Genomic DNA, 144,179 nt, shown 5'->3' on the forward strand with positions numbered 1-144,179 from the left:
CCCCTTCCTGCTAGAAAGTGTGCCAGGAGGCAAAGGAGCAAAATTCATGCATCACGGAGTCAGATTAGTGTAGCCACTGGTTTGTGTCTCCCTGCCCTCCTTTCTCTGTTTTTCACTGAGACATGCGCGATCTGTCACACCTCAGAATGACAGTCTGGCCCAGATATGCCCCAAAGTGTTCACTGGGGAAAGTGGAATAATTCCTGCTCTTTTGGAAAGGGCATCCCTTTTTTGCGTCTTTTTAAAGGAGCATTTTAGCGGATAGCTAATCAGGTCAGATTCTGTTATATAGCGGTAGTTCCACCGCCTGGTACTGAAAGAACAGCTATTTCCAGACTTCCATTTTGCAGGAAAGATGGTGTGAAATTGTACAGGATTGCAGCTCTGTTGTTCTGGAGAGCAGAGCCACTGCTCTGCTGACAGAGAGAACTGCTTATTGGACGGTGGTAACGACTTCAAGGTCTTCTGGACTGTTGAGTGCCTGAATTATAGAACTAGCCAGATGTAAATTATGTTTTCCGGGTTAACTGTGCTTTGTGGTCAGAAGATCACAGGCCACATTTCAGGCTGAAACTGGTTTGGTTTATTTGCTTCTTTTTATTTTTTTTACAATGAAATTTTCAATTAATCTCATAGTACAATTTACCGTGTGAAAGCGTTAAAACTCATGATTCTGTCTCTATAACCATTTTACTCTCGCAGTGTTATGTTTCAGCAGCAGCAGGTCCTTATTTTGTAAAATGAGTTGACACAAAACAAGCTCAATCAAAACGAGGACTCCATGCCTTTTGTGTGTCCTGAAAACCAGGGATGCCACAAATCATGATGAAGTCAGTTTCCTTATCATGGCAAACAAATAAACAAATAAATGTATTAGGCAAGGGGAAAAGAAAGCTTCTGTATCTGTTTGAGCTGCTGTTATTTTATTTTAGTAATAACTTATAGTAATTCTGACTCTTGACAAACACACTCCCAAGGTGCTGCCTTTCAGATGAGACCAGTACTATGGCAGCAGTCAAAGGGGTTAAAGAACAGCAGCCATTTTAATTGAGGTTCTGAGCTTGTGTCTCAGGGGTATGGTGCAGCAAATACAGTACATGCATGCAAGGCCCACGATCAGATAGAGCACCATTAAAATGCAACACATATGTCATCATCAGGAAGCAGGGTGTTTACACCCTACCTCTTTTCTGTCTCCACCGCCTCTCAATCGTCAACCTCTCATTTCATTTTGAGGACACTTTTCTCTCATTCTATCTACAGTCTATCGTTTTTTTGCACAGTAAGATGCTCAGTGTTAAGTAAAATATTACAGAGTACATATTGTCCCTATTGGACTCGTACCTACCCTGTTAGAGTTGAATTAACACATTTTACTGTGTATCGTATCCCATAACCCCCCACCACCACCCCATTATTGCTGAGACTCCTGTCACTTCCTGAAATGAGATGCAAAGTTATCCCCAATGTCATAATTCTCAGCACATTTTGTGGTTGCTGGGCTTTTGAAACTCTTTGCCACTGAGGGAATTTAAAGGGTCAACAACTGTCCACTGGGTGGGGCTAAAATGTAAAATGTACCCAGTGAAATGCTCAGTGTAAGATCAACATGGTTGATGTACCTTCAGCTCCAACAGAGTATATGTAATGCCTATTGGACTCATATAAACACATCTGCAGATTAACTAACTTTGTCAAAGCATTTTGCTGTACAGAGCAACATGACATTTCATATTACACTTTTCAAGTCCAGCTACATTAATTGTACATCAACAGACCGATAATACAAAATGAGTTCCCAGGCACAGAGCAATAACCAACAGTATTTCAAGCTAAAGAAAATTACAACACTATTCCCAAAAAAAGCAAAGCTTATTTAGTTTCATGTAAAAAAAAAAAAAAAAAAAAAAAAAAACATTCAACCTTGTCCTTTTAAAGTCACACAGCATTCCTCTTTGAAGCTTGGGCATCTTTTTTTCAATTAAATATCAAAATGACTTACTTCCTCCTGCATAATAACAGTGTTTGGATTTAACTGTAACTCCCGCTAGGTGTGATTCCTGTTGATGATTCATTAAATCATAGGGGAGCGTTTCTGAATCTAATTCAGTTAAATTACTTGAACTGTCTTATTAAAGCTGCTCACAAAAGCATTCCGTTAATGTTTCCCATCATGCACCAGTGCATCTGTTCACTACTGCGGTTCCCTCTTCATTGATTTCTCCCTTGCTGTTTAAAATTCAACTCAACTTACTGTGTTGTCGATTCACTTTTGTCACATACCATGGGAGCTCCATAAATTGGGGATGCTGCTCCTACAGAGTTATTTACACACTAAAGACAGGAAAACCGAGGTACGTTGGGTTTATTCATGTAAAACATATTTTACCCGAGTACTTCTTTTGTAATGAAGAATCCAGGAACAGGAAAAATGTGTGCATACGTGATACAATATCCATCCTCTGTTTTCAAACCAGTACCATCCATCCATCTATTATCTACACCCGCTTACCCTGGGCATGGTTGCGGGGGTGCTGGAGCCGATGCCAGTGTGCACTGGGCAAGAGGTAGGAATACACCCGGGACAAGTCGCCAATCTATCGCAGGGCACACACCATTCACTCACACACTCCTACCTATGGGCAATTTTGAGTCTCCAATCAGCCTACCTGCATGTCTTTGGACTGTGGGAGGAAACCGGAGTACCCAGAAGAAACCCACGCGGGCACGGGGAGAACATGCAAACTCCGCACAGAAAGGCCCAGCCTGGGATTTGAACCCCGGGACCTTCTTAACCAGTACCAGCAAAAATCAATTAGATAGATAAATAAATAAATATATAATAAATAAAAAAATGCGAATGGTGGTGATTTCAAACGTCTTAAGTTTGCAGCACATCCCAGGTGCTGAAGATTCAGCAGTTGCACTCAAGCCTTGAAACAGGAAAGGAAGAACAACGACATGAGAATAAGGCCGTGATCATAAGTGAGCTCACTGTCGCCCCCTCTGTCCATTGAGAGACTTAACATACCAAACATAGAACCACCCAAAGGCTTGTCTAGGCAGTATGGTGAAAACCCGGCCACATTTGGTTGAAAAGTGAAAGCTTTCTAGCCGATGAAGACGTAGCCAGGCTATATCCGGGTAAAACCTGAACTGTATTGGGCTTAACCTAGTCCGTTTCTGTCAAAATGTCTGTCAACCTAGATTTTCACCCCCTACATGTCTAGATTCCTGTCTTTGCTCACTGTGTTGTGTTTCCGAAAAAAATTTGTACACGTGTTTTGTATCCGAGACACTACGAGTCATCCTCACCACAATGGGCCTCATTCACAAAACTTTTCTTAAATTATTCTTACATTTGTTCTTAAAAATGTCCCTACAAAAAAAACCTTTTTGTGTGTATCCCAGGTGTATGAGATGAAGAATGCTGGCTGTTAGTAAATTCTATGTGAAATACTGTTCATGTGATTTGCATAAGGAAACAGCCATGAACAAAGACAGATATGAAAAAAATTTATGAATGCTGAAATGTTCTTGGAAACGTTCTTACACAGTTTATGATCAAATGTGATCGTACACATGTTTCGCGAGTGAGGCCCAATTTATTGATAAAACGTAGACACTGATTCAGTAATAGGTTTGTATTTCCAAAAATATTCACTGAGAGGTACAAACTGAGAGGCCATTTGTGCCCAACACAAGGTGACTGAAGAATAATTTTAACTGTTTAATGACTAATGTCTAATGCCTAATATTACCTCAAGGAGAAAATGGACATCTTTGTCTATGTGTATGTATGTTCTATTTTTGATTTATGTTCTTTCTTGCCTTGCAGTGTGTACAATAATTGTGTGCAGCCAGTGATGGCGTCTGTGATAACGCAATTTCCTCTTTTTGGGGCGGATTAATAAAGTTCTACTTTATTAGAATTGTGTTCCCGGGGTGTCTCGTGGCGTAGCCTGTAGAGCAGAGATCATCAACTCTGGCCCTCGAATCCAAATCCGGCCTTGGTTTTCTTTTCTCCCGGGTAATTAGTGCTACTGATTGGCCAGGCTGTCTTCACACCCGACTCCCAGGCAAAGGGAGGGTGGAAAGCCAGCAGTTCTCGGCCCCCCTGAGGACCGAGAACTGCTGCTGATCCCTGCTGTAGAGCACTGTCCACGTGCTCTTCACGAGCCGCGACGTTGGCGGTTCGAGTCCGACTGCACAACCTTCGTCGCACGTCTCTCCCTCTCTCTCGTCCCTGTTCTTCCTCTGTCTCTCTTCAACATCCTGCCCAACAAAGCTGGAAAGCCCATGAAAATATATATTTAAAAAAATAAATAAATAAATGTGTTCCCAAAATCCCAGGGTAGGAACGGAAGTTCCTTTAGGCGCGGAAGCTGAGAGGGCTCCCGGGAGGCCTCCAGAACATCAGTCGCGTTTGTTTGGCCTCGTGCTAATCTCTTCCGCCGCCTTTTCGTCCCGGCCCTTCCCTGCGCTGGCCTCGTTAAAGAGGCCCTTTTCACGCTCTAATTAGGTGAACCAGGGTAATCCCTGTACCTCGCGTCACGCCCCTTTTCCGCTCATTTAGGGACGGTCGCCGCGCGATGGCTACTGCTCTCCGTCGCTCGGGGGGTTTGAAGAGCTTGTCTCAATATTGACCGTGTCCAATGCGATCCCATGGTGGTTTGTTGGGGCTGCCCCAGCCCGGGTGTTCGCCCCCTTCTTTTCCCAAAGCTCTGTCCCCCCCCCCCTCCCCCCTCCTACTCAAAAAAGGGGGAGGTCCCGTTTTGTCTCACCCCAGCTGGTGGCCTGAATCGCCCCGATTCGTTCCGGCAATCCGAGCGCAGCTGTCAAAGGGGGTGGGGGGGGGGGGGGGTACAAAGGGAAGGGTGTGGTGGTAAGAGGGGGGTTTGGGTTTGGGGTGCGGGTTTTCCCACCCAGGAAAATGCGAGGACTGCCCTGCCTGTGTGAAGGAGCGCGACAGGGCCTCTCTCTTTGTGCCGTACCACTGGAGCGAGTTCACACACACACACGCACGCACACACACACATCCCCGCTGATTTAAAGCCTGAGGCTCTGAGCCGCTCTCCCTTTCTCTCTCTCTCCGGGCTCAGTGGAAGATAAAGCTCGCGAGGTCGCCGCGCAGGACCGACCCCGCTGCCCACCGCGTTAGCGACATCTGCTACCTCTCAGCCCGCCTCTGATTGAAGACACCGTTCTCTCTCTCTTCCTCCGTCTCTTTCTCTCCGTGTCTCTCTCTCTCTCCCACACACACACACACACACACCACACCACGCCACACACACACACATGCATATCTTCTCACACTCTCACTCACACAAACATACACATACACCACACACACACACACACACACACATTCTCTCACTTCCTGTATCTCTCACACTAACACACACAAACACTCTCTCTCTCTCTCCATCTATCTCTCTGAAAAAGAAAGAGTGAATACGTGCAAAAAGAAAATGAGGAACAGAGAGGGGGCACAGTGGCACTCCTATTTCTTTCTCGCCCTCGGACAGAATTAGTGCCCCCCCCCCGCCCCCCCCCCTCCACCCCCCATTGCCAGCTCCTCAAAGACAGCACAGCGCTGTTGTATTGCCGCTGTCACTCTAAGCCGCTCTCGAAAAGAAGGAGGAGAAGAAGACCCTCCCCTGCTCGGCTCGAGGAAACGGAGGAGAAACAAATCCTCGTCTAATTATGAAGCTTAATAAACTCACTCCGAGGGGAACACTGGCCGCGTTTCCCTTTGGGTTGGTATTCTATTCACGCGGCGGGCGTGGTGGCGCAAACAAACAGAGCTTTTAAATATATTCACACTCCCTCGCTTTCCCGGCACCTCGGGCGTTCCAGGCACTGTGACATCACTGAAAGTGCCTGTGCTCAATTTGCAGAAAAAAAAAAAAAAACACATCCACACATGGAGGCCCTTTCACAAATCACTTTTCTCTCCAAAAGTCCTCAAATCAACTTTTTATTTTTTTATTTTTACTTTTCGCAGTTTGCTTTAAATGTAATTTTCCCCTTTTGTTCTAATTTGTTTTTCTTTTTTTTTTTTTTTACTGTCAGTGCTATCAATTAAACACATTAGTCTACGTCAATCTTTGTCATTGTCTTTTGTCTTTATGTCTTTGCATCATTCCTACTGTCGGCTGATTTGCACAACTCTCTTGCTGTCTCGTAGTCTGCAGCACATAAAAACAAAAGGCACACATTGTAAGGCGTTCTATCAACCACCTCCACCCCCTGCCCCCCCCCCCCACACACACACACCAGGACCCCCTGCCCAACCACCCCCCCCAACCGAAAAAAAAACTAAAAATGTCAGCAACACTTGCACAAAATTTCCACATGTAAGATCACCAGAAGGATGACACATCTGTGAGTTCCAGATGGGACAAAAATAAGTCTAAATGTCCCGTAATGCTCAGCGGCACAGTTAACCCCGTTGATGCTCTCATTGTACGCCGCTTTGGATTAACAAAAAAATTAAATAAATTGGCAAGTAAAATATGTATTGTAACCCTAACGCTTCTTCTTGCTGACTGACTGTGTCATTCGTCCCATTTTGTAGCACCGATACTCGTATTGACCTTTTCAAATGAGCTCGTGAGCTTCGTCTTGCAAGTTGGGCAAGAGTGGGCTGAATTAGCACGACGAAATGCCAATGCGATACGTGTCTGTGTTGACAACCATGACTGTGCGTGCAAGTAAGCTCTGATAACTGTCTCCGCACTGTGACATTTGTGAATCCCATTTAATTAATCAGGTTTATGGTGACGAGATCTTCATTAGAATATCAGGCGCAGTACTCAATAGTTTTCAATACTCAAAACTCTATTCGTGGAAAAAACGAGAGATTTTTCTGAGCACGATCAAATGTGAGGCGCGTGAGTGTAGTTTAGGTCAGCCGTCACACCAAAAGATGAACGAAACAAAAACGCAACACATTCGTACGTGATGCAACATTTTGTAATAAGCATCTTTGTTTAACACTGGCTTTGTAATAATTATGTGTTCACCGCGCAGGGGGTCATACGTAAGATAACACATATTAATCTCAGCTTAATGTAATCTGCAAAATATGTGAAAATATGCTGAGTTCAGTGTAATAGAAGTACGGCAGTCCAAGTCACTTTCATATTGGATAACTATACATCTGGTAACAATATACGCTAGCTTTTAAAATAACATTAAAGTACTGGCATTTGGCAGACACTCTTATCCAGAGTGACTTACTGCACGATGAGAAGACAAGTGCATAAATCGGGGTTTAAGGGCAAACAGCAACCCTGCAGGTGGGAGGTAAATTCTCAGCGACCGCCATATGTGAAAACCTAGGATCAACATTAAACTAGTCAGGCCTGTTAGGGTAAATACATGAGGATTACACCAAAAGCAAAATGTACAACTTGTTGCAAAGCAACAAGATCACAATGCAAAAAAAAATATATATATTAATAACAATGTAACAGCAAAAAAGGAGTGCAATCAGTAAAAGTGTAATTAATCACCGTCACAGTCAAACCATGTGTCACATTAAAATATGTTTTGTACATATTTGATTTCGTAATGTATTTATCTATTTTACCTTCTCGTAAGTACCTTCTCTGACGTATAGGTCTTGTTATTGACTGTGACAGAGGTAAATAAAGCTAGATGTGGTGAAACACAGACTAGATCCATAGACTCACAAATGGAAAAAAGACACTTACTTTAAATAAATTTAGAAGTAAAATCGATTAGCTGAAGCCTACTGTCATCCATCACGATATGACAAACGCTGCCTGTTTCTTATATTAAAAACCACTTTGCTAGAAATGTAAAGCATTTTGTTTCACTGTAGTGCTTGGCATTCCCCTATGGACCTGACTAATTGCAGTATTATTAGAAACATTGATTAATACGGCCTACACTTCATAACTGTTTGATTTTTCCCTCTGGCTTGTTACACATGAATTACATCCTATATTTATGAACAGCCTGCATTGATTTTGAACAGCAGAGTCATTAAGCAGAAATGCTATGGAGACGACTCATATTAATGACATATTAATTAAGCCGGCCAGTATGTTTGCATTCAGTTTTCTGTATGTACCCTCTGCATACAGACATTGTATGAGCGAAAGTATCTGGACGCCCCTTGGTCTGGGGCTGTTTTTTGTGGTTTGGGCTCGGCCCCTTAGTTCAAGTGAAGGCAAATCTTAATGCTACAGCATGCAATCACATTCTAGACGAGTCTGTGCTTCCCCAGCAGTTTGAGGAAGGCCCTTTCCTGTTTCAGCATGACAATGCCTCTGGGCACACAGTGAGGTCCATATAGAAATGGTTTTGTCAAGAACGGTGTGGAAGAACTAGACTGGCCTACACAGAGCCCTGAACTCTACCCCATCCAACACCTTTGGGATCAATTGGAAAGCCAACTGCGAGCCAGGCCTAATCGACCAATCAGTGCCAGACCTCACAATTGCTTTTCTGGCTGAATGGAACCAATTCCCTGCAGCAGTGATCCAGCATCTAGTATAAAGCCTTCCCTGAACAGTGGAGGTTGTTATAGCAGCAAAGGGTCTACTAACTCCATATTATTGCCCATAATTTTGGATGAGATGTTGGATATGAGGTGTCCACATACTTTTGCCAAGTATTGTACGGTAAGTGTAGGGTGATATCATAGTAACAGAAACCTCAATGCCAATAAAGCAAAACAAGACACAAAGTGGTTTTACTTGAGTTATGATATGATCCTGCTCCCCAGCACGCGCTGCTTTTCAAGAATGTCCTGTTCCAACCGTGGTTTCATTTCTGACAAACTGTGCTCACCTCTCTGCAGATTAGTGCTTCCAGTGCTAGAAGATTCAATCTGCTTTAGATGTCTGCTTTTGTATTTTTTATGAAGCCATAACTCAAACTAGTCCTCAGACTGGAATCAACTTCAAGAAAAAAAAAATAAATAAAAAAATTTTTAAAGAAAAAATTGTAGCCGGGACATTTAAAATTCTGGCCCACCTGACCCACAGACCATGAGGAAATCATACCCCTCAAAAAGGCGCTAGCTCAATAATGCAAGAACCCAAGAGCTCCCGGAGCAATGCAGTAAATGTAGGCTAATGCAGGTTAACGCCAAGAGAGTACAAGTGAGTACTGCCGCACTGTAGCATAGTTAGAAGGATATCCACAGCTGAGAACTTTCAACTTTCCACCCTTTCAAGTTCTACTACGCTTAACTCACGTAAACAAACAAAAACTTTTTTCATTGGCTTGCAAGCGACCTACTCCAGGTTCGTTAACCTTCTAAGAGGGATCCCAGGGAATGTGTTCTCACGTCCAGTTACCCTTGCATAAATTCTGATTTATCTGATAAACACTTTTGCTGGATTATTTGTTTTTTTTGTGTATGTTTTTTTTTACAGAACTGCCTCAGGTAGCATTTAAGATGTTTATTTACCCTCGCTGTGTAACAGCTCCCCTCCAGCAATAACATTTGGCCCTTGCCGTCATTACAGGACCTGTCCTACAAACTGCGCCAGCCTGCATCTACAGAATATCACAGAAAGTTCAACTTTCAATCAATCACAACAAATAACTGATCCGCGCGACACTTACTCACCGTAAGTGTCCTGACGCAGCTCCCTTATTCCTTTGTGATGCTCGTGTAAATAAATGCCTCGCTAATAAGCATTTTTCCTTCACAAAACTCATTTAGCAAGAGCTGTATGACCCTCAACTGTACGCGTAGGCATTAGCTATTTTTAATTTCGTTAGGATACTGCAGCACATTTCACAGTTCACCTGCGATACTAAAATTGGTTTCACTTGTATCTGAAACACCCACCCAATGCATTTTGACCAACTCTAAAATCAGATCTGTGGGGCAAAAAAAAAGGGTCTGTAGTCATATGAGAAAGACCGATGTGTGACATCGCTGCAACTTACTGGTTCCCACCCAGGGCCAGCCTGTGGCATAAACGCTCTATGCGGTTGTTTTAGGGCCACAACCGCTAGGGGGGGCCACACGACCACAAGGGCGGGGGGGGGGGGGCACACGATCCAATGTTTATCTAAGGTCAATAACGTTATTTTCGCAATTACGCTATTCATCCCCCATCGCAGAACTAGCGGTATAAATTTTAAATGGAATGGCAACAGAATATTTCATAACAATGTAATGTGAGAAGGATTTTACCAAGCGAACCACCCCACCCCCCCCCCAGACAGATTTTACCAACAGCAGCACCACACACCCCCCGCCCGCTGGATAGATTTGCTTAGGGCCACCAAAATCCTAGGGCCGGCCCTTTTCCCACCTGTGGATGAGTGTGTCTTAATGCAACTGAGATAAACAGTAAGTTTTGCTTAAATCACAAGTATTCCATTATCTTAAAATCACATTTTGACCAGATATTTTGCTATATCCCATGCAAAGGAAATTAATGCCCAGATATAGCATTTTTTATAAAGTCTTTTGCTTAACTCTGGTTTCCCATAAGGAAGTTGAAAAAAAAAATCTGAAATTGATATTCTGAAGTCACATGTAGCAAATTCACGATGATGGAGCACACATTTTGCTGACGGCCATAATCTTTCCTACAGGAAGAAGAGACCCAGCCATCCATGCCGAATTCACCATTCAGAGCTAGTTCAAGTCTAAGGGGACATGGCAGTGTGCTTTTACACTGCACCATCAAGCAAGCTTTCCATTAGTCTCCATGTTCTTCCCCTTTTGTCATGGCCTTTAGGAAGGGATTCAGCCCCTGAAGGAAAACGCCTTGTCACGCATTGTCCTCGCTGTATGCAGAAGAGATCACGCGACTGGCGTTAAATTCGAGCAAAGATAATGGATCGTCGTTTCTCTCAGATAGCAGCCAAGTGTACAAGGTGACTGAGACCCCATTGATTCTCAATGATGAAAGGATGCTTAATGATAATCTTCATCCTCTGCCAAGTTCAATGGGAATTAAGGTGTGCTAATTATGCTAAAACTCGACCAGTTTTTTTCTCTCTTTCTTTCTTTTAAGAGAATTGGTGCAAATCTGCCTCCGATACCCCAGCATTAACATATTGAACGGTAATGGATCATTTATAAGGCTGCATCAAAATTCCTTCCCCAACACATAAATCTCGTTGCTGCCATGAGAACTGGAAGTGATTTCAGGTTTCCCCTGCCAAGAACTGTTCGTAGCTGTGGAATATACAACAAAACTACATATATTAAAAATGCATACTGCGTCTCATGCACAGTGTTCTCCACAGTATTGGGCTTTTGACTGAGAGGTTGCTGGTTTGATTCCCCAGCAGGCCACTGCTGCTGTACCATCCAGGGAGATACTCGACTTGACCTGAATTGCTCCAATAAACATCCCTAGCCGTATAAATGGATAATATGTAAATACGTAAGTCACCTTGGATAAGGCTGCCTGCCAAGAAAGTAAATAATGATATGCATGGAAATAGCATTGATTGATACGTACTGAAAAACGCAGAAAATTAATATGCACTGCAATTTGTGTGGTGCATTTGCTACACATTAACATCTGTATCCCTGCTAGAGATTTTCTGTCTCACATTTCACAGTATAATAACGGAAGGGGCTGGGGTGGGTGGGGGGGGGGAGTTTTGGGAGGACACGGGCAGACCCTTTTCTTCAGACCGCACTGAGCCTCCTCCGCTCTGTCGGTCCCGAGGTGCAGCGGCAGTTCATTCCCGGCGCATTGAAACGTGGCCTGTGTCGCCGCGGCGCGCTGCCGCTGTCCCCGGGTTCGGCCCGCCAGCACAGCGGCAGAGACCAAAGAAAGCTTTGACGGGGGTTTCCCATTAGCATTCCGCCCGCGGACGCGCCCCGACGCGAACACCACCAGCGTTTTAACATTCCCGTCGCTGGGGCCCCGCTTGTGAACCGACCCGGAGAGGAAACAGATTGACCGTCCCACTGCCTGGCCCCGAAACCCCCCCCCCACACACACCACCACACACCACACACCCTTGCCCGTCCCAAAATGATCCTCTCGTCATGTGAGGCGCAGCAGCGGGTAGCATCGGTGCGGGGTGTCCCTTGATTGTTTGTTTTTTTTCCTTTCGATAAAGACCTGAAAAGGCTGATTTTATTCCCCCCGCCCCCCCCCCCACCCAGAGCTCCATTCGCTATATTTCGAGTGAATGGAGCTCATGACAGAAGGGCCCGCACGCTTTGCTCCCCGTCGTTCATTCAAACGCCGAGACGACTTTCCTCGGAGCCGTGTGCGAACGCGCGATCGGATTCCCGGTAGGAATGCCGGGCTCAATCGGACGAAGCGGAAGGGTCACATTCCTTCGCTGAATACACGGAGTCCCACGCCGGGCCCCAGGACCCGTGGCACTGACTCATTAATTAAGCACAAAAAGCTTTTGACAGCCCTCATTCTGCCACTGTCAGGATTACCTCCCGCACACCTAGCGAAGACAAAAACGCACTTTTCCCGTGCCTGGCCTTATTTACATTTAAAAAAAAAAAAATTTAATTAAATGACTGTTTGCGGGTATATAAAGGACCCCTTCCTGAAACACAAACTCAGATTGCCTGCAGACATTTGTAGATGAATCAGAGGAAGGAGAAAGAGAGGGAGGGGGGGAGAGAGAGAGAGAGAGAGAGAGAAACAGAGAGAGCGAATGAGATTCAGAAAGAGAGAGAATGAAACAGAGAGAGCAAATGAGATTGAGAGAGTGAGATAGTAGGAGAGAGAGTCAGAGAGAGCGAATGAGAGAGAGTGAGAGATAGAGAGAGAGAGACACAAACACGGTTTTGTGCTAGTTGGCAAAACGAGCGGGCCCACATCATAATTCTTGGATCCTGACTCAATCCCTAACCAAGGCAACCCAGCAAGGAGTCCACAATGGCATGATGTGGAAAAACAAAGCTAGACAAACAAAATATAAACACGATAAACTTGCTAGATGCACATAAGACTGGCATGCAGGCCTGTTTAATAAAATAAAATAAAAGTGTAAATAGTAAGCAATTCTGTTTCTGTATCTCTCAGTTTGGTTCATACGCATTGAACAAGACAAGCACCTCAGGACGTGCATTTTGTACGAGAACAAAATCTTCCGAACAAAAAAAAAAAAAACGTTTATTTAGCAAGTCCGTATTGAGGAACGCAGCAATAAACACCACCATTGTCTTAAATAACATCAAAGTAAGAAAAGAGGAACTGTGCAAAAGATGGGGTTTGTGGATAGACCAATAGAAACAGCCAACATGGCGTCTTAATCTCAGGCTATTCATATGTTATGGTCACTTAACTCAGCCTCCCCAGCTATCTGTGTTAAATTCATAGCGCGGAATCAACCCTTGAGGCAAGTCCGGCACTATCTGCACCTGATCATGTGATGTCCTATTACATACATCACTTCCACGTCTTTACTTAATATGGCCTTAATATGACACACATGGTTGCACGCGTGCGCTCGCACGCACACACACACGCACGATTGCTCGCTTACATGCACTCATGCACACTCATAACAAAACCTGCTCTTACTTATGCGTCGTGATTGGTTATGGTATTGTTGCCGTAGCAATGACACGAGACCTTTGTTGATGACTTATCTTGGACATTTACGTGCTCATCTTGAGTACTTATGCTGGGCGTCCATTCGCCAGTTGTCTGGCTCATCACTATCAATTACGGAGAGTGAGCGCAGATAAGCACGGGCTCCCCTCCAGAACCTGCAGCTGCCTGCCTCGGGCTTCATGGGGCGGCAGTGTAGCGTAATGGGTAAGGAGCTGGTCTGGTAACCTAAAGGTCACAGGTTCAATTCACAGGTAGGACACACTGGCATTAAGGTACTTAACCTGCATTGCTTCAGCACATATCCAGCCGTATAAATGGATGCAAAGTACTGTACATGTACAAGTAAGATTGTAAATTGCGTAAGTCGCGTCAACAGGGACAGCCCAGCCTACCGAATACCTTGGGGGGACACTGAGACCGTTCACACGCGCTCTCGTGCACTTTCTGGCCACAGTCGGCACCAGTAAGGCCAGATACGATGCCAGACCATGGTGCATGAGCACAGACCATAGATCGGAGATTGTGAACAGCACAGAAACCCTGTACCCACTCCCACTTGACTGCCTCCCCCCAACAACAATTTTGTGAAGTTTGTTGGTTTGGTTTATAATTTTGATCCAACCCCCTCCCCCACTGCCGCGAAAAAACATTCCTGACCACATGTCACAGCGCCTCACTGAAATCCCAACCTGGTCTCATTCTTTGGTGTCACTGTAATAAGACATCAACCTATCGACACAAAGGGCAGGAGATCAGGTTTATAGTACGGTTGACCATTAAACTTCAAGAGCAATAGTTTTGTGTCAAAGTTGACCTTTACAGTCCAATTTTCTTCAAATCAGACTCAGATATATTCTTTCAGGGAGGTCAGACGAATGTTCTCCTTCACGTTTATATATAGATGGAATGACTCATGCAATTAATCAAAAAACTACACTTGTCAGATTGAAACTACTAGCGTTGAGCAATAGACATGAAAGATACAATTGGAATTTAATTAATTAAACCAAGACTGAGGTTACACATTGTGTCTCACTGTACAACCTTCACATTTGAACATTGGATGCCATATTTTGTACTGATCATTTATCAGATGCTGTAAAAACTCCCAGTGCGTCAGTTAGTGGTTATGACTCATGCAAAAAAGCTAAAGACCCATGTCCATTTCAGGAAGAACTTGTCATGCACACACCCTCCCCCTAGGGGGCGATGTCAGAATCAAATACTCATTTAGATTCCATACAGTGGCATTAGAGCAGGGGGGCCTCAAACGCCAGACCTGGAGGGCTGCAGTCTCTGCAGTTTTTTTTAAATTATTTTTTTTTAAACAATTTCCTCTCAATCAGCTGGCATTTCAGGCCTTGGAAACAAAGTGTGCAGACTCTTTAGCCAATCAGAGACTTGGGCTGTATTAAGCGCTTAAGTGCAGGAACACATGGGGAACCATCAGACACAGCGGGGCCCCCCCAGGATCCCAGTTTGAGATCGCTGCATTAGAGTGTGTGCTGTAGAGCAAATGTAGCCAGGGCGGTAAAGTAAATGGGGGAGCAAGGGGGGGGAGTGAACACAGGTGGGGGGCAAAGAGAGAGAAGGGAAGGAGTCTAGACGCTGTAAGAAAGAACTTGTGAAAGCAAGAGACAAAGGTAGAAAAAGAAAGAAAGAAAAAGAAAAGGAAAAAAAAAAACACTTCCGGCGCTTTCTGACTACACTGTGACTGATGTGATGGACCAGGTCTGCAGGCACCCGATGCAGGAATCCACAGAAATAGCTGTGAACGCCCACCTGGACGCTCTCGCCCGGGCTCCAGACACGGGGGACGCAGAGGGGACGGCCACTTAGGCCGGAAAATAAAGAAAAAGGAGAGAGAGAGAGATGGGTGAAAAGAGAAAGGCGGATGCAGTCGGGTTGACGTTAAAAGAAAGAAACCACAAATGCTCTCCCATGACTGATGCCCGCAGCCTCAGTGGATGTAAAGCTAATTCCCTGAGGGGGAAAAAAAAAAAGGTTCCAAAAATATTAAATTCGCATAATTGTTAATCACCACGCCACCAACGAAGCTGCATGTTGCCCATACGGTGCACACACGTTGACCGCTAGCATCTGAACATGCCATTCACTTATTGTTATGTGGCACGTAAAATGTTGGATTCACCAGAACATTCTGGAGAGCAGTGATAGTGACTCATTTACCTTGCTGGCACAGCCACCCAGCCAAAGTAGCCATGTCTGCACATAGCAGAACATAACCCCAAGCAAGTCTAGTGCCACACGAGTGATGTTACTTAGGCAGAGTTCTGTATACACCTGCACCTACACCTCTCTCTCACACACACAAAATGAAAATGCCTCTTTCCAATTGAGAACTTTAGAAAATCCAGAATTGGACACTTTAATAGTGACCTTCCAACGTAGTCAAATTCCATTGGCCAATCGATTTCATCAATTGTGTAGATTGGGAAAAAGTACAGCAAATTAACGGTTATGAAATGAAATAGCACACAGTTAATCCCGCTTCATCAGTGGGAGGGAATCTTACCTTTTCAACTTCATTCAAAAAGCTCCATTTTAATGCCATAACAATGAAATGTACTGCATGTGAAGGGAGCGTGAATAGAATGTGACATCACCCAGTTTGTGCGAGTGAACGGCCAAAAAAAAAAAAAGTTTCAGGTTATACACAGGGCGACTCGTTTTATCCGAAAAGCCTTACATCCTACATTCAGGACAGTTGTGCTTTTTCAAAAGCAACGGTAATACAGAACCGGATAATTGCCCCGGATTCGATTTAACATCGTGAGAAAGGAATGCATGCGCACGCGCCTTATTTTTCTCAGAATTTGGCTGTGCGAGTCAAATTCAGTTCCAGAAAGACTGCTGTGACTGGGAGACATAGCCCAGATTTAATTTAGTGAGAAGCCTGAATGTACCAGCTCACGAGCTCCTTAGCTGTCGTAGAATAGAGGAATACTGTGAACTGCAACAAAGGCATTCTGTGCATCTTCGCTGTGCAATTCGCAGCGAGAGGAGCTAGTGCCAGATATCTTGCGTTCAGTTTTTCCTTGTGTCACTCACTATGATTTGATTATTTTCAATCGAGAATTATTATCATTTCAAAAGAGTGACAGATGGGCAAAGAAAATTGTCGTAACAATAAATAAAGAGAAGGACACAATTTTAATTTTCTCCCGATGCTTCGGGCATTCAAATGGTAATGTTGCTCCATAACTCGGATAGACTGGCTTCGGCCCCACCCCCTTTTTCAAGTCCCTAACAGTTTTGGTTGTTCGTTGGATCCCGTCTTTTGATACAGTGAAGTGGGAACTCTCTGGTGGGTCACTTTTAAAATTGCTAGTTCCTAGGCTACTGATTCCCCTGTGCGAAAGGGTGCTCTGGTGTCCCGTTTCTTCCCGTTTCCCTCATTGCTTCGTCGTAGGCGTCCAAGTTCAGGTGGCATTAGGGGCGCCCGAGCATGTTAGTTCGCAGCAGTCGCGAGCTCCAGAGACCTGCACTTTACCGCTCTCTGTTTCTCGCGCTGCGTCTCGCCGCAGCTGCGACTTCTCAATGGAGCTAACGCCAGCGACATAACGCACTTCACGTGAAAAGGGGGAGCAGTGCGCTGTCTGTGGCAACACCGGAGAGTGAAGGGAAGCAAATCCGGGAACGCTGAGGTAAGGGGGATTTCTTAAAATATTCCGGAGTGGCTTTAGCAAGGTTCTTCAAGGCGTCTGCCGCTGTTGGATTTTGTGCTCTGCGATGACTAAAATATGCGATTGAATTTTCTATACGTGCTCGGAGGATTGTGTTATAAAGGCGCTCAATCGGTATGTTGCGTTCGGGAAGGAAGGTTTTATCTCAAAAACCGCAAGTTTATCGTCGCTGTATCTTGAACAGGACATTCAAAAGAGTTGGTTGGGAAGACACCCGTTTATTTGTCTTAATTCCCCAGATGTAAGGTCACACCGGGAACAGGGGAAAGAGGGAAGAATCTAGTAAGTTCTGTATATTCAAATCACTGTTCAAGTGCATTGGCTACTTGTAGTTTCTGAGGAGTTCGAGGTCTTGCTAAGGTTTTCTACGTGCGGTTTTGTCAGCACTGGGAATAAATATGCAATGGATTTTTAAACGACTGCAGCGCTTATTCTTCAATTAGTATTGAGTGGATTCGGGTTTCTCTGCGGCGTCTTTGGTGAGATTATTATTATTATTATTATTATTATTATTATTATTATTATAGAAAATGATTGTATATTTTATTGAGTATCTCATATTTTTGTATGTGTCTTTTTTATTATTAAATGCGGGTTTTCGGCTAAAGGTTACACCGACAGAGTTTGTTATTAATGAATGATTGTGTCGATACAAGGTAAAAGTAGAATTCGATACAGAATGGGAGTCTTGGGATTTATGTTCACGCAGGGCTGACTCTGAACTCACCACAGACTGCTTCACTACTTTGAAATCTTCTTTAAGAACTACAATACACAAAACGGTTGCTAGATCTATTTAAAAAAACGGCTTGTTTAGTAACAGTAGTAGTAACATCAGTATATATAACCTTATTCATAAGCAAAAATCGAAAAGCCGTTGCATATCGGGTTGTAAAGTTACGGTCAGACTGAGTTTAACGTCGGTGACAAAAATTAAGATTTTATGCTCGGCAGCATTTTGCTTGCTTGTCTCTTTTAGTTCAAGAGGACTGAAACGGTCAAAATACCACAGGGGTCTTCGAAGATGGAAATTGTTCCTTTGCATCATGGTTAGAACAACAGTTTATCATAGTACAAAAGCATTTATTTATTTATTTGATGGACGGGGACAAAACCCGCAAACAAATAAATTAATTTAAAGAGGCAGAAGCGTATAATGGTGCTAAATATTATTTACAGTAATTTACTACGCTTATAAAGATTCTGATGTGAAAGCTAATTCAGTTCACTCAGACGAACGGGAGAGCGAGTAAAGCTCTTTGGCTCAGACTTGTAGCGCAGTCAGCGTTGTGATGGATGTCTACGCTGCCGTCATCTCCCATAATCATGCAGCAGCATGTAGGCTATCTCACCTTCATCTTAAGGTTTGAAATGATGGAGCGGTCTACACTACCTGAGAAACATGTCCAAATTGTCATTTCGTGTCCCCCCCGCTAGATGGCGGTGGAGGTGGTCAATGAGAATCAGGTGCAATGGTTTCTTCCGCTTCATTCCCAGCTGCAATCCCCGGTCGAACATTTTTAAAAGTTGTTGGTTCGGCGGTGGCAGGAGTTGTACGAAACACACGAGCGCACGGTATTTTACATGCTGTCTTTTACATGTTCATTTCTCAGACGCGGCACAGAGTGTTTCTTTATATTTCCACAAATGGCAGATATTCCATCGAACGGTGTCTTAATTAGCTACAATGCGGACCCATTGTAAATCGCATCACCTTAGAAACCAACAAACGTTAAATTGGGAGCTACGGTAACCTATACTGCCTTCACATGCAAAGACGAACAAATGACCTCAGGCGCGTTACTTGGTAGCAATGCGAGTCTGAATGAGAGTTTTGCAACCATATAGGCCTACAACAAAAAATATTTGCATGTGTAAAAAAGCCTAAAACTTTGTTTATCAGTTGATACAATACGACACAATCGTTATGGCAAAATACGCTAGTTCAACTTTCAGACATTGTTGCCTCGAACGAATGTTACATCTACAGTAATCGTAACGGCATACCATACATTTTACTGCATTCTGCTTGCAGTGGAGGTTAAACTTTCACGCTCTTCAAAGGGGTTGGTTTGGGCTGAGCATAGGCTACCTGATAGGCTATTACTGGATGCGCTGTGGGACAGAAGAACAGCTCCAGCTCTCGTGCAGAATTAATAAATTCTAGTCCTTGGCGCGATCGAGCGGAGAAACGCACTGGCGATCTCCAGGCAAGCTTCAGCATCTGAAAGCTTCTGGCTTGAATTCAACATTACGTTTAAGGAATATCGGAAAATAAATGAATAAATAAATAACGTACTGGCCACAGCTATTTCTTTTAGATGGCATGCAGTATATGATATACATTATAACTGCTAAACAGCAGTCCTAGTGTAAAATGTCACGCATAAATAATACGTTAAAACCTAGGCAATTATGCTTTGTAGGCTATTATGCTTTTCGGTAGGATTTTAAATAAACACAAATTACAAGTAGGCTACGATGCTGGACATTGGTAGCAATTTCGTGCAGAGACAGCACCTTCTGATGTTTTTTTGTTGTTGAGAGTAATTAAATAGAGGGCCTGCCACGATGCAGTTTTATGAATGTCACCTGCATTATTTTAATTAAGTGTAAATAGTTGTGCCTTGTGAGTTATGATGACAGCAGCTTCCACAGTTAGATAGGCCTATGCAGCTCTACTGGACCGACCTCGATTTTGTGACAGAGAGGTGCGCTTGCCACTCCCCCTTGCTGTAAGCTTCTAACACAGACATTGAATACCTTTTTTTTAATTATTATAATTTTTTAAAGTATCTCTATTTTAAAATCAATTTCTGCCTCTCTTTCAATCCGTCGGAGATAAAAAAATAAATAAAATGAGCCTATGGGATTCTTGGAGATTTGTAATTTATATAATAGTCACATTGATCAAGAGCGATGTCCGTCTTCACCGCTATATTCACGTTAGCCCTGCTCTTGCGCGGAAGCGATAATAAACGGGGGCCATATGCTACCAGTCCTCCTCCAAGCGCCGTGTTTGATATCCAGATGCCAGGAGAAGCGCGTGCGCCCCCGGTGTGTGAGCGCTCTCTCCGGCGAACGACACGGCTGCTGTCACAGCGGGGGGGATGGGGGGTGGACCTGGCGCCCGTTCGCTCCTTGTCAGATGGGCACTGGAGGCTAATGAGACTTCATCATCTGGTCTCGGGCCATTTGGTCGAGGCGCGCGGAGCACGAAGACCGTGTCCCCGGCCGCGGCAGACGCGGGAGCAGGTTCAGCGTAACAGCGTAGCGTGTAGGGGATGGAGGGCAGGCGATCTCTCTGAATTATGGTAATTGCCTTTATATTGTAATTCCGAACGATTCTTCCAAAAGAATGAATTATATTGCACCTTCTTCGCCCTGTGCTAAGCACTTTGCTATTAAAGTCTCCTGCTAGTGCTGCAATTCTGTCATTATCGCATTGTACTGTATTGTACCATGTAAAATAAATTGATTTAGTGTTCTATTATATCATAACGTACTACTGCTGAAATATAACCTCTATTACCAGGTTTAATGTCATCCAGCCAGCATCTACTGTTTTAGTAGCCGGTTGCACAAATATTGTTAGTACCGTTGATGTCACCACCCATAACTGTTCAGGTAATTCTCACTGCTGAGCTGTCCCCCTTCACAGCAGTTTAATCCCAGACACAGTGCAGCGAACTGACAGCCTGCACCACTGTAGACCCCCCCCCCCACCCCACCCCCCTCCAGCTCAGTTCCTCTCTCCACTGGCACGCCACCCTCGCAGTCTGCGCCGTGGTGAGCGAGCTCGGCAGCTTTATTCACATCGACCGCCGCCGACGCCACCGAGGCGTGCCGGCCGCGCCAGAACTTGGCGACGCCTGCCGTACCGTACGAGCGCTGAAGGACCCTCCCCCTCCCGGCAACAGCGAGGGCCTGGATTCAATCAGTCAATAGACCGATTGGTTCACGCGCTTTCAATTGTTTTTATTCCAGTTTGTATTCTCTTTGCTGTCTTTTTTTTTTTTTTTTTCTATAAGAGAGTTTTTTCTTACAGCAAGTGTTATTTTTTTTCCCCCCCCCTGAGATCGAGGAATAATTTCACAGCCCTCCTTCGGTCATCGGCAGTCATTATCGCCCGACTGCATGACCCGTATGTGTAAGAGCTGTGTGTTTCAGCTTGCTTTTATTGGGCAAACGCCTTCACTTAACTGACCCACTCAGGAACTACAATTTCAGTTTTGACTCAGATGTATTACCACTCCTGTGTTAGGTGAGCTAAATAGCAGTGCAACGTGCAGTAATGCCAGGTACATCACCATATATACCCTGGCCCTGTTTGCCTGTTTGTGCTACAGTCAGGGTGAGTTTTTTTTTTTTTGTAGGTGACCCTCCAGCATTAGAAATGTGTGTCTTTTGTTGCTACTGTGGAGAAGCCTCTTTGTTGGAAGTCTGTGATGTTAAGTGGAAGTAGAGCAGGAGCATGTTCAATGAGATGTGCGCAGTGATGGCCCTGGGGGTGTGTGTGGGGGGGTGGGAGCCGCTTTGGTCATCTGTTAATGTGCCGCAGAATCGGGTGCAGGTCAAGCGTGAGGAGAGTGCGGAACAATGCCTTGTGCGGAACAATGGTTCTTGAGTCAGGAGCATGTGTGTGTGTGTGTGCGTGCGTGTGTGTGTGCGTGTGCGTGCATAGGGGGTGTGGGGGTGGGGGTTGCTATGACATTCAGGCACTTAATGGCTTTGTGTATGGGTGGATTGGATGGAATTCCGGCCTATAATGGATGCCTCAGATACGGTTATGTCTGTTTTGATACCCTAGGCTGTTCCTAGAGGTAAGGCATTCGGAAATCAGTGTCATGAACAGCAGTAGTGCATTATAGAGAGCTCATACGCTTCTATTCACTCAGGTGACTAATGTTTTCTTCAGGGAGGTCGTCTCTTCACAGCACGCACATATTGACTCCATAGGGTGCTACTGCTTACTCGAATTGTAAATAGCTAATTTGTTTCTCGAACAAAAAATAGAGTCACATATTTCATGAAAGTGGGACATTGGACTTGTGTGTAAAAACCACTGGACAGTTCTGTCTCAAGGTTCTTAGACAAGTGAACATTGGAATCGCTCGAATCCTAAACCCAACATGGTTTTGCTACTGGGTGCCTTAAAGTAACTCAGTGGAACATTTTCAATTTTATGCTACTCTACCTGCAGTATTCATTGTTTCTGGCGGGAAAGTAAATGGGAAACAGAGGCCTGTGTGTTTTCGCCTGCTGGAGCTATGGAAATGGATCATTAATTCAGCACGATATTAGCTGTTTATTCAGAAACAAGATGTTTGGAGGGGAAAATGCATTTTATGATTTTATTGACAGCAGTAGCGCTCTACATGACCATTTTTCAAAAACTAAAAACTGCTCTTGGCCTTCTCAGCTTGCCATGAGAAAAAAAAAATATGGAGGTGTATTTTTTTAATAGCCATATTTATGCAGTGGGAACCAACTGAAAAATAGATTTATATCTCTTAACCTAGGGATGGAAAATGTGTGTTTGTGTGTGTGTGAGAGAGAGCAAGCCTTTTATTAACATATGAAAGAAGTTAGTTAGTTTGTTTGATTTGCCAGTTTAGTCAATCACCAGGATCTCAGGTAGCTGGGGATCCACTGGGTATCATGAAACCTCCGAGGCCAAGTTTCTCAGTAACCAGGGATCTTGTGGGGGAGGGGCAATATTGTATAATGGGCAAGGAGCTGGTCTTCTAAAGTCAAAGGTTCAAAAGTCACAGGTTCAGTTCCCGGGTAGGACACTGCTGCTGGACCCTTGAGCAAGATACTCAACCTGCATCGCTTCAGCGTATATCCAGCTGTATAAATGGATAATGGATAAATGGGTGCCATGTAAATGGATGTAAAAGTTGTGTAAGTCCCTCTGGATAAGAGCGTCTGCTGATTGTTTGCAATGCGATCAATTAGAAAATTTTTGGTCAGAATCAGATATGGTCGCTGCTGCCGGAGGGATCCGCTTCCGGAGCGGCCTCTCTCAGATGGGGTGGGGGGGGGGGGTGGGGGGGGGCCCGTACAGTTTAGCGGGAGATGGCGAAGCTCGGCGTGTGAAAGTGTGGAAGGAGGAAACCGGAGGCAGATGGTTCATTAGGACAGCGGGAGAGAGAAGTCTTCGCCTCCTTCGGACGGCCCTCTCCCCCCCCCCCCCGAGCCCCGGGCCGGATACTTACGAGTCATGAGAAATCTGAGGAAGCAGCGTGTGACGCGATATTAAACAGTAGGGGGAGGATGGGGCATGTGTGGTGGCGATGAAGATTTCGGGAGTAGGTGAGTGGGGGGGGGGGGGGGGGGGGGTACACATTCCAAGAGAATGAATCAAATCAAAAAAATAAAAAAAAAACAGAGCTTCCCGTCTTCCCTACTGTGATGTGAGACATCTTTTTGGTCAGGGAAAGAAAAAAAAAAAAAAAAAGAAGATAAATCCAGCCTTTCAAGTCGGTCCACTCCAGCGAAGCAGAAAGACTCGATGTCTTCTGACAGGGTTGAGCAAAGCTGATGAGAAGGGATTGGGGGAGTGGGGTTGGTGGGGGGGTTGGCGTTCGGGGGGGGGGTCTCTGGTGTCTTTGGTATTCAAGCAAGGCAGATCTATGCAAATCTCTTTTGGGTTCACACTTAGTTCTTTATTTATTTTTTTATTTATTTATTTTTTTCTCTCACTGTTGAGAACGCGCTGGCCGAGTTGCGGCGAGATAAAGAAGAAGGAGAAGGAGGGAAGAAGGGGGGAAATGATCAGTTACTAAGTACTTGTAATCCCGTTGTAAAGTGAAGCTTGTAAATGAGATTAGAGGGTTTAGATAAGACATTTCCCCAGCGCAGGCCCCCGCTCGGGTGCGCCGCTGTCTCCGGAAAAGAGAGCCAATCCTGTCAGAGAGCAGTGGAACATCTCCTCACTTAGCGCGTGGGGAAGCCCTCCTCACTTTTGGGGGGGGGGGGGTGGAGGAGGGGAGGGGGGGCCTTTTCCCCCGTGTACCGCAAAGTGGACTCGCTCTTGGGCACAGGCGTCCCCTCAGAGGCCTAGCGTCCCCAAACCTGCATGAGACTGGCAACAGTTGCCTTTGGAACACGTGGACGCCCAATCCTTGTGTTAGGGTTCCCCTTCCGCGAGCGAGAACCGACTGCACCGGCAAGTTCCCCAGAGAGAAACGCTCAACAAAGACAAGGGAACGACAAACTGGGAAGTGTTTTCCAGCCTTTTACGGGATTGGCAGTTTTGTTCGTGTCTTGCAACAGTCATCCCAGAACTCCAGGGAAGGAGGTTTTCTTGGACGGAAATCTACGGGGAACTCAAAGCGTTCCTTCGGAAGAAGATTTTCTCCTTTTTTGTAATGCTGCCTTTTTTCAGCCTGAGAGTATTGACTAGAAAGTCTCCTGGCAACCGGCTGAAATAGTTTTTTGACACAGTAAGAGCCCCCGGGACGCCTTCGGGAGGATGTTCCGATGAAAAGGTGTGCCACTTAAAGTTAGGGTCGCGTCTGGTTGGAGCGGGGCTTGCTTTGCCGTTTCTGGGAAGGTCGAGGTGTGCGCACGTGAGCGGCGGGGTGGTCTCGCTATCCGACGGAGAAGCGAGCGCGGGTACCGTACCAGTCCGCGTCTTATCGACTTTCTCTCCACTGCACTGTCAGTTGTGGTACGAAGCGATGTGCTCTCTTGAAGCCCAAGGTCACAGACAGCACATTTCCCACTTCTCTTGTTTCTACGTCTTAGGGCTCGGTGGCTGCTCTGTAGTCTGAGGCCCTGCGTGTTATTCCCATTAAGAGGAATTCATTTTATCTGCCATTACCACCCCCACCAACACACACACACACACACACACACACATGCACCACACCACACCAACGATAGCATACGCACCCCCACCGACACACACACACACATGCACTCACACTCGCACACACACGTATACACCCCCACCACACACACACACACACGCATACGGACCCCCACCACACACACACACACACGCATACGCACTCCCACCACACACACACACGCGCACACGGACCCCCACCACACACACACACACACGTACGCACACACGCACGCACACACACGCACACACACACACGTACCCCCACCGCACACACACAACCCACCAGGCCCTGTGCTGCCAAATCTTCAGCTATTCTGTGCGCCTTCAAAGGCGAGACTGCACTGATTTGCTGCACCGTAATCCAATAGCAGTCCAGTTACAGTTTTATGTCCATTTTTTTTTTTTGCACCCGCAGCCTCGTTCTCTTCTGCTGTCTTCTTGTGAACAGCTTAAAGCGATACAGGTTTCTGAGAATTATTAAATAAGCTCAGCATAGGAAAAAATTAATCAATAAAAAATAAATTGTACTGTCTTAGTCGAGTTCGATGTGATGCAATAAATACTGCAAGAGGATATGGTAATGGATGTGGTATCACTAGAAAAAAACATTTCTAATCATGTGTGATTCACGACAAATTGGGTTTTCGAGTTTTGGAGTGTGTGCAGTAGAAAACACTTCCCTGAGATTGTCCTCTTGATCTCACATTTTTCATTAGCTATGTTACCAGTGCTCCTCATTCGCCCCCTTGTTAATCTATTCAGAATGATCTAGAACAGTGGCTTTCACACTCAGCCCTGTGTATGCTGGTTTTTGTCACAGCCAATATCTTGACTGGTTGATTTTGTTGAAAGGCATGCATTCAAGTTCTCACATAAATTTGCACATGTTAAAGCAGTTAGGACTTCAGTCATTTCACATGTCAGTCAAGACTTGAGGCAATTAGACATTTTACTTCGATAATAAAAAAGGAATCGTTTGTCATGCAGCACATTGCGGACAATTAAAAACAATAGTTAAAAGCTAAAAGTTAAGGGATGCATAGCTATTTCTCACATAATGTGGTCTTAAGAGGATAAATTGTCCTTCTCCAGATATTAAGAATCTAATTAAGAACAATTAACGGCTCATTGCAATTATGGTAGGGAACGAACTAGTACACACAGTATGTCCCCAGCAGTGAGTTTGAAAACCCCTTTTAGAAAAATCTAAAATGGGTAGGAAGGACCCTTTTCCTCGTAAGATGCAGGCTTGGAACACTGATAGAGACATAATGTACCAGCCAGCATAACTAAATTAGCTGCAAATTGATGGAAGTCTAAGAACTGCACATACAGCTAGAATGCACTTAATTCAAACTGAAGACACCCCAGATGAAGTGGTTATATAAATAGAATTCACAGCTCACGGAAATGAAATGGCCCCGCAGCCGGGACGAGGACCCTGAACAGTGCGAGGTGCGGGTGCATGTCTGACAGTGTGTCCCACACCCTCTCCTTTCCCTGCAAAAAAACCCAGAAAATACGTCCATCTCAACAAGTATTTCAGTCTTGCGACTTAAAATCTTGTCTGTATTACATTTTTACTAAATAAGACAAAAAGATTGCCAATGAAGTGAGACTATTCAAGGTTTTCCAATGGGGTAAGACAATTTCTCATGTCAAGGGAAAACTAACTTAAAAGGTAATATTTGCTACTTAAAAGACATTTTTTTTTTTTTTTGTTGTTGTTGCAGTTTTTCCATACAGATGCCTCAAATACCATTTCCCTGCATTAACTCAGCTAATGCGGTGGAACAGAGTGCTCTACTGTGCAAAATTAAAATAAAATAAAAACCCACCAGAAATAAAACAGCGCCACCGGTGGCAAGTATGCAAATTGCGGCCTCAGAGGGCAGACTCAGAGTATTTATTCCGTGCCTGCTCTTTGAACGCAAAACCGACACGACGCGAACGAACGGACGGACGGACGGACGGACGGACGGACGAACGAACGAATGAACGAACGAATCAACACGACACGAACGAACGAACGAATCGACACCGCACGCGAACTCTTGCGGGAGCCCGGCGGGTTGGAAGAGGCGCAGATGGCGGGCGGGAACGCGGGCCCGGGGGAAGGCAGCGGCGCGCTCGTTTCAGGACGCCGCCCCCCGTGGCGAGCCGATCGTTTTCGGGACGCGGCGCGTGCGGAACCCCATCGGGTCGTAATCCGTTAGCGGGCCCGCGTTCGCGGCCCGCTCTCTATTAAAGCCGCCAACGGGAATGGACTGGCACAGGCTCTCCCGCGGTGGGGATGATTTAGGCCTATCTCTCTGGGGTAATTAATGGCACTCAGGCACCACTTTATTAGCAAAGAGTGAAAATCTGGAGACCGACTGCTACAGGCTTATTAAAAAAAAAAAAAATCAAATGAATAAACAAAAGGACTTGTGATGTTTTTCAATACAAAAGGCTTCTCAGGAGGTTAGAAATTAAATCCACTTTCTATTACTGTAGTGCAGTTTTAGCCAGCCCTATATCTTTGTCTTTTTGCTCGTTGTAAGCCATTAGCATTTTATTAGCAACCACAATTACTGAGTGTTTATAAGTATCTTCCTTTGACAAAATATAATTAAGACCTGCAGTACATATTACCACAGCCCCTCTATACTATAGAGCAAGAAGTGGAAGAGTGAAAGAGAGAGAGGGAGAGAGAGAGGGAGCATATGTGTATGTGTGTGTGTGTGTGTGTCAGCGAGAGAGTAGTTTCCTTCCACTTGGCAGCATCTAATCAGCCGCTGAATTAGACCCAAGCACCTGTGTAACATAAGAATAGACTGTAAATAACTGTGTTCGTACCACCTTGAGACGAACAACACGGCGTACTGAAGACTGTATTTTCCAAATGGCAGAAACAGCCCTTGGTGTGTCTGGCTGTGTCTCTGATTGCTCTTAATAAATCTCAGACTTCCAAGACAATTACACAGTTGCCAATCAGAAAACGGGGGGCTGCTTTGTAATTTGTAACTTGCCATGGAGGTACTGGCCCAACACAAGCTCTCACGAGCCATCAGCCTCGTGTATGTTGCCAGGCCGACCTGCATTATATATCGAGCTGCTGAAGAATGGGAACGGCTTCAAAATGGTGTCGATAAAAGCACTTGAAGCAGCGGCTGTTCCGTTGACCTTGAAGGCTCAGGACCAAGGTCGCGTTTAGTGGGCGGCCTCGTGGGCAAAATGCGCTGCGTCGTTTCGTTGCGGGGCTACGACCCCGAATCACTCAGGTAATGACTCGATTGGGTGTCCCACGCAGGCCACCGTGCCTTGCGCCTTTGAAGCGGGGCTTTGGAGGGCGATGTTTTTTTTAGCGGTGATGAGTATGCCTTTTGTAAGGATTAATGGACAATATTCAAAACTGAGCGGCAGCGTGAATGACCTTGCAACCTCTTGTGCTGTATTGTTTTTTTTAGAGACGGAGTGTAGCACAGTGGGTAAGGAACTGGGCTTGTAACCGAAAGGTCGCAGGTTCGATTCCCGGGTAGGACACTGCCGTTGTATCCTTGAGCAAGGTACTTAACCGAAATCGCTTCAGTATATATCCAGCTGTATAAATGGATACAATGTAAAATGCTATGTAAAAAAAGTTGTGTAAGTCGCTCTGGATAAGAGCATCTGCTAAATGCCTGTAATGTAATGTATTGAGGCGATGTTGCCTGGGCGTGTGCGTTGCGCTGTCCGTCAAAGGTGTTATGGTTCTATCTCGCACGCGTTTGGTTTACACTGTGCTTCACCTTTGCGGTGTATCGTCAAGATTTCAGCACACAAAACACGCTGTAAACTTCCAGCTGGGAGCCATGTTTACTCAGCACTTGTCAGTATGTGTCAGTGACATGTTTTCCAGCTTATTACGCTTAAACAAATGCTTGAACTTTTACATACTGTAAGCTGAAATCTATCACTTCATTTGCCATTTAAGAATACTGCTGATCACCCAGGTGATTTTGCTTACAGAGTTTTCTCTCTCGCTCTCTCTTTCTCTCTCTGTCCCCCCCCTTCTCTCTCTCTCTCTCTCTCTCTCTCTCTCTCTCTCTCCCTTTGTACCTACAGGTGTGTGCTATCCCACCTCTTTTGTGAAAAAAAAATAAAAAAAAATAAATCAATAAAAGCCGTGGAAGCCGTTCGTCTGCTTTGCCGCTGTCGGCTGAAGGAAGGAAGGGTACCGACTCTCTCCGCGCAGAGACGCCTCTGGGAGTGGATTCCGGGCGGAGCGGAGGCCTTGGGCGGTGGGGAGCGGCGGGGTTCTTGGTGCATGTTTTCTCGTGGCGAGGACTTCGGCTCGCGGCACAGATGAGGCTGAGCGGCTCGGCGGCGGCGACGGCGGCGGCGTGGAGCGCGGTGGCCGTGGCGACGCTGCTGCTGACGGTCGCCCCGCGGGAGGCGGGGTGCGCGGGGTCGAGCGCCGACGGCGGGCCCCCACCTGAGCTGCTCCCGGAGGCCCCCGGGGACGCCGGCTCGGCCCTCGCCAGGCAGAAGAGGAGCTGGGTTTGGAACCAGTTCTTCGTGCTGGAGGAGTACACCGGGGACGACCCGCTCTACGTCGGGAAGGTAAGGGCCGCTCCACGCTCGCTAACCCGTCCATGGTTCTGTGCTTTTGTGCAAAAGTGTGGGGAATAAAAATACATCTGTCTTCACTGTTCCACCGGGCCGGCTACTGGAGGACGGGCTCCCCCTCTATAGCTGGGCCCCTGCTGAGATTTATTCCCATCGGGGAGCTGAGTGTCTGAGTGTTTTTCTTCCCACCGGGGAGTTATATTTTTTTTAAACCTCGCTTGCTTTTTTTTTGGAGGGTTCTGGCCTGGTTTTTGCCCAAATTTTCCTTTCTATATCCTCTGTAAAGTGTTTTTGTGACACTCTCTGTAAAACAAAAAAACAAAAAAAAAACGGTTTACAAATAACATTGAGTTGAACTGAGTCGATGCGATCCTGGTAACATTCGCGCGGTTGAGTCGAACGACGTGTCTTCGGCGGGAAGATACGGCGCGGTGCGGAAGCCGTTCGGAAACCCGAAGGACCTCCCCGAAGACGCCGCCGGCAAACAGCTGCAATCATCTCCGCCACATTAACCCAGGAGCGTCGTCGCAACGGAATCAACTCAGCCGCTTAAATGTTTTGGCACGACCCCCCCGCGCGTGACATCGCAAATCGGAAAAGGCTCGAGATTTATTCCGGGCGGTGTGTGTGTGTCGCCCGCGTGCGCGTGTTCGACAAATAAAAGCACCGGCCCTGTCGCGGGGGTTGAAGTGCGGAAAATACGGTCGGAGGATCCGTTAGGCGGAAGTGCCCGGATTTATTTTTGTTTAGCGCGCGGCGGAAATCAATCAGCCCTCTCCGTTTATGAATGAAGCCGCCGTCGCGTTTAATTGTCACCGCTGACGCGAGGAGTCAGAGCCCCCGCGCACGGCGCTTTAAAACAAATTAGTCTCCTCGAAATTGATTACACGGAATCCAGTAATGGCTTCGGGGTTCCTTGTCGCATTCCTGTAAGCCCAGAAGCTCGGAAGCACCCCAGCGCGGAGGAACGATATCGTTCGTGACATTCCGGTTATCGGGAATTTCCGAATTCCCTTTGCTGCTGCCGCCTAGTCTTAAAGCAAGCTCTTCTCGTGGATATCGGAAATGCCGGCGCATCGCATTTCAAAATGGAAAAAAAAAGGGAATGTTGAACGGATTTTCTTTTTTTCTTCACATTTTTAATTCAACTGGAAGGCTTCGTTATACCGGGGAGGCTCAGCTAGGGTTGGGGAAGGCCCAACAGGGGGACCCCGGCCCTCGTTGGACCCCGTTCTCGTTGACGTACTGCAGGACAGCCATCGGCAGCCTTTAACTGCCGCCGCATCCGCGGCGAGCTTCGCGCGAACGACGGGCCGGAGGAGAGGACGGGTTGCCTGTTGGGGGGGGGGGGTGCGGAAGGGTGTCGAGGCGTAGGTGTGGGGTTTCACCCTCGAACCCGAGGGGGGAGGCCCATCGATTGCGACATCGTGCTTTCAGCCCACCTGCGCGTTTGGAAAAGGGGATGCGGGGGGAGTGGAGTAGGATGGAGTGTAGCACAGTGGGTAAGGAACTGGGCTTGCAACCGAAAGGTTGCAGGTTCGATTCCCGGGTAAGGACACTGCCGTTGTACCCTTGAGCAAGGTACTTAACCGGAATTGCTTCAGTATATATCCAGCTGTATAAATGGATACAATGTAAAATGCTATGTAAAAGTTGTGTAAGTCGCTCTGGATAAGACCGTCTGCTAAATGCCTGTAATGTAATGTAAATGTAATGAGTAGGAGTGGGCGGGGCTTATCGGTTTAATAAGATGTGTTTTCATTAAACAGCAGGCTCACAAGATGTGTGTTTTTTATTTGTTTTTGTTTTTTTAAATAAACATGTACAGGATTTACACAAACCGGAATATTAATCGCTGCATTGCATTAGTACTGTGGCATCTGTTATTTTCCATGGTTTCTTTAGACAGATAAAATAACTTGATATCCCTTCCAGTATATTACTTTCCCTTTAATGTTTCATCTATGAAATCTAAAGTATGTACGTAATACATAATTGAATAATTGGGAATCAGTTCCAGTGTTGTTTACTTATTGATTATATAAATATGTGCCATGCCTTTAGTTAGCCAGCAGGTTCTCATTGTAACACACTGCATTATATTATATACAATTAGAACACACTTGTGTTAAGAGTTGTTTAAGAGCTTTTCATCAAGCGAATACTCACGGCTTAAACGAACCCCTGTTTACGCGCGTTTACGTGCTCTTTTTTAATTTGCTGTGGTGGCTATGCTTTGCTCGCGGCTCCTGCAAAAACTCATTCACGCGCTAATCTTGACTGAGATGTCGGGGAAACGATCTTTCCGGGAGGACGCCGCTGATAATGTTAATTGGTTTCGCCCGCGTGTGCTTAACATCCTCAAGGGCACCGGCGGTAAAGGTCAACAGGTGCCTGCCATTTGCTTATTGAACCGGAGATAAAGTTATCACCTGCATTTCGTAATTGCAAACATTACGAGAGCCCTGCGCGCTTATCGAACAGGAAATGATTTATGAAATTAATATTAAGCGGCGATTTCGTCCGCCGTTGCTTAAAGTGACGTGGCGCCCGCTGCGAAACATTAAAGCGGTTAAAAGCTTTCATGTTTGTTTATTTTATTTTATTTTTTTGAAGCCGTGACGTGGAGGTATAAAACACTTTTAATTGAGGCGCACATCAATTTCAACAATTTCGCACATCATTGATATTCATTTTATATTAATAGAGGAAACAGTCGACACATAAAAAAATATGAGCAACTTACATTTTGCGCATTTCAAAGTGTTTACAGATGATGTCTTCAAATAACTACAGGGAATATAGGTAGATGTTCTTGTGCAGATTATGTGGGGCTGATCCTTGGTGCTTTATTGAAAATACAGCAACATTACATTACATTACATTACAGGCATTTAGCAGACGCTCTTATCCAGAGCGACGTACAACAAGTGCATAGGTTTCAAGATGTAGAGGCGCAAAAGAAACACTAGAGTGAAGTAAGGACTGCCAAACACTGACAAACTGTTGTGTGAGTCTATCATTGAACACACAGAATGCACCACAGGCAGAATCCACGGAACTGGTTGTTTCAGCACCACTGAGTCTGTGGACAGCGCTCTCGGAGCTGTGTGTGCTAGAAAGGGCTCCCTTATTTCAAAACAATAGATTCAACTTTCTATCCACTTAAACTGTAGATTATAGAGTCCATACTCAGAAAGCCTGCCTGCTGGAGAGTTTATCTGGTTGGCAATATTTCTTTTATTTGGTTTACTTGTTGTCATTTCTGTAATCTGTGTTAACTTTTTGCAATTCTTTATGAAGTGATATGTTCTAAACAACATCTTTTTTCATAGCTGCTGAATGCATTAAGCTTGCAGCATTTCTGGGCTCGGATCAAAGGATTGGTAATCTGGTTGAGTTCTGATAATCTAGGCAAAGCGCACACTGAAATGAGACCAGTGCTAGAGATAAATTCATTCTGAGGACACGCATGCGTGCGTGCGTGCGTGTGTGTGTGTGTGTGTGTGTGAATTTATTTCTATGTGTGTGAATCCCATTTAAAGACAGCGTCTGGCAGTCATTGCAGGGACTTATTATTTGACATTGCGAGACTCATTAGTTGTTGGAACCCTCTCTCCAATGAAGTCTGTACCGCCAGCCCCCTCTCCCCACCCCCCAAGCTGCTGCCCTCTTCGCTTTCCAATCTATCTCCACTCCCCCCCCAACCCCCCCCCCCCCCCCCCACCTCCATTTCTGTTTTACGTGACCACAGTTGGCCATCTCTGGCAATGTCACGCAAGTGCCTGTGGTCAGATTGAATATTGAGCGAAGCTGATGTGTATATCAAGTGTCTTATCTGTGTGCAAATGAGGATAAGATGGAGAGTCAGTCTCTCTCTCTGTCCCACTCACAGTGGCTCCTGTCAGGGAATCCAAAAAAAAGAAAAGTTTTGCTCTAGTTTAGACATAATTTCATTTTATGATGACTACTCCAAAAAAAAAAAAAAAAAGAACTTTATTTGCCTCCTATTTGTTCTACAGACCTGGAGTGAACAAAATGGATTTGCTCTCAAATCGGGAAGATGAGAACACAAAATGCCAGTGCTCATCTCGTCCTGTTCCCGCTGATAATTTTCAGAATTATGAAAACGGTAACAAGGCGAAATTGCAGCTCCAGCAGGTTGAAGTCTTGCATTTTTTCGTGATGCGAGTGTGTCTAGACTGTGACTAGCCAGGCTAGCGGGAGACAAATAAACGTCCTCTTTTTTGGTGTGGTCATCAGAAAACGAAATTATGTTTAAACTAGAGCAAAGCAATTTTTTTTTTCTCAGCGCAAGGCAGCCCCAAACAAACAGGCCACATTTCCCCAGCCCTCGACATAATGACTGCAGCTCATCAGACTCATCAGAAAGCATGAGAGAGACACCGCACCGCACCACAGCGAGCGATTAGCTCACAGCCTGGAATTAAGATGGGCCTGTTGAGCTGACTGAAGTGTTAAATGGGGGAGGCGGCCTGTGATTGGATCCACCCCTTCTGAGGTCTCGTCTCAGGCTTCCACGAAACACAGACAGGCATGTCCATTTAGAATCATCAACAGCCTATCTGTTGATGAGGATGTTAGTACATGCATGCTACACACACACACACGCACGCACACACACAAACACACACACACTCACACACACACACTCGCACACTCGCACACTGACTCACTCACACACACACGCACGCACGCACGCACACACACGTACAAATTTGTTTAAAAGAAGAGAAGCAGGTTATTGATCTACAGGTCTCAGGTCTTCTGGTCTAACAGGTCTCAGGTCACCACAGGTGACCCTGTCTCCCCAAGCGTATCTGTCACTAGTGCCAGGTTCCCAGCTTGGTAAAGATGGAGGGGATCTCCTCCACAGGCACTGGGGTTTCCCCCACTGTTGCTCCAGAACCCATCTGCAGTGTGGTGGTCAGGTGATCCAGGGAGTTTATTTTTGGAAGCCGCCTTGCATGCCCACAGGCAAAGGGACCGGTGTCAGTGAGCTCCCTTTGAAAAGAGAAAAAGAAAAAAAAAACCCGTCAGCTCAGAACTGAAGCGACAGAAAGCGCAGTGTTCGGGCATGGGGTGAGGGCACGGGGCGTTACGCCCGGGGTAATGATGTACCCGCTCCGCCGGGCAAGCGGGGTGAAGCGGGGGCACCCGGCCTTGCCCGGTCGTCATGGCACAGATCGTAAACACAAAGAGTTGCCAAGCATAAACATCACGACATAGCTCAGGAGGTAAGAGCGGCTGTCTGGCAGTCAGAGGGTTGCCGGTTCGATCCCCCGCCCTGGCGCGTGTCGAAGTGTCCCTGAGCAAGACACCTGACCCCTAATTGCTCCCAACGAGCTGATTGGTACCTTGCATGGCAGCCTTTCACCGTTGGCGTGTGAGTGTGTGTGTGAATGGGTGAATGAGAGGCATCGATTGTAAAGCGCTTTGGATAAAAGCGCTTTACATCACAGTGGTGGGCGGGTTCTGATCTTTCCTTGTCGGCCGTGGGTCACCCGGCCTTGTGGAAATCGGGCTGACCTTTGACCTTTTGCATTCCCATTGGACGTCCGTCTCTTTAGCGCGCGGTGCTCATTGGAGTGCGTACCTGGCGTGGATCTGAAGCGCAGTACGCTGTGTGCATACAGCAGACGACCTATTGACGTTGCAGCTTGCGGGGCCAGATCTGCATCTTCAGTTCAATGCCACACCAGGACGGCTGTGTGCCAGCATGGTCAGCATACTGGAATAGCGGCCAGAAGGTGTGCACAGTCAAAGCTACAGTTTTCTCTCTTTGAGCGAGGCTTATCAACCTGAATCACGTGACATGAAATTAAGGCTCCGTTTTTGAGTTCCGCTCAGTGTTTCTTCCCGCACATCTACCACAGAGTTCATCCACACCTCTGTTGCCTCCAGCTTGCTCTGTTACTCATGGTAACCTGTACCCTATTGTGGCAAATTCTTTTTTTTTTTTTTTGATCGATTGATTGATTGATAAGGGCATCTGGCAAGCAAATGCGAATTGCAAATGGACCTTCAACCGCGCTCCGACGTTCACTGGTCGAACACGGATTCCGCGGTGAGGAGAGAGAGAGAGAGAGACGAGAAAGAAGGAAAGTATCCGTGACAGTTGCCTGCTCAGCACTGGTATTTCATTTCAAAATGGGGCCGCGACCTTTTTAAAGACAGTCATTTAAATAACTGCGAGGTACGGGCAGGCGAAGGAATCCTGACATTAAGTGTCTCGCCTGACATTGTTGCTTTGAGGGAGACGGGGGGGGGGGGCGGCTTGCCGAGGCTTGGCTACAGATTACCGCTCTTCCGCGAGTCTCTCGCGGGGCAGATCGGTTTATCCCGAAAGGCTCCTCCGCTCGGCGAGTACCATCGACGGGCCGCATCGAAGGCCGCGCGAGAAGATAGCGACCTTCTCGGCGAGGAAAAAAAGGCGCCACTTATCGTGGACAATCGCGCACAGACCTACCAAGGGGCTTTATCGCAGGTACTCATCTGTAGCCTCTGGGTTTTTTTTTGCTTTCGTTACGGTCGAACCGAAGTGCTTCTCCTGCGGAAATCTTCCCGCCGTTTTTTTTTTGTTTTTGTTCCGCCGAGCCGTTTTTTGAAATGTCACTGGAGGAGGAGGAGGAGGAGGAGCGCTATGCCCCCTGCGCGAAATCGGTCCCGCGTGGAGGAGGTCCCGCGGGAGGGGGGGGCGTTTGCGTCTCTGCTCGGCTGATAGCGGCCGTGACCCCCGGCAGTGCCGCAAAGTCAACGACCAGTAGGGCGCTTCCCGGTGACGGTGAGGGGGGGGGGATCGGAGGGGGGGGGGGTCGTGGTTGTGCCCCTTATCTCGGAGTTGTCGGGCGGAATTGGTATTCGCCGCGGAAACGCGGACGAGAAAGGTCGAATGCTCCCGTCTCCGACACCGCTCAAATTTTACATTAGCGACGCGGGGTAGACAGATTTGAGCGGGAAAAGGGTCCGAGCGAGGAGCTCAGGCGCTCGCACCGAGCCAAGCGGTATTGCTACGCAGGCGTTTTTCCTTTTTTTTTTTTTTTCTTCTTCCCTCTATTGGATTTAATTCCGAATCCATTTGTTTCTCCAGGTCATAGCCCAAGGTAGCGGTAATGCAGCGTTGGGGGATTTGGAACAGTATCGCCTCATCGTAATCTCTACCATTTAAGAGATAATCTTTCGGAGGCAGTGAATAAGGACATCAGACAAATTAAATCATATCATTATCACTGGGAGGCCTCGGGAACTCCAGATTAATGCAGTTCGAGGAACAGTTCCGCTCCAGCTGAAAGTTTTGCAGCCGACGCTTTAAATTGTTTGGCTCTTGGCTCTGTGCAAATCCGTGATGTCGATTCCTATTGAGTAAAGGTAACACGCACACACACACACACACTCACACACACGCACACATTCTTCTAACTTTATGGAGTTTGTTTCTGAAGAAAATGCTTTCTTCTTCCTCCTAGTGTCCATGTTCCTAGCTTCCGGGGTTTTTGAGATTGAAGTTCAGTGGTGGAAGTCAATGATAAACAACTCTGTCAGACTTGCTAAAACATACGGGCCAACCTTTAAGATACTGCAGTCTGGTGGTTTTATGTTACATAGTGGCCTTTTTTTGAGACAATAATTTTGGGCTCCTGCAGAAATAATCAACTCTTTCCCTTCAAGTGTCACATTATAAAATGCTGAAAGTACACAGCATGTCATATCAATCAGATATATCGTCTTGTGCATAGTCTATCTAGGGTCAAGAGTACTGTTGTTCAGTGCAGATTTTGAGAAGACATGTTCTGCTTTCCTGAAGTACATTTTTGGGAAATAAGATGTTCACATTTTGGGGAAAACTGTTCAGTATTTGTATTGTATTTAACAGTACAGTATTTAAGCATCCATCCATCCATCTGTTATCTATACCCTCTTATGCCTGGTCAGGGTTGAAGAAGGTGATGTAGCCTATCCCAGCATGCGTTGGGTGAGAGTCAGGAATACACCCTGGCCAGTTTGCCTGTCCATCGCAGGACACACACATCATTCACTCACGCACTCATATTTAGGCTCAATTTAGACTCTTCAATTAACCTACCTGCATACCTTGAGACTGTGGGAGGAAACTGGAGTACCCAGAGGAAACCCACGAGGACACAGGGAGAACATGCAAACTCCACATAGAAAGGCCCGAGCTGGGATTCGAACCAATGACCTTCTTGTTTGCTATTATCATTATTATTTATCACATTTGTGTTTTCCATTTAACATCATACTGGAAAGTTCTTTTTTTTTGCTCATGCACCACATTTGGTCGATAAAATCTTACGTATAGAATGTATGCTCCTTTTCAGTTTGCGACAAAAAGATGTGGTGGTCAGACGCTGTCCATTTATGAGTCACAGTCATCAACCGAGCAGAGCAGCAGAACATGTCAGTGCATTTGGGAAATGTGTTTGCTGAATGGCGAAATAGTGATGGGAGGGCAATCCTCCCTTGAACTTGGTAAATGGTAAATGGACTGCGTTTATATAGTGCTTTTATCCAAAGCGCTTTACAATTGATGCCTCTTATTCACCAGAGCAGTTAAGGGTTAGGTGTCTTGCTCAGGGACACTTCGACACGCCCAGTGCGGGGATCGAACCGGCAACCCTCCGACTGCCAGACAACCGCTCTTACCTCCTGAGCTATCGCGCCCAAACCTGTGCTCTTAATGGTTTCTGTAGCTCAATCAATTACATTATCTGCCATTTTAGCCACATTCATAGTTAAGCTTGTGAGTGACAGACGAAGCCCGCTCTTTGTCCTCATAGGAAACCTCTCACTGTGGTCTGTCCTGCGAGCCAATCAGCGCTTGGTTGTTCAGAGCTAATTGAGACAGAGCAATTGGGGGGAAAACAAAAGCTTGCATACAAAGTGGCCCTCCCGGAATGCAACTGCCCACCCCTGATCTGAAGTCTCTCTCGAATTTGCATTTTAAATGCCTCTGTGTCTTTCGCGACGTAGACGTCTTAAACGTAGCGCGGCGTCTATTGTTAGGCCGTGAATGTGGTCAACAGTTAAATTGCTCCGCTAGCCAATTACCGGGTTGAGAGTTTAATTAGTATCTGTTAATCCAAATGAGGTTGCTTCTGAGAAGCCTGGGGGGAAATCAGTTGAATTCATCTTAAGAGACAAGGCGGAAGAAAGAACTCCTGACTCTAAGAATACAGTACAGGAAGAAAAAAAAAACACTGATCACAGCCTGTATTACTGCCTCTACCTGACCTTTTTTATTTTGGTATTTTCAGTAATTTTCAGTAATATCATTTTTACCCTTTCTTTAGAAAACATACTTAGCCATCATAACGGATTGTAATTTTGGATATTCAAAAAAAGAACTAGTGCTTGAGTCCTGAGAATGGGGAAAAGAGGAGTAGATAAGTAATACACAGAAATATACGGCATTCAGCTGGCATGAGGAGGCTAAATGAAGAGGTCTGGTTGAGGTTTATGGTATGATCCAGACCTGGGTGAAATACGTATTTGTTTTGGATTCAAATACTTTTCTGTGCTCTATTGATCTTGCCTGGCGTACTTGAGCCTGCCAATATGACCAGAAGGTGAGGTTTGCACTTATTGAGAGTATTGCATTGGTTCCAATACACCGGGCAAGATCAGTGAAATATTTGAATCCAAAACAAATACGTATTTGACCCAGGTCTGGTATGATCATTACTGTAGATAAGGTAGAGATAGATAAGTTTCAGTCAACAGCAAAATAACAATTGATAAAATAGGTACCCTGTTTGCTCAGTCTTACTGTCTGTTTGACATACTAAGTTAATGTTATTGTTTTTGTTTCTTTTCATCAGCCATATTAAGAAAGGCAGCTGTCATATATCTTTAGTCCATGTTGTTTTTGTTGACTAGCTGGGAAATGAGCTCTGAAGTTCAGTGCCTGGTAGCTTTTTGCAGTCTTCTTATTTAGCTATAGATGGCTCTGAAGGAGTATTTCTATCTTGCTACCTTTATTTGAGTCTAGGTCTTCTTTTGCTAGCAAGCCATTTTTGCAATATCAGAACACTTTTTCCCGAAAGGATGCTTTCGGTTGCTTCCCAAACCTCAGAAATCGAGATGTATTTCACTGCCATCCACCACCTCTGCACTTTGGGGGAAACGTGCATGCTTTTGGCTGTTGGAATCTGCTGATGCTTTGGGTTGTACACATACATTGCAAAAAGCCCATTAGATCCTCAGAGCTGGGACACATTCCAGCTAACATGAGATGCTTCAAAGAAACTGGGGCACGGTCTCTGTTAGATTTCAATTTGGCTGTGTGAAACAGCATGACAAACAGCATGCTCCAAACAGTCCTATAATGCATTTATCGTGTATGCTTTAATTATCATGTGACATAAAAAAGAAAGAAAAAAAAAAAACACACACCTTTCAGTTGCATCTGTTGATGGCTATAATTTAGTGATGAAAATATCACGGGTAAGTCATTTTAACACCGGCTGGTTCGTCGCCCTCTTTGGTTTCTCGGCAACGGAAACGACGTAGGCGACATGGCTCAGGAGGTAAGAGCGGTTGTCTGGCAGTCGGAGGGTTGCCGGTTCAATCCCCCGCCCTGAGAATGTCGAAGTGTCCCTGAGCAAAAACACCTAACCTCTAATTGCTCTGCTGAATGCTAGGCATCAATTGTAAAGCGCTTTGGATAAAAGCGCTATATAAATGCAGTCCATTTAACCGTTTACCATTTCTCGACAGTCTGGCATGTTCACCACTCCACGGCGCTTGGCAAGGTGGGACTGTGAAAACCTTTCACTCTTCAGTCTCCCTGGAGAGATTCGAGAAGCAAGCTCCCCCCCCCCCCCCCCCCCCCTCCTTTTCTTTGTCTGCTTTCACGTACGGAACAGTCGCATTTACACCATTGTGTCCGCGGAACTGAGAGGCACAGCAGGTTCCGTTACTGACAGGAGCGGAATGGAAATGGGCGGGGCCTGCCACCTTTCCTTTTTTTTCCGCGTTTAATTATAGAACCGGGATCCATTAGCGATGAAGAACAGCTTCTGCTGAACCTGGAACATTCTTCCCAGCGTGCACATTGGCACCGCGGACGAGGAGTCTCTCTCTTTGAGAGATTCAGATTTATTGACTTGTGGTGGAATCCCACTTTTTGTCGTGATGTTACACACCTCATTCCTCATTCGCCAGACACTATCAGATAGGGGCTGGAGGGGCACCCGCGGGGGAAGAGGGCTGTGGCTGGGGTGGGGGGGAGGGGGGGGGGACTAATCATCTCCTGTGCAACCCAGGCTCGGCAGTCTTGTCAATGTGCAGCACGATATCGCTGTTGCCGGGTTCTGAATTGCGTATCTGAAACAACATTGCATCTGTGGCAGCCTTCCAAAAAAAGGACTGCCTACTGTGAATTTAACCCTCTGAGGAAAAGTTAGGAATATGATAATAAACAAGTACGAATAGAAAACAAAAAAAAAAAACTGGTATACTCACAAGAATGTTTGTATTATCCATTATAGAATTTCAAACGAGGGGTCAATTTTCTAAATCAGGGACAATATTGAGAACTAGCAAGAACTTAGGCAACATATATTGATGGAATCTGTTTAACTAAAAGGGACACCATTGTGGAATTTCCTCTGTATGTCCTTAGTTCCTGTACGGTAGGTAAGTAATGTGAAGTTACTCTCATTACTCTGCAGCAGCTGCATTCTCTGTCGAATAGACAAGTGCGGGTCGGACAGTATAATTTCTAGGGCTGATTACGCCCACCCTAAAAAGAGGCCGGGTTCGCGCCGTGTCACCTCGCTAACGAAGCTGCAGTTAAACTCGAGACCGCGGCGCAATCGCGAGACCTCGCGACACGTCGGCCTCGACACGGAGCTCGTTCCTCCCCCTGTGTGTGAGTGTGTCACAGGCGCGCGTGGCTCTGGGTCCCTCGTCACTCCCGCCTAGAACGATCGCCATGACGACCGAATTAACGACTGAGCCGCCTGTCAGAAGGTGGCTCCGCAGCGGGATCAGACATGCGAGCCCAAAATCCCCATTTTCCCCCTCAAAAAAAACGGGTGGTCAGTTCCCCCCCCACCTTTCTGAACTGTAATACGGTTCGCGGTCCACGGCCTGGCCGCCCACCAGTGCCCACCGGGGCTCAACATGGCCACACAGAGATGGCTGTTCCTCCCGCCCAGTGCCCGAGTCCCGTCAGGCGGCCGCCAACTTATTTTTAGATCGGATCTGGAGCGCGGAGACCAAGCAGCGATCGTTCAATTAAGGGGACGCTCTCCGCGCCCCGCTTTCTCAACAAATGGGACTCGTCTGGGACATCTGTTCTCACGAAAGAAATGTCGATCGACCGCTCGCCGGGGCAGGCAAACGCGTATCAGAGGATGAGCGTAGACGAGGCGTCGCCGTAGACGTGATTCACTTCGCCACGGCGAGTCCACAAAGCGCCTTCGTTCCTCCTGGGCCTTCTTCAGAAAGACTCCGTTACCGTTACCGTTACCGTTGCCTTGCGATCAGCGTGTAATTCAAACCTGGGCTCGCTCACATTTTCGGCCAATCGGAATTGATCTCCGTACAAGGTTTTTTTTTTCCCTTTTTTTTTCCCTTTTTTAAATCGAGGTTTTATGGGCCGACCTTAAATCACCCGCAGTTTTTTTTTTAGAGCTCGTTTAATCCGTGTGAAACGCGAATGCTAATATATTGAGCGGTGCTAATGCCGGACGGTGTTCGGCGACTATAAAAAGACACGGTTTTGGGCACTCGGGAAACGGCCGTGCGCTCGCAAGTGGCCCGTGTCCAAATGTGACTCTCCTTTTGTCGTCTGAAGGTCTGTTCAGCATAGCTCTGCCGGAACAAGTCACTTTGTCACTTTAATGAAACCTCCAGGCCCGGAAAAAAAGAAGCTCTCTCTTCCGCGCATCCATTTTTTTTTTTGTCACATATTTCTGCGAGCTCTGACAGAGCAATCGCCCCCCTGCGTGTGACGAGCATCGTGCCACACGGCTACAATGGAGAGCTACACTATTCACACGGAGAGAGAGAGAGAGGGGGGGAAAAATTGAAAATGGGAGACTAAGAATAAAGCCTGATTGACTGGCACCTTCAGGATTGTCAGAGCTGGAGGGGGGCGGGGGGCGGGGGGGCGGGAGGGGGGGCTGGAAAGATACACAACAAAGGCGTTTTTAGAGCTGGCCCACCTTGGCCAACATTACCGCTCCACAGAAAAGAAAAGGAAAAAAAAATAAGCACCCAGCTGAAAGGATTTCAGATCGCCCCATTCAGGTGTCTGTGTAACCTCAAATCCTCAACATCTTCAAACCATACAAAATGGCCCCATTATGGCAGTGAATCTTTGACAGAGAGATTAAGGGCTGTGGGAGAAGCAAAATTGGGGATGACAGTGTTGGGGTGGTGGGTGGGTGGGGGGGGGGGGGGTTGCTGGTGGGGACAAACTGGTAGGGGAATGTCATTGTACTAGAACTAGAATATATTGTAAAACGCTGAAATAAATGCTACCTGTATATCACAGCACTTCATAATATATTGGGGAATGTACTAATTACTGTCATTTTAAGATATAGTAATACATTACACTCCTGTGAAATGTATTTATCATTATATTTTAGACATAGGTCCACATTTTTATAATATATTTGACTATTTGCCATTTCCATAAGGTATACTAAATTGAAATCTTTTCCCATTATTCTGTCTATCTGCAGTGGGCTTTGGTCTTAACTTGAAAACAGAAACAGATGCTTTTATAATGATTGTATTATAAATGCGATGTTAAGGACAAAGCAGATTTCGGTGAAGCTGAATCTGGTCTAGTCCAGAAGCGGGATGAGTCAGCACTCGCTGTGCCAATGATGAATGACTAAATTGAAATCTCTTTAATAATCTCCATCAGAGATAAATTTAGTGCACATGGATCGCGTGGATGCTAAGCGCACTGGTATTTGTAGAAACATAAAACAAACTGTCACATTTTTTAAAATTTTTCATTTTTGTGCTGTTCTGACTCTTTTTTTTATAGCTTGTTTCGTGTTTTAGCATTGATTTTAAAGCTGTTTTAACTGGCTCCTCTTTCTAATGGAAACAAAATAGTTTGTCTTGCAGAATCTGGGCTGTCGCTGTATTTATTTAAACATTGATCTTCAAAACATTACTTATAAATGTTTGATGAGCTCATTAGGAAATGAAAAAATGCATTCACAACATTCTCACAACATTCAGTATACAAAACATCTCATCTTCCGAAGGATATACCAGACTGTGTTTTCTGCGTAAATGGATTCAAGAAATCTGCTTTTGAGATATTGTTCAAAGAGGATGTGATGCTGTCACAATTGCCAGACTGCTTGTTAGAATATTGAAATATGTTATAAGTTAACACTCCGGAAATCAGCACTCAGAAATCCATGGCTTCAAAAGTTACACCTTACGAATGAGAAATCTCAATGTGAGGCAAATGTGCATGGCCTCTACTTGCATAGGAAAAGCATCTTTCCCAACAGACAAGTTGCCATTCATGTTGATGCCAATTTCTCTTGGGTAATACATTCACTCACATATGTATACGTTTGAAAGGCAATTTTCAATTTGTACAGCAGTAAGACCCAGCACACTGTCACATTCTTTGAAGGCCTCTCCGTTTGATTTCGATCTCATAGATACCCATGGAAGCGGGGGATAAAAAAAAATTCCTTTCAAATGAACACATTTGATCAAATTTAAGATCAGGCCATGCATCTTCCTCAAGGAGACAAGTGCATATGTACAGTATGACGTGTGAGAATGTTTAGATTTAGACCAGACGCCCATGGTTTTAAGAAGAGGTGGGTTCTTTTATTTGAGAGTCTTTTTTTTCCCGTTATCTTAGTTGGCTGTGATGCCGTGTCCTGAGACCATCATTGAGGGCCCAGAGACTGCGTCAGCAACCGATTGCACGGGCTGTCCTGGGGATGCAGGGGATTAGGTTTAGGTCCCAGAGAATTGTGGGTAATGAGTTATTACCAACAACCGCAAGCCAGAAAGGCGGGATTCTTTTTGTGTGCTTTTCCTTTTGAGGTAATCTGTCCATTTCTCTGCGGGACTCCAGATGTAATACCAATGGGAAAATATAGTGACCATCTCTCAACGGGCTCAGGACCCAGTTAACACGGTCCAAAGTCTAACAAGACCGGGTCAAAACCCAGTATATGGATGGACCGAACCGGCCGACCAATGGTGTAACTTCATCACTCAGTCACAGACATTCGCGTTTGTAGGGCTGGCTCCGCTGTCCGCGGTCCAGCCAAAAACACGAGCTGAACGGAGCTTATTCAAGTGAGACCCACACAGTTCTCCTCACGTCAGTTTTTTTTCTTCTTCTACACAATTAGTGTAGTGTATCTGGAAATAAAGTAATAAGGTAAGGCTCACTTCATTGAATGCAGGCTAAATACAGGGGACGTTTCTGTACTACTATGAGTCCAGTCCAGGCTTGTGTGTTAAATGTTCTGGATCTTCAGTAAAATGGTCCGCATTTGGACCCACATGTACGGAATCTGCGGATAATTCCATTTCCTGATTAATTACATTCGTTGTCCGTGTGGATTTACCGTCATAGGCAGCCATATGTTTGCCATTGTGCTGGCGCAAAAGGTGACGCAGCTTGTCATGTAAACAGGCGCTAGTGTGAAGTTTGGGAGAGTCAGTTGAGGTCAACTGCTTTTAAATTCAGCAAGTTCGGCAAATTAATTGAAATTAAATTCATTATTGGAAAAAAAAAAGTCCTCACAGAACATAATGGCCATGTTTAAATGCATGAACTGAATTTCATTTAGCAAATGAATCTAAACTGAATTGAAATGAAACTGACCCCAAACTTGGTTTGGAGGCTGGTAGCCGAATGGTTGCTGGTGCAATTCCTGTGTGGAACAGCTACTGCAAATGCTCTCAAACCCTTTATTACATCCACAACTCTGTAAGTATGGGATATTCTCGCATCATCGTTTATGAACGTTTAACAACGCGGCTGAAATAAATATTAGTGACTGGTGCTGTTGAGCTTGAAAAGAGCTTAGAGCAACCAATCAGATGCAGGTCGTGGCTTGCTGGGAACCAATCGGATGCCGTCGGACAGCGCAGACCAGAGCAAACAGTGGTAGCGGTGCCTCTCCCAGCGCTGATGAATGGGCTCTTTGAAGGACACTCCCGCGCGCGGGGGCTCGTAGGAGAGGATCCAGCCCGGTCTACTTGAAGGGGCTGTAGGAGCCGGATGAATAATGCATGCCCTCTTCCGGGTCTCCGGGGTTAGCTTAGTTATGTCAACAGTTATTATGGACGACCGCGGCGTCCTCGGCGCGCGTCTTCATTAGCGGCGTAACGAGCGCCCTAACGAGCGCGGGAGCGCGAGCGATGCTGGCCCCGGGAGCCGCCGCCGCCGCTCGCTAGCTGGCTAATTGGCGCCTCGCGCGGGGACCGGCGGACGGCGGTTTCCGCTCATCCTTTGAGCGATCCCTCGGAGCCGCTCTCTGTACGCTCCGCCACCACCGCCCACGGGGCGGAAGAGGAACCAATCAGATGCCGGTCATGGGTTGACGGGAACCAATCGGAGGCTGCCTACGGGCGGACCGGAACCAATCAGATACTGCCCACGGGTGGAAGGGAACCAATCCGATGTTGGCCACAGGCAGAAGGGAACCAATCGGATGCTGCCTATGGGTGGACCAGAACCAATCAGATACCGCCCACTGGTGGAAGGGAACCAATCCGCTGTCGGCCACAGGCGGCAGGGAACCAATCGGATGCTGCCTATGGGTGGAAGGGAATGTTCTTACCTGAACATTCTAATGCTGATGTAATAATCAGTACTGGTAATAGAAAGAAATGGAGTTCTAGAACATGTTCCAAAAATGTACTTTGTAAAGGGTTAAGCTCTCATTCATAGTAGGGGTGTTAAATGGTTCATAGATGTTAAAAAAGATTAATACGGACCCCATCCCTCCAACTGCCCTCAATCCCTTTCAAATACCAGCAGAAAATGGTTTTATTACTTGCAGCTTACAGCTTAAAAAACTAAAATAAAAAAAGCAATGTTGCGTAACATTTGGTCCGAAGTTTACCGAGTCTAGCTCACAAGCACAAGTAAATTCAAAGATAAGGTGAGCACTCGATTTCAGCTGATTTAGAATCGGTGTCTTTCAATGTGAGCTGATGAATTAACGTGGAATATAAAAAGAACCCGAGGACTGGTTAATAAATGATGAATTTGGAATCGAATGTAAAATCTGTGGAGTGACGTGAGAGCAGTCGCTGAGAGAGAACGAAGCACAGCGAAGCGAATCCCCGCTTGAAAATAATCCATCCGTGTGTCTGCGTGCGTCTGTCGTTCCGTAGCTCCTTCCACCTCTTTACCGATTCATCCATCCAGAGGAAGTCCTCCACTTAACGGCAGCCGTCTCACTTCCACTTCTTCACCGGGTGCCTCGGTGGCGGGAAAAGCCTTTGAAGCTCCTCCCCTTAATTGGCCACGGGTGCTTTTTTTTTCACGGAGCTTTCACCGAAACTTCAGGCGATCGTTTCAGGCGGCTGGAACCCATTTACGTTTTCCCTTACCGTGCTCCCCCCCCCCCCCCACCCCCGCCCCCGCCCCCCTTCTCCTCACCACTGCCTCAGCCGCCACCACCGCCACCGCCGTCGCTGCTAAACGTGCTCTTAATGAGGAACAGGGCACGCCCGCCCTCTTAACTCTGCCCCCGCTCTGCCAAGCTGTGCTATTTCCAGCCTGCCGAGTCCGTCAGAAACTATCCCCGCCCGCCCCCCCCCCCCACCCCACCCCACCCCACCGCCGCCTTTTTTTTTTACCACCCCACATCAATGCCTCCGGAAATGGAATGAAATAAAATGGAAGAGGTGGAGGAGAGGGGGGACAAAAAAAAAAAAAAAAAAAAAAAAACCCCCCGCAGGTTTCTCCGTGCGACGGACGAACGGCACCGGACCCCCCTCCCTCAGAAGCCGCTCTCAACGCGTGTTTGTTAGCGGGAAACCCGCCGCGCCGCCGCCGCCGCCACCGCCCCCTTTTAGTCTCTTCCCCGCGGCCGTTCGCCGTCCGCGCGGATCAGAGTCGTCGGGTTGGCGATCGCGCCGCCGTTTCTCCCGACGTCGCTTGGCGCCCTTTGACAGCCTCCTGTTCGCAGGTGCGAGCGACATCACCAGGCCCCTCGTCCCGATAATTAAGGACAATCGAGCTCCTGACAGAGAGACTCCTTCGATAAAAATCTGTCCAGCGTTTATTTATATATTTACATATTTATTTATGTTGGTGGGGAAAGATACATGCTGAGATCACAGGTTCTATATCTGGAAAACTGCTCTATCTTGATGAAGGGGATGTAGATATCCGAGAACAGTGCCGCTTCCACGCTGTAACGCAATCCCATTTGCATTTATATGCTGCTCTTATATGCGTAGATATCACCTCGAGGGGTATTATACACCACAGGGAGAGAGAGAGAAAAAAAAACTAATAAACTCTGTGTGGTGAGATCCAAATGGCACCGAGTAATCAATCCAATTTCAGTTTTTAAAAAAAAGCATGTGGCGTAAACAAACATGTGGCACGGCTCTCGTAAGAGAGATTGAACCGTGCGGCCTGCTCGTATTCCCAGATCTGGACACGGCTCTTAAACACCGGGGGCCGTGCTGCCTACGTGTGACGCATTCGCTTTGGAAAACGAAGGTTGCTCAGACGCCAGGCAACAGCCAAAAAAAAAAAAAAACACGTCTGGGGCGAATATTATCCTCCGTCCGCGCTGCGAACGGAAAGGAAAAAACAAAGTGCGGCCCGCATGTTGATTTTTTTATTTGTGTTTTTTTTTCCCCACCTCACCCGCCCGTGTGCGTCTCCTGAATGAGGGGATGTTGTAGCAGGTGCGCAAAACGAACCCCTGGAGGTTCGAGATGAGACGAGACGAGAGAGAGAGAGAGAGAGAGAGAGAGAGAGATAAACCAGTAATCACAGTTTTTGCTTTAGATGAAAAAAAGGTAATGGACTAACGTGGGGTCTGGAGATCGGAGGAGCTCGTTTCGTACTTTTTGACGGCTGCCCGAGAATCTCCCGCTGTTCGTCCTGGAGAAGGATTACCCCCCCGCCGACTTATTGTAGTTCTTATCAAGCTACTGCATGCATTTGGCGGGGTGCATACCGACCCCTGAATCTCCGCCCCCCCCCCACCTTTAACCACAACCTCTACACCACAGGTTTAGTCAAATGCAAAAGAGAATCATCTAAAGCAGTGGTGTCAAACTCGTGCCATGGAGGGCCGTGTGTATGCAGGTTTTCATTCCAGCCTCAGATCTTGATTATATAATTAGTTAAATTATTTGCTGAATTAGGGATGCAGGTTTGTGCACAATGGTGACCCGACGTCTATGGTGACCCGCATTGTCTAAATAAAAATGTTCTTATATTCTGTGCTTCAATGCAGTTAAACGGATATGGCCGAATGAGTAATTGGACTCAATTAAGGCAGCATTAATTGGTCGGAATGAAAACCTGCATACACACGGCCCTCCATGGCACGAGTTTGACACCACTGTTCTAAAGGTTTACTGTATGTGTCCTCCAATGCCCCATGCAAATGCTGAACTCACATAACACAACGAAAGAACACTGTGTCTTCTGTTGGATGGAAAATTGTTTATGAATCTGCCCCCTGCCAGGCCGTTTACCTGGGGTGTACCTTTACAGGCCTGGCTGTCAATGGTGCTGATTTCTGGTGGCGTGTTGATTTTTTACTTACATTTTTTTCGAAATACATAGTAAACTAGCATCTGTGGTTACGCAGTGGCAGGGGCACACATTCTTCAACCTGAGGCAGGCGGGACATGGGGTAGGGTTGGGGGGAGGGGGGCGGGTGGCCTAACCCACTTCCTGGATATTGAGCCTGACACGTCAATTTGTCCGACAGCGCCTCCGTGTCATCTCCGGGACTCGATTCGGGAATTAACTAACCGAATCACGGAGAGGAGTCACGCACACGGAATTCCTCCTTCCCCCATTCTGCAGGTATCACACCTGTGTTGTTCCGTACGCTTTACTGTGACTCGGTGGTGGGCTACGAGCTCCATGTCCGTCAAGGAGGTCCATATCCGTTTCTGGCTTTCGGGCCAACTTCTGGCCTTAATGACTTTAATCAGCTCCTAATCAACATTTACGCCATCTGACGTTTTAGCCGCATGTCTTGATGAGCGCGGGAATGACAGCTGAAGACTGTTCTCGTGTCTGCGCGCGACATGTTTTTACTCTGATCTAATCTACTCTGAGTGAACCAGCGTTGGTTTACACAGCTAATTAGCTCATTTAGCCGGGGTAATTATTGAAAATGAAAACCGGCGTACACACTGGCCCTCCAGGAGCAGCATTGCCCACCGCTGCTCTCACTGCTCTGTGGCAGATGTGCAAGGACAATTGAGATGGTATTATTATTATTATTATTATTATTATTATTATTATTATTATTAATAATTATTTATTGTCAAACTGTTTGTTCAAAACATAATGATGATTCATGTTGACTCAGACAAAGATCTCAGAAACCCTGTGCCGGTTAGAAAATATTATTTTTCAGGATGCTGTTTTCTTCAAGCATTTTATAAACCCAACGTGGTTATAAAAATAGATATGTAAAAGAAAAGAAAAAAAAAAGAACAAGAAATAACCAAGCTCTTCAAAGCATGGCATTTCACATGATCATACCATGATTGAATTAAAAGGCACCGATGTAGTGATTATACACATTCAAAGTATGGCCTGTATCAAGTTAGAGCACCCTCAAATTTGTGTTTTATACACAATAACAGATGGTTGGACCAGTTTCCTCAAATAAATTAATGGAGACGTTGCGTTGCTAAGGCACATTGTGGCACGATGTCGTCGCTACAGAGGGTTAGAAACTTTTTTAATTGCGTCCATATAAAATTCCACTGTTGGCTCTTATGCCCATGGGCATGCTAGTGCTGCGCGGGCAATTCATTAGAGACCGTAATCAGGACCTAATTAGGAAATGACATCAGTTTTTTGTTGGGATGGCGAGACTGGGGCCAAGCCCCCCCGCCCCGAAGCCAGAGCGACCGCGCGACGGACCGCGAATCGGCGTCGCGAAGGGAACGCCGGTTCTGCTGCTGCTCTCGGTACAAGGTTCGGTTTGCCGTGCCAGGAAAGAGTGCGCCGGCTGCTTTTATTGGTCCTTGTTAACGAACGAGCAGCCGGTCCGCTCCTCGTTAAGACTGGACGTGCATCTCCCCGGTGTTGTATGGTAAACGGTGCGCTCGCTCTTCGTTCAACCCGGTTGCTCTGCTGCAGTACATAATGGGCTGAGTACCGTAAATTGCCTATTTGCATGTACAGTACATGTGTGTGAGTATGTGTGTGTATGTGTGCATGTGTGTGTATGTGAGTGTGTGTGGGTGCGTGTGTGTGTGTGTGTGTGTGTGTGCATGTGTGCGTGTGTGTGTGTGTGTGCGTGTGTGTGCGTGTGTGTGCGTGTGTGTGCGTGTGTGTGTGTGTGTGTGTGCATGTATGTAAGTGAGTGTGTGTGGATTTAATGATTTTTTAAAATTGTATAGCATGGTTTGACAAAACTGTACTTTATGCAGAGAAAAGCCATTAATTAAAACCTCCTGACACGTCCAGATGTAAAACGTAATCTGCAACATCCATACACTGTAAACAAATAAATAAATGAAGTCTCTACTTATTAAAAGGGTCAGAGGATATTCTATTGGAGATGTGGCCCCAGCAGGCATATTTTTAAATACTGCTAATGTCAAAAGAAAGACCTTGAAAAAATGGAAAAAGGAATAAAGCAGAAAACTTTTTTCTCATTTATATGCTTTCCATTCGTTTGATGCCATCATGACCCGTGTTGTTGGAGCTGCATCGTTCACTATGAGAAGTACAAGCATTTGAGATAATAATATGAGTCAGATATTGCCCCATCGCGCTTGTTGAAATAACCAGATTTGAAGTCCGTGGCACACTGGGAGCGTTTCCTGAAATGAATGGCAAGGGAGAGGTTGGCACAGAGAAGCATAGTTTGGCTAATTTTCACTCTGCGTCAAGACTTACACAGATTCGTTTTTTAGCATTTTTTGGGGGAGTGGGTGCTGTTGGACGTTCGTTGTGTTATGCATTCAAACGACAAATCAACCAGCAGTAAACTGCTTCGGAGAAATTCAACTCGTCGCTAGACAAAACAAAGCACAAAAACATTACTGCCTGTCATTTCGGTGTCACCCCCCTCTGATGGTGCCACCCGTTGCGGTCCGCACCCCCCGCACCCCCCTAGTGACGCCTCTGTTTTGGATACATACTGAAGCAATACAGGTTAAGTACCTTGCGCAGGGGCACAGCAATGCAGCGTCCCACCTGGGAATCGAACCAGTAACCTATAAGTTACAAACCCAGTTCCCTAACCGTTATACTACACTGCCGGAGATGTTCCCTGGAAGGTGGGGCAAGGGAGAGGGTGGTGCAGACAAGCGCAGAGTTCCATCTGACGGGCTCGCCTAATTTTCTCTCTGCATCGAGGGACACAGAAGCCGCTCTGCTGTTACTCGGTAACCGAGCGACACCACTGGCGTCGGCGACGTTGAGGCCGTCGTGATACTGAACACAGAGGGCTTCCTCCGTCACTCTTGAGTAGTGAACTTAAGAGAGTGATTCACTCCACGAGTCCTTATTTCTAATGCAATGTTATCCTGTTATAACACTTTCAAGAAAAACAAGGTAATGCAAGCTTTCTGCTTTCACTCAGAAGCAGTGAAAAATCAGACCGTGGTAATATTCAATTTGGGCCATTGGTTGTACACTCAAGAACTTGGAATAAAACACACAAAAAAAATCGATACATTTTGAAATGTGCTCTGGCTCTTTCTGAGAACGCACAAGACAGAAGAAGTTCAAGAAAAGAGTCACGCTGTACATTGTTGTCAGGCTGAAAGGTCCGTCCAATAAAAGAGACGCTTATTGCGATGCTCCCAGTGCGGGTAAATTGATAGCCAATGACGAGCCACATAACAGAACGTTATGATGAAAAGCAGAGGGGGGGGGGGGGGCTTGTATTAAAAGGTGCATGGCCTTGTGGTTACAAAGGAAGCAGACGAAACGGCGAATTAAAGAGACACAAAACAATCGATGTTAGTCATTTTTCAGCTTAATTGATCTGCCGAATTTGCCCAGGGAACGCACGTCTCTCGGAGCCACAGTTACAACGACATTCCTAATTTGTTTCATTTATGAATAGGCAGCGCAAGCCGCATTATTACCTGACTGTTTCCCGAGGGGGGGGCCTCAAGGGGAAGTCATTTTCTTCCCTGCGTTCGCCTATCTTATTCAAACACGTGACACCGTTTGCCTCCGAGAATGCGGAGAGGGGCTTTGTTGTTATCAGTCTTAGGCACCCCTGGTTGTTTTTAATGTACATTCATGTAGGATTTATGAGGAGTGTAGCGAAATTGCTCAAAATTTTTTGATGCCTTTTGGGCAAAAAATGAAACAAAATACAAAAATCTACTTCACGGTAGGGTCTAATTTTTCACTCGGCTAGACTTTTTTTTGTCAGTACTTGCGGCAATTATCAGTTCTTAGAATAGACTCAAATGTCTATTGCTCTTTTATAATTGGCTTTTTTCTGTTGTCTTCCTCTGTTCATCCTACTGGTATATCAGTTTGCCTTAGTCCCTTTCCTGACACACTGTTCGCACCCCCCACCACCATCTGAGCATATGGTCACACGTACAATATGTGTGGTAGCGTGTGATACAGAACTGCTACCTGAGGACAGGTGTCTTAACCCCCCCCCCCCGGTGGACAGGGGAGAGACAGAATAAAGTGACACAGCCCAGGGGCCACTCACAGCACCAAGGGCACTGTTTGACGGACAGCTGGATGGTGAGAATGCCTGCAGGCCAGGTAATTGATGCCTGGACACAGAAGCGGTGGATGAAGGTGTGTGTGTGAGTGGGTGGGTGTGGGGGGGTGGGGGGGGGTCCTGTGTAGTCCCCAGTGCCAGCCAACCAGAACCTCTCTCTATATCACTTTCTATATCTCTCTCTCTTTCTCATTTTCTCTCGCTGTCTCCATGCCTCCTTCTCTCTCTCTCCCTTTCTCACTTTCTCTCTCGCTCTCTGTCCCTCTCTCTCTGTCCCTTCCTCACTTTCTCTCTCTTTCTCTCTCCCTTTCTCACTTTCTCGCTCTTGCTCTCTCCCTCCTTCCCTCTCTCTCTCCCTCCCTCCTGCCCATCTCTCTCCGTCTTTTTCTCTCTATCTCTCTCTCTCTCTCCCTGGTAAATGAATAAGGCCGGAGAAAGAATCAGGCACGTTGAGAGGACAGCTATTTGGAGGACGGGGGGCTTGGCTCTGAGGCCCCGAGGGAGAAGAGTTAGTGAATAAAATCAGGGCACAGAGGACGGAGAGCTGGAGCGCGCTGGCATCCGTGCATGCGTTTGCATACATTGCTCTTCCCCCTCGCAGGGTGACACTGCAGGGGGAAGGAAAACCCCAGGAACAGTGTTCAGTTGGCCTCAACAATCGCAATCTGCAAGGTCACTCATTTGGCGTGCGATCAGTAATTTCCATATATTTCTGTACTTAATGCCGCTTAATTTCAAGCATCAATTACTGTGCAGATGCAATGAGGATTTTTTTATTTTAATTTTAGCATTTTTTTTTATAGTCCTTTAAAAGATTCTGTTCTACTCGGTGCGCCCTTTCGCTGTGGACGCGAACGCGTCGGCCGTTGACCGTTCTCCGATCGGCTGGGCCGTTTTAGCGTCCCGAAGATTGTTCGGAAGCCAGCCGCGCTCACGAGGAACGGCCTCCGCGTTCGGGCATTCGGCGCACGCTCTGAGAGTCAGGTCACGGTGTCAGAGGCACAGATCGAAACGCCGCTCGCACCAGATAACTACTGCCCCGCATTCCAACTGGCTCAGGTGGAACTGATATGAACCCCGGGCTATCCTACATATTTGTTTGCCGTATCTCCCCCCCACCCCCCTCCCCTCTTCCCCCCCGTTTTTCCTCCCGTGCCTGTCCTTATTTGTAAGCAGATGGGAGAGATGTGTGTCCCCCCCCGATTGTATGAAAACCAGACCTCATATGATTGATATGAACCCCAGCTACCTCTCCTATTATTTGTGCAGAACCCTCCCCGGTCCCCCCTTTCCCTCCCGTCCCTGACCTATTGTAAGCGATGGGAGAGTGTGTCCCCATCCCCCAGAGAGAAACCCGATACACGGATCCCGTCCGTCCTCTGGGGGACCGCGGGCGATGAAAGGGAGAGAAAGGTGGAGGCTTCGGCCCCGTTTGGCGTCTCGGCGGAGAGGAGAGCGGGCCCGGGAGCCCGTCTGCCAGACAAACCAGACAAAAGCGCCTTTCTTCTAGCCCGCGATCGATCCGAAACGCTGACACCTTCATTAGAAGATCGCGCCGTACATTTAAATAGCCAAAGCCATCTTTTTTTTTTTCTTTTTTACGGAGAAGGAATCTTGAGCTCTAAACTATTGCAAGGGTATGGTAGCCTCAACATCTCACCTCGAAAGATGTGACCCCTATAGTACGGACCCAAACTGGTCCTCGCTGTGGGACTTCAGTTTAATCCTCATGTGTAACTTGTCTAAATAATTGTGTATGTGCTCCAAAGCTGAATCTATATAAAAAATAATAATGAAAAACTATATAAAACGATTTTATTACAAAAGTGCCATTAAAATTTTTTTAGTACTACAATAGTACTACACTTAGCTTAAACAGACATTTTGTGGCTACTAAAAGCTTAATTGATGGTATAATATTAATTATACATCGCCTTGTATGTTTACAGAATGAGCCAGCGGACCATAAAACCACTAAGAATTGTTTGTATGAATCGTAATCTGTGCAACATTCCTCACATGATTAACTGCATCCTGTGGTACACTCAGAGCTGTTTAAAATCTATTTATGTTTTATTTCAAGTTTAATTCAAGTCTAATTTGGTCTAAACTCATAGACTAAACTCGGATTGAATGGGACCGCGGTCTGATTTTTTGTTTCTTTTGAGTGAGGACACGAAGCTTGCATTACCTTGTTTTTCTTTTTAAAGTGTTTTACAAAAATAACAGGAGAACATTGCATTAGAAATAAGGACTCGAGGAGTGAATCACTCTCTTAAGTTCACTACTCATGAGTGACGGAGGAAGCCCTCTGTCTTCAGTATCACGACGGCCTCAACGTCGCCGACGCCAGTGGCGTCGCTCGGTTACCGAGTAACTGCAGAGCGGCTTCTGTGTCCCTCGATGCAGAGAGAAAATTAGGCGAACCCGTCAGATGGAACTCTGCGCTTGTCTGCACCACCCTCTCCCTTGCCCCACCTTCCAGGGAACATCTCCGGCAGCGTAGTATAACAGTTAGGGAACTGGGTCTGTAACTCATAGGATACAGGTTCAAATCTCAGGTAAAACGCTGCTTTGTTGAACCCTTGAGCAAGGTGCTGAACCTGCATTGCTTCAGTTTATATCCAGCTGTATAAATGGACGCTATGTAAAAAAAAAAAAAAAAAATTGCATACCATCCATTTATATGTAAAAATAAGTAAGAGTTTTGTAAGTTACTCTGAATCAATCAATCAAATTTTATTTATGTAGCACATTTCACAACAAGTGTCACAGAAAACCCTGGCCTAAACCCCCACAGGAGCAAGCCTAAACCCCCACAGGAGCGAGCCTAAACCCCCACAGGAGCAAGCCTAAACCCCCACAGAAGCAAGCCTAAAGTAACAGTGGCAAGAAAAAACTCCCTGTGGCAGATACCTCGCAAGGAACCAGGCTCAAGGGGGAAACCCATCCTCTGATCGGCTCAGGGTGTAGATCGGTGACCAACATGGTCAATCAGTCAATGTTTACATCGATCAAATTGGCGGTAGCTAAATGGCAGCCCTGAGGTAGCGGGTAAGAGCATCTGCTTACATTACATGTAATGCAGTCTCCCATTGTGCCGGTGTCTTCCTGACGCCCATAAACCATTTGTCCAGTGTTGCGTGGCTATATGCTAAACCCATTTCCCAGCCTAATGGGGGGTAAAAAAAGAAAAAAAAAATCACAGGTACATTCAAACTGTGCGTGTATGCTGAAGTGTGCTGACAGGCAGTTGTTCATTAGGGGTATCGAGCAATGCTGCACTACATCACATTACGTTTATTTGGCAGACGCTTTTTATCCACAGCGACGTACAATAAGTGCATGCCGAAGGTCGTTGGAACGACTACAAAACACAGTTCCGATAATTTACAATGCTCATTGTGTAACAGTTATCCATAGCCGTGAACACATTAAGTGCAGTTCACACAGAGACGCGTGCCAGCCTTGCTTTTAGCATGCTGGTGGAATTGGAGTCTTCACTTGGCTCCACGCAGTTTGTTGAACAAAAGGAAAGATTCTCGTGAGACCAGACCGTGTAAGACTGAGAGACTCATCTGAAACGAGAGAGAGTGTGTGTGTGTGTGTGTGTCTGTGTGGGAGAGAAAGAGAGAGACCCAGTAAGTAAGAGATAGAGAAAGATATAGAGGGTGCGAGGGAGAGAGGTTCTCAAAAAAAAATGCACACAGAATGGTATGGCGTGAAACAGAGACATTAAGTGTATGATGCTGCCCCGCAATGGCCCTTTAAGGGTCATGTGATGTAATTCCCTTTCCCTAGAGAGACATTGACCTCGATGTCAAGGTCGCGAAACCTGTTTTGTTATAAAAGCGCCGCTCGTAACGCACATGGAATAGGGGAGAAAAAAAAACAGCAAACAGATACGAGTAAAACCGCACGTTTCCCCTGGGATTCCACAGATATTTTATTTTTCCACCATTCCGCTTGGCGGCTCTACCGGGTTTCACATTTTTTAGTCATCGTATTTTACAAGATTTTACCGTAGCACGCTAGCATACCGCGGTCTCTTCTTCGGTTAAGGTAGCGCGGCATGCCTAACGGCCGTGTAATTAAAAGCGGATATTAAACTACAGTGCCAGTTCGGTTGCATGTGCACGGTGATTAAGCTACAAGGCGGGGGCTTGAAGTTCCAGCTGCAGTTCGGCGAATTGGCGCGAGCGTCGATGTGGCGGGATTACAGTCCTTCTCGCTCATCTCTGGATGGCTGCTGGTGATGTGGCTCGATACGGTGGATCCTGCTGTCCGTGCAGCACCCGCTTTGGGGAATGCTCTTGGGAGACCGGGTGGGACCCTATTTGCATTTATAGCTAAGGGGTGCAACTGTTGTCGATGACGGACACCCTGCATTACAAGTAGTGAGGTTTTAAACGCCAAGCAGAAACATTAATGTGTTCCACAGTTAACACAAAAAAAACAGCTTTAGCTGATGAAAAAATAGATGCATATTTTCACTGTAACAGCTTACCTAACAATGGTTTATGGTGCCTCTTGTTACATTATGGTGTTAAGCGCTGATTTATTCTCTCCGTGAAAGACAGCAAACAATTTAGACCTGAAGTATGAAGCAATATCATTTAAGCCTCGATTTTCCAGCCTGATTTCACGCACTTGGAACTGCTGCCACCAGTTTTTCCTTTCAAGGTGTATCCTCTAAAAACTCAGCTGCAGTGTTTCTGCTGAGCAGTTCAGTCAGTAATGATGCTTGCCGCAAAAATACGTGTAGCACTGCATCTTAGACTGTAGTTTTAAATGCCTAATTTAGGTCAGAGTTACTGATCAGGCATTTGCAGATTACCAGTTGCCATCACTGAGAGATGCAGTTCACCTCTTGATTGGTGCTAGCTCCCATGTAGTACAGTGTGGCTTGCAGCATTAAAGCAGTGCTTTGTTGGCGAATATATCAGAGAGCTCCGTGTAGTTCAGCTGTGGCGCTCTGTTGCGGCAACAAGAGAAAATCTACAGCTGGCAATTCTGAAAGTGTCGGAAGACTCGGAAAGAACAGCAGTCAGAAGCAACAGACTGTACAAGGCCCCGAGAGGACTATTTGACATCAAATGGCATGAGACAGAACCTAGAAATGTAATAGAGTTCTGCTGCTGGTGAAATAGTCTTAAGGTGTTGGAGCTGGAGTGTTGGGTGCTCTGGGACGTCACGGTTCACTCTCTAACAGTGGTGTATGGAGCTGTCATCCCTGCATGTTCTGTCCTGATACTGCCTGTTTTCTATATATATAAGTGAATGTAGAAATGAGTCAAAGTAACACAAATGCCATCCATCCAGTTTTCTCATCTGGCTTTTTTTGTGTGTCTTTTTTCTGTAAATTCCCTTCGGTTCATGATCCAATCTTTACTCTATCTTGTGTCCTGCGCGCAACATGCTGACTGTGCAGTAATAAATTCATAAAATGTTTCCATTCAAAAAGGAGCATCAGTTTGAGGCTGCTCCTTCATTCAGGCTGATGCAGTTTAAAGGAGTTTCCTGTCAGATAATTCTCCTGGTTATTATTTGATTACACACACATTTGAACTCTCTTTCTCACACCCTCCTCACCTCTTTCTCACCTCTCTCTCTCTCTCTCTCTCTCTCTCTGCCTCCTGCCTTTCTCAAACTGTCTCTCTCTCTCTTGATTTCCCTTTCTCTCATCATCTCCTTCTCCGTGTGCCATTATTTCCCCTCTGTCTGTTTATTTCACTTTACATTTCTCTCTCTCTCTCTTCTTTTTTCTGTCTCAAACTCTTCTCCCTCCTGCCGCTTTCTTTTTCTCTCTCTGCATCTGCTCTAATTCAATTCAGTTTTATTTGTATGAAATACATGTAGTGAATATTTCCAAAGCATTATGAAGAAAACAAACTATTTCAGATAGAAGGGACAAAAAAAAAAAAAACCTGTTGAAAGCAGTTAGCTGTTAACTGTAATTATAATACTTGCAACTTGAACAGGAAACAGGTACCATTTACCTGTACAATGGTTGTATTCTTGTTGGGTGGTTATTCATTGTTTCTCTCTCCCCCTTTTTCTGTCTCTCTCTCTTTCTTCCTCTCTCTCTGTCTCTATCTCTTTCTCTCTCCTTCTCTCTCTGTCTGTCTGTCTATCTGTCTCTCTTTCTTTCTTTCTCTCTCTCTCTCTCTCTCTCAAATTCAAAATGCTTTATCGGCGTGTCATATTTTGAAAACAACGTGCCGTCTCTTGTCTCTGCCGCAGTTGCACTCCGACGTGGACAAGGGGGAGGGCCGCGTGAAGTACGTCCTGTCCGGCGAGGGCGCCACCTCCATCTTCATCATCGACGAGAACACGGGCGACATCCACGCCACCAAGCGCCTGGACCGCGAGGAGCAGGCCTACTACACGCTGCGCGCCCAGGCCGTGGACCGGGCCTCCAACAGGCCCGTCGAACCCGAGTCCGAGTTCGTCATCAAGGTCCAGGACATCAACGACAACGAGCCCAAGTTCCTGGACGGGCCCTACACGGCCGGGGTGCCCGAGATGTCCCCTGTCGGTGAGTTCGGCCGCCATTTTGTTTTGGGTGAATGAGAGCACGGGGGGCAGGCGATAGTGGTGAAGATGGAGGTGTTACCAGTCATTATTAGTTCTGCTAACCTGGGTGGTGGTTTAGAAATGGGTTATCAGCTCAAAAAAAAAAAATAAATAACAGTGACTGTTTGATGTTATTACTTTCTTTTATCGATCAGTTACACTCTGTAGTTACTTGGTGCTTTAAAACTATTAATTTCGGCGAACTCGCGAGAGTAAATTGGAACCGGACAACAGGGAAGAACGGCAATGCCTTTAATGGTCAGCGGGGACAGCTGATGTCGCAAGTATGCACGCTATGCAAATACAATGGGGGAAGCTCCACAAAATGACACAAAAGTGAAATATCCCTTTAACCAGGGTTGCTCAACCCTGTTCCTGAAGATCTAAACCTGTAGGTTTTCATTGGTACAACTGATTCTACAAATTAGCAGCTCAATGCAATCTCTGATAGCTGTTGGGTGAGATGTAATTTGTTAGGGTTGGAGAGAAAATCTGCAGGACGGTGGCTGTCCAGAAACAGAGGTTTAAGCACATTCAGTTGTGCAGCATACATAATTACATTAGTAATAGTACAGTGCAAGAAAAAAACACTTTTTATTTGTGGAATAATATACTTTTAGGGCAAAGCATGGGCACAGTTTTCTCCCCAGTTTGTCATTTGCAATGGTGAAATTGAAATTCCTCGCTGTATCTCCCACTACAATACACATAAAGCTAAGCTGTGCGCCTGCATTTCTACAGTGTTACCAGGGTCTGTTTTCTATACTACAGGAGAGCTAGCGCTGAAGCGAAGAGGCAGAGAGGCATACTTTTCACTGACAGCAATTGGAGGTTTAGAAGTAGCTTTAACCCAAGGGAACCCTGGCCCACCTCATACCCCTGGGAGGGTTAAGGAAAGGACATAGCCGAGGTTTGAACCTGCAACCAACCTATGGCTTTAGGGAGCACTGAACCACTCGTGAGACCGTAACAGAAACCGAAACGAAAAGACCAAAGCAATTTCCTCAATTTCTCGATGTCACCGCAGCGGGACGGCTGAACGTTTAGACAATCGCCCCTTGCGCTCTGAGCGCCAACAGAGCTCCGTTATTGTATCCCCAACAGAGTGGCGAATGCCTTTTCACCGTAAGACAAAAACAAACAAACAAAAACCCCGGTTTATTGAAAAACAGTAGTTAAGAAGGAGAGAACAGATGCTAAAGGACAAGCCCCGAAAACAAAAGGGAACGGCAGGGCTGTGCGCTCAGATAGGACGGTTTAAACCCGACAGGAACGAGGGAGGTGACTCTTCCAGAGGTATCGGTGATGGAAAAAAGGCGCTAAGCTCACCCTGCCGCAACACCCGCAGCCAACGCTGTCTGAATGGAGGGGGGGAAGGGAGGGGGGGGAGGGGGGGATTAAGCGCTCATTTAAAATTTATGTGACTCCCTGCCAAACGGCGGAACAGCGTGCACCGCCAGCCAAAAAAAAAAAAGGTGCACAAAAGTTTTCGTATCAGAGGACAAAGTGACATTAAAAGTCACTGTAAATTATACTTAAGGAGTTTTAAAGACAGACCCAAGGCGGGCCAAATAGATTGGTGAACTTTATTCTTTGTGTTTTTTTTGCCGGTGGGAAGGGGGGGGGGCAGAGGGAAAATGGCGGAGAATGGTAAACAAGGTGCAGGCGACAGCCTTTTTTTGGAGTTTGAATGGGATGGCGATATCGGCGTGTGACAGTCTGGTCTTCACCCATGGGAATTCTCACTGGCAGATCCAATAAGGATTACAGCCCCCCCCAGTTACGTACAAGGCCCACACGCATCTGAGAGGATTGGGTTAAAGGATAATGGCTTTGTCCCGAGGCTGCAGGACAGAGCCGGCCCAGGTGTCAAACTGTCCAAACCACTCTTTTTTTGTTTTTTAAGGACAGTCAACCCCCAGCCTTCTTAGGAAGATTTTCATTGGGGGCCTTATAAACGTAAACGTCACACTTGGCAATACTTGGCAATGACATTTTTTGGCGAATGAAATACGCGCATGCTCTTACGTACGTAACCTCCTGTCAGTGTGGTGTGTGCCACGACATGCCATTAAACACATTAATGAGCGAGCAGATGAACAGACGATTGCCTTAAACTACACAGTCCGGTTCTGCACACGTGAAGATTACTTGTAGCCCGAGGCTGAAAGAGCTGTTTGCTTCATGGAGATGGTGCGCATAATAGAAACGTCGATATCCGCCGAGGGTCCTCTTACCGTTGTTTGCTTTCCGACTGCGTTGGATGGCTTGGGTGTAGTAGGCTACCCGCATTCGTGGGAGAGGAATACTTTTGGCTCTGCGAATATACTTCGTTTCTGTTCTATACCGAATTATCCGGGCGCTAAAAAAACTTATGCGTTTGGAGGTCATCTGTGCTTCTTCATTCTGTCGCTTGGTATGTGGGTGTCCACAGTGTTGTTAGAATAGAATATAATAGAATAGAATAGAATATCCTTACATTTATATAGCACTTTTCCGAACGCTCAAAGTGCTTTACAGTGAAGGGGACCTGATCAATAGAACACCGAAGCTCTTTCATTCATGAATGAATGAATGAATAATTGCATTTATACAGCACTTTTCCGAACGCTCAAAGTGCTTTACAGTGAAGGGGAACTCACCTCACCCACCACCAATGTGTAGCGCCCACCTGGGTGATGCACGGCAGCCATTTTGCGCCAATGTTTTGTATCAGCAGCGCTTTTTAGAATAAAAAACAAGCTAGTCCCATAGTTAGCTATTCAATATAAGTTCAGTTTGGAGCATTGTGCAGCTTTTTTCATGGGTATGGGGCTATTAAATTTTGCTGATTTTAACCCTGTATGCAGACTTGTGTTTAATGGGCAAACCTTCTGTCATACCTCCTGTATTTTGATTTTTACTGCAACAGGTGAGTAAATAAATCATCCGTTCTCTGTAATTATCTACGTAAAGCAATTTGCGGTGCCATAAACTACAACGAAGTGTGCAACTCTTATCCTCGATTAATGTTTTATAGACATGTTTTAAATCATTAGCAGCCGAAGACCTCGGTGGAGTGATAAATGGCTTCAATTAAGAGAAAACGTTGAGTTTAATTGGGGCAATTAAGAGCGGAGCTTGGATGTAACTGTGAGGCCTCCTGGCCCAAAGGCTTCTTCTGATGGCAGTGTATTTTCCACGTTGGTCGTGAGTTATGCGAAACAAGACGGAGAATCTGAATCTGGAGTTCGGAGAAAGCCGTGCCAGCCTGCCGAAGCTGTTAGCCCAATCCTCAGTCATCACAGGTACACCACCTCGGTTCACAATGTTCTGTCCGCTAAAACGACTTCACAGAGATCAATAGCGGTCTGACAAAGGTGCGACATGGCTTGGCACAGAGTGAGATCCGTATCTGACGGCGTACGGTACGGTGTCTCGACCTGCTGTTGCTATGGCGTCACATTACGGACCACATCCCGCCGCGTACACCCTTACAGTACCGTAACGCCAACCACTGCTCATGCTCAGTGCGTCCACGTACGCTATTAACAAATACAAACACATGCAAACAAGACGGGCCGCGCTAAGCGTTCGCCGTGTCCGGCTAAAGCTGCCACCCCTCGGTGCTGCGATGTGCCCCTGGATCTGAAACGGACACCTGACGCCTGAGATTTTGACGAATGACACCACAACGCGCGTAGCATCATCCAGGCATAGAGGGATGCATTCAGCAGAGTAGGGCTGGGCGATATACCGCAACGGTATTTATCGAATGCAATAACGGTCTCTGCCGCCATATGGTGTGTTACCTTTCCCCCCCCCTCTCTTTTTCTCTTTAATTATACCCGATGCGGTGTAATTAAAGTGTAGTAAACAACCACAGCTTCAGAGGCTGCATGAGAAAACAAAAACGAAATGTCTTTTATCTACTGGGGGTCAATCAGCAGCAAGGTCGCGCGGCTTCCGTGTGGTCACGTGATGTATGTTCTTGTCGATCACATGAAAGCAGCGAGCTCTGGCTGCTGATTGGCTGTCTTGGTCACCCAATAGATGACGGTAGTGATGTGAAGCGTGTCACGTGGCCTCTGAAGCGTTGGTGGTTTTTACTACCGCATCAGGAGTAATCAAAGAGAAAATGATGAAAAGAATCACGCGGTATAATCGCTCTGTGTATCGCCCAGCATCACAGCAGGGGGTTCATGCCTCATCGTAGAGTAGGAGCGCCCCCCCCGACCCCCGACCCCCGACCCCCCTGCCACCCCCCCCCCTCCCCGACCCCCCCGCCACCCCCCCCTCCCTCCCAATAGCAGGGGTATTTGGAGGCTTCCTGAGCCAACTGTGTAAGAATCTACAGAATCCTCTAGTGCTATACTGGCGGCGACTGGTGAACAAGAGGGCGAGAAGATGAAGAGCTGACCGCTCGTGATCTCTGCTCTAAACGGACAGGGGGGTGCGACAGTCACGTGACCTGCGAACGCTGAACATTCCCCAAACTTAAAGAGAAGTAAACGAAGGGCAAACAGGTTGTTTAAAAAAAAAAATAAATAAAATAAAATAAAAAGTCAGTTTAACGGGCTTGCGTCACGGACGCGGGGTGACTGCCGGAGGCAGCGGGCTTTATCTTCCCTTTGAAACGTTTCTCCGTGGCCTCGGCTTCGCGCAGTCCCAGAGTTCAAGGCGCCCACCGGTTGCCCGTTATGCCTGTAATTAAGCGGCGCAACTCCGTTTTTGGCGACCTTCAAAAATGTAAGGGGGGGGGGTCGCGCTGTGCAAATGCCACAGCTATTGAATTCCTATCGCGACGTGCCTTCACAAAGATGTGACAGACCGTCCGCAATTATTCTTTCATTCAATACACCTAGTAAAATCCTCAGTTTATATATATATATATATATATATATATATATATTATTATATATATATATATTATTATATATATATATATATCTTTGGGAACCATGTCTCAGGCTGTCACACAGACTGGCAAGGTCCCCAGGACTCTTAATATTGTTCTGTTACTGAAAGCGGAGTTCTAATCTCCGCTTTCCACGAGCGCCAAAATCCGAGGCTAATGAAAAAAAAAAAAAAATGGCGGCTGCGAGGGCCCGCCGGCTCTAACAGGGGGCCTTTTAACCGCCAAAGTCAAAGCGTGACCTCATCGCGCGGCGGCGGCGGCGGCTTTCCTTCACGCGGAGCTCGGGAGTGCCGTCGTGCCTGTTTTAACGGAAATACATTCTTTTTTTTTTTGTTTTTTTTTAAAAACCCCCAGACATGCTTTATGCGATCACTGTGGATGTCGGGCGGGTACATTCGTCATTCGCGCGGAGGAGGAGGAGAACATACGCGCACGCGCGCTTGTAAGTTTTTTTTTTTAACGGCCGTGGGCGCTGAACCGCACCTCTAGCCGTAACCCGGGTAACTGGACTGCGAAGCCGTTTCCTGGTGCGAGGCGGTGGGTGCCGGGGTGGGTGCCAGGAAGGCTTAATCGTCTGAAAGTAATGGGGGGACGCGAGTGCTGATTGCGTCCAGCCCAGCGGTGCCAGTCATCAGCAGCGTAGCCAGGCATTCTGGGACCCCGGGCAGAATATTGCTGTGGGCCACCCTTTTTTAATTAAACAAGATGTGCCCCCACCCACCCCAGGCTGTGGGCCCCTAAGAATTGAAGAATCGTCACCACCTTTCACCCCCCCCTAGCGACGGCCCTGCCAGTCATGGCCCTGTATAGCCTCTGTTCAGCCAACAAGAAGCCTCTGTTCTTCTTTTTCATACGTAATAATATTAATAATAATAATAATAATAATAATAATAATAATAATAATAATAACCATCATCGTAATCATCATCATCATCCTCATAATAATCATCATCATCATCATTATCATCAACATCATCATCATTATCACCCTCATCATCATCATAATCATCATCACTATCATCACCATCGTCATCATCATCATCATCACCCTCATCATCATCTTCTTCATAATCATAATAAAAACTTTGGTTTGAAGAAGATTTGGGTTTTTGTGTTATAAAGCACTGTGCCTCCCTGAACTCTGGTAGTGTATTGTGGTAGTGCATCGCCGCCTGTGTCCTTGAGTGCCCCAGCCTGGTATGTCCAGCAGCACAATTCATAGGCAGTCATCAGGGACTTTCAATACCTGAGAAAAGCCTTTTGTAGCAGAGCTTGGGAGCTGAGATTTGAGTACAAAAGAGGTACTGAAAGAATGTGTTTGAATCACATTTTTATATCTTTTTTTATCGATTCGGAGCTTTAAATAAAACAAAATTGAACGTTTAAAAAAAATAAATAAACCATTTCAAATGAGTGCCCAAGGAATGTGTTTAGTTCGGCAAATCACAAATCAGTTTTCTCAATGGCTGTCGTGAGCCATTTTTTAAATTTCTTCAGAGCGGTTAGATGTTTGTTTCCTCATATTCTCTGTTTAGAATACTGACACAAATGTTACATTTGCATGCATATGCATTAAGTAATCATCAAAACAAATTTGTGTATAATATTAGTATAGTAAACCAAACAAGTGGTGTCTAATTGCATAAATAGCATGACTATCCAGTCAATGGCTGAGTTGCTTATCACACGCCATCCAAAAGACTAATATTTGTAACTGAAATAACTGAAATGCCTTCCTGTGGAAAAAAATAAGATTTGATTGTGCATTTAAAATGGATGCGGAACTGCAATTGAATGTGCAGAATTAGCAAATGTAAGCACATGTATGACTTCTTTGACTTTTTTGCCATGAAAAGACTCAATTTAAGGGTAGAAGAGCACATTTACTTTTTACATAAACAATAATTTTCTCTGAATTATACATCCCCTGAATAATGAATTGCAAAAAAATTGTATTGAAATCTCACTGTCTGTGAGTGATAGTACTCAAACAAAAAAAACACTTCTCCTGAAATACTTCCAAGGAGAAAAGCAAATGCACAATAACAGTTTTAAATGCAAATGTTTTCAGTTGAAAATCGTGCAAAATGAACCTGGATATTATGCACTTCCTGGCCGGAGCAGAGAAGTCCAAACGTGAACTCTGATCTACTGAGACCTTTAGCATCTGCAAAAACCTTTTAGCACACTCAAAGCTAATAGCGCCAGTGACGGGTGATAAACAAATTCCATGCGCAAAACAAACTCTGTGACCAATCGTTCGCCGTGCTCTCTGCGCGTGCTAAAAGGTTTTTGCAGATGCTAAAGTAAATCAGGCCCTAATTGGTGACGGGTTCAATTTCCTGTTAGGACACTGCCGTTAGCAAGGCACTTGTCCTGCATTGCTTCAGTATATATCCAGCTGTATAAGTGGATGTAAAAGTTATGTAAGTCTGGATAAGCGTGTCTGCTAAAATGCCTATGATATACAAGTGACTTCGCCACTTCATGGTTTTTCTGCATATTGTGATCTTGTCACAGATTTTGCACAAATCCCAGGCCTAAAATGTGCCATTGTGCTGTAATGGTGATCCCGAGCATTCGTTTTATTTTACAGGGACCTCAGTGGTTCAGGTGGCAGCGACTGACGCAGATGACCCCACGTATGGAAACAGCGCCAGGGTGGTCTACAGTATTTTGGAGGGACAGCCCTACTTCTCCGTTGAACCAAAGACAGGTAAGGATGCATTGAATGCCCTGTCCCAAAGAATGCAAAGTCTCTGTCTAGGCTCCATAATGTTTGTATTTTTAATATTAAACTAGCCTGCTAAGGTGGTGTCAAGGTAATGGTTTTATGTAATCTTGAAGGAAGGGACATATTATATAGATCTGTAAATAGTTTGATAGAAAAACTGTATGTTAAACTGTTATATTATTATTATTATTGGCTGGTTACTCATAAAAAGAAAAAGAAAATGTCACAGCCTATGCTGGTTAATTAATGAGCCAGCCTTGCCGTAAGCAATCGTTTTACACTAATACACAACAATAGCATCTGTCCATGTGAAGATGTAAAATAAAACATTAGCCTGAGACAGGTTTCTAAATAGATTGATGTGGACAGGTGTCTTGGGATAACTCAACTGCCCACACTTTGTTTTATTTTTAGCTAACTCCACGTTGTCTAATACAGCAGCCTGTGTCTGATGTTGAAATCGTTTACGTTTTGTTTCTGATCAATAGAACACCGAAGCTCTTTCATTCATGAATGAATGAATGAATGAATAATTGCATTTATACAGCACTTTTCCAAATGCTCAAAGTGCTTTGCAGTGATGAGTGGGAACACCTCACCCACCACCAATGTGTAGCACCCACCTGGGTGATGCACGGCAGCCATTTTGCGCCAAAACGCTCACCACACATTAGCTAAGGTGGAGCCGGAGAGAACCATTTTTTTAGCCAGTTAAGTCAGGGGATGATTAGGTGGCAAATTTTCCCCAAAGGAGGTTTTGTAGATCTTTCTAGAAACACCACTAAAGCCAAATTGACTTTAGTTTCTTAAAGATAGCCTTGCCCTTGTGTGTGATTGTCCTTCATAAAAAAACAAATGATCCTACCATCCTACCTCATCTCTTTCACGGTGTTTTTTTTTCATGTGAAAATACTGGGGGGTTTAATAAGTTGATTCAAACATTCAACAGGTGAGGTTTTCAAAGATTTGAAAGTCCAGAGGAAATAATCTCATTTGCAGAAGAAACCTCCGTGGAAATGAACAAGGAGCATTAATCTCTTTCCTCTCAGAGCAACCCTCGAGGATGCCTAGAAAAAAAAACCCTACCATTTTTAAATGTTGGTGAGGCTTATCATCCCAACACAGTAACAATATTTATGTGGCGCAATCTGAATAAATTTATCACGGGCCGCTGGAGGTTTGAAACCCGGGGACTGGCCGCGAGGCACTGACAGCGGAAACTCGTCCGTGTAACAATCTTCCTGTGCCTTCGTGAGATGTACATTAACATAAACACCATCCTTTCCCCCTTCCCCCGGAGTTAAACCCGCTACACCTGGCGCGTTTGTATCCACTGCTGCGGAGGGGGATCAAGCAGATTAAGACTTCAACCTTCAGTACTTTCTTTTGTCTTTCTCCTATCGTTTAATTGAGAAATCGACTGCTCCCCGCTGTAGAGATGCGAAGAGATTTCATATCTGTCCGTTTAGATTTAAGAGCCTTGTCCAATTTGCTAATCAACCGCGGGCTTATTCGCCAAGAAAAAGGTCAAAAATTTAAAAAGGGAGCGATAGAAATTTGCCCGGCCTGCAGAAAGGTCACAGCTCCACTGTTGATTTCCAGACTAATTTCTTGAGTGCATTAAAAACAGGTCCATCTCTGCAAAGTAATGAGTCACATTTTACAACTTGTCAGTTTTTTTTTTTCTTATTTAATTATTTAGTTTATTTTATATTTTTTGTTCAGGATTTCTTGCCAAATTCCACCGGTTGATTAAATGCAAACAAGCGAGCCGCTGACCTCAGGCTGGCCATTTCTAATGATTGGGAGTTGACATTTCAAGAACCCCCAAATGGGTAGACCTGTTACCGTGTGCTTTCAAATGACTTTAATTTCAACCAGTGCCTTGCTTTGTGAGCAAGAGCAGTGCCTTTTCGTTGGTTATTATATATATATATATATATATATATATATTTGACAGTTAATACACAGTGGTACTATAACTGGTACCCATTGTAGGGTTTATGAAACCTCACTTGCCCCACACTCTGTGTGACCTCTCTGAGGTAAACCAATCAGTATGTAGCTTGAAGGGCGTAGGCGACAGTGAAGACAATAATGTCAAGGGACCGTGTGAGTTGTAAGTATTGGCTGGGCTTCCTCGAGCCATGATGTACCGGTGTGAGCACACGGGATAAAGTTGAGGCATAAAGTGTTTTCCTCTTAAGTACAGCACCCCGAGCTATTGCGCTGTGCTGTTCTCCACGGATAATGTCTGCTCTCTCGTAAAAATGGCACCTCGTACAGTATATCTGTTCCCCCAGTACATCTTCAGAGAAGCTGTCCCATAAAAATCACAGCTGGCCTTTATCGCGCGCCATTATCCGAAAAAAAAAGCCGGTTCTTTCACTCTGAATCTACGCTCTTCTGTCAACAGCAAGCCATGCAGACGGCAAATTATCCGCCTCTCTCCAGAGGCCTCGGGGCTAAAGTGTACTCAAGCGAAATTGGTAGTGGCTGACCGCATACCTTGACGGATTTTGGCTCGGTACCTGGCGGAGTTATAGCAAAGGCTTTTTTTTTTTTTTTTTTTTTTGGTTTTGGGGTGCTTTCAAGACGGGAAACCTACAGCACCGTACTCTTACTGTCGCATAGCAACAAAAAAAAAAAAAAAAAACAACAACAAAAAAAAAAGCTTAAAGAGCGGATCGTGGACCGGTGTAATTTTTCTCTGTCCGGATGTGCTACAGCACGATGTTGCCTGAGATATCCGGGGCGTTCTCCCCTGGACGGCCTATTATCAAGGGCCTTATCGGGGTATCTCGCTGCATGCACGCCGGTTTTATCTCAGCGTCTTATCTTTCAGTACCTCTGTGCCGAGGCTCACTGCCGTCTGTTTCGTAGCAGATACAAGATGAGAAATAATATGCGTCACATAAATGTAAGCGAATGGATATTAACTATCTTCCCTTTTCAAAAAAAAAAAAAAAGAAAAGAAAGCGCAACCCCAGGAAAAAAGCCTCCAGTGAGTTAATTCATACAGCGTTTGCTTTCCTGTTTAAATTAATTTATTTTCGAGCCTTTTGAAATGAAGCGAAGCAGACGTCGCGGAAACTCCGGAAACCGCACCACTGCGAACGATTAAGGCTCCCACGACGCGGCGTTGACCTTGTAGGCAAGCGTTAATTCTCCCTTTAAAAATAAAAAAAAAACACGGTTTGTTCTTTTTTTTTTTTTAAGCTGGCTTTTTTTGAAGTTCATTGAGTCTCTTGAATGGGTGGTTTTTAATTAAGTCTCTCCCACTTCCCCTCTTGTAAACATGGCAGCAGTTGGCATCAAAATGGTGAGGTGCAGCGTCGGTTGTGATCTAGAAAAAGATCTTTGTCTGATTAACTGAGATGAACCCCTGAAAACCAATCGACAAGTTTCTTTCATCCAGGGACAATTCATGCTCCCCACAAGCACACAGCATCAGGCTAAATAAACCAACAAGCCTAACTGGCCGTTTTTTTAAAACTTTATAAACAGTCCAGTAGCTGCTCGTTAGAAGGCTCACTTTTTAAATACTCAGAGGCCGTATGAATGAATAATGTCTGCAATTATTTTTTGAAATACGGTAAAATATTGATGTTTTGCACGCATTGCATTGCCTCTTTGGTGTGCAGTACTTCGACTGTTGTTCAAAATGTGCGTGCAGTTGATTTGAAACTTGCAGGACGTAATGTGCATATCTGGATACGTATTTATTTTAATATACTGCTGGATCAGTCAGTTAGACAATGTAGTTCCCATACTTTTAGCAGGCTCACAATCCAGTTCACAGTAGTCGACTGTTATACTAATGTTTTAAATAATAAAATATTTAATTTGTCTCATTGACAGAATGCCCTTGCGAGGAACGCGTATGGCCGCATTCATAATAATGCTTTGATGTCAGAAGGCCCTTCAAAGGGAGACCACTTCTGACGAAGATTCCGAAGCTAAATGTTTATTTGAGTTCACCGACTTTGATTCCCCCAAAAAAAACCAACGCCCCTCTTTCCTTTCCCTTCCCTTCCCTTCTCTTTCCACTCCAAACCCAACCTCAGAATGCGTTACCACCCAACTGCCATTCACGGAGTCCCCGGCTGCTTGGGCCTCAAAGCTGTGCCCAATTACCATAGTCTTTCATGCCTTTAATGAAAGCGGGCTGCAAAAAAAATAAAAAAATAAATAAAAAAACCCAGACAGCTGGAAGAACAAATTATGTTTAAGGGGGATATTGAGGAGGAAGAAAGAATTCATGCATTTTCAATTTGACGTACCTGATATTTCTCAAATGGCAACGCTTAATGGTGCAGATTCATCTCCGTTGGATCCCGTCGTGAGGAGGAGAATAATTTAATTGAACGTGAGAGTGTCAAATAAGGGCCCGCTATAAAAATAAAAAAAAACCAACAAAGAAGAAGTTAATGAACAAAAGAGGGTTGCTGGGTACCCTCGATCGGCGGCCTGTCCTTACCGGCGAGACATTACTGTTTACCGAGGTTTACCGATTGTATTGGTACACTGAAGAATACCCAGAGCTCAGCTTGGAGGATTTGCGAGAATTTTCTACAACAACTTCAATAAAGATAATTCCATTTTTAATTAAGATGTGTCGATTCGTACCCAAGTGCCCTTTCAGACGCCTGACTGGGGATTTTGGTTTATTATCCATTACTTTCACAACACAGAAAACGCCAATTAAAAGCCAAAAGTGCGTTCAGCGACAGAAAACGAGGATCTCACTCGGTGCTGTAATACGGGTGGAATCTGTTTGTATCGGGTGTAACACGTTCATGTGGTTTAATACATACATCTGGATTTCTGGATTACATTTCACATGTCCATCGCAAATATTTGCAATGCTAATGCTAATTTGCATCATTTCATTTTACCTGGAAAATGTGCAGGCATTTGCACCTCTTCTGTGACTGATCAGGAAGAGAAAAAAAAACATATAATCATCTTCTGGACCTGCTGGAAATAGTTAAAGTAAAAGTTAAATCCATTTACATTTTTACTTACTTTGCTGAAGAGTTGAGCTTAAATAACAGAATAAATGAACTCTTCTGGGTCACCAACACAGGGACAAAATAACCATGGGCCTGGATTCAATCAACATTTTCCATCTCGCTTGGCAAGCTGATCTTGGTGATCGCTGAGCTTCCTGAGCTGTGTTTGCGAAGCAGAAAATGATTCAAACCAGGGTTAAAAAAGGGGTTCAAAGGGGTTAAACTACAGGGTTCAAACGAAGCCACACAGGCCCCCATTAAAAATGTATATTCCAGGAAATAACCCGAAACCCTCATCTCATGCACAAAGCCCTCCTTCATGCGGCCGTGCTGATTGGAGAAACCACACAGCCCCCTGATTACCGGCGTCCATTCCGGGGATTCAAACCCGCAACCCCTGTGCCATGCGCAGCCGGCACCACACAGCCGTAATGAAACCGAACCGCGCTACTCCGCCTTACAGATGTGTGCGTGTGCCCGTTGCTCTTCTCAGGTGGTCGTCTGCAGCTGTGTGTTTTTTTTGAGAGGGCGTTGCGTGGTGGGTGGACCACCGGGGGGGGGGGGGGGGGTGGGGTGGGGGGAACGCCAAGCCGGATGGGTAAACACAGACCCATAATGCATCGTTCTCTCTCCTCAGGCAACAACAGCCTGGCACAGCCAGAATTGGGCCCATGCTGCGGTACAGGGGCAGGGAATTTAATCACTCTGTCTCCCGGGTGACGGAGGGGCTGGGCAGGGGTGCGGGGGGGCGCACAGGGGGGCGTCACGCGGGCCCCTCTGTCCCTCGCGGAGATCGGGTTTTCGAGCATCATTACACACATTCGATTCGATCTGTCCCGTTCCTGTCCTCTCAGCCAAAGCTTCAACATCTGCTGCTGGTTTTCTGACTGAACATCTCTCCCCCTTTTTCGGATTCTTTTTTTTAAAATACTGAGCGCTGTATCTTTTTTTTTTTTTTCTTTGGTTATCGGGCGTTGGATTACAAATGTTTACTTGTTTAAAATGTTTGCTGTCATTTTGTCTCTGTGGTAGAGCAGAAACTGTTGAAGCAGAAGTCATTAAAGGAAATTATATAATGTAGGCATGTTGTGTTTATTTCCATCTGGAATCACCTTGCTTACGATCAGGGGATGACATTAATTAGCATTAATTAATGATGAACTAATATTGTCATTATGAGCTACTTTGCAGAACGAGTGATCATTATACAGACAGACAGACAGATAGGTCGGTAGGTTGATAGATAGATAGATAGATAGACAGACAGAGAGAGAGAGATAGATAGATAGATAGATAGATAGATAGATAGTGATAGACAGACAGACAGACAGTAGAGAGAGAGAGATAGATAGATAGATAGATAGATAGATAGATAGATAGATAGATAGATAGATAGATAGATAGATAACAATGGGGCAGATGGAAAGAGAAGTGCCAATTGAAAGAGGAAAATCCACAGAAAATGAAATGCATAACAGGGTGTTCATTTCCACAGCTGTTAGTAGAAGTCCATATAAATGCAGTCCATTTAGAAGCGTCGCTAAATGCTAATTATGCAATTTGCATTGGTGAAATCCCTCACTCCTAATACCATTTCATTTGTTCATTCGTTGCATTTTATTCAGGGGTATGTCAGACGGGTGCAAACCCATAAATTACACGTTCCCTGTTTGCCAAATTTCAAACTGAATGATCTCTGGCCCCAGTCAACGAGAGGGGTTTTTATGGCTGTGCCAGGTGCGAAGCTTAGGCACGGCCTTAACTTGGAAGGGCTGTAGCCGGGATGCTGAGTGATGTGTCTTTCAAGAGTGTGATTAACACCAGTTGCGGTGTGTCATCTCGTAAAACACGCAGGGTGTATTCTGGTTCAGTGGTGTCGGCCGAACGGGTGAGGTGAACTCCAAGCTGGGAGTGATGTTTCTCAGTCAGTATGACAGCCAAGGGCGAAAGATGTGGTGTGTCATCCAAATTTTGAAAGACTTTTGTGAACTCATTGCCACACTGTAGCATTTAAAGTACACTTTTAAATCAAAATTATTTACGGGGACACAAGTTCTCATCCTTCCACTTCTGTGCAGGAGTTCTCCAGCAAGCCTTATAATGCATTAACTTTAACCATTTGAAGTGTCGGTTTTTTTGGAATGCATTTTTTTTCCCTCAAGATTCCAAGGGAGTATTATAGAACTCCATGGCTGTCTATTACCAGTAGTGGTTGTTACATCAGCATTAGAATGTTCAGTTAAGAGCATTCTAATGACATGTGTGTAAGCTTACACCTTAATTACACCTTGAAGGGTTAAATCGTTTTCTCTCCTCTTACCCCCTCACCCCCCGCCCCGCCCCGCCCTGCCCCGCCCCCGTGCTGCAGGTGTCATCAGGACCGCTCTGCCCAACATGGACCGGGAGGCGCGGGACGAGTACCTCCTGGTCATCATGGCCAAGGACATGGTGGGGCAGATGGGCGGGCTCTCCGGCACCACGTCCGTCACCGTCACGCTGACGGACGTGAACGACAACCCGCCGCGCTTCTCTCGCAGTGAGTCGCTCGCCCCCCCCTGCCCGGGCTCGTTCACACACACACACACACACACACACACACACACACACACACACACGCGTCCCACTCTTTCCTCAGCAACTCCGCCCAGTAAACTTTTTGGACATGAGTCCTGCTCCCAGTTTCTGTTATTAGGTTTTATTTTCAGTTGTTGCCATAGAATGCGTTTTTTTGTTTTTGGAAGTAGTTGCAGAAAATACAGCTATTCCTGTCTCCTGCTCATCGTTTAAGCCTTTAAAGCAGTGTTTCTTAAACTGTGGCTCGGGACCCAAAATGGGTCGTAGGAGTATATCAGGTGGGTCATGGAATTAATCTGTAGTCCGGTAGACTTTGCTAATATCTGTATTGGAATGGGTCCCTGAAAGGTACTATATTTATAATTTGGCTCCTGGAATTAAAGAGCATTTTTAATTTGGGTCTTAATATGAAAACATTTAAGAACCAGTGATTTAAAAGCACAGTTTTTTTGGATTCTTTCAAAATAATAAAACCAGTGTTCTAGAACTCCATTGCTTTCAGTGACCAGTAGTGAGTGTTACATCATCGTTTAGAATGTTCAGGTAAGAACATTCTAATCATGTATTTTGTGATCTCAGACCTTAAAGGGCTAAGCATGTACTGCCCAATACACTGCAGAACATTTCTGCTGCTGCTGCTGCTGTCGCCATGGTGAGCCTGGGTTTTAAGGTGGTGTAACCACCGCTACAGGGAAACCGCTGACTTGGCCTTGGAGGCAGTCGGACGGCTTCGACTGTTTTAATAGCCAGAAACGTTGACTGGCATCGAGGGCTGCGTTAAACCCTGGTGTGAGTGTACACAAACCGGCAATGAGACGCGTGTAAGCAAGTCTTCTTTATTTGAAGCATGCTTCAGTTGCAATTGCAGAGTTTGTCTTTGCTACTTCCTGTGCCATATCTTATGAGTGAACACTGATACGTTTTGGCGAGGACGGTTGTGGGACAGTCGGCATTAGTGGCATAGAGAAGGCAGTGTGCATAGAGAAGGCAAGCGCACATTCTTTCAATTTAAATTTAGACTGCAGATGTCAAGTGGCTTAACTTCACTAAAGTTGTTGTGCGGTAACTTAACTTTGTGTTTTATAATAATGCGCATTCAATACACGTGTCTGCTGTTTTGCTGAAGAATGCCCTTGTGTGTGAGCTGGCAGTCTTGCACTGACAGGCTGTTACTGAGCATTTACTGTACTGTCAGTGGCAGTGCTGTTATTTGCTCAAATGAAAACCCCACCCTCCCTTTTTTTTTCCATTATTTAAGAATCACATCATAATTTAGTTTCCTCATTTCAGTATAAAACATGATTACATTAGTATTGGAATTAAGTGTTTATGCAAACACTGCAATCAACAAAGGTTTTATTTTTTAAAAAGTTCTAAATGTGAGACTACTTGTGTGTGTGTATGTGAACTGTGGTATAAAAATACAGTACAGCTGCGTGTGCCATACTTAATTGTATGGCTTTATGTTGGAATGACACAGAGTTTTGTACTTATTACAGTGTACAGAACTAGCACAGATTGTAGTGTGCCTGCAGTTGGCAGGTGACAGATAGGCGTTTGTATTGGTGAGTTAAAAAGCACTCCCAGTGCCTCACTGCTCCTCCCGGTGACATTTTGGGACGTTCGCAACCACAGCTTTGAGCGATGGGGGCCGGGTCCTCAGCTTAATCCGCAAGGTCAGCGGAAAAGTCCCGGCGAGGGTTTGGCGTGCGGTTGGTGATAGAGTCGAGAAAAAAAAACCTCATCGTCAATAACCGCGTTCATGCCTCCGCAGAATCCTATCAGTTCACCGTTCCGGAATCCCTGCCCCCGGCCTCCGTGGTGGCGAAGATAAAGGCGGCGGACCCCGACGTGGGGCCCAACGCCGAGATGGAGTTCCGGATCGTCGACGGGGACGGCCTGGGGGCGTTCCGAGTCACTCCGGACAAAGACACGCAGGAGGGAGTCATAACTCTGCAAAAGGTACGGGGTACCCCCCCTCCCCCCCCCCCCCCCATGATGTCACCGGGCTCAGCAAGGTTAAAGACATCACCCGTGGGCCGCTGGTTTAAACCTCAGGAGGGGAAAACTTCTTAAGATATCACGTTCACTTCGTTATGCTCATAGTTTAAATGAATTGTGTAGTGCAGGCAGCGTCGTACATTGCGACCAGGTAGGTGTTGTCGAAATCATCTGAAGTTGAGAACACATCATGACTGTGTAGACCGGTCATTCGAACTTGCATGCATTATACTTGCCAACAGCTTCTTTTACATCATAGTCTATAGTCTATAGTGTGCACATACAGTTGAAACACTACTGATGACACACAATGGAGATGCTTTGTACCCAATTTGAGTATCCAGGCCGTAGGTGGCAGTGTAGTTCAATGGCTAGGAAAGTGGGCTTCCCGTAGGCCTGCAAAGTTTTTAGTTGTAGTTCCAAAAGTTTTACCGTATCGTATGTTTTTTCTTTTAACCCTTACCACTGCTTGGCTGTAAGCTGTCTCAGTGCCAGTATATTTACACATACCATGGCCTGCATAATCTATGATGGCTACTTTGAGTACCACTTATACTGAAGGTAATTCATTAGAAGAAGACAAAAACAGCAGTTGAGAATATGATAATATTTCCTTAAATTTCGATAAATGTTTCATCTCAGCAACAAGGTTCCACCTGGAGTGGACTTTGTGCATTATTCATATATGCCTTACTGTATTATAGCACGATGCCAATCTACTGCACGTGCATGTGCAACACATAATGCAAAAAAAAGTGAAAATAGAAAAGCGGAGGTTTTTGTGTATGCGTGGAGCGCGTCCGGGTGAAACCGTATTTCCCCTGCGTTTATATCCGGAGGTGTTTAGAGTGATGAGGTCCGTCTCCTCGGATGGCGCGGCTCGCGCATTAATCATCCCCGCGGAAACAAACAAGGTTAATTAATGGAATCGCGTCCCGCGGCATCTACGGCCTCCATCTTTGAATGGCAGCCAAAGCCATTGACTCCTCCTGGCCCGTCTTTTGTTTTCGCGGCGGGAAGACGATGAACGCGGCCGCCATAATTAATTGTTGGTGGGGGGAGGGGGGTGGGGGTGGGGGGGGGGGGGGTGCACGTCTCTGTGCTCTCGTTGCGCTGCTAGGTACCTGCAAAATTGAAATACCCAAATTCCAAAGCAATTACTCCTGTATTAGTTGCTAGATGTAACTGTCAGGTTGTATTCTTCTTTTTTTTTTTTAAAAAGGGCATTTTAGTGTACAATGAAGACATTCATACACATTGCAGAATGTGTCCGAACCTACTTGAAATTGAATGCTTCTTCCATTTCAAGTAGGAGTCTTTTTTTTCCCCTCAGTCCGAATCAATGTCTCTCTTTAGTGTAGCAGTGTAAAGTCAATACCGAATTTGAGGAGGACAGGTACGTTCACTCTTGAATTCCAGACGTGGGAAGGAACATCACAAGGTCACAGATGGTCTTACGTTGTTCATCCTCGCTTTAACTCCCGTCCCTCTCTTTTCGCTTCCCGCTTCCTGCTTCCTGCTTCCTGCTTCCTGCTTCCCGCTTCCTGTGCCCTGCTTCCTGCGTCCTGCTTCCCGCTTCCTGTGTCCTGCTTCCCTTCGGTCCTGCTCCGTCCTGTGTCCGTTTCCGCTCCGTCTTGCCTGTCGTCGCGCCTGGAGGCTGGTTTCGAGACCAAGGCGAGCTACACGCTCCGGATCGAGGCGACGAACCGCAACATCGACCCGCGCTTCCTCAGCCTGGGCCCGTTCTCGGACATGGCCACGGTGCGGGTGACGGTGGAGGACGTCGACGAGCCCCCCGTCTTCTCCTCGCCCCTCAGCAGGATGGCGGTGTCCGAGGCCGCCAAGGTGGGCACCGTCATCGGCACCGTCTCCGCCCACGACCCCGACTCCTCCAACAACGCCATCAGGTAAGGGGACGGCGGTGAGCAGATTTGGCCTTAAGAGGAAACAAAAAAAATAAATAAATAATTTCGGGTTGGTTCATCCCCGCTGTTTCAAAAGCAAGTTGAGGCAGAGCCAAAACGAGATTCGCTAAGGTCCCCACATCTTCGCGATTGATGCAAAACAAAATGGCATTTTGCCTCACTTTCACCTCCATAGGAGAATGCATCACATTGAACACAGGTGGGCAGCATGTACTGTGTTTGGTCATAGCTAGGAGAGTTTACATTTATCATTGAAAAACAACATAATGCCTTTTTGTTTCCATGAAAGTGTGACAGGATTTGGGTTTTAATGTGTGTCGCCATTAAATCCCACTGTCTTCCTATCAAATTTTACTTTTGTCGGACAATTTACAGGAACGGAAAGCGGCGGCTGGCCCAGGTGTGACACAAATACTGTGTGTGTGTGTGTGAGTGTGTGAGTGTGTGTGTCCGTACATATTTTCACATGTGCCTGAGTGTGTGTGTCTTTGTCAGGCTAGCATTTGCTAGGCGTAAATGTCATCTTTGTTTAACAAGAAGAGGTCGTTCCATAGTGAGGATTAGCAAACTGCAGGGCATTCAAACAGAGATGGCATTTTGGTGGGTCACCATACATCCATTTATGATTCAGACACCTCGAAACAACTCTGAAATTGGGGGATCGTAAAAAATGTTTTAGTTTTTCGGTAATTGCATTTCTGGGACATTTTAGGAATGCAGTGCTTTTGTGATTTTTGTTGCGAGTCATTTCCTGTGAGAGGACTACGCGCGGGTTTGTCAGTTGAACTGCTTAAAGTGACACTGACAGCAGGAAGCTTCAGGGCTAATTGGACCAGTGCTGTTACCTGTGAAGCCAGTGAAGACAAGTCAGTGACATGTCATCATATCTACCTAATTAACCATGAAAAAAAGAAAAAAAACTACAGAAGAAGTCTGTAGCAGGTTTCAAAAATGTTAAGACAAAAGCTGCCATTTGATGCCATTTAATATTACGCTTTTCATTTATTATTTTTTTCTTTCATCTAAACGTTTTATGCAGTGATGTTCCTGTCAGTATGATCTCAATACAGAGCCTGTTATGGTAGAACTGAAACCTGTAAGGTCAATTATGACAGGCCTGTGTTAGGTTCTATCGAAGGCGTTTCATTTGTATAAGATTGTTATTACCACATATATACTGGAAATTCCTAAAATGCCCTGAAATCCACCCCGTTAATTGTCTTAATTGTGTGTTATAAAATTGTTTTATCAAACTAAGTACAAGGGGGAGGACATGACATAGAATGTTCCGTGATGTTTAGAGAGCATGTGAAATGAACAATACCACACGTAACAGCTGTGTAGTAATTAATGGGATTGAACTAGGTGAAACAAGAATTTTTACTGCAAGACTAACATATTTTTTTTCCCTGCATCCCAATGTCATGTGCTTGTAAAGGCATATTTGTGTTTGTATATAGCTTACAATGAAATTTTCATACTGATTTTAGAACAGTTTTTTGTAGCAGAATAATAGCTTGCCATGGCAAAAAAAAAAGATATTTTTGTGATTTGCTGAAGAACAATATGTGGATCAGACAGTTATTGGTACCGTCCCCCCCAAAACCCCATTGTTGTCAGTTGTAAAAAGGAAAGCAGTCAATCTTCCCCACACTTAAACGCAGCCACCCCTTGTGTTGTCCAGATACTCCATAGACCGCAACACAGATCTGGAGCGCTTCTTCAACATCGACGCCATGACGGGGGTCATCAGCACCGCCAAGCAGCTGGACCGAGAGGCCAACGCAGTGCACAACATCACCATCCTCGCCTTGGAGAGCCGTGAGTAACAGATTAACCCACCCCACCCAAAATCACACACGGTTTGATACAGAAGAGCCAGCAGTCACTGCATTTTGGGTATTTCAGATCTGGCAGGCCGCAGATCTGAGAGCTCAACGTATTCCTGGAATCAATCAAAAAGGTTCTTATGAGGAAGAAAGCTGCTGGATCCAGAAAAGGAGAACCCACTCGCATAGACACACACACACACACACACACACTGCAACATGCTCCCCACCTACATGCTCCAGCTGTCACTGCCTGGGGCAGATCCACATAACCCCCACCCAACCCCCCACCCCCGCCCGCCTCTCCTCCAACTTGTCTTGGATGCAACTGTCAACAGCATCATCTTCATATGGCTGCTCTGAATCTCCTGGCTCCAGGGGAGGGGGGGGGGGGGGCAGTCTGAATCACATGACCTTACAGACAGGCACACACTGGCTAATGCTGAACTCTGTCCCGTGACCTCAGACGTTCTCCTTGTCAAACTTTGAGGGCGCCATCGAGGAGGAGAGAGTCGCATGTATAAAATTTCAGGAAATGGCTTTATTCATTAAAATAGATTGTATTAATCAAAGGAATGACAAAATGAGGCCTCTGCTCTTGGGTCTGAGTGGGGTTTTTAAGATGTATGTATGGTGCATCCAGTACCATCAGATCAAAAGAAAAAAGCCTCATAGTTGGATATTCTCGTGGAAAAATTCTCTACAAAGTGTTATGTTAGGTCTGCATGTTTTTGAATATCTGCAACTCTTCAGAAACATGATAAAGCCACTAAGAAGTTTGATTTTCAGTCTCCAGCATTGACCATGAACATAACTGGCGGTAGAATTTTCGACCGATTGATTGATTGATTGATCTAGTTCATTTAGTAGGATTGACATTTAATGTAGTTCATCCAGGGGATCCCCACCCGCGAACAGGTGTTCTTTGGCAGGGGGCCCAGAGTGTGTCTCTTTGCTGCGGGGAAGTCTGATGGAGCCCCTCCCTAATTCCGTCCTATGACCGTAGGCCAAGTTTGACCCATCCCGACCCCTCTGTAGATGTGGGGGGGCTGCTGGCACCGTCACCACGGTGCTTGCCAAAATGCACCGGGGGGGGGGCTAAGACGGGCAGCGTCGCCGTAATCGTTGTTTTTCTTTTTCACGTATTTCCCCCCGCCATCACGCTCGCGCAAGCATGCGCGCTCGTGCGCTACCCGTTCCGCCATAGACACTGTCCGGTGTCTGCGCTAGCACGCCATGAGCTCACGCGTCTCGGCGCTAGCCGTTCGGCTCTATAGATCACTGTCACGGGTGTCCTGGTGCTAGCACGCGCACTCGGACGCTAGCACGCGCGCTCGGGCGCTAGCCCGTTCTCCGGCTCTATAGATCACTGTCACGGGTGTCCTGGCGCTAGCACGCGCAATCGCCGCTACACGCGTGGCGCTAGCCCGTCTCCGGCTCTATGATCACGTCACGTGTCCGGTGCTAGCGCCACTCGGGCGCTAGCCGCGCTGGCTAGCCCGTTCTCCGCTATAGATCACTGTCACGGGTGTCCTGGTGCTAGCATGCCCTTAGCACGCGCGTCGGCGCTAGCCTCTCGGCTCCATAGATCACTGCACGGTCTGCGTGCACGCACTAGGCGCTAGCCCGTTCTCCGGCTCTATAGATCACTGTCACGGGTGTCCTGGCGCTGTGAGACGCGCCCTGGCAAAGAAGATTGAAACGTCTTCTCCTATTTATCTCTGAGAGAGAGAGAGCAGAGAGCTCGCAAGGACACCGCGGCGAGCTTCGGATACATCAAGAACGCATCTGCACGGGGCAGCAGAGACGGGAAAGTGAACCTAAGAGGCGATCGTTTGATTTTCACGAGCGGTAAAGTGAAGATAATTACTTAAAAAGTTTTCGGCCAGCTCTTTGTAGATCTTACGTCCCTCACTTTTCCTTGATCCAGAGTTTTGTCTGAGAGCTTTTCCCTTTCAAACTCGATTTCAGAGTCACTACGACAAATCTCTTACTGCGGTGGTTACAGACCATCCACAACGATGTAATGTCCTCTTCTTAAAATAGGAATACGCGTAATTCTTTGGGCCAAATAGTTCTCTCACTGTTGAGGAGCAACAAAAAATTGGTCAATTTCCAAGGTCAATTGGTGTCCTAAATGCCATTAGCCCTTTAAAAAAGTACACTGCATTAGGTACACTTCTTTGTAACTACGTCCCATGCAGTGCATGTAAAGTTCACTTTCACTTTTCAGTTCAAAATACTTACAGATACAAAGTTTAGAAGTAATTCATAAACTGTGTCCTTAAAGTATAGTTCCAGGAAATACCTTAAGTATACTTAAATTGGCCTTGATGTACTTAAGTATACTTTGTACTAGTTTTTTGTTTTTTTTTCGGTAAGGGAAAGAAAGAACCTCTGCAGCGAGTTCTCAGTTGTATATATTCAGTCGGACATTGAGTTCAGCAGACAGTCTTTCAGAAATCAGAATTATTGCTGGGTCACTCCAACATTTGTGGCGGTTAGACTTCTTTGTGCTAAAACCTTTCCCTCATTCACTTCCTGTCTGAGCTGTGCTTGCCTGTGAGTCGCACGGCGCTATGGCAACGACAGGCTTGTGCCATCGGGTCGTACTGCAGGTTCAAAAGGAGAAGCTAGTCGGAAACAAGGAGACGCGTGGCCACCCGTATGTCATGCTATTGGCTGGTGTAAATAATGCCCATTGCTCTGTGGGGGTCATTAAGTGATTGTGTCACTGTCACACAGAGAGAGAGAGAGAGAGAGGAAGAGGGAGGGCTGTGCTCAGCCTCCATCTCTGACAATTTGTTGAAGGCTGAGAGATGGAAAGAGATAGAAAGGGAGAGAGAGAGAAACGGAAAAGTCTAATTAACTGCTGCATGCTTCCTCCTCCTCCTCCTCCTCTTCTCACCCCTTCACCCTGCTAAATCAACAGCAGGTGTGCAAAATATCTGGCAGATGTGCCCAGTCTATTTACAGCAACAGCAAACAGGCAAAACCCGCAGACATATTTTATTTATTTACTTACTCACATATTGTTTTGTTTTGGCCGCCTGTAATTGAGGGTGTGTGTTTTTCTTTTCTTTTCTTTATTTTTTCTTCTTCTCTGTGTTTGATCTTATTTACGGTTAAGCTGTGAGGCGTGAGCGCGCGCGGTGGCAGACGGGAGAGACGTGGGTTAGTGGCGCGTGTCCTGCCGAGCCTCCTTAGAGCCGCGGCCTGTGTTAGCGTAGCGCACGTGCGGCCGTACCTCCGCAGGTGTGGTCTTACCTGCGCAGGTGTGGTCATACCTGCACAGGTGTGGTCGTACCCGCGCCGCCCAGGGTGGGCAATACCTGCACAGGTGCGGACTACCGCCGCCGAGGGTGGGCGTACCTGCGCAGGTGGGTCATACCTGTGCTGCCCAGGGTGGGACGTACCTGCGCAGGTGTGGTCATACCTGTGCTGCCCAGGGTGGGACGTACCTGCGCAGGTGTGGTCATACCTGCACTGCCGAGGGTGGGACGTACCTGCGCAGGTGTGGTCATACCTGTGCTGCCCAGGGTGGGACGTACCTGCGCAGGTGTGGTCATACCTGTGCTGTCCAGGGTGGGACGTACCTGCGCAGGTGTGGTCATACCTGTGCTGCCCAGGGTGGGACATACCTGCACAGGTGCGGACGTACCTGCGCTGCCGAGGGTGGGATGTACCTGCGCAGGTGCGGACGTACCTGCGCTGCCGAGGGTGGGATGTACCTGCGCAGGTGTGGTCATACGTGTGTTGCCCAGGGTGGGACGTACCTGCACAGGTGCGGACGTACCTGCGCTGCCCAGGGTGGGACGTACCTACGCAGGTGCGGACGTACCTGTGTCGTCGAGGGACGGCTGCGGTTGCGGTTCTCCAAACAGATGGCAGCTGAAGAAAAAAATAAAAACAACAACGTGGACAGTAAATACACAGGACGTGCGAAAGAGGAAATGCGTCCAGATTCGTCCCCTCCGGTCAATTAGCTAATGTTTGCTCTGCAGGCTTAGAAGAGTACTATAGCTGTTAAAAAAATGTATAAAAATGCGGGCTTTTAGGACAAATAAAAGGGCACTTCAAAATCGGCTACCAGCGAAGGAGAGTGTTTGGGATGAACAAAAATCCAGTTCTACCATCTGTCTCTGATCATTTATTCTTTCTGGAATCAGAAAGTATCTAAAATTTTGGCTGAATATTTCAATGTAAAATACACACGTGTGTTTTATATTTGACTATATATGTTTTCCATAAGAATTTCAACCACAATAAGAGGTAGAGACTCCACTTCTTCCTGCTCAGAGAAACCTTCTTTGACAATAAGGGGTTTCACCTCACCTGTAGATATCAAAACTTCAAATCATAAAACAACCTCTCTTGGCACCAGCATAATGTTCTGAGGGTATTTTGGCGCATCCGAGATGGCGGTAAGGATCCGCCGTGCACAGTGCTCATGTAATTACCGTAAGCCAGCGCTTACAAACCCGTGTCTGTAAGGCAGGAAAGAGAGAGAGAGAAACTGAGAGAGAGAGAGAGAGGGAGGGAGAGAGAGAGAGGGAGGGAGGGAGGGAGGGAGGGAGAGACACAGAGGGAGAGAGAGAGAGAGAGAGACAGAGCGAGAGAGAGAGGGGGAGGGAGAGAGAGAGACAGAGAGAGAGAAGGGGAGGGAGAGAGAGACAGAGAGAGAGAACATGAGAGAGAGAGAGTGTGAGACCGAGAGAGAGAAGGGGAGAGAGAGATGGATCTTTCACTCTTTCTCCAGATGGCCTGTGCTGTTGACAGCAGTCAAAGCTGACGGGGAAGCTGTGGAGAGCACGTCTGATTGGCCGGCGTCAATCACGCCGGAACAGCTATCATCGTCTCGTTCCGCCGCCGCGGCCGCCGCCGTGGAGACGCACAGAATGTTTAAAAAAAACTGACTCGTTTCGCATCGCGCTTGTTTTGGTCTGCCGCACCGAAACTCCAGGCCCTCTCTTATGAATAAAACACGAGGAGGAACGAGGAGTTTTTGGAAATAAATAAATAAATAAATAAATACTGCCCCGGTTTATGACCCTTCGTGCTGAGGAGATTCAGCCCGACGAGGAAATGAGCTTTGTTGAAAGCAGACGTGATCAGCGCGTGCGTCTGGAGGCTCACGGCAAACAGAGGCGCTCGTTCTCTGTCTTAATGCCACTTTAATTAACGGACCGCCTTTTGGACAGCGGAACTTTCTGCTAACGCTGCAGACCACTTCTGGTTTTAGAATAAACTACGAGAATGCATGTTGTTTTATGCTTTAAGTTTCACTCTGCAGTTACACGCAGTTGAAATCTTATTTCCCAGTATGCTTATTTTTACATATGCGTATTTCTCAGAAACACATTTTGATGTTGGTACATTTAATGTATATATATATATATATATATATATATATATATATGGTAATACAGTGTATGACCTAAATACATAAATATGCTTTTCTTACGGAAACTTGAAGGGTGAAGCGCTAGTGTCTAAATCTGAATCTGTACCTCTGCTTTAGGTTCTGACTCGTTGAACTGGACTCTTTTTCTGACAGCTTCATCTCGACTACTTTCTGCCGGTTTTCTGTTCAATTCGACGCTAATCCCGAGTTGTGTCATCTCACGTCTTGCAATGACATCTCTGGTTTGTGCTCTGTTGAAGTCCCATTGTCAAGCGTGGCTGTCTGAAAATGTTGGGATTGACTGGCCAGTTGGCTGAGGTTGACTTTCAGGTAAAAATTCAGGTTCGCTGCATTTGGTGTCATCCTCTCCCTCTCCTTTCCCGTCACAGAGGACCCGTCCCAAGTTGGGAAGGGCATCGCCCTGATCACAGTGACGGACATCAACGACAACGCGCCCGTCTTCGCCATCGAGTACGAGACGTTCCTCTGTGAAGGTGCCAGTCCCGGACAGGTAAGGCTGAAGCTGATTATCATTTTTACTCACTTACTGTACGTTACTGTAAGATTAATGTATTTTCACAGGGGTGGAAAAGTCCAGGGGTCAGGAAGTAAAAGTCCTGCCATGTGGTTCTTCCAATCCGTGAACTCCAGCCAGCAGGTTTAACCAATTGGCTCTACATCCTGACTGAAGAATTAGCAAATCCAGGTGGTTGGAGGAAAATACTGGGGAGGACTTTTACTTTCTGAACCTGGATTTTTCACGTCTGGTAAGTTAACCATGGATACCAAATTAGGAGCAGTGTGTAGTATGTAATTTTATGAAATATTTTATAATGTGCAGTATTTGTACTAACGTACAAATATTTACAAAAGTATATGGACACCTCTTCTAATTAGTGGTTTTGGCTATTTCAGCCACTCCCATCGCTAACAGGTGCATAAAATCAAGCATATTAGCCATGCGGTCTCCATTGACGAATGCTGGCAGTAGAATATGATGCCACCTATCCAACAAGTCAGAAGCAATCCTTTCTTTACCATAGCCTAAAGCTCATGACTGTCTTTAGTGAACGCTAAAAAATAAGACCACCATTGCCCTACTTGAATAGTTTGCCGGCCGTAGCAGTGAAGCTTGCAAAGCTGAAAGATGAAAATAGTTTTTTTTTTTATTATAATAAATTATAATAAAAAATTCTAATCAGAAGGTTAGAGCATTGTGTGGTCCTGTAGAATGCATTCCAGTGATGCACAAATTGAATTAGGAAACTGGCATGGCATTTGGTTCTGGAGTCAGGGTGTCAGGTCAAGTGGCCGTGGTTACCATGCCGTCTCCATGGTGAGGGCAGTCTCCTCGTTGACTCAAGGACCCAAGCCCACATCAGCCATTGGCCAGCGAAGGAGGAAATGCACATGCCCTCCTACCGACATTGTTTCTGCGACAGGAGTTTAAAAAGCTAACCGATTCTTTTATTTTGATTGCTTTTTTTCTCTAAAGCTCAGTTTTAAAGTTTAACTGCATTGCTATGAAAAGAGGTGTTAAGTGTTCAACAGCAATGGCCAGAATTTTAATGATTAAATACACATATAAAGTAAGTTAGTAAGTTTTTAATCAACCAACCTATTTTCTAAGCCGTGTATTTCTGGCCAGGGTCGTGGTGGATGGGGGGGGGGGGGGGTTTGCGGGGTGGAGGCTTGCAATGGGCAGAAGGCACAAATACAACCTGGACTGGGGGACTGTACACCATTCTGTCATACATTCATACCAATGGGCAATTCAGGGTCTCCAGTTAGCCTACATGCATGCCTTTGGACTGTGGGAGGGAAACTGGAGTACCTGTCAGAAACCCATGGGGGGACAGGGAGAAACTCCACACAGAAAGGCCCTGAGTCGGGATTCAAACCCGGAGCCTTCTTGCTGTGGGGCGACAGCGCTCTTCACTGTCCCACTGCGTCTCCTGGTCTTTGTTTCCCTGACTACACAGTGCTGATGTGTCTGGCATTCCATGGGATGAAAATGTACCTAATCGTTTGTGACCGTTGTGAAGAGTCCCTGTCCTAAGCTTATGGTCTAAGTTCTGTTTTTTTCCCCAAAATCTGTTTTTCGGTATCCGGCATCAAACAACCGACCCACGGTACGGTACAGCCATCTGCTGTAATGGAGCGGAACTCGGTGCCGTTTACCTGAAGTGGAGCGGAGGTCCAATAATGCAGATGTTTTTTTGGAAGACGGGCGCTCGTCGAAACGCGCGAGGCCAGCGTTCGAGTTTCGGTCGCTGAGTCGGCGACCGGCTGCGGCTTGCGTCACCTTCCGTTCCGACTCCGAGGTTCCGCCGGCGCCCGTCCCCGTTTTTCACTCCCCCCCCCCCCCCCCATGGTCTTTAAACAGGAGGGGAAAGATCCACATCACAAGCCCATTTGCGATAAAGACCTTAAACCGTCTAATAAATCATCTTCGTTTGTCCTCGGCAAACCATCGTCACACAAACCCGAAATTAGGTTTGTGTTTACACAGAGCCCTGCTCACCTTCCCCTCACACACACAGAATAAAATATCAGCGAGGCGACTCTTATCGCCACACACACGTACGCGCACACACACGTGTACACACAAGCATGTACACACACGCACGCTCACACGATCATGCACACACACGCACACACACACGCACAAACCTAAGGGTGCTCCACGCATACCCACACCCATAAACACACCCGCAAACACACCCACCCACACACACACACTCCCACGCACACACTCACACACACACACACACACACACAAGGTTGTGTGTTTTCTGGGGCCGTCACGGTGTTTGATCTGATGATGATGGCCCTGGGGATTTCAACTCACCGGACGCGGCTGTTCCTCTCACGAGGTTCCCATGGCGATGACATCGTAGCAGGAAGTTTTACGGCAGCCACACCTTTGTTCCATCGTTGGGCTGGGCGGTACGCAGTTCACAGTTTTTTGATGGATCTCTGCACCCCCCCACCCCCCCACCCCCACCCAGGAGTAACATTCCCGGCAAGGTCATGTTAGCCCACGCACGCATGCTGCCTCAGAGTGAGGCACCACAGGAAACAAAGACGCTTGTGGGCCAAAGGATTCCTGTATTCCTGACACTGATTGGGGCCTGGCTCAATAATAACACGGCTGTCATATAGCCGCTCTAAATTAAGCCACTCACAGCACGGCTCCCCGGGCTGGAGGCGGGGCCTTTGAGGATCGTTCGCGGGCGCCGTCCTCCGCCGTTATTTTAATTCGTTCTGCGCCCTGGCTCTCGCGGCTCGACGATTTGCGCCGGCGTAGCCGTTAGTTACGCGAGTGTCGCTTGCGTGCGGATGAGCCGAAAGGGCGAGTGGGGTCGTTGGCTGAGAAGCCGCGTTCGTCCGGATTCGGTCAAAACCGCAAAGCCTTTTTTAAAGCAAGGAGCTGTTTAATCCAGAATTAATCCACCGTGATTAAGTAACTCGTCAACAGAACCAGAAAGGGTGAAAAGGGCCTTTGCTCTTACACGATGATAAAGACTCTGGGAAAGGCTTGTTTGTGTGTGTGTGTGTGTGTGTGTGTAGACTGTGTGCGTCTGCATGTGTGTCCACGCGTGTGTGTGTGTGTGTGTGTGTGTGTGTAGACTGTGTGTGCGTCTGCATGTGTGTCCACGCATGTGTGTGTGTGTGTCAATAGGAGGGGGTTCTCCTTTTCTGGATTCAGCAGCTGGATCCTTGTTTTCCTTATAAGGACCTTTTTGATTGATTCCAGGAATATGTTGAGTTCTCAGATCCGCGGGATGCCAGATCTGAGAACTGAACGTGCAGCGACTGCTGGCTCTTTCGCATCAAACCAGCTTGTTCCATAATTGCTCCATATGCTCAATCTGGCATGGAGGTAGGTATCAGAAAATAACAGTATGGATAAAAACTACCACAGACTGGGTGATTTTCCCCCCCTGCACCTACAATAATAACGTTTGGTTCAGAGTTCGTTTAGAAAACAGCATGTTGATGACTGATGTATGCTTGATCTGAATCGCTTTTTTTTTGTTGTGTGTGTTGCATATTGTATGCAGTGGCTTAGGGCTGTGGCTTGTAGTTTGCTGTCACGTTCCTCATGAGATCGGTTGCCGTGCGGCAGTTGGTTGTATTAAGCCATTCGTCTCAGTCAAAGGGGCGAACGTTACCCGTGGTCCGAGAGGGTTCTGACAGAAGGACGATACCTTCACGCTGGACAACAGCGAGAACCGGCTGGGTCCTGTTTCGCTCACGCGCTGTTGCTACAGGAACGAGAGCGACGGACGACGGATGTTCTTACGTGCATTTCAGGCCCTTCAGATCAAACGTGGAAATGTTATTATTTGCGCTCGTTTGATGTGGCCCGATAGACACACAGTACAGGCAAATGAAGCCAAATTCAAAGCTCACGGCGTTTTATATTAAATATGAATCAGCGGTGGTGGCTTTCATTTCACGTATCCGAGTAGCTCAAATCAATGATGTATTGTTAGGATTTGACATAGCCGGAACACAGTAATCACCACGACTCGGATACAGCAGAAGAGAAAACGGTGCAAGCATAGCACTAGCATATCTTCGTCAAGCTGCCATGCTGATTCTGGTAATCTTTCCTGTGCAGAATATATTCCCCAGTTGTTTACAGCGGTCCCTAAGTGCTGAGAAATCAGGACACAAAAAATACATCTGCACATGCATTTGTGTGTAAATTCTCAATTTTCTCCGCCACCCCCCCCACCCCACCCCCAAACCTATTTATTCCCTTTGGCCCGTCTCCGCTCCCCTGCGTGGCAGTCGAAAATTGCCCCACCATCTGATTCTAATTGGATAACGAGTTCGAATCCGTAAAACAAACAGCTTGATTGCATCCCTGATTGGACGGTCGCGAAAGCGCTTGTAAGGGGGCTTTAAAAAAAAAAACAATTCAGCTCTCCCATCAGGGCCTCGTCTACCCACACAAAAACAACAGAATAAGGGAAAGAGGCGGGGGCAAGTGGAGGGAGGGAGAGAGTGATAGATGGACGCAGAAAGGGGAACAGCGTCGCCCTGGGATACGGCGGCGGCGGTTCCGTAGCAATTAGGCCGAGCCGCGCCGCATCCCGCGAACGAGGAGCGTCTGATTCGCTTTTTTTTTTTTCCCCCTACGAGTGTCAAGATGCCCATGGGCTCATCAAAGAAGACGCATCTCGGGCCTTTCGAAATAACGATAATAACAACAGCGATAATAAATAATAAATAAATACAAAACACTCCGCGGCCACCCCTTTGGCAAAACGTCGTTCTGTAGCTACACGTCCCAGCGGCCTTTTTTGTCCCTCCCGGGGTACCGTCCGTCCTTTCAAAGGCTCTCTTTCATGTTAGAGGCCAAATTACTTTCCCGTCACACCGGAAGCCCGGCGAACACAGGTGCCTCTCTCCGGGTCCCGCTCTGAAATGGAAATTGCTCTATATATTTATGACTGTTTGAGTTTCGCCGTCCTCTTCCCAAGCGATCATCGGGGCCCTCTGATGTCTTTTGACCGAGGCGGCGGTCGAGCATTATAATTGGCGTGTTACCCTGGCGAGAGCGAGCCTTCGGCCAATATCAATAAAAAAAGAGAGAGAAAAAAAAAGGAAAAGCTCGCGCTACTTTACAGTCTGGCGAACGGCTCGCTCCCCCGTCGCTCCTCCCTGCTCCGAGCTCCCTCCGTGCAAACCGCAGGGGAAGATCAAATTAAAAAGTTGGTTTGGGGAGCCGCCGGAGCGTGGATAATCAAATGCAGCGGCCTTCGAACCGAAATGACGGCCGGCTCGATTCTGAAGGCCCGTGTCTCGTACGTTCTCTTTTATGTCTTTTTCTTTTTTTCTGTATTTTTTTTTTCTGCTGCTGCCATTTTGGACAATGCACACTTGTGCATGGTTGTTACCCGGGCAACAACGTCATTCAGGTGCACGGTGGAACGCAGTCAATGACAATGCGTGTGTGCGTGTGTGTGTGTGTGTGTGTGCCTGCAAAGATTCATTAACTTTTATTGGCACTCGTTTTTGTGCACTCAAATTGCATCCTCTGTTTCTGTTATTGATTTGACCCCAGATAAAACATTAACCCTCCTGTTCTGTTCATTTTTTAGGTACAGCAAAAATGTTCCCGGGTCAATCCCCATACAGGGGGGGTTTGCAAATACATGAAATGAACCATTTTCATTAAAAATGTTGATTACACTAATTAAGGCCAGTAGAAGAAGTTTCATACTGAAAAAATAATTTTAAGTATTTTTCCTAGATTTTCAAACTTTAAAAAGGGTCAATTTGACCCGCAACATAACAGGAGGGTTAATCTGTTGGCAGGGCAGGGGGGATTTCAACTTATTTATTTACTTGATTTTTTTACAGGATTTAGATTCATATATGTACAGGTGTGTAAAAGGGGTGAACTGCGTGAGGCCCAAGCTCACTGTGTTACAGTTGGCAGCCTTACTCACCTTGTTTCCACATTACTTTCTCAGTCGTGAGAATGGGGAAAAGAAATATGGCGGGTTTTCTTTTCTCTCTCCCGCTCAGAGCCCTCCTAAGCCTCGGTGGCTTGCGATAATAAAGGCGAGGTAAAGCAACAGCGAAGATTTGTTTCCGTGTTTGGAGCAGACTCTGTCGTTGCCAAGAGTTACCGCCGGCAAGCCGAGGGACCCACCCAGCCCCCCGAAACCTCCGGATAACTACCTCCGGCGACTGGGCGGGGTCCCGTCCCACGCCCCGTTTTTCACTCTCCGCTCGCCGCCGCGCGGCTCGTCCCGCCGTCCCGCGTCGCACCGCTCTACCCGTCCAGCGAACGGCGAGGCTCGCAGCCTAGACGGGGCGGCGACGACGACGACTGCGCATCCGTTCTCTCTCTCTCGCTCTCTCCCTCTCTCTCTCTTTCTCTCTCTCTCTCTCTCTCTCTCTCTCTCTCTCTCTCCCTCTCTCTCTCTCCGTCTGCCGAACTACGCGGCCGTAAATCGAGCCCGCGGCCGGCTTTAAGCCCCCCCGCCGTCGCGCCCCGCCCCCACACCGCGCCGCGGCACGTACGCACGGAGCGCCCGTTAAAAGGCGGTGATTTGTCTGCCTGGCGAGCCCCCTGTTCCCGACGGCCGGGCGACCGGGCGACCGGCCGACCGAGCGGTAAATTTTTTACGTCTTCGCGGCGGTTCCCCTCCCCTCTCTCCTCGCCCGCCCGCCCGCGCCTCCCGGCGGAAAATCCGGCGGAAAATGAATCTGGGAAGAGCGTCGGAGCTAATGACACGGGAAAGCTCATCAGTGTCCCGCTAACGAACGGCTTTTCTTCGCCGGGCGATCGCAGCGGCCTTATTTTACAGCCCGTGAAAACTTCCCGACCTTTTAACGCCTTTCCTGGAGACGAGCGAACGGAATATTTGGGACGACGACGGTCGCTTTAAACGGGCGTTCATGTCCTCTTTTGCGTCGCCGTGCTCGTTAACCCCGCTGCGTCCGTGTCGGGATCGCCCGTTAAAACCGCCGTGCGCGTTCGGGCCTGGCTGTAGATGTAGCGCCTTGTCCGTCCGCGCGTCGACATCGCAGCGGGACCCGGTGTAAACAGTCGACTCGGATTGGTTTACAGACCGCCACCCTGCTCTAGATGAGCGATGGATTATCTCTGATTTAAAGATTTGATGACCGGTGATTGGTTTTTAAGCTTGTTCTCGGTGGTGAGGTGCCGTGAGACCCATCGCAGATGGACTGTAATTAGAAGCAAGGCTCGCGTGTCCGTCTTGAGTGAGCGCGTGCCAAGGAAGCGATACTCCAACTGACGTTTTTCAGTTTCTTAAGTGAAGGATTCGATCCTTAATGGAATTGCTTAATACGGCATATTAATATTTCTAAATGAGAACTTTTTAAAAGTGGTTTCAGGTTATAACAGTATATTGCTTTAATTGTTATGTCAAACCTGGAGGTGTTGAGAAAGTGCTTCGCACATTACGGTATGCTTTTCTTCATAAGAACAAAAAAAAAATAATTAAAAAGAAAACTTCAAGGAGAAGAGCAGTTTTATGGTCACAGCCTCAGGTCTGATAAGAAAGTTAGAAATAGTTTGAAGTTAGAAAGTTTTCGTTCACTGATGCCTGATTCGTACTTTGTCGCTTTGACCCTTTTTGACAAGTGGCAAAAAGGAAAGTGTCGCACAACACTGCATTTATACTTCAGCAAAGGCCTGTGCGGAGGGTTCCGTTGTCTCTATGGTAACGAGACGCCACGCCAAACTGCTAATGTTTACATCTGTGAAAACATGGTGGCGCCCAGTTAAAATGACTGAGAAGCAGGGGAGTAATAGATTTTACATATACCTTTGTTTAAAGAAAATGATTTTAGAGGAGGTGGTCCATCACTCAGGTGAACCGAAAAATAATGAAGTATCCATGACAATAAATTTTGGTGTTCCATTTGGCTTCTCTATCAACACTCCCCTCTTCTGGCCAAGGTTCACAGTCATTGCTTTTTTTTGGGGGGGGGGGGTGTCTCAGGTCTGTTTTGGGAGGTTTCCAGTCTCTTTCAAGGGGCTGAGTTCCCCTAGCTCCCCCTAATTCAAACCCTGTTCCTGGCTCTCTCTCTCTCTTTTATTTTGTGCACACTTCCTTTAAATAAGTCGTATGCCAGGTTTCAGTTCAGCTGTAGCCGACCGCTCGTTGCTAATCTTCTAAATTGTGTTCTCCATTGATTTGTAAGGCCCTACAATTTGCACGCAACTCTTGGGGAGTTCAGAGAGAATATGAAACTGTTCGGCGCTCACACTTTATTATGGCGACTGAGAAAGGAGAAAAAAATGGCCTCATCAGTCACCTCAACAGAATAAATCCTCAGAGTTATTTATACCGCTGTTAGGTATTGGGGAGAAATAAAGCATTTCCAAACCCCTCTTTCCCTCGCTTGCCAAATAATCACTTACTGTAAGTGCTGGGTATAAACCCATCATTGCATAAATAAGGCAAATACAAAATAAGTCTGGGAAAGCCACAAGGTCATATTTCTACTGCTGGTTAAAATATACCTCGGATGAGTCTATTTACTGCTGCCCCCCCCCCCGCCCTGTCGACTCCCCTTAGAGAGAGAGATTTTATGGAAGATGAGTTTGCGCTGATTGTAGCCTGGGAAACAGGGCTTTGCGCTGAGTGTCAAGTCCCCAGCCGATGCCTGGTGGAGGTTAGGCAACTACGCATTTTCAGGGGAAACTTCTTATAGCACCCCCTAATGGTTCGGAGGATAATCATATTTTACACTTTTTCTTTTTCTTTTTTTTTTACTTTCACAACATATCTCTATCTTGAACAGACGTTACTGTGAAAGGCTTTGATGTTTCGGTTCTGAATTTAATAGGCGTTCTCAAAGACGTGTGCAAAGGTGCGTGCATTCTGGGAAACCTTCTGCAAACTGTCGTAATCAAATTGTGTGAAAATTATGATTGTTGCTGACATTCCAAATGATGTCATCGGTCACATGCGGTGGTCATGCGTGTTTTGTCCCGCCACTGAAACGCATCATGTTCCTCCCCCCCCCGCTCCAGGTCATCCAGACCATCAGCGCGGTCGACCGGGACGAGCCGCCGAGCGGACACCGCTTCTTCTTCGCACTGACCGCGGAGGCGGCCGGCAACCTCAACTTCACGCTCCGAGACAACAAAGGTGTGTGCCGGCTGGGCCTCCTGCGAGACCCTGCGAGACCGCGCCCAACCGTGTGCCCTGCGGCGGGTTATTTCCCCGTCCATGGATGTGTTGTTCCTTCTTTTAGGGCAGGGGTGGCCAACCCAGGTCCTGGAGAGCCACAGGGTCTGCTGGTTTTAGTTTTTACTCTGCACTTAATTATCAATTAAAGCAGGTGATTACACAGTTAACTCACCTCACCTGGCTTCTTCAGTCTAAGTGGTTGCTGTATTTAAGGTGAAAACAAAAACCAGCAGACCCTGCGGCTCCCCAGGACCAGGGTTGGCCACCCCTGTTTTAGGGTGTTAATTTAACGCTTGTTCCCACTTTATTGGTGGATTAACTGATTCATTGATTGATTGATTGTTGTATTAAGAATTTCTAGTGTGGCATACGCCATGCAGTAGAAGGGTAGGGGCTGAGGAGGGCTGTTCAGTGTAGTTAGTATTTCTAGCCTAGGATACGCTGCTCTGTGGAGACTTAGGGCTGAGGGTGGTGGAGCTGGGGGATAGTGTAGTGTAGTTAGTATTTCTAGCCTAGGATACGCTGCTCTGTGGAGACTTAGGGCTGAGGATGGTGGAGCTGGGGGATAGTGTAGTGTAGTTAGTATTTCTAGCCTAGGATACGCTGCTCTGTGGAGACTTAGGGCTGAGGATGGTGGAGCTGGGGATAGTGTAGTGTAGTTAGTATTTCTAGCCTAGGATACGCTGCTCTGTGGAGACTTAGGGCTGAGGGTGGTGGAGCTGGGGGATAGTGTAGTGTAGTTAGTATTTCTAGCCTAGGATACGCTGCTCTGTGGAGACTTAGGGCTGAGGGTGGTGGAGCTGGGGGATAGTGTAGTGTAGTTAGTATTTCTAGCCTAGGATACGCTGCTCTGTGGAGACTTAGGGCTGAGGGTGGTGGAGCTGGGGGATAGTGTAGTGTAGTTAGTATTTCTAGCCTAGGATACGCTGCTCAGTGGAGACTTGGGGCTGAGGGTGGTGGATCTGGGGGATAGTGTAGTGTAGTTAGTATTTCTAGCGTAGCATGCTCTGCCCTGTAGGGCTGGGGTAGAGCAGTGCATTGTGGGTCTGAAACTTCTTATGAAGTTTTAACACTCAGTTATCTCATGCAGTGACCAAAGAATCAACACAGAAACACAAAAGGGCGGGGGGGGGATGATTCCTTGAGGCAGTGAAATAACATACTACATCAACAGTACTCAGGTCTGGCCCTCGAGGCCAGTAATGCTGCTGGTGCTTTTTTCTGCCTGATAGTTCATTGATCCTTTTAATGCCACATGCCCCTGATTGGTCAGAGATTTAGCTGACCTGGTGTCCCAGGTCCACATCAGTACTGATTAGACGAGAATAATGTATATGCGGGCGGCAGCGTAGTATTAACGGTAAGGAGCAGGTAACCTAAAGCCTTGTCGCAGGTTCCACTCCCAGGTAGGATGCTGCCGTTGTACCCTTGAGCAAGGCGCTGAACCTGCATTGCTTCAGTATACGTTCAGCTGTGTAAATGGATACAATGTGAATGCTATGCTAAATGCCTGTAATGTAATGTACAAGAATGAAAACTAGCAGTGCTACTGCCCTCGAGGGCCAGATGTGAGTATCCCTGTACTACGTGGATGTTGGGAGCATGTGCTTTTTTGTCACAATGAAATATGAATTTAAGTATTCTATTTTGGGTCCACAGAAGATTATTTATTTATTGTACTGTTAATTAGAGAACAAGGAGGAACAAGTGTGTGGTATTTACTTGTGATACATTTTAACAAACCTTTCATGATAGACGTAGTGTAGAGTCAGAGGCAGAGTAGAGAATAGATTAATTATAATTATACTATAATTTCCATTCATCAGAACTGTTCCTGTTACTCTCTGAAATATGCTGAACATTATTTTGTTTGCTCTCGAAGACAAAATGGAATGATTTACAGTAGAACCTCAAAAGCTGTTATATTAAGGATTTCAATTCTTACATTTTCCATGTCACTTTTCAAGTTATGAGCATTCCTGTTCCAAAAGGATTTCCTCTATTCCTGATACAGTCATATGTCTGGGTCTGGGGTCTCCTGGACAATCAGAATCTTCACCTGCAAATGTAACATATTTCCTGCCTGTGCTCTGGCTCCGTAGGTCATGCATTTACTCATAACATTTGGTCCCACTCTGGAATGTGGGACCAAATGTTATCCGTTAAGAGTTTTATGAACACTGATAGAGTTGGAATAAACCCTGGACATTTTACAGTGTTTTTATTTTTTTTTTCTGGATATAAGCATCTGACAAATAAAATGCAATCTAATGTAATGATACAAAATCAAATCACAGACCATTTTATAAACCCCCTGCACAAACACATACTGAACCTCCACCCCTCTGCCTGCCATCACGTCCTTGACTCCTCTTCTCCGTCTTGCCCCCCATCTGAGAGGCATCAATTGTAAAGCGCTCTGGATAAAAGCGCTATATAAATGCAGTCAATTTACCATCTCCCCCTCTCCCCTCTCCCCCTTCCCCCCTCTCCCTCCTCCTCTCCCATCCCCCTCCCCACTCCAGACAACACAGCGTCCGTCCTGACCAAGCGGGGGGGATTCCGTCGGCGGGAGCAGTCCCTGTACCGGCTGCCCATCCTGATCGTGGACGGCGGAAGCCCCTCCCTCAGCAGCACCAACACGCTGCCCATCCGGGTGTGCCACTGCGACGGCGAGGGCGTGGCACAGTCCTGCAGCCCGGCCGAGGCCTACATGCTGCCCGCCGGCCTCAGCACCGGCGCCCTCATCGCCATCCTGGCCTGCGTGCTCACGCTGCTGGGTGAGGCTCCGCCCACTTTGCCCATTTCACCGCCTTTCATCCGGGTCACTCGCTCCTCCTTCCAGACCATAGGGTCAAATACTGTACATATTTGTTTTGGATTCAAGTACTTTTTTCGTGCTCTGCTGATCTTGCCTGGTGTAATTGAGCCTGCCTGTATGACCAGAAGGCAGGGTTTTTGCACTTTTTTGAGAGTATTTCATTGGTTCCAATACACCAGGCGAGATCACGTAAAGCCTAGAAAAGTATTTGAATCCAAAACAAATACATATTTCACTGCTTCCTTCGAAGTAATTAACAAAAAAAAAGTTTGTTTGCAAAATGTAGTGCAGAAAATAACAGTAACATTTCCGTGAAGGCTATGTCTATAATGCATTATAATTCGTTATAATCATGCTCACAATACAGTGTAATTGTTGTTATAAGCACTCATACATGTCATAATGCTTTATAAGAAAAAATCATCAGAGTTTTATAATGCGTTCTTGCCTGTGACCTCACACTGCTGGGTAAGGCTCCGCCCAGTTAGTCAGTTGCTGTTTAGTCACTGTTCTGATCACCCCAATCCTCAAAACTCCACAGACACTAAGATGGAGATTCCTTTATTTCTTGTACCATCTATTGATTGGTTGATGAGCACTCTCCACTGCCCTGTTGGCACTGTTCCTCTAAGTGATGAATTCCTGTAGTGTGTTCGCAGTGGTTTACCGCATGCCCTTATGTATGGATGCTAAATTGATGATTGATTGATTGATTGACCCTATAGACCAGGAGGAATTATATTTGTAGTTCTGCCACACACTGAATTGCCTTAAAACAGTGATTAACATATTGATTTTGCATTGCATTGCTGGTTCAAAATTTCTGCAAACATTTGTGCAGAAAAAACAGTTACATGTCATTGCCTAGAAATTAATGTAGTATCGCATTATGCTTTGAGAGAAAAAAAGGCATTCCTCAAGCTGAGCGTACAGTTCCTGCATGATATTTAAACTCTTTAATTCAGTCAGATATGATTATCCACTTGACGTATGACCTGACATACGATCCTTCTAAATTTTACTACATTATGACTCAGAATGAAGAAAAAAATCTTACTGATGGCACCTACCAAATCATCTCCAGGTCCGTCAGCTTAAGATTCTGTTATACGGATCATTGGTGGGTGTGTGTGAATTCCCATAATTTTCAGTGAATCACGACCAAGCTTGATGGCTAAAGGTTTCCGGCTCGGTGAGAAACAGCCACTGAAAACTTTACCCAATCAATAGCTTACTAGTGCATTGCCACGAAGGCAAGCTTGTTGTTCGAGCAAACATCCAGTCATAAATGAGCAATTCTTTTACAAAAACTTTTTTTTTTTGTTTTTTTTTTTTCCCTCAAATGAAATTTTAATTTCACTGAGACAAAGTAGATTGGAAAGTGTGCGCGCACGTTGGCTATTAAAATATTTGAGGTCGGCTTTGAGCCACCACAGGCTTTTGTTTGACTGCCTGCGGGCTTCAAAGCTCGTAAACAAGAGCAGCTCGCATAAGAATGTTGTTGCACTGTCCGCAGAGAACGAAAATATGAAAACTAAAATAATAGCGGATTTATGTATGAATTTCATGTACTCGGTGTCAGTTGGGAAGTGAATAAAAAGAAATGTGGTACAGAACACATGAACTGTGTGCTAGAACTGTGTGCTAGCTGCTTTTGCGTTGCGGTTTGGTACAAAATTCTTCAGCCTCTTATATACTTTTCAGGACAATAACACATCATATGTGATGTAGTTTATGTTTTTGGTGAAAAGTATCTAGCTACTCACTCGGTATTCAATCCATACATCTGTACACATTTGTAAAAAAAACACAATTCCAAAAATCTGATTTAAAAAATAATCAAAAAATGACAACGAAACAAAAGTTACAACAATACTTTCGATGCTGTGTTTCACAAATTATACACACACTGCTTTCTTACCTTTGTTCAGTTAACAAATCATTTTTTGTACGTATTATAACTTCGATTGAGTTTTGTCTGAGCATGAAGCATAACGTTATTGGCGGTTAGCTGGTTGGTGGGGTTCAGGAGCAGCTGACAAGGACTGTTTGTAACTGCCGGTAAATGCTCTCTTGCGCAGCGGCAACATTAATAATACACGACTTATTTTGTGTGGCTTGAGCGGTCCCTCCCCTCAGGCTTTTGGCAGTTGGCTACACACGGTTGCCGCCGGTAACGTACGGCTCCCTCTCCCATGTCCCTGAGCGGGGCTCTCGGTTTTTGGAGATTTTTGGAAAAGGTGGGGAATATTAGGAACTTCCATCCATCCATCCATCCATTATCTATACCCGCTTATCCTGAGCAGGGTCCATCCATTATCTATACCCGCTCATCCTGGTCAGGGTCCATCCATTATCAATACCCGCTTATCCTGGTCAGGGTCCATCCATTATCTATACCCGCTCATCCTGAGCAGGGTCCATCCATTATCTATACCCGCTTATCCTGAGCAGGGTCCATCCATTATCAATACCCGCTTATCCTGAGCAGAGTCGCGGGGGGTGCTGTAGCCTATCCCAGCGTGCATTGGGTGAGAGGCAGGAATGCACCCTGGACAGGCCGCCAGTCTATCGCAGGGCAATATCAGGAACTTGTTTTTTTAATTTTTTTATTATTAATTTATTTTTCATGTAAAATTGTAGGTTTTGCTAATTGGTCGGATTGTGTCAGATTTTTTTATTTTTCTTTCCTTCTGCTTTAAACGTGGAGCTGTGTGTAAATCTTGTGTTGATTGCAGCGAAAGCATAGGATTCTCTGCACACTTTTTTGGCAGTGACAGCTTCTCCTCTCTCTCTCTCTCTCTCTGTTCTTCCTTTCCCTGTCCCTTCTCTCACCCTCCCTCTCTCTCCCTCCTGCTCTGTCTGTCTGTCTCTCCTCTCTCTTTTTTCATTCTCTCTCCCCCTCTCTCTTTCTCTCTCTCCATCTCTCACTCCCCATCTCTCCTTTCCATTTCTCTTTCTCTCTCCCCCCTCTCCCTCTGTCTCTCTCTTTCCCCCTCTTCCATCTCTCTCTCTCTCTCCCCTCCCCTCTCCCATTAACACCACTCACGTAACCTACCCTCTCAGTACTCTGTACTGTTCCCGTTCCTAATCTCCCTGTAACGAGTCCCCAATCAATCAGCAGATTGCAGGGTGATTGCATTGCTTGGCTGGACAGATGAAGGGAGGAAGAGGAGGATAGCTGTCACTGTCACAGGATAATTTATTTCGGCCTTGAAGGCCGCATTTAAAAAAAAAAAAAGGAAAAAAATTTTTAAAGACAAAGAAGAATCGTACCAGAACTTTCTCTGACGATCAAATGTGCATTTTATTAAAGGTCTCAGCTATAAATGCTGTGACTGTAATTAGTAATTAGCACAGTAAAAATCAGTGCAGTTGGTGCAGTAGCCGTAGAATCTGCACACACGCGTGCTTGAAGGCAGTTAGACATTTTTGGGGTAGTTAAATTCAGTCATGAATTTACATAAAGTGCAACGGAGCGTCTTTCACTCTACTGGCAGTCGGCTTTTACTCACCTTTTTTTTTTTTTTTTATTCGTAGTCTTGCAGCATCTTGAGTAAGTGCTACTCAAGATGCTGCAACCACCATCCCCGCTCCCCCCCCCCTCCCCCAACCTCCCCTCCCCTGGGGGGCCCCAGTTGGATCATTCTGGGACACCTTGATTAGGCCTCTGCACTGACAAATTGTACAGAGTTATTTTAGGCCTGCCTGGTTACTCCTGTCCGTTCGTCCCATTTTTATCATGGTGGGGGTGGTGGGGGGAGGGGGGGGGGCGCGCTAGGGGTTGGGGGTAGCGCTAGGGGAGACACGGGTGCAGCACCCCCCCCCCCCCCCCCTTTTCTTTAAGCAATAAATTTGAGAACATTTCACTGAAGGAGGGACAACAAAAAAAGGGGGAGTTCTGAATTAGGAATTTGTTAAAAATAAGAACAACGTGTGCCGCCCGCATCAGACAAACAACTAGAGTCATTTCGCCTCGATGAAACTTCACCATCCACCTCCCAAACACGCAAAACATCACGTTCATGAGACAGCCCAGCTGATTTCAAGAAAACAATGAATAAATAGCAGGCCTCACATTTGAAAAATCAATCAGCTGTTGTAATGATCGTCAGGCAGTTGCTTTTCCACTTCATACCTCATTTTGCAGCTCTACTTTCCTTAAGGTCAAGATGACATGATTGCAGTTGTAGCTCCGTACGCGGTTAAATGTTAATTCAACTATTAACAGACTACATACACTATATTTACCAAAAGTACTGTATATGTTTTTTGATGGTTTGGACTAGGCCCCTTAGTTCCAGAGAAGGCATATCGTAATGCTAGAGCATGCAATCACATTCTAGACGATTCTGTGTTTCCCCAACAGTTTAGGGGAAGGCCCTTTCCTGTTTCAGCATGACAGTGCCCCAGGGCACAGAGCGAGGTCCAGGTTTTGTCGAGAACGGTGTGGAAGAGCTTGACTGGCCTGCACAGAGCCCTGACCGCAACACCATTGGGATCAATTGAAAAGTGCCCAACCTCACTAATGCCCCTTTGCCTGAATGGAAGCAAAGCCCTACATCCCAATGCTCCAACATCTAGTATAAAGCCTTCCCAGGAGAGCGGAGGTTGTTGTAGCAGCAAAGGGTGGACCAACTCCATATCAGTTCTCGTAACTTTGGATGAGATGTTGGATGTCAGGCTGTCCACATACTTTCCGGTCCAAATGGGTGCACATGTACTCTGTAAGAGCTGGTTTATCACCGAGCATTTTTACCGTGTAGGAACCTAGTGAGGAATTATGCGGGAAATGCAAACGGAAGCATTTAGCAGAACCGCGCGACGCGCTAGCCAGCCAGCACTCCCCTCTGAACGAAGTAGCCACGTAGCGCTGGTTTTTTTTGCAGAAGCTCGTCATTAGGACATATTTAAGCAGCCGCGTGGAGGAGCGCTGCGTCCGTAGCGCTGTTTGTTTTTGCATAGCGCAGGTGAGGTCAGGGGAGGCAGGGGCCGGAGCAGCGGGGGGAGGGGGGGGTCGGGGGGCCGGGCGAGGCGCTCTGATGCAATCTAAAGAATTTGGGGATGGCGGCTCAGCGTCTGACAGCCGCTGTCACTCCGTTACCGCGGCGGCTCGTCACGGGCGGGGGCCGGAGGTGGAGGAGATGAGGTCAGCCGGGGTCACGCGCGCGGGGAGTGATGGGGAGGAGAGGCCAGGCCTTAAAAATTGTGAACTGAAAATCCAACGTGGCATTTCATTATAATTGCATGCATTATTCCCCCCCCCCCCACCTTTAGGTTTTTGTGTTTTTCTAACCACATCTGCCATATACTGGCTACCTTATGCACACACACATATGTACGTGTGTGCATACATACAGCATATAAATATGTATTTTTTTGAATAGACAAAAAAAGATTGGTAGCCAGTGGTGCTAATTAACAGCAGAACAAGCAATTATACAGCGAGCAAATGCAAATAGGTTTAATATCATGGTCTGTAAATTAATTTTGAAGTCACTGGAATATTATTCAAGATGTATGTGGCAGGGCTCAGTCTGGGAGAGGGAATCGGGGCAATCTGGGGCCACACCTGCCGGTTAAGTAGTCACACCTGAGTGAGTTGTTTTAACAGGTGAGCCCAGGGCTTAAAAGTGTGCTTCTTTCCACAGTAGTTGGCTGAGAATGGCACTCTGTACACTGAAAGAAAGAAGAAGGAGAGAGAGAGAGAGAGAGAGAGAGAAATAAATAAAGAAAGAAAGAAATAAAGAAAGAGAACGGTTGTTTGGTTAGTTTTGCTTTTTTTTTGCTTTTTAGTTTTGTTTTTTAGTCTCTTATTTTTGCCAGGATTTCATGACTGTGAATGGTGAAGATTTTTGTTTGTTTCTTCATACATTACTATACCTGTACAGTAATATATAACACAGTCGTCTTTGCCTCTGTCAGCACTGGGGCTCTGTTTACTTCAGTTCAGGCGGTTCTCTGTCCTTTGCCATGGTTTGTTTGTATGAAATTAGCCTGACCCCTGTTCGATGGGCTCAAACTTTCTTTATCCATGGGCCGCACTCAGCTCTTAATGTTGTAACAGCTGAGGCAGGACGTCTTACAAAAATCCCAGTGAATTTACGTGGAAATTGTCAAAGTTTTTCTTTTTTTATGCTATTTATACGGCCGAGGCTTCACTTAACACATTGTAAAAAAAAAAAAAAAAAAGATCTACAGAAGTAAATTTGGCATTAAATTCTTTTTCCTTCCCCCTTAATGTGTCCGATGCCCTCAGTTGCTGCTGCTGCTGCTCCAAAAAAAAAGAGGGACCGCGCCGGTGTGTTTCCGGAAAATTCTGAAAGGGTTGCCGAAAAGCCCGGGTGATTTAGCGCACGCTGACTGGAAACCGTTTAGTCATCGGCATTCCGGGCGGGGAAAAAGAACGTGCGTCACCACGGTTACACTGCCATTTTGCACTTTAACTGACCTTAGTGCTGAAACTAGACTGGCAATCAGACTTGTTTTTTTTTTTGTTTGTTTTTTTTTTCGCTCTATGAGTCTAAGGGACTTGGCTCTGCAGTACCATTAGGCAGTCCAATTTTGTTTTCGATTTTGTCCACAGACAGACATGCTGCTGTGATATTAAGCCATATATTTAGATCAGAGCACACAAAACAGCATCGCGAGATACCCACACTGAGACAGGGGTACTGTACGTTTGCAATGCGTCGCCTGGAGTTACGTGTCAGAGGGGCACAGCTGCAGGTGATTGGTGTTAGAGACTTAGCCGTTAGATTTCCCATTAGGCGGTTTCGCAAAATTTTCGACCAATGGCACCAGATCGAGGGACACGTCGTCGTGGAAATTCGGGCCCTGCGTTTTGGGAACAGAAGGGATGCCGACAGAATTACCACCTTGGAGTCCATGGGCCACGTTTCTGGCTGATATTGAAGGCGCTCCGAGAGAGAGGGAGAGAGTATGAGAGTGAGAGAGCGAGAGGGTGAGAGAGAGAGAACGAGCAGCGGGGGTAATCCAACAATCGCCGGCTCACTGTAACCACGGCGATGAGAACGAGTCGCGGGGCGGCGGTATTGCCGCTCGTTTTGCATCGATTGCGCGTGATGGATTGTTTTGGCTATTCAATTACGGCAAATTGAGGATAATGTTGAATTGATCCATTTCTCCCCCCCCGCTTCATCCATCTTGTTTCAAAACCGCGGGGCCTCGGTTAAATGAAGCCTTTGTACACGCGTACGCCGCCCGCGCGGCTGAGCCGAGTTCAATAAAAGGGATGATTGTGGTACGTTTCACTCCTTCCACCGTGCAACACGGGGGCAGTGGGCTACAATATATTTTGTCAGGTTCCAGAATTTGTTCATAAATAGAAGTGATTTTTTTTTTTTTTTAGTTTCGTTTCGTTTCGTTTCTATTCTAGCCATTCAACATTCATCCAGTTGTGTCATTACTGTAGAACCACTGCCGATTTGTGCGGAATAAAACTGAAACATCTCCTCTCGGAGTCCCATTTATTAAATTACCCTCCGGGCATGGGAGTAAAGGTATAGGGGCCGCTGGCTCGTAGCACGGTTCCCATCTTTTACTTACGAGCCCTAAATCGCTGCTCCTCTTAGCCAATAAATAAATTGGAAAGATGGTGGCTCTCTCGTCAGGACAGGAAAAATACAAAGCGCGCAAATTTATCGGCGAGTTAAGGTGTGACCCGCCCACCCCCGCCTCTCTCCTCCTCCTTCTCCTCCTCCTCCTCTTCGTCTATTTACCTTTTTATTATGCGGGAGGGGTGGGGAGGAAGGGGGGTTGGGGTGTAGCTTCCTCTCTTGCCTCCACCCCTCAGCAATGTCTTGCCTGCGGAAAAAGCCAGCCGTACGCATCTCAAAGGAAGAAATATGGGCCCGCGGAGCCATATTTCACTCGCACCGCGGCAACGCTGACGGACGGATCATTAGCCGCTTGCCTCCGCCCGTGCCCCGTGCACGGGGGGTTATTTTCGGACTTTAAAAATTCAAACGTGGGCCGCCAGAGGCCGTTCCCTCTTTGCCGTCGTCTCTTCGTGTCACCTGGATTCCGGGCGCTTGCTCGCAAGCGAAGAGCGAACAGAGGGAGCTTTTGCTTCGTGTTTCTTTGTCGCGTTAGCGACGGGAGCTAGCGTGGCGCAGTCGAGGTGCTGGGGCTGGATAACTGTGCTCGTTATAGCCAGACGTTGACCCGTCTGACCCCCAAGCAGAGTTCTGCTGCCGTTGGTTTCAAACTTTTGTTTGCCAGTAAAGTTAAATGCTGTTTAAAATGCTAAAATTTTGGAAAAAGCTGTTTTGGAAAAGGCGAGTCTGGAAAGTGAACGTGTGTGAACGACGGAGGTTCTTTTTGTGCCTGTTTGCGTGTGTGTGTGTGCGTGGGCATGTGTGTGTGTGTGTGTTCATATGTGAAAGCCCACTCTCTGGAATGAACAGCTAACATGCTTTTGGTGTTGAAATTAATGAAATGAAACTGTTTTTTTCAGTTCAGAACATTCGTCTCTGGAACAGATCCAGTTAAACTGAAATGATGAAGTGAGCGAAACTAATTGGACACACAGGCCTTTAGCAGTTCTCTTGCGCCTGTGAGTTTAGGGGACGCTATTATTTTGCGACTAGCGTAATCCGGCCTTATTTATTTGCTCATTTATTATGACTTTTTTTAGACTGTCACATTCCTTAAAAAGGATTTAGCATTGCCTTGTCCAGGATAAGCAGCTTGTGTGAGCAGCAGTAATGTTAGCATGTCTATGTATTTCTCTGCTTTTCTGTATATTTGATAATCCATCAGGGCTAAAGCTTACATTGTAATTCCCACCTTTAAGCACAGAGTAGTTCTCAGAGTAATCATAAGTTTGTGGGATTATGACAGGTGAGTCAAGCATTACTTTAAGAGGAAGGGCCGTTTGCAGGGAAAGTTCTAAATTCTTTCTAGCTATTAAGAATTTAGAGCCGTTCCACAGCTGACAGGTAACAGCTCCCAGCTGTGGCACTGTTAGCTGTTAGCTAGTCATTAGTGCTGCTCAGGAAATTATTAAAATCCAAAGCTATCGGCGTGTAAATTATACTCAGGTGCGTGTTTTCACCTAAACATCGTGTTCAGACGGTGTCTTTGTGGCTTATTCAGCTTCACCCGACCGAGTGGAACTAATGGGAATAGATTTTAAATCGAGTAGGATGCTTCGTCCTTCTTTCTTTAATAAAAAATATATTTTTTAAAAAATATATGCGCTCCCACTCGAGTGGCTCATAAAAATGATAAATAACGCCTCTCCTGACTCCTCTGTTACTCCCCTTACCTGCCCATTAAATTCTCCCTCCGCCCCGAACGAGGCCCAGAGGAGGGAGGCACCGCGGGGTCTGAGACCGGCACGGGTTTGGCGTTCAAAGTTCCCTCCCTGTTCCGTGCTCCCGAGCGCGTAAAAAAAAGAGCGCTGCGAAATGGCGGCCGGTGGTGCCGTGTCAGAGACGCGCCCCCCTGCTCCCGCCCCCCTCTCGTTTCGGTGGTTCGGTTGAAGGGATCAGCGGACGAGCAGCGCCGCCGAGCAGCTGGTCCTCTCATCGGGGGTTTGCTCGGTCGTTTGAGCCGTCTCTTTCATTTGGACATGAGCACCAGTTGGGGGATTTGATACTTTTTTTTTCAGTGTGAGAAATATGGCCTGTTTTCACAAATAAATTACAATTTTTCTGCACAAACTTTGGTAGTCAAGTTTTTTGAAACTCAAACTGCATTCTAAAGAAAATAAAACTGAACATTGTATTAAATCATGTTGATTGAATTGTGGCCTGTGTAGTATAATGGGTAAGCTTGTAGTTGCAGGTTTGACTCCCAAGTAAGACACTTCCATTGTAATCTTGCTTCAGTATATGTCCAGCTGTAATAGATGGATGCAATGTAAATGCTGTGTAAAAAGTTGTGTAAGTTGCTCTGGATAAGAACGTCTGCTGGTAGAATCCCCTCCCCCCCAACCCGACCCCTACCCATACCCCATTAATTCGCCTGTCCCCCCCTCCTCCAGTGCTGGTGCTGCTCATCGTGACCATGCGCCGGCGGAAGAAGGAGCCGCTCATCCTGGACGAGGAGCGGGACGTGCGGGAGAACATCGTGCGCTACGACGACGAGGGCGGCGGCGAGGAGGACACCGAGGCCTTCGACATGGTCGCCCTGCGCAACCTCAACGTCGTCCGCGACCACAAGACCCGGCGGGACGTCACGCCCGAGGTGCCCGCCCTCTTCTCCGCCGCCCGGCCGCCGCCCTACAAGGTCGTCCCGGACAACGGGATCTTCCGGGAGTTCATCTGGGACCGGCTGAAGGACGCGGACGTGGACCCGTCGGCGCCCCCTTACGACTCGCTGCAGACCTACGCCTTCGAGGGCAGCGGCTCGGTGGCGGAGTCCCTCAGCTCGCTGGAGTCGCTCAGCACGGACTCCGACCAGAACTACGACTACCTGAGCGACTGGGGGCCGCGGTTTAAGAAGCTGGCCGACCTGTACGGCCACGCCGACGGCAGCAGTCTGTTCTCGTAGCGTCGCGGATTCTCGTCGGCTGACTGTGGATTACAAACAAATGGAAAAAAAAAAACAAAAAAAAAACTAGTATTGCTATCGTTGGAAAGAGCGGGGGGAAAAAAGACAAGACACCAAAACTTTTTTAAAAGGATGGAAATAAAATAAGTTTGGATGGGTAGAAGAAAAATTAAATCAGATTGGATTAGTGAAGAGTAAGAGAAGAGAGAACAACAAAAAAAAATTATTATTGACAGTTTTGTGTGTTGATACGGATAACATTTGCAAAGAAAAAAAAATTGGACTTTTTTGGTCGTAAAAAGATTATAACAGGACAGTTTATAAAAGGCAGTTTGGCTAACGAAGTTGGACACTGTGGTGGGAGTCGACCCTAGTGGACAAAACAGCCGGAACATTCTAGAGACTTCCCCACAGCTACGCTAAGCCCTTACAACAACGCGGTTTCACTCCCAGGAATCCTGCTGCAGTTACTGTTATATCTCCGAGCAAAACTGAAACCCTTTTTTTTTGTATCAACTCTTTATCTGTAGTGGTTTAGTCAGTGCGGCTGCATTTTAAACAAGCCCCGTGGTTCATTTTGCTATGTACATCTCGATATCGGTATCAACGTTTTTTTTTTGGTTTTTTCCACAGATCTTTTCATGGATTTCCTCTTTGGATTACATCACCATATTGACATACGGGGGTAGAGAAAGAACAAGATAAATTTGATCGGTGTTTCGTGTGAAAGATGCGTCTGCCAGACACGGCTACAGTACTATGTAAAAGACTTTTACATCCTCCCTGAAATCTGCTGTCAAATCGCAAGTCCAGGAAAGTGACCTGCTTCCTGTTCATGCTGACATCTCTTCGATCCCTACAGGAGAATAAACACTCTCTTTCATTCTTTCAGTACAGAATTTGACACAGAGTAGTGTTTTTTATTTTCATTTTTAAAAAAGGATGGTTATCTTCAGAGGTATTTTCCCTTAGGTCTGCATAATCCTGGTGTGTAGTCAGATGTGTTAGCATCAAGTTGTGAGTTGTGGGACAGCACAGCAGGAAGGTCTGGATTTCGACGTTTTAGGGGTTGTTTTTTTTTACATTTGCACCTTTTTCAAATCAATATTGAGTGCGTAAAAAAGCCCACTCATTAAAAAAAGGTAGGTGGGTGGTTCAGAATGGAGATACATTTCACACGTTATACACTCTGACAGCTACAGTAAATTTTAACAACTTTAAGTGCCAAGGAGCACTGTACTGAGAATTTTCACTGGGCCCAGCATTCAAAAGAAGGGTCTTACATTTGTGGGAGGTGGAGTTCTTGTATTCTACCATTGCCTCGCCTGGTTCATGCTCATAAAATTGTGTGATCTTCGCTACTCGACACAAATTATAGGCAGACCAAACAGTTATGTTCCTGGTTTCAAGGATACTACAGTGAAGCTTCATAAAAAATATGCTTTTAAGAGAGGCAAGAGGTCAAGGACAAGTCAAGGATCCGGGAGTTGTGCTTTTAAAATGATTGCTGACCTGAAATAATAATGAAAAAAATTGCTGATTTATTTTTTTACATGTTGTCCCATTTAAACTGAACTTTATTTCTTGATTTTTTGTTGATTGCTTTGAGTAACAGCGACAACGAAGATGAAAAACATTGTTCCTATTCGCAAAGTGCAGGTATAGCTCAGTACGAAAAAGGTTTGAAGGTTTTTTATTTTGTTTTCTCAGTTCGCACCCAATGAATAGACCTCCTACTTCCTCCAAGCATCAAGGTTTTATCTTTGATTTATTTTTTTTTTTTCCTGTCACGGTTGAAAATAAATAAGAAGTCTGAGTGGCATTTGTTTGTCATCGAGGCGCTGTGCATTAGCTCTCTGCTTGCTTCTCTCCTCTTGAAGAACAAGGAGTCGCTCGCTTGAAAAGCGCCATCGGACGCTTCTGAGGCCAGAGAGAGAGAGGCCCCTGTGTGATAAATGGCACCCGGGCTAGTTGGACCATTTAGAAGAGCCTTTTATAAATTAGCCTGCCGCTTCAACATGAAGGATGAGGCTGTTGGTGTAGAGCATGTAGTACACACACACACACACACAACGCACGCTCGCACACACACACATACATACGCACGCATGCGCAGGCACACGCGTACACACACACACACACACACACATACACACACACGCACGCACGAACACACACAGAGATTTCCCAGTAGTCTGCCCTCTGATATAGACGTACTGCTGTGGAGCATTAATTGAGAGTTACCCAGGGCTTGTGTATGCCTTTCTATTGTGGGGAACAGGAACAACAGTACTGTGGATACATGACTGCTTTAGGCTGGCTCTTTGGCCAACTATGAACGCACAAATCATGTCATCCGTGGCCGATTTGACTACAATATCTTGAAGGTACCACATATATGAGCTAACCAAAAGCAGATCTGGAGAGTGTGTTAGGATGTTATCTTATCAAAGTCTTGTTTTCCTGGCATATTATCCAACTTAAACACAAGTGAATAGAGGAAGTGGGACATGGCCGGACAGATATAAAAGTATGTAGCAAAATTCTCCTTCTGTTCAAAGTGTTTGCCTGGGCTTATGTAGGAATTCAACCCTTTGAAGAAATGTTTTCTTGGAAAATTCTTTTTTTTTAATTATTCTAAGTCAGTGTTCTAGAGCTTTCCTACCTCTCACCCAATGCATGCTGGGATAGGCTCCAGAACCCCCCCGCTACCCTGTCCAGGATAAGTGGGTATAAATAATGTATGAACGGATGGATGTTCTAGAACTCCATCGCTTTCAGTTACCAACAGCGATTGTTATTTCAGCAGTAGAATGTTCAGTTAAAGACATTCTAATCACATGTTTGTGATCCTGAACCTTGAAGGGTTAATTGGCTGCAGCTGCCTAATTCCTTTTTCGAGCGTTTTTTTTTCCCATCAGCCCACACTTCCAGCCAGGCCACAGTAAGACAGGAAACCCGCTCCGGCGACAGGTAATAACAGTCAGGCTCCTGTGTCCGTCGCAGTCAGAGCCGCCGCGCTAGCAGAAGGCCACGACCCGCTGCTTTCAAGAGGGAACTGCAGAAGGCTGGGGGGTGTAGTTCGGTTTCGCGGTTTGCTGTCAATTTACGGGCGCTGTCAGGTAATAAAGCGGCCCTCTACGGAACGCTCCTGCGGTTAATGTGTATTGGTTGCCAGTCCAAGGAGATTGGTTCTTGGCATTCTCCGCCTCAGCCGTTTTCCATGCAGTAAATTCTGAGGCTTCAAAGATCTTTTTTTTCCTCCCTCCCTCTCTCTCTCTCTTTCTTTCTCTCTCCCGCTCTGACTCTCACTGTCTCCCTCCTCAACATAAAATCATGCGAAATCAAAAAACAAGTCATCGTTATTATTCTTGCAAACATGCCCATCTCGTCCCCGCTACAAACTGTTATCCATTGAATTTTGACAGCGCGTTTCACCCCGACGGTAATGCGATTTCTTAATTACCTCAAAGAATAATTTAGTCATTTTGCTGCAAAGAGGAGATAATGAAGATTGAGAATATTGTCTGAGAACGGCTGCCGTCGTAAAGCAAATCTAATTATTTGTTAACTGGTTTGCTAAACGAAATCTAAAAGGGCAATCGAAATCTCATTCGCCTTGGCACTAAGTCCTAATAAATACCATTTTAATTAAGAGAATTAGCGGAGATGAGCTGTGATAGGCACACTGGAACTTTGAAGTGGTGGAACTTTATCATGTTAACTTCGCTCGGAAAGAAAAGTAATCTCAACTCCAGAAAATATGATTTAAATATTCTAACATGACATACGCTGATGAATCTTTTATAGATTTATTTCCATGCATTTTTTACATTAGGTCTACCCTACATTATTATTAACTGAAGGGGATGTAAGATTTGATATAAACCAAAGTTGCAGGGAATATATGTTGTTAGCAGTAACCGCTGCCAATTAAAGTCAGTCTGTGACAGATAAATCGAGATTTTAAACTGCAATTGTGACTCAAAAGTCCAGGCTCTTTGTCCAGGTAATTACTGCACGGATCTTTCACGCTGTGAAGGCAGACTGGCCAGAAGTTTGACGTCTCACCCACAGAGTAACTGGATAACTTGATTCCTTTTTTTTTTTGTTAGCTGAGAGCAGCTGAGATCCTTGCTGCGTGCAGCACCAATTTTTGCAGAGGAGAGGAGCGCAATTAATTAAGACGTCTGACACAGACCAGAAGGCCTCATGTCATTTCGCTTTTATCTCTGCCAGCCTGAGGATGGAGGGGAAGGGGGGGGGGGTTCAGCATGTGTCATTAATCGCTTTGAATGAACCGAGAAAGACAAATCACCTGTTTTCAACGTGTAGAATTTTGACTTCGCATTATTCTTGCTCTGTGCTATTCTGGTGCCTCATGTAGAATCCTTCTGACGTTTGCTGCACTTTTTCTTTTTTTTTTACAAAGACGAAGTCTTTGCCCGGTTAGTGCGGCAGTGTGGTCGAAGACTGTTGGGGCGGGGTACGCTTGTGACCTACGCAGGGGATAGGTTTTCTGAAGAGGTGCTTTTCTGCAGATTTTCGGCGAAGCCTTCATGCTTGCCCGAAAAAAAAACAGTCTTTGTGTGCTGCATTGTTTCTGCTTCATAGTCTCACGACGGGTAGCCACAAATCAAAAAATCTAATCAGCCGTTGATAATGGAAATACGAACGGTTTGTGAGCATGTATTACAATTATTTAATTTCCTTTATAGTGGAGGACACCTTTCTTCATTGCTGTTTCAAAACTTGTACTTTCATTTTTTTTTTTAAGCAAGGCAGATGCATATTCATTGTTGATCATGTCATGAGTCTTTTTCATACATCCTGTTTTTTATTATCTTTTTTAAAAAAAAGATCAAGCCATTATCATGATTGCCTTTTGTAAAAAAGAATTACAAAAACATTAAAAAAAACATATTTTGGGCATATTTTTACAGGATTGGCTGGTACATCACATCCTGGACTGTGTATCTGCAAATACTCAGTCAGCCTAGTCTCCTATATGGTGAAAGTACTCGTCGCATTTGAGTGAGCAATCACCCAAATTTATTTTGCATAGCAACTGATTCAGTTGTGAAATTGTGGGATAGCATTGCATTGTGGGATTGCATGGAACAACAACCAGACCTGTCTCTGGAATTCCAAGGGAATTGCTGTCTACCATTGAACTGCAGGTGACCCAACGCAACTTGTCAAAATCATACGTCCAATTGTTTTACGCAGGCATGGAGACCAATCCATGCTGTTTATACTTTATACCATATATTGACAGTCTAACTGAACTTTCTTTCTGAGACTCAATGTCTTTCTCTTTACATCAAATGTAAAAAAAATTCTCTTTTTCTTGGTAATGTGTAGCCTATTAATTGAGATCGATCGATGTTTGGGGTGAGGTTGCCATAACGATAGACCGTGTCCAGTGAAACGATTGGCTTGTTTACATTCTGGCAACATAAGTATGATTATTTGTGGATATCTAAGTGGCCTTTCTTGAACCAAAAGAGAGGAAATGTCTGCTTAATTGAACAACATGCCAAGCCTTGCGCCGTCTGGTAGACAATCATAGATTCATCTTCCACCGCTTTTTTCTGTTCGTTTGTACATAGAAATGTAATCAGCCCAGTTTTTTGTATTGAAAGTTTCAAAATTGCTCTTGACTTGAAGTCATGTGTATAATTTTCAATAAAGAAATAAAATTGCAAAGTCACAGCCTGAGACTTTATTTCTTAGGTACTGTACACGGTACTCCCAGGAATAAGGGAGTGGGGGAAAAAGGCATCCATCGCTCGTTTCTCTTTCTCAGTCCCCGGCGAATTCCAACCAAAATTTGCTACGCGTAAAGATTCATAAACTACAACGTAAATGCATAGTTTCAAAGGTTCTGCTTTCAGGACGTGGGAAGAATCGACAACAGGCTGACCAAGTAGGTGTCAGGGCTGGAGGTGTCAAGAATGCCTCTCATTGATGGTCTGAGGGGAGGGGGGAGTGGGGGGGGGGGCGATGCTTGGTGATCCTTGGCGATGCGCGAGTGTACACCTGCGCTCCACAAACCCGGAGCCTGGAACGTACGGCCACGGCGGACCGCTAATGCCTTCCATCATGTTCTTCGGTACAGACTCAGCAGTCCATCTCTCCTGCCATCGATCGCCTCGGCAACGCACCATTGTTCTGGAAGATCCAGCCCAAGGATACTCCGGCGCAAGGGTTCGCACACAAAGGCCTCTGGGCGCTGACTCAGGCCCGAGAAGGCTGCCTCGGATTTTTGTATGTTGTGTTCCGTACGAGGTAAATTACTCCCTCCTCGTTCTATATATATATAATTTTTTTTTTTTTTTTTTTCCACAAAGTTATTGATTTTCCTGTGGAATTAAATACAGGATTTCATACATTTAATAAAATAGCTGTAGGAAAAATCCAATTACCCGCACAGAAGCTTCCGGAAAAACTCATTAAAAATACTGTAATGATCGTGCCAGCTGTGGGTCTTTTGTACTACAGTATTGCAAAGAAGAGCTGACCCCTTTAAAAAAAAAAAAAAAAAGCTCTCCATGTTAGTCCCACAGGCTTTTGTTGTCATGTCGGGAAACCTTTGAGAGGTAGATGTAATGGGATGGCCCCGCCCACCCACCTTTTTAATGAGGGCTGTCCCGAGGCTAGAGAAATTTCAAAAGCCAACCTGAGGCATCGGTATTGTGTAACTCATCCTATTCATCTGTGTTTGCGCTCTGAAGACCGCAAGCTCTATTCTGGGAGTGTGTGTTGGGGTGGGGGGTGGGGGGGGGGGCTGAGGGCGGTGGGGGAGAAGATACTGGTCAAAATCTCGCCTCAGTACATTCAAAGTGAGAGAGATGAAGTAATGACTCGCACCCTCAAGCGAATGGAAACCCCGGTGGGTTTGTGTCTGCGTCGTTTCCGCTCTCGCTGCCTCACACCTCGTCGAATGCACGACGCACACACACGCGCCGCGCGGCGCTAACGCCGCTGCGATGGAGTCACCCTTCTGTCCTTTTTTAAAATTGTTCACGGACAAGAACACCGTTCGATCTTTTCTCTCTTTTCTTTTTTTTTTCCCCCGGCCGCTCTGCATAAACGACACCGCGATCTGTCTGCCGAATTCTATTTTTGTAGTGATTATTTTTGTCATTTACGTATACATTTACTATGTATAACCGGTGTATGTTAGCCACACGGCGTGCTCTTGAATTATCACTTTAGGCTCACAGCTCGTAGGAGACTTGGGAAACGGAGTTTTTCATATGTAAAACATATGTATACAAAACATGATATACAACAGCAATAAAAAGAGGAAAAAGGAAAAACAAGACACCTCGTGTCACGCAGAGACTTATTGGTGGGAACGATCCTGTAGCGATGACCGCACTGTGCGATAAATAACGAGCTTCAGATCCCTCATACTGTGACATAGAACTGGGATGTCTAGTCTGTATTGATGCTCCAGACTTCTGTTGCATGCTGGGAAGCATGTAGTCGTATGAATACCAAGCAGGATGCATTGTTGAATTTTTTTTGTGTGTGTGTGTGTGTGTTGGGCATGAACTAGGGGTTGGGCTACCACTGCTGGGCCACCCTAATCTGAAGACTGTGCATGTGGGTGAAGTCAAATAAAAATGTGTATGGATTGATAATCAGCAAGCTATTAAAGATTACAACTTGCTTGGACGAAGACCACTGCTTAGCAAATAAAACATAACAGTGATAGAGTTTCAAAGGTGACTGCGTTTGTGACTTTTTCGGCTTAAATGTTGGGTTAAAGAGTGGGTCAGTCCGGGAAAGAGAGAGAAAAAAAAAAACTGTTCTAAATCTAGTCGGAAATCTAGGCTGCACCCTTTAGCCTTGGATCTGCTAGTCCAGTTGGAATATGGACTATCACTGTGGATGCAAAGTATGCATGTGGGAAGTGAGGTGGGGTTTGAGCCAGTAAAACACCTGCACCCTAGGTCACAGATCAGGGGGGCAACAACTAGGCAACTTTGTCCTGGGCCCAGGATATGGGGTGTAACTCTTTGTAATTTGTATAAGGGGAGAGCCCTCCCCTTCCTATATATTGTTGTTTCGGGCCTCATAGCTCCAGCCCTGCCCCACACCCCCGCACTGTAGCCCCTCTCCACCCGCGGGTTTACGGGCGGGCGTTAGAGAGGGCGCCTCTCTTCCAGGCGGGTCGAGCTCTCGTCGGTGCGCCGTGCGGAAGTGTGCACGGTTCACGGACTGAGTGAGCAGGAGGGGCGCGCGTGGCTGAGCTGCCTCTGCTTCCTGCTTCCTGTTTCCTGTTTCCTGCTTCCTGCTTCCTGTTTCCTGGTAAATGGTAAATGGACTGCATTTATGTAGCGCTTTTATCCAAAGCGCTTTACAATTGATGCCTCTCATTCGCCAGAGCAGTTAGGGGTTAGGTGTCTTGCTCAAGGACACTTCGACGCGCCCAGGGTGGGGTTTGAACTGGCAACCCTCCGACTGCCAGACAATCGCTCTTACCTCCTGAGCGATGTCGCCCCCTTCCTGTTTCCTGCACGGACGCCGGAGTGAAACGAGGAACGACGGCGAGCTGCAACTGCCAGTTCCCAACGGTAAAAAAAAAAAAGAGGAGGGTGGGGGTCGGATTCAGCCGTCGCAACGAGCGCTGGAGTACGAAGACCTTGACATATGTGTCGGTTGAAGAGGCCCTTAAAGTTGAAGTGGGGCCGAGTGGACTCTCTTCAGGAGTAGCGCCGGACGCACAATGACACGTTAGCACAGACGCCGCGTGTCTACCTCCCACCCTGCCACCAACAGAAAACAGGCTGCGGTGCTGTTCGTGTGTAACTGTAACAGACCATTTAATAAAATAATATAGTGTATTAAACATATTTATATTCACATTTTAGTGAATGTCATAGTGTCATATTACGCACACAATATTTATTAACAAGTTTAATTAAGTTTTCTGCCTGTCTCAGCGTGCCATGAAACGAGAGGCTTTGCTCGCTGAGAAACAGAAACTCCTGCAACGTAACGTTCGAAAAAGCACATCATCTCACGGCAGTTTTGAACCGCGCGTGTTTGTTTCACAAGATGCGCGTCACACAGAAGGGGGTTATTTGGAGCGAGGGGATCAATGAATAAACATCTTCAGCGTGAGGCATCGAGAAATAGATTTTTTTTGCTGTCTCAGGTCTCCGCAGGGTTGGTTTTTTAGATACTGAAACATCCATTGTATCGGAAGCCAGCACTGTTCCACTGCAAAGGTTCATGGAATATAATCAAAACACAGCAAACTGTTTTCTGGCTGCTGCTCTTGTTTGTTTTCCTGACGGTTTCATACACTCTGCGTTTTTTATTCAAGCAGGGACAGAAAACTCAGCCCATTTCCCCAGGTTCGCACAGCACTGCTCCCATATTGCCACATGCCTTTCATTTACTGGGGAAGAATTTCAGGCAGTGTGTGTGTGTGTTTGTTTGTGTGTGTGTGTGTGCGTGTGTGTGTGTGTATGTGTGCGTGTGCACTTGTGTGTGTGTGCATGTGTTTGCGCGTGTGTGCACATGCGTGTGTGTGCATGTGTGTGTGTGCGTGTGTCGTGTGTGTGCGTGTGTGCTTGTGTATGTGTGTGTGTGAGTGTGCGCGTCTGTGTGTCTGTGTATGTTTGTGCGTGTGTGTACGCGTATGTGCATGTGTCTGTGTGTGCGTGTGGTGTGTGTGTGTGCGCATGTGTGCATGTGCGCGTGCGCACGCGTGTCAGTCTGTATGCGTGTGTGCTTTTGTGTGTATGTGCGTGTGTGTTTGTGTGAGTCTGTGTGCTGTACCTTTGTGTGTCAAGTGCCCCTGAAACCTTGGTCCTCTAGAAGCGACGGATTAGAGTGAGAAACTGAGGTTGTGTATTTCCTCAAGGAAACAAGCTTCTGCAAGTGTTTGAAGGATGGAGGAGCCCAGAGGTTGAATAATGAGAAGAACATGAAGAGGATGGGGCTTGTTTTGGAGGAAGTCTGTTATTTTATGTTTATTTACATCTAGGAATCCCACTTGTTCGCTGTGCTTGTGCTTCTGGCAACAGCATTTGATTAGTCACATGCGTATACACAATGTTTCCAGTGGCAACCTTGCAATGGACTGTTTATTTGTAGCTGACAAATGCAACTCTAATATTGGTGTCCTTATTTTCACATTATTATTATTATTATTATTATTACCTTATAAAGGTTCAATACATGCATAGTTCATTATGTCAATTAAAGTGTTTTCACTAATGCAAATAAAGGGTGTCATGCTTTCATTAAAGCTGATGATTAGAAACTTAAATGTTTTTTTTTTATTTTATGTGTTCTAAATTTGGGATTTTTTTAAAATACTGTACATTGAAGGTGAAATTAAAGAGGTTAAAAAGCACCTAAAGATGTATAACTTGTAAATTTTATGTATCAGTGGTTTCCGATTACCCGAATCAGTGACTGAATCTTTTACGATGTGACGTGACTGTACATGTTGATGCGATTCTGGCTGTTAAATCTGCCAGAAGGAGAGCTCCCGTAGCTGAAGGAAATGTTCAGTCATAGATGATAGGACGATTCCCCGGGGTACGGCAGAACGTACTGTCTCCACGTTCGGAGCACATCTCATCCACGTCCATTAATCCCAGTGCAAGATACGCTCAGCTCACAGTGACAGGTGATTAGGCCTACCTGAGATATCGAGGCACCTGCCCCTCAAAAGGTCTCTGCTTGCCATGTTTCTTTTTTTTTGTATAGTGTAGTAGCGCATGTACACGCACGCTTACATGCATGCACACACGCACACACACACACACGCATACACGTATCATAAGCAATAAGTATTGTCTCCATTTTAGGAGAACATTTAATCCACATCCATTAATCCCTGTGCGAGATACACTCAGCTCAGACCGACAGGTGATTAGTCCACCTGGAGACATCCAAGCAGCTGCCCCTCAGAAGGTCTCTACACAGCCATCTTTTTCCGTAGTTTAGTAGCGCACACACACACAAACACACACACACACACACGCACACACACATCATAAGCAGACGTCCACGTTAGGAGGACATTTCATCCACGTCCATCAATCTCTGCGCGAGACACGACAGGTGATTAGTCGAACCCGAGACATCGAGAGAGGCGCTCGCTAAGCCCAGAGATCTCCCTGGCCGAGCAGGTCCCGGGGCCCCACGCAAACAGGTGCCCGCGACTCCAAGAGAGACGAAAGAATCAATAATCACAATCTCCCCTCCCCTCTCACCGCAGAAGGTCAGCCAAGGCAAGGAGCCCCAGCTGGGAGAAACTATCTGCGCTGGTTGTGATTGCTTTTGTGTTTTATTTTTTATTTTTTTTGTTTTGTCTTCTCTTTTAAGTTACACTTTTTTTTTCTGAGGCATGGAATGAGACATAAGCCAACCCAAACCCTCACAGTGAAGGATGTGCTTATCCATCGGTTCAGTGGTATTTTTCTGAGGTCCTGACATGATACTACGAGGTCACATATAGACCTGTTATTGTAAGAGTCGCAGACAGTGTGGTGTCTGTATTAAAGGGGTATATGTGGATGGTCTTATCCCATCGAGGGGATATATATATATATAGATATATATATCTTTCAGGATGATAGCAAGGGGATAGGGGCTTGCAACGGGAGGCAAAGTAAACAAACTAGATCGATACCCGCACCGAGATGTGCTCTTTTCCTACTGTCACCATCTAACTGAAACATCTGTCTTCATGTCTGCCTTTCTATCTTAGTAGCTAGCAAGCTATCAGTCTGCGGACTTAACTGGCAATGGCAAACTTAATATAGCCCTGGCCCAAATTAGCTGCTAAAGTGTAGCATGTTCGGTTTAATAGCTGGCAGTAGTAGTAGTAGTAATAATAATAATAATAATAATAATGCTTATAACGAATCAGCTGAGGTGGAGAGGGAGAGAACAATTTTTTTTGCCTTAGCTATTTAACACTTATATTGTTTAATTTGGAATGATCAGACATTCGGGTAAAATTACCTCACAAGCTAATTAGAATAATTGTGCATTCATTTATTCATTGTATGTTATTGTCACATAGTACCTATTTAAATATCGAAGACTCAAACTAGCTAGACGTTTACTGTATCTTAGACATTTGTTAACCTGTTTTGTTACACTAATTAAAGCATAAAATAGGGCACGATTCCTATTACACATAATTGAAGTACATTCTGCACATAAAGGACATAGGTCAATTAACATGAATATGGTATGTTAATGTACCAATACACATGTGCTCATGTCTCCATTTATCCTAGATATAGCATTTAACATATCACTGGAACTGTATAGCCAATCCAAGAAAGTCCCTTGGGTTTGTTTTGACAGGAAAGTGACTGTGCAAAGATGGGTAACACATTTTTTATTTTGTTTTTAAAAATACATCACTTTTTTTTTGCACTTCAGCACTTTCATGTGTGATATTACAGCAGGCAAAGACGACTGCCCTATGTTGGGTTGCTAAATGTCATAGCATATTTAGCTTTAGACATTTCACCTGGCAGCTACAGCTGTTTCTGTACCGACATGCACTAGGCATGTGCGAAAACAGAAGTACATTTTCGCAACAGCCGTTAAAAAGTATATGGAAAAACATGCTTCAGAAAAAGAGAGATGGAATGTGTGAGCACCAAAAAATAATAAACAAGGTGTCTAAGAGGCTATTTTCAGTAAAATGTGGGATGCAGTAAATTTAAATAAAAATGTGTGAAAACCTACGGTAAATATAATTTTAACGTACGGCTCTAGCTACAGAAATTCATCAAACATATTTTTTTAATTTTTTTTGGAAACACAGAGAGGCTGGGGCATTGAAAATGATTCTGCAAAACCCAAGCAGGGGCTTCAAGCCAGTTACTCACGTCAGTTAGCTCATCAATGTATATATTTGGGCAGTGGCGTTGCGCCCATACAAACTTAGGGAGCACGTGATGGATATAAACCATCGTTTTGTTTGTTTGAGTTTGCGCCCCCTCAATGTTTCGTGTGCACTACGGCCCTGGTTTTGGGCACAGTGAACCGCAATAAATACATTTAAAAAATTAGTCAACAAACTAAAATATCATACATCCGCATTAAGCTAGAGTCTATCAGCAAACAGGAGAACCGTAAGTTCTGCATCTGTAGTGGATTTGCTCCATATGCAGTCAGTCATAGTGTTGTTTTTAATCATTGAATCATTGAATTAAGTTGAGCTGATGAAATGTGAATGATGTGGACAGATTCTGTCTGTTTGTCCAATTTATCCAAGCATGAAGTTCACGCTTACGTCCTCTCCACCAAACACGCCAGGCCCAGGAACCTTTACGGAACACTTCAGAATCACCAGTCCTTGCACAAAAGCCGTAAGTTGTAAAAAACATGAGATAAGAACTGCACATCTCCGGATCAATTTCGGCAACAGGATTTCTGCCTTCAGATCTGAGCCGTCTTTCGGCGAGATAGGGTGACACAGCAGGAGGCGAAGGAAGGTTTCCAGCCACGTTTGATGCGGCTGAGTAGCTGGTTTCCGTGGCCACAGAGTAAATGGGAAAAATAGCCGCCACCGACCGGAGCGTCAACAGTGTTAAAAAAGAAAAAAAAGAGAAAAAAACAGAAGGCCTACAAGAATCTCCAGCGGCCAATCAGGAGGGAGAGGGCGTGCTCAGCCTCAGAGAAGTGATATGAGAGAACATTAAGGGAAGGGCTATTATCCAGGACTCAATCTACTGCGCATCCCACAAAATTGCCAGCGAATTGACACCGCGCGAGGGAAGTTTCAGGGGTGGGGAAGACGAGGACGGTGCCCTTGAACTCTACAAATTGTTTCAATCATTGTATGGAAAAAAAGGGGCGGGGGGGGCAGGGTGGAAGGGGAGGAGGGGGGGGGAGATTGGCCTTGCAGGGATGAAAGCAACATCCTCACTGCATTGTCAGGTTCTGGGGCTGAATTAAAGTTTGCCTTCTCATCTGTTTTTTGAGGTACAGGGTTGAGAAAGAACACTCTGTCAAGCAACAGTGCGTAAAAAATATCTTTATGCAGTTTGAGAAAACAAAAATGCATGTGTATAGGTGTATCAGGCACATATATAGAAGGTGTGATATAGAGATATCAGTGTATTATATATCAGGCTCTAGAAGCTGGGCCTAAAAGAAATGTTTAAAATGGTTTCCCTTCCTAAAAGAAAAACAAACAAAAAAAAGAAATCTGACAGCTTAAAGTACAGACTCTGTGTCTGTGTGAGAGCTACACATACCTGGACTCATAGTATGCACTACCCTCTGATGGAAGATTTGTCCCCTTTTGAAATACTTCAGTGCTTGTATGAGTGTGTAAAATAATAAAATAAAATGAAAAAAATAAATAAAAAGGAAAGAGTCTGGATCATGGAAGTATTAGCGTTCAAGGACTATTTTTTCTCACGAAACATAAAATAAATTAGAAGATCAAATCAAAGTTAAATTGAGAAGAAATGCATGTGAAATAGAAATATAATAATAAAATAACCAAAAAGAAGCAAACAATTTTATTATTTTAATTTTATATTCACACATATACAAGCATGCACGCTCACATTTTGTTTAGTTATGGGTGGATATGAGAGACCTAAATTGATAACTGGTCTATCGTGTTCTGTGCTGAGGCTGGTGCGTGGAGCCACCATTTTGTTAATTGGAATCATTGGGCAGAGGCTTTTTGATTTTGGCCAGGTGTGACCAATCAGTCAGAGGGTTTATAAGCTTGCTTTTTTCTTTCCCCACCTCATTTGGACCAGGAATGGTGTGAGGGTAGGAGCTTAGGCTCCTGATAAGTTGTGAGTCTATGCCGAAAAGCAGTTTCTGGAGAATAAGTGTTTTGTGAGAGGGGGGAAAATAAACAATGCCTATGTTGCCTTATAAGTTATGCATGTAAAAACCCAAATGGGTGATTTAGGTCATGAGGCAAGGGATTCATAGAAACACAGTGAGGTTGTGTGTGTGTGTGTGTGTGTGTGAAATTTGGAGTTGAATGATACATTCAAATGGAAATAAGCACTGTTAATGGCACCATTATGGTGTTCTCCCTTCACCTAAAAAAGGCACTGGTATATTTTTTATTTTTGTTAGTTCCTAAGAGAGCTTATGCAATGACGGGAGGTGGTAAAGTAACTAGGATCTCGGAAGGTGTCGGACTGTGCCTGGTGATGCAGAACATGAGGAAGAGGAGGACAGAAAGGGTGACTGTAGGCCCAAATGCAGCAAGTGGTTGACATTTGGGGTATGATTTGATATCGTGCGTCCACACATGAAGGAATCGGATGAATCTTGCTTCGGCCACTGAAGTGCGGCTGACGTTTGTACGGACTGTGTGCGGAGCGAGGGGTTTTGGGCTGCATGCATCTCTTCCTGGCCAGCAGGATTTAAATCTCGCTCCGCTCAAGCGATCTCATTTTTAGGAACGTTTTCCTCCACCCCCCGAAATGTTTGGTCCTTTTGTCTTTGTACCCTATGTTCATTAAAATGTTTGGCCAGATTCTCATTCTGCAGTTTCCTGCAATTTGCAGTAATGACTGCCAAGTAAGTGAACCCCACCATTTGCGTGGGGAGGAGCCGGTGAACGAGGTTTCCGCTTTTTGAGGGCAGCTTTTCATCGGACGAAAGCGCCACTTGCCTCAAAACCTGTCATTACGACAATGGCTGACTAGTAAAAAGACACCCCGTCGTTCATCCTTCACCACCCCGCCCCTCACACACACGCACACGCGCACACACACACACACACACACACACACCTCAGGAGTATGCCTCAAAGGTCAAAAGGTCACTATTACCTGTATTCAGAATGACCTGCAGGAAAGTAAATGTCTTTGGGTACATCCAAAGTACTGAGATTTGTGCACTCCACAGATGACTATTTCCAGAAATACTTAAAGTCCAGAAATAGAAAGACTGGAATTTGTGGTCTAGGTCATTCAGGGGTCATCTTGTCCACTCATCTATATACTGTATATGAGCGGCAATTTGTATCCAGGGTTACTCACCTTCGAGAGAGAAGGGAAAAAAATTGCTATATTCCATGGCTTTTCCTCTAAGGCACTGTCGAAAGAAGAGGTTCTAATAGAGACACTTTCTGTAAACTAAAAACTATTTGCGGCAACTACTTTTTGTTGTTGTTGTTGCTTGCAAACACATGAAATTCCATTAACCACCTATCACCAAACGGTTTTGTTGGAAACAACGCAAAAAAAGAAAAGTAATACTTGACACAGTGTCTTAATTTGTTATGGACAAAGTGCATGTGTTCTTGCTTAAAATAAACAACTCCTTAAAACCAATTCTCTGAAATGTATTTTTTATTTTTATTTTATTTTTAACAGATTCAACATTTTAGTCGCAAAGTGGAAGAATTATACATGAGATGTGTTAATTAGCAACTGAGTGTATCATTTCAGTCCACTGCAAAGTATGACAACTCTCTGGAGAATCAAATCTGTTCATTTTTATAGAGTTTGGGTCAAAGCAAGCACTTGGTCAACCAAGATCAGTAGATAAAAAAAATGCAAAGACCTCAAATAGCATTCCAGACTTGTCCAAATCTAATAACATAACTATTGTATCCACACAGTGGCAAAGAGCCTGATCCCTTTATCATCACATCCAAGATGGGGTTTTATCACCAGAAGGTTGCAGGTTCTATTTCCAAGTTAGCCTTTGTACAGCAAAGCTGTAAGTCAGGGTATTTTCAACCAGTGACTTTTAAATTTAAAATTTCATCATCTCCCAAAATATCTACTTTCACTTGGATGCTGTTCTGATACAGTACTATAAATTAAACAATTCAAAACAATTTCTAAGAAAATAAATGATATAATACAGAAGACATTATTTCCTAACATAACAAATATCAGTTGTTCAAAGAAAGAGGCTTTTAAAATCTGATTTTTTTGCCTGCCTGGTCTTCAGCCTGTGTAAATTCACACACACACACACACACACATGTGCACGCACACACGCACGCACGCACACACACACCACTTCTGAACACCCATTGCTGGCTTCCAGCGTGCTGTCTGCATTCAATTCAAATTTCTCACGCTGGCACAACAAGCTGTGAACGGTACTGCCCCTTCCTATCCACAGACGATGATTACAGCATAGCGTCCAACTAGGCCTCTTCGTTCAGCCTCCCTTTGGCCAGCTGGCCGCCCCGTCCCTCCAAGCACCCAGCAGCCCTTCCACATGGCCCCACCCCCTCTCTCTCTCCTCTACCCCCCATGGTGGGACGACCTCCCACAATCAGTCTGGAAGGCAGATTCGGAGTTCGTTTTTTTTTTTTTTTTTTACAGTTGGCTGTTTTCCATAGACATCTACAACTCACCTTTTTCAGACTGCACCTCAATGTAATATAAGTAATAAAAATAAAAAAAAAACATTACTCCACACAGTAAAAATGTTCAGTGTTAAATCAACTCTTACACACTACATATATCTCTCTATTGGACCAATATGTACTCTGTTAGAGCTGAATTAACACTGGACCTTTTACGACGCAACATTACCCATGACTCCCTATTTATTACACTGGTCTTGAGGCAAGCATCCTGACTGCGGCACATACTGTAGTTGATTTGCGAGAAATTCTCGCTCCGTCAAAAATTTGAGCGCGGTCTGTGCTCACGAGAGACGCGATAATTACGTGCCACATAACGAGCTTTAGATCCGTGCGTCCGCCATCGTTACATGATTTTTAGACTTGTGTTCTCTGGCCAGGCTCATTAAAACGGTCCCCGTCCCCGTCCCCGTCCCCCCGCCCCATCCCACTCCTCGCACAGAGGATGTAAAAGCTGGACATCAACTGAATTGTGTCATTGTGCCTTGTGTGCGGGAGGGGGTTCGTAATTCAGAAAACCTCTTTTCTCCCCTGATCTGAACTGAGCCGGTCAGCAGTTCTGTCAGTGCCATGTTAATAAGTTCTATATCACCGGGAAATGCTAAAGTGCTTACTCGGAAGTAAAAAAAATAAATAAAATTGTCAGGACAGGGGGGAAAACAAAATATTGCAACTTCTGGTTATATGTCATATGCATAATGTGCAGTATAAATAAGAGTATAAATAAAAAAATGTAAGAAAAAAAATAGAAGTGACATGCACGCATGGATAAAAGGTCATATTTTATATTTATGACATTTAATGTGTTGTGGGTGGATCGTGTTATATAGTCTAGGGATGGCTGACTATTCAAAATGAGCCTATTTTATTGGCAAAGCATGTTTCATTTTATTTGCATTGAAGCCACATGTCTTGCCAAAATTGTGTATTGATCAATGCATTAATAACTGATGATTAGAATATGGCCTACGGCATACTGATAAAGGTTTTACTTCTGTGTAAGGCAGCGCTGTAAATTTAATGCCATGCTACAAAATGAAATTCAAAGTCTGTGTTAAATTTTTTATATATATTTTTTTCCCCTCCACTCAGCAAATTAGTAGGACAACCACTGCAATGTTCAACTAAAGCTGATTGTTGAATCTTGGTTTAAGACCAGTGTCGGGGAAGATATTGGTAACCTGTTGTACATTGTTTAGTGGACCAGACTCAACACAGACTAAACACGGACTAACCACAGACTAAACACAACACCTGAAGGTCGCAGCCCCGATTAATTTGCCTGGCGCTGCTATAACAGAGTCCTCGTCTAATTTGCCGCAGTGAACGCCCAGCTTTATAAACGGATCGCCACATTTGTCGTTTGCATAACAAGGTAGATAAATACGCATTGTCACATGGTAAGCTAATTAAAACAATGGAAATTGTCTGAATTCCACATGAAGCCCAAGATGACCACATTTTCAAGACAGCTTTAAGTGTTTGGTACCTTTAATTTACCTCATGCCAATCAATGTCCCAACCTTCTCAAGGTCTCTGCTGATCTATACCATTTATGCAAAATGTAATGGAAGCACTTGAAAGTAGAGAGAACCTATATTCATAATTTGTCATGTAGGCTAATAGTTTTGCACACTATAATTTGGTACATAGTCAGTGGTACTGGTGATATATTCTTTCTGTATCTTTGGGCAGATGTTGGCATTACCTTCGGTAATAGAGCAAGATCTGGAGTGGGAAAAACAGGATCAAATATGGTTAGATGGGGATTGAGCGAACATGGGAGATGCTCATGTGGCTCAGAAAACCAGGATGTGGACCACATCCTAAATAACTGTCCCTTAAGTCCACCTGTGACGGAGTATGACCTCCTAGAAGCAAATGACATCGCATCACAGTGGATATTGGTTTGGCGTGATAAGATATGAATGATGAATCTTCGGGGTTCAGCGTCCAAGTCATGTTCTGACACATGGGCCACTTGGCATGACAATTTCCAAAGGTGATTTACAGTCTAAAGCGGTACGTTACATTTATTTGGCGGACACTTTTATCCAAAGCGACGTACAATAAGTTGATACCGAAGGTCATTGGAACAATTACAAAGAACACAGGTTCGATAAGGTACAATACTCATTATGTAAGTTGTCTATAGCCTGGCCCGTGACCACAATAAGTCCAGTTCACACAGTACGCATAGGCTAGGTCGGAAAGTTACGGAAAGTCACACTAGGAGGCATGACGACGAGCTACCACATCAAGAAAACGATACAGGTGCAATACAAGTGCTAGATGAAGATGGAAGTGTACCATGAAAGTGCTACAGGAACAAATTGGAAGGATTCAAGTGATAAGAGCGATCCTAGATTGGGAGTGCCCTGCAGAGTAATGATAGTTCAGGTCCAGGTACAGTCTGAAGAGATGTGTCTCCAGACCACGGCGGAAGATGGGCAGTGATGGAGTGGTTCGTAAAGGAATGGGGGGGTTTGTACCTGCACTGGGGAGCTAGGGCGGAGTACGATGCAAAAGGGGGGGGGGGCTGAACCGAGGTGCAGAGCTGACCTATATCTGTACTCCCACAATGATGATGCTCTCCACCTCTATGCAGTGTTTTCGCCAAATCACCAAACTATACACCCTCTTTTTAAAAAAAACAAAGAAAAAACGAAAACAGTATTTTCAAAAGCATTCTGTTTCAATTTCTTGAAAAAAAAAAAAAAAAACCTAGGCTTGGGGGGAAAAAAAAAATGACGCAGGCAACCAGGAAAATCAAATATTCCACTTGCGACACAAGTGGCCTTGCAAAACACACACCGAAGAATTGCTTTCAGTTTCTCAGGGCGCACTTTAAAAAAAAAAAATAAATAAATAAATAAATAAATTCAGCCAAAGAACAAAAGGCGAGCGGTCGCCATGACTGTGGGTCCAGGTCGGGCCCATTTAGAATGACTCCTTTATTAGCGCTCGGAGGGGGGAGGGGGGTGGGGGGGAATGAATATTGATTCGGAGCACACCGGGCCCCTCGTCTTTTGTCTTGTCGTTCCCACTCCAGAAGAAAGATAGAATTATTAAGCGCTGCCAATCAACGCTCCATTGTTGCCGCGGCTACCGCGGAACGCAGTGGAATCAGACTCCCCGCCGCCGCCGCGTCAGTCCGTCTGCGCCTTGGGTGTAAATAATAATCTTTGGTGCTCGCCGCCCCTGATTACCACGGCGACGGACGGCGCGTTTTTTATTTTTTAACCGCGCCAGCGTGATTTGTCACGTTTCCCACCTCTCTCTCTCTCTCTTCCCCTCTCTCTCTCTCATGGCTGAAATATGGCTCCGTCAGTCGTGACACATGCCAGACAGACAGACAGACAGACACCAACCACTGCATTAGATCCGGTCCATATGGTTTTTTTTTGGTTTTTTTTTTTTTTTCAGCTTTTGAAAATTCTGGCCTGGCGATGTTCATGCCGTCTGTTTGCGCCGAGCCTCATGACACTCTGGGGATATTTATTTAATTGTTTTTATTTATTTATTTATTTATTTATTTTTTATGTAATTATATCACAAACAAACACGGTTTCTCCGATGTGTTTCAGTGGTTGCGGAGCACGGCGTTTGCGGCAGGAGCCCCAGCTTCCCCGTTCAGAGACCAACCAATGTTGCGCAGGTGCGCTTTGAAAAGCACACCCTCGGCATGCATATTCATCAGCGGCCCAGCTTCCCTGCTCGGTGTTAGGGAACGCGAAGCGCCAAAATGGGACGCCGTTATTAGAACGTCTGTGGGACAGACGGTCGCACGAGCAATTACACAAACAAGATGTGACATTTGTTGTTCGCTAAAATGGGCACTTGAGTCATGGGGGGAGGGGGGGGGGGGTTACATCGTTACAAGTATTCTGGAGCCACCTCAGCGCGTAAGGTTCACATTATCGTGATGACCGGAAGTAATAGTGACAATTTCACCTGCAGCAATGCTGCCCCCCCCCCCAGTAGGAAGGACTTCCTAATCTTTGAGAATATTCTAGAACAGTGTGTCTCAAACGATGGGTTTTAAGATCCCGAATGGGTCATGGGAGTGTATGAACTGGGTCCCGGAATGAGTCCCTGGTCCGCTAGGCTACGCCAGTATGTGTATTTTATGCATATCTGAAAGCTACTAAAGTTTTAATTTGGGTCACGGTATTGAAAAGTTTAAGAACCAGTACTCTAGAAGACCACACACGTTTCCTTTTAAGTAGTACGGTCTCATATGGTTTTGGTCATACTATCTATGTAAAAAAAAAATAAGATTTTGAATCGCAATGCAATGCCAGTGACAGTTTGCAAAAGCAGCAATTAACACCTTGGTCCTGTTAAGCTGTGTCCACCAAATGTCAACTCAGCCTGACCTTTGAATGGTCTATTTCTAATTCTGACCTTTGTGAAGTTAATTAACTTTTCATCCACATGGTAAGTGCTCTCATCCATTAAATTGTTTTTGTGCGAAAATGCATGTTCACTGCTTTCAGCTAAATTACATATTTGCATTTAGAAGCAATTTATTGAGTTAGCTTTAACAATTAGCACCTATATTCTTTTCAGAGTTTTTTCCTCCTACCTTCAAGATTTGCTTTTATTCTTAAAAAATAAGGTTATGTTAAGGTAAGAAGCATTGCTGACTTGAAAGAATAACTTTTAATTAATTCATACAACCTTTGGCTTTGCAGTGAGTGTAGCTTGGTTTATTAAGCATTTACTTTTTATTATTTCCCCATTGTCTTTTGTTTGTCTCACAAATGCAGGTATGGACTCACAAGCCCATAACTGCAGGCTCGTCCCACCACTGGAAATGTAATGCATTTTGTCAACGTGTCGTAAAAGTACACTAAAATGGCCTCCATCGGTGCAGGAGAGTACGCACTTCCTCGTGCATCACCCTGCATTGTAACGGCTGAGCCGCACGGCAACTGCACTGCAGCTTGTGGAGTTGGATCGAGGATGCTCCGTTGAACCAGAGGAGCCCTTACTGAGCAATGAGGCATGGAACACTCAGCTGAGAGAGAGACCCTCCCGCCTTTTGGGGGGGGGGGGGGGGATGGGGGACCACATCCAAACCCCACCCGTGGTTCTTCTGCCAAAGAGCCTTTCAGCATAACACTACCCATCAGAATAAGCGCTGGACCTGATTAATTGGAAGCCCGTGTTTTTTGGCCCTAACGGCGTGCCGTAGCTCCGCTCAAATGCCACTGGGAACCATCACCTGGTCCTCATTAAAAGGTGCTGTCGGATGTGCATCCGTGGCAGCGACTGGAGATTATTGGCTTTTCCCCCTCGAAATCCATTTTATTCCTGGAGAACGGAAAATGCACTTGGCTGTTTAGAGGGACGCATCTGTGAACCAAATATCGCCCAAATCAGTTTAATGGAGTGGCATAGCCCACGGGTTTGGATCCGGTACAAAAATGCTTTCCAAAAACGGAGGACCCATTGCTGGTATTACACATACTGCTGACTTTATATGAACACATCAAAAAATATATTCAACTAGTGTTCAAACAAATCAATGTAACAACTTTTTTGCTTGGTATTGCTGTCAGTTATGAAGAGATTATATGGTAGAGCCAGTGCCAGTTCTAAACTATATCTGATTAAATGACACATGTAGCTGCACTCAGAAACATTATGTAATTTATCTTAGAATAATACTTATAATAATCGAACATTTTTATACAATTGGTTTGTTAATGGAACAAAATTTAGAATTTCAATATAACAAAAAAAAAAAAAACACACGCCAAAGTAATAATCCAAACGTTTCTGCTCAAATGCATGCCTTTTTAGTCCATGTGAGCACGTCCACAAAGGCGGGAATGTCTTAAGACACTTCCTCAGAACGGTTGGAAAATAGAATGGAGGATATTTTTCACATACTGCCCACTGCATATACAGCACATACTTTGAGGACACAGTAGTTCGTAGGCCGGTTCAGGCACAGCCTTGGCTAATCACGGGGAGGGTGGGGGGGAGGAAGCTCACTCGAGTTGAGAGCTGACAGTTGTTCACCTGTGAGAGCAAGTGCACAGGAATTTGGAGCCAAGGTGTGCTCACAGCAGGAGAAATGAATAGACACTAACAAGTGAACATTGGTCACTGGTGGATGCAATCTCACTACTGGTCTGGAATTGCTTGTGGCTGGTGAATGAGTCTAGTGTGTAAGCTGTGGCATACACCCAGAACCCGATTCAGACTACTCTCCCCTCACATCTTTTTTTTTTTTTTGTTTGTTTGTTCACAAAGCATGGAGTATTTTTGCTGAACATTTGACCAGTTTATCAGGCACTTTTCAAAAAAAGAAAAGATCTTATGTTTTTGTAAGTTTAGTTTATTTTTGTTTCTAGAAATCGCACGTCTATTCCTATTCAGTCTCTTCCAAGTTTTGTTCAAAGAAATTGGTTTGGACTCGAGGAAGTCGACTCCCACAAATATACATGCAATTGCTCTTTTTTTTTTTAACCATTATCTTTTTCATAATATGAGCGTAGATGATAGACAGAGAGAGGGGGAGGGGGAGGGGAGGGCGGGGGGGGGCGCTCATAAAGTACGTGAAAACTCACTCACGCAGCTATACAACACACCTCATTACAGCCTGCATTGGTGTTTGGGCTCAGCCCAAGATCAAGCCCATCCCGGCCCATTCTGAAAGCAGCGTCCTTTATCGTTGCCTGTGCCGTCGGAAGCCTTAAACCTGCTCTGACAGTTATTTTAATGAGAACGGCCGGTATCCTTGAAGAATCGTCTCCCTCCGCATCTGCGGGCATTGTAGCGACCCTACTCTGCACCATCGTTGCTGCTGCAGAAAGCCGCCGTTGTCGTCGTCGCCTCGCTGTCAAGGAGCTCGTGAAACACATTTTCAGCGCTTTCTCATAATCTGTAAAGGAAGAGAGGTGGGGGGAGGGAAAGGGAGGGAGAGAGGGAGAGAGGGAGGGAGAGAGGTGGGGGGGGAGAGAGCAGATGAATCAAAAGTGACAACGGCATCACAATGCTGTTTCACATGTTCCACTGTACCTGTTATGTTGAAAGGAACACTATTCTTGTTCTGTAGCGGTGAAGACTGTCAGTTTCAAATCCCCCCCCATCCCCCCCTCCTCCCACTTCCCTGTGCCAATACGCATAACTGTGTGCACGTGCAATCTTCCCAAACCTCAAAACACAAAGTACTCTAAAGCTCCTCGGGGGACTTCTGCACCGCAGACAACTTAATCATCTTGCATTTTACTCTGCAGTCATGTTTTTTGGGGACTGCAAAGTGGGCCATTTATTCCCTGAAGCTTTCCGAAACCTGCCCTGAAAATTTTGGCAATTTAAGCTCCACAGTTTGCCGTCAACAATGGATCATCAGAATATCATGTTGGCGTGTAAATTTTAAAAGTGAGAACAATAAACATGTAGACTATGTATATATTTTTTTAAACAGTCAGGTCACCCAGAGTAATCCTGCAAGGGTCAAGGTCAAACCCCTATAATACAGAACTGCATTCACAGCTGGAACAGCTAATCCTTATCTCACAGAGTCACATGACTGTTCTAGTTGTAACGCAGTTTTGTGATCTAGGTTTTTGCTTAGTATTCTCCACCTCAGATTAATATTAAACTTTCTCCTCCGTTCCTAACTTCCTAATTCATCAGACTTGGGCAGACAAAATATAAAGCTCAGCTAGTTTGTCCGAATTTTTATGCTGCTACTCGCTAATGCTACGCTTAATATAAATGGCTCAATTATTGAAGTGAATAAATGAGTAAATAAATAAATAAACATGCCCCTGGGGCTGCATTTTCAATGAGTTTTTGTAATTGAACCAGTGAACTGTAACCGCTATCAGACTAATTCTTCATTTCTGTCAATTTGCACGAAGACCTGGGTCAAATATGTATTTGTTTTGGATGCAAATACTTTTCGGTGTTCTGTTGATCTTGCCTGGTGCAACTGAGCCTACCAATAGGACTACAAGGTGGGGGTTTTCACTTTCTGGGAGTATGTCATAGGTGTTCCTCGTGTGTTCCAGTACACCAGACAAGCTTAGTAAAGTGTAGAAAAGTATTTTTAAGCCAAAACAAATATGTATTTTACCCAGGTCTGTTTGCAGGTTCCCAAAGCAAAGCTACAGAATCAACTCTGTGGAAGCACATGGTTATTTCAGCCAAAAATGAGACCAAAATGCCGAATCATTCATTCCAGAACCAAAGACTGTCAGTTATTCCTTCTGTGACTTTCTTTCATCGTAAATCCTGGTTATCCCGAAAATGGCCATGGTCATCAAAGTGCCAAACAAAAACTGGCAGGATGCTTTCGAATGACACGTATCAAAGGGCACATCAGCACCTTCCTCTGTCGCCACGTCTCCCTTTTACGACTTCACCCATAAAATGACAACTAGTCACAACAATCTGGGTCAATCCATCTTCGTGCAGTATAGCACAGTTTGCAGACGGGCTGTCAGAGTGGCTCACAGTGGCCACTTTCAAAAAGAAGAAGAAGAAGAAAAAAAGGGTCCAGAGTGGAGTTGGCAAATGGAAAATTCCCTGATTTCTTAACAGAGTACCAGAGATTATGAAAAGAAATAGCACATTAGGAGACTGGACACAAATATAGGGACAAAAGAAGGCCAGCACTTCTAGATGTGACTGGGAAACCCAGGGTCTGTAACATCATCACTGCATTCTGTGCGTCCATTTTTAAAGTTATTTTGATGGACGTAGTCTGTTCAGGGATCTTGCAGCGTTCTACATCACAAGTTAAAATCCTTTGAACTGTGGAGGCTTCAGATGACTTTGGGCAGGTGCGATTCAGCAGCTCCAGTGTTGGGTGTCCTGTGATGCTAGGGCACCACCAGGGATTTTGGGGCCTATATGAAAATATCTCAAATCAGGCCCCACCACCCCATCCCTGCACAAGTTTTGAGTTCCCTGTCAGTCATGAGTCAGGGCCCCTTGGAATCACCCCCAACTGCCACCCCCTGCCATACGCTACGCTGACACAGACACGCAATGGACACGGACTCTTATAATTCATGGATGGTGAAGGGCCTTGCAGCTTCAGCACATCATGGAGCAGCAGGAAAACAGAAATAAGCAGGCTCTGAGAAGCTACACGTACAGCATAATTACTTAACTGTCCATCACATGTGTTTAGTTTGTCTTTAAGTTGGATGTTGTCGTGTGGCAATAATAGAAAGTAGCATGATAGTAATGTGTAGAAGATGAAGTTAGTCTAACTGGAACACGCATGGAGTACATAAACACACGTTCAAATGTAGCAAACAGCAGTCGAACGGAACACGTTATCCCTTCTACCCCAGAGTTGGGATCATTTCAGGTAATAGAACTGCAGTTATATTAGCTGAAAAAAAAAAATGTCTTAGAAAACTATGTGCATTTTTTAAATTCATGGATTTCTAATTCCTTTTCTGAATTAAAATGGGACACAGGCAAAGCTTGCTCATAACCCGCAGTATCTTAATAGAAAATCAAGCTCTAACCGCAGAGATAAGAAGTAAAATGATAATATTTCTTTGAGCTGGTCCTTGTTTTCCAAACTGTATCAAAGCAGCACAAAAAAAAAAAAGAACAGTATTTTATGGGCACTGCCATTGAAGTGTCATTTCACCCTATTTCTCCAATTATTACCCAACTGCACAGATCACAGACCACCTTAATCCTGTTTGATTAGACACTAAATTAGCTTGTTTTGCCTGATATAAGATCTAATACACACCGGCTTTGTACAAAGTCACACTCTAATTTGGAAAGGGGTGAGTCACCATTACTCCTCGTAGACACATTTTACTGAATACCGGATCTCTCATAGAAGGCATTCAGTGGTTTGCTGTACGGTTTTTTTTAATGGATTAATTTGAACATACGACAGCTGGCTACCTATTAGATACAGAACCATGTTGGAAAAAGTGTTTCAAATAATCAATCAATTTGTCATTAAGGGATAAAACAAGATTACCCGATGTTTGCGAATATGTTTTCAAATTATTTCCATAAATGCGATAAACAATTAATTACGCTCAGCACTTTGCATATCATATTGGGATTGCTATCGGACCCATATATGCAGTAGCTGTATTAAATAAATGCACTGTTCGACCCATGACAGTGTGGCAGGAGCTACAAGAGTCATTCAAATTCCTCTCCTTGCCTCGTCTATTGTTTCCATTTCACACCAGCGCATATCATTTCTCGCCTTTGCTGTATAGCATACTGATTGCGGATTATCTTGCCTCCATAAGTAATCTGCACACTGTACGTAACTGTCCTGCAAATCATTTTGTGTTCCCACAGGTACGTGATTATGAGAGAGGGGACAAGGGGAAGTCACAGTGTGCCCAACAGCTTTTGGAAATGTGGCAGAGACAGCTTTTCATTTTGACTCACTAGATCCTTTCTGTTGACTGGCAGTAGGATATGGGTTTAACCTCCGGAGACCCAGCAGAGAAAGAAAAAAAGGTCTTAAGTATTTAAATTTTTTTTTTTGACATGACATGTCTTGGATGACAATTTTTTTTTTTTTTTTTAATGTTGCAGTGGAAATATTTTCAAAAATATTTATTTACTTGTTTGTTTGTTTGTTTATTTATGTATTGAAAGGGCATTGTAGTGTAGGTTTCAGCATAATAGAATATATGGTTCTTGAGATTAAGACCAGAAAAAACATGTCTCTCCAGGGGACAGAAATTAAATGCTGGGTTTGTTCTACCAGGATTCATTTAATACTGCATAGAAATGAAAGTAATGAATACTGAGTGCTCAAAAAACTTTAAAAAATTGCTAAATTAAAAAAAAAAAAATCTATAAATTAATCTGAATCTATAAAGCATCTTCAAGTGATATAAACAATGTTTGGTCATGATGAGGATGATGCCCAAATAGCACACCATTTCTCAGTATTTCCCTTGTTCCAGAAGCAATTTTTCCACAATTGCTATTTTATGGAAAAAGTTGTTGATGTTTTTTTAACAACCGGGGGGGGGGGCATGCTGTACCTCACATATAGCAGAAAAGCATGTGACATTAGGAAACTAAATTGGCCAATTATTTCAGGATCCAGTCATTAGCATTGGCTATCACAGCATGGTTGCTTGCATTCAAAATATGTGTTTAGACATTTTTTTTTTTCTGGAGCTTAAAAAAATGACAATTTACAGCCTCCCGCATTTCACTTCCTATGAAGCACCATTTATTCTGTCGTGTCTAGTTACATTGATTGCTGTGCTGTACTCTCACTGGATCCTCGTGCTTGTGCGATCCTAAGATATCTAAGGCAGGCACTCAAGAAGCTGTAAAGCTTTTCCGTTGGAAAATCACAGTGCATTTTCTTCGCTGGATCCAAGCATACCGACTATATTGTGATATGTGTTGTCTGTGGATTTCTAACACTCAAATAAGGCGAGGACCCCCAAACTTGTCTTGCCACCCCGCATGTTACAAAATGAGGAACCATCAGAGGTGGGTAACCCGGCTTCAAAGAGTAAAAAGACTGACCATGTATTTGCGCTGGTTTAGTGCATGTTGGTGGAGCAAATACATGGTCAGTCTTTTTACTCTTTGAAGCCAGGTTACCCACCTCTGGGAACCATCAATGCTAGAACTTTGGCTTTGTAAACTAGTTTACAAATATAGAACCCAGTGCTTTAACACTTTCAATTGTGTTGTGTGACCAGATTGATCAATTCTTGAAAATTTCACAGTAAAAAAAAAAAAAAAAAAAAAAGACTGAAAATAAACTCACTCTGGCCTAAATAGGGACCAGTGCGGCTTAAGGGGTTAACAGTAATATTGGGCAAGACTACTCACAATTTTCAAGGTCATGAAAAAATGTCTTAAATTTCTGGAATGTCCAATCATAGCTGTCGGCCCACACAATACTATGTACTACTGGAGAGCTCACAATGGGCTTCCAAAAAAATGTCCCATCAGCCACCTCTTCTTTTCACCTCATAATTCACCAGCTCTGTTTCGGGTATTGTGCTGGTGGACTTTTCTATAACAGCCCCAAACCTTTCTGGACCTGATCATTATCACAGTGTTAAGTGCAAGCACTGGTCATTTAAGTGACCTAAATCTGCTTTTGTGACACAGCTGATACAGATCTGTTTTAGTGCTCAGAGCTTAAAGGGAAAAACACTGTTCTGATTTATACCGCTTTCATATGTGTGTTTTAACCCATTCCAGGCATACACCTGGACAGGACTTTGCACAATAAGGTGCTTTTTTTTTTTTTACATCACCTTTCTTTGCCAAGAATATCACAGAACAGGTGAATGAAATGATTGGTGGTGTAAACATGGGGGGAGAACAGAAGCCAGTGGAGTTATGCCAAAATAGCACGCTTCATTTAATTGTGAAGTTAGGTTTCTGTATAAGCAAAATTAGAAGTGAGTGATGGAAACAAATTCTGCTTTGAGGAGATCTCCATTGGTAATGATGGAGCACGGAGCTACCGGAGACCTCAGTTTGGCTTCAGTTCCAGAGAAAATTTAAATGTTTGTTGTTTGTTGTTGTCTACACTCTCTGGCTGTTAATGGTAGTGGTGTACGTGAGCTATCACAGCTAATTTCTGCATGCAGAAATCATATCCGAATGCAGCCATTGTCCAAAAAATGCATGGATGGGATATGGGCCCCATATGAAAATGGGGCTTCAGTTCCAGAGAGGAAAAGGAAAATTTAAATCTTTGTTGTTGTCTACATTCTCTGGTTGTTAAAGGTGCTGGTATATGTGAGCCAAAACTGATTGCAACTGTAACTAAATGGTAAATGGTCTGCATTTATATAGCGCTTTTATCCAAAGCGCTTTACAATTGATGCCTCTCATTCACACACACACTCACACACACCAACGGTGAAAGGCTGCCATGCAACGTACCAGTCAGCTCGTTGGGAGCAATTAGGGGTTAGGTGTCTTGCTCAGGGACACTTCGACACGCCCAGGGTGGGGGATCGAACCAGGCAACCCTCCGACTGCCAGACAACCGCTCGTACCTCCTGAGCTACGTCGCCCCTAACTAAATGTAGCAAGTGTACAGAGTGCATGCATGTGAATTATTATGAGTGTGTGTGTGAAAGGATGTGTGTTATTTTTATGCGAACCAAAACAACTATAGGGAAGTATACTAATCGGCTGCACAACACAGACCTTGAGGCAAGGTGCCCGGAAACAAAGCCTCCGTAAAAAAAAACAACAGCTACACACCATATTCCGTCTCAGTCCGTGTCATCCGTATTGTGCAGTTGTGAGTGGTTCTGAATTGAATATTTGCATTGCTTTGTTCATTTCTGTAGAACTGTGTCTGTCCTCAGTTTTGCACACAGATGCGCATCCCTACCTTTTGTTTATTCAATGGGGAGGGGAGGGGGGGAGGGGGGGGAATCAAAGCGCTATCCAAAAGTACGATTCAAAGTGCTCAGAGCACAAAAGAAGAAGCATTTGTCTTAATTAGATACTGAGAGAAATTAAATGTCTTCCAGTCACAATCGCTGTGTTGAAACAAAGGCAAACGCTGTACGTACAGCCATTTCATCTTTCAAACGAGTAACAAGCCGTTAATTTTTTTAAATCAGACCACAAGGCAAATCATTCTAAATTCTCTTTCTTTAGGCCTCATTTAAAACGTGGCTAGTTTTTAGTCAGTCTAGTACGTGTTAAAGTCGAAGCAAAGCAAAACTTATTGAACATTACACTTTGTTGACCGTACGAATTTCATCTGATTAAAAAAATAAACTATCGAATAAAATGTCTACAATACAACAAGCTTTTTTTTTTCCTTTGAAAGCCCTGGACAATTCCATGAAACATCTTAGAACACAGGGTTTTCTGGGGCGCTGGGGACCCAGTGCGATACCTTTACACGGGGCCCAAAATCCAGGATTGGGCCCCTGGCTACACGCACAACTAAGTCTCTTAATAACGAAGCTGATAATACAGTATAATTACAGGTTATAACAACACTGAGAATCACATTGATTACGTGTCATATTTCTGTGCCTTGAGAACATTGGAGTCACTCACAAGAGATGACACAGTAAAAAAAAAAATGCTCAAAAGTCAAATTTTTTTTTTTTGCTGCTCATTTAGTGAGTCAATATTTAACTTGGGTGTAAACAAAATGAACTGAGTTAATATAACATAGCCATTGGTCTTGCAGTTGATTTGGCTAGACCATTCATTATATTGAATGCACGCAAATGTGTGAGATGCAGAAACAGTCCATTGCGGTTTCTACTAATTTTTCATTTATTTATTCCTCATTCTGTGGTTTGTCAAGTGCTCTCATACCTCAGGTCCTTTGCAATTTATATTTTGAGCAAAACAGGGCATTATCTCAAATTAAATCTGTGGGAAACAGCCCCCAACAACCGTACTTCTGCTTCACTTGTTTAATGGCTATGATCACATCGGAATGCTGATTCTATCTAGACCTCTAGGAGCTACCAGGTAAATCGTTTTATGTTGGATTATTTTTTCTGTAGATTTATTTTTATTATTATTATTTTTTTTTTACATTCAGAAATGTAGGAATGTTTAACTGAAACATAAATCCTTATCAGAGACAAAACATTTTTCTGGGTTTTTTTTTTTTTCATTCCCTGTCATTATTTCTCAAAATTAATTTTAGAAATTGCTGAAATAAGGCAAGATACTGGGGCATGAATTTTAGAATTTTACATGGAATTTTCTTTTAACAGACTACATAGGAAATACTGTGATTATAGTTTTTGTGTATTATTTTTAATGGTCACATTCACATTTAAATCATAAATGGACGTTGACGCATAATCACTAAAGACGCTTTGCCAGAAGCTCCTACGGCGATATTCCTTGTCCCGTTGATCTTCACCCCACCAGACTTCTTATCGGATGTATTTATCAGAGGCGTCTACCCTAATATGAAAAATTAAACGTCTGCTTTCAGAAATAGACCCAGCATATCCCTTGATGAGGCAGCTGTGAATTAATTAGTAATGACTTCATATGTTTTCATTTTCAGATAAATTTTGTCTTTTTGAGAGTGTGCTTTTTCTGATACGCGTGGCACGATGGAGTTTTGCATGTTCTCCCCCGTGTCGACGTGGGTTTCCTCCCTCCAAAGACATGCAGGTAGGCTGATTGGAGACTCTAAATTGCCCATAGGTTATGTGTGTGAGAGTGAATGGTGAGTGAGTGGTATGTGTGCCCTGCAATATATATTGGTGGCCTGTCCAGGGTGCATTCCTGAAAAAAACGAATTTGTGTAGAAGAAAAAGGGGAACTTTTTTTAACACTACTTGTTATGGTAATGTACTGTACAATGCAACCCAATTGTACCAATAGCACCCGCTCAAGCACATTCCATTCTACAGTATGAAGCAGTAGACTTATAGAAGCGGAGGGCATAAAAATTAATAGAACAAGCTAATTAATATATTATTCATATATTATGGCCATGTTTTATTTACATAATTTCACTGGAAATGAGCCATGCTCTTTTTGTCAACACAGCCTTCAGTGCAATGTAGTAATATAATACTGCACATTGAAACAATATTAAGTTTAGTTGGTAATTAGAATTTCTAGTGGGCAAACCACAATGCGCGAACGCATCTGAAATAAGATTAAATGTAGCAACCACACAGCAGCACATTCCACTCAAATGAACCATAAAACAAATGCATTTTATTTCAGTCCATTTTCTCCTCTCATTTAGCAAGATCTTGTCCGCTGTCTTTGAAAATATTGAGGGTACATCGGGGGATTTTCAGAGCCTCAGTTGGCTAATTGTGAAACCGTGATGAGATTCAGACAGGTGACATTCTTTAATAGAAATAATCTTTCTGTCTTCCTAAGCTGTCATATTCAAGAACAAACTTGCATCATGTGATCTTGCTAAGCGACAGCACGCACAAATTTTATACACAAAAAATGGCTTTCAATGAGTTTCCTTTTCAACATTAGCAGTAATCAATTACATGGCAGTAATCAATTGTATTCTGTATTTGATGCTTTTTCTGAGCATAAAATTGTTGCTCAAACAGTGCAGTAGTAGTAGCAGTAACAGCAGGACTACACCGAATTTGAGTGATTCCATCCTACAGATTTTCACTAACATACAAGTTTTACAACGTATACTCATTTTTCATTTTGAGCATCAGTTGTCTATGAGTAATCAAACTTGGAAATAGTGAAAATTTGATGAATGTGATTTTCTCTCTCCCTCTTGTTGTTTTTAAGTTCTGAATTAAAAAATAAAAAATAAATTTGATTGTGAGGCGAAATGATTTTTGATTGGTTGTGGTCTGTGAGGCACAAGAGACAAGTGGCCCAATACATCCATCTAGGAACAATCTGTTTCTCTGTCTCTCTCTCTCTCTCTCACATGTAATTCTCTGTCACTCGCACGCACGCACACACACACGCATGCATGCACGCACATGCACACGCACGGCAAGAACATTTTGTCCCCTCAAACCAAAGTATTTATCATTGAGTGTTTCTATAACGACAGAAACTTGAAGGATGACAAAGGAGAGCGCACGCATTTCCTGAGAGCAACCCGAAAATATCAGCTCCTTTCAAAAAAAAAAAAAAAAGGACCAAAAATACTGCCTCTCAGCTGCCAGGCCCCATCTCCTGTTGCACTTGTTTACTTCCTCCTCTGTCGACTCAGGGCCACTGAGTCACCAGTGACACGTCCGGCCCAGGGGTTGCCGTGGGGATCCGACCCAGATGCAGATGAGGAGCCAGCTAGTGCCCTAATTGACACTGACAGGTGGGGGGGGCCAGGGGGGTAGGGGGGATGCAATGCATCACACCCCCTGCAGCTCACCCGCGTGTGGTAGCGGGGTGGACAGGTAGAGCGCCATGGGGGGAATGGAGGGGACGGGGACAGGGGGGGGGGATGAGGGTCCCCGTGGTGAGGTGAGAAATTGCTTTGCGCTCTGCTGTAACAGGACGGGTCCTCCCGACCTGGGGAAGGGTGCAGTTACGAGCGAGCCTGTTCAGGCTGCCTAACGGAGTCCAAAAAACTCATAGAAAGGAGGCAGGCGATTTTTCCATCCCAAAAAAAAAACGAAAAAAAAAAAAAAAAAAAACACGGCTCAATCTTTTAGGGACCCAGGGGCTCTTCTGTCACCGCAGTTTGCCGAAAAAGGG

General features: G+C 45.3%; 1 protein-coding gene across 1 annotated transcript; it reads left to right on the plus strand.

Moving 5' to 3' along the window:
• Positions 1–16,341: 16,341 nt before the first annotated feature.
• On the plus strand, positions 16,342–110,541 carry cdh7a (cadherin 7a). Its single transcript, XM_064346171.1, has 13 exons — positions 16,342–17,221; positions 29,208–29,705; positions 59,891–60,185; positions 67,717–67,836; positions 75,238–75,405; positions 77,218–77,405; positions 78,708–78,710; positions 79,101–79,351; positions 81,054–81,190; positions 86,992–87,113; positions 96,141–96,258; positions 98,826–99,080; positions 109,134–110,541. The coding sequence occupies exons 2-13, from the start codon at positions 29,448–29,450 to the stop codon at positions 109,640–109,642; spliced, it is 2,424 nt and encodes an 807-aa protein (XP_064202241.1). The 5' UTR covers positions 16,342–17,221; positions 29,208–29,447; the 3' UTR covers positions 109,643–110,541.
• Positions 110,542–144,179: the final 33,638 nt, after the last annotated feature.

Source organism: Anguilla rostrata, chromosome 8 (assembly GCF_018555375.3).
Source record: "Anguilla rostrata isolate EN2019 chromosome 8, ASM1855537v3, whole genome shotgun sequence".
Lineage (NCBI taxonomy): Eukaryota > Metazoa > Chordata > Actinopteri > Anguilliformes > Anguillidae > Anguilla > Anguilla rostrata.

Excerpts from the sequence above, each read along its gene's own strand:
- cdh7a (XM_064346171.1), top strand. The coding sequence starts at position 29,448 with ATGAGGCTGAGCGGCTCGGCGGCGGCGACGGCGGCGGCGTGGAGCGCG. Across the intron at positions 75,406-77,217 it reads CCCGCCGCGCTTCTCTCGCA|AATCCTATCAGTTCACCGTT; the intron begins GTGAGTCGCTCG and ends ATGCCTCCGCAG. Across the intron at positions 99,081-109,133 it reads CTGCGTGCTCACGCTGCTGG|TGCTGGTGCTGCTCATCGTG; the intron begins GTGAGGCTCCGC and ends CCCCTCCTCCAG.